Source organism: Pipistrellus kuhlii, unplaced genomic scaffold (genome assembly GCF_014108245.1).
Source record: "Pipistrellus kuhlii isolate mPipKuh1 unplaced genomic scaffold, mPipKuh1.p scaffold_m20_p_16, whole genome shotgun sequence".
Classification (NCBI taxonomy): Eukaryota; Metazoa; Chordata; class Mammalia; order Chiroptera; family Vespertilionidae; genus Pipistrellus; species Pipistrellus kuhlii.
In genome coordinates, this window is record NW_023425471.1 from 24267280 (window position 1) to 24400585 (window position 133306).

Genomic DNA, 133306 nt, shown 5'->3' on the forward strand with positions numbered 1-133306 from the left:
TGAAGCAGCTACTTTCACACAATTTTTTATTTAATTCACAGCACATACTCATGTACTAATTATTGGAAAATCACCCTAGCCATTGGTTCTGTTCCTCTCTGTATTGTTGCCTTATATTCTATGTCATTACTGCACTTTTATCATCCACTCATTCTAATAAGATTGTGAATTATTTAAGGGCAGAGATCATGACTTGAACTTTCAGTTGATCTCTTACTCCTCCCCCCACCCTCACCTATAGTCCCTCTGTGGTTTGACAGCAGTCTGTTTGATCCTTCTATGTCTCTGGATCTATTTTTGTTCATCAATTTATATTGTTCATTATATTCCACAAATGAGTGAGATCACATGATATTTATCCTTTCTCTGACTGGCTTATTTCACTTAGTATAATGCTCTCTAGATCCATCCATGCTGTTGCAGATAGTAAGAGTTCCTTTTATACAGCAGTGTAGTATTCCATTGTGTATATGTACCACAGTTTTTTTTAATACACTCAGCTACTGATGGGCACTTAGGCTGTTTGAAAATCTTAGCTATTGTAAATTGTGCTGCTATGAACATAGGGGTGCATATATCCTTTATGATTGATGTTTCTGATTTCTTGGGATATATTCCTATAAGTGAGATTACTGGGTCAAATGGGAGTTCCATTTTTAATTTCTTGTGGAAACCCCATACTGTTTTCCACAGTGGCTGCACCAGTCTGTATTCTTACCAGTAGAGTATGAGGGTTCCTTTTTGTTTTTTTTCTCCACATCCTCACCAGTGCTTGTCATTTGTTGATTTGTTGATGATAGCCATTGTGACAGGTATAAGACAGTACGTCATTGACATTTTGATTTGCATCTCTCTGATAATTAGTGACTTTGAGCATTTTTTCATATGCCTCTTGGCCTTCTCTGAATGTCCACTTTCAAAAAGTATCTATTTATGTCCTTTGCCCGTTTTTTTCAACTTCCAATATAATTTATTTTTCCTAGAATTTGGAGATAATTAAATGTATCAATACAATGCTGAATACTATTTAAGCCTCACTTTAGGTTATTAAAATATCTCCACGTTTGTAAATGTGAATTCACATTTCAGTGAAATTGGAAAACTAAAATTGGACATTCCAACAAATGTACTCAATATTGATGTAACTACAAAATTTTATGCGTAACATGTGGATTTTCAGAATTTGCCCTTTAGAAACTATTGATAGCTTAAAATAAATTTAAAAAGGTTACTTTGTCCTAACTTATTAAGTGTTACAGCAACAGACCCCCTTCCCATAGCTTTTACAGTGTAGAGATAGATGATTCCTCCCTTTAAGACAAAGTGAAACAAACAAACACCAACATTACCACCCAGAAAAAAATGTTTACAGAATTATCCAATTCTAAAGTATCAACACATATAACACTAGAAATAGGTTATGGGAAACTCCTCTTAAGTCTTTTACCTAAATAGTATAACAGAAAGTTACAGTGTTTACCAAAAGAACACACAGATTTCTCATTAAACTTTGTTATTTTAATGGGTCTAAAATTCTGTGACAGGCCAAAACCGGTTTGGCTCAATGGATAGAGCGTCCGCTTGGGGACTGAAAGGTCCCGGGTTCGATTCTGGTCAAGGGCATGTACCTTGGTTGTGGGCATATCCCCACTAGGGGGTGTGCAAGAGGCAGCTGGTCCATGACTCTCTCTCATCGGTTTCTAATTCTCTATCTCTCTCCCTTTCTCTCTGCAAAATCAATAAAATATATTTTTTTAAAGTAAAATTCTGTGACAGGTTTTTGGTCATGTTGTTTCCATTAAAAAGTACTAATTTTAAAACTAATAACTTAAAAACTGCACAAACACTAAAGAAACAAATGGTTAACAAAACATTCTCCTTTCCTTATGAAGGTTTTATGATGCATTGTAATTATTAACCAGCCTTTTACTATTAAACTTAAATGACCAATTGAGAAAAACAGTTCTGAGACCATTCTATCACTGATCAAGACTGGGATGGCAGGTCTTGGGAATAATATTCATTTAGCTTCTAGATTTCTGAGCAGACTTGGTGACTTTGCCAGCTCCAGCTGCTTTCTTATCCACTGCTTTGATGTCACGAACAGTGAAACAGCCCAGAGGAGGGTAGTCAGCGAAACTCTCAACACACATAGGCTTGCCAGGAATCATATCAATGATGGTGGCATCACCAGATTTCAAAACCTTAAGGCCATTCCAGCTTTTTCCCAGAACGATGATCATTCTTCTTCTTCAGGTCAGCAAATTTGCAAGCAATGTGAGCTGTGTGACAATACAGCACAGGTGCTGGTCAACACAGTCAGCCTGAGATGTGGCTGTAATCATGTTTTTAATGAAGTATCTGTGTCCTGGCGCTTTTGTTTGCTGGATATTTTTTAATTATTGCTTCAATTTCCTCCACAGTTATCAGCCTATTTAGTTTCTGTGATTCTTCCTGATTAAGTTTTGGAAGATTGTATTTTCTTAGGAATATGTCAATTTCATCTAGGTTGTCCAGTTTGTTGGAATAGAGTTGTTTGTAGAATTTTTACAATCCTTTGTATATCTGTAGGGTCAGATATTACTTCACCCTTTCATTTCTTATTTTGTTTATTTGGGTCCTCTCTATTTGTTTCTTGGTGAGCCTGGCTAAAGGTTCATCAATCTTGTCTATCCTTACAAAGAACCAGCTCTTGGTTTTATTAAACTTTGTATTGAGGTGGGTTGTTTTTTGTTTGGTTTTTTGTCTCAATGCCATTTATTTCCTCTCTAATCTTTATTATTTTCTTCTTTCTACTTACTCTGGGCTTCTCCTGTTGCTCTCTCTCTAGTTCTTTAAGATGTATGATTAGATAACTTATTACCAGTTTTTCTTGTTTGTTTGTTTTTTGAGATAAGCCTGTACTGCAATGAACTTTCCTCTCAGGACTTTCATTGTATCCCATAGATATTGGATTGTTGTGTTTTCATTTTCATTTGTTTCCTGAATGTTTTTATTTCTTCTTTGATCTCTTTGGTAACCCATTCATTGTTTAATAGCATGCTATTTAGCCTCCAGGTGTTTGATTATTTTTTATTGCAGTTGATCTAATTTTATGCCATTGTGATCTGAGACCATGCTCTATATGATTTCAATTTTCTTGAATTTGCAGACTTAGCCTGGATACTACAATAATATGTGGTCTATCTTTGAAAATGTCTTATATGGCCCTAAACAGTTTGGCTCAGTGGATAGAGTGCTGGCCTGCAGACTGAAGGGTCTCAGGTTTGATTCTAGTCAAGGGCATGTATCTTGGTTGTGGGCACATCCCCAGTAGGGGGTGTATAGGAGGCAGCAGATTGATGTTATTCTTTATCAATGTTTCTAATTCTCTATCCCTATCCCTTCCTCTATATAAAAAAATCAATAAAATATACTTTAAAAAAAGAAAATGTCTATGTGTACTTGAAAAGAATTTATTTTGTTTAGCTTTTTCCCCATATTTCACTCCTGTTCTTTCCAGGCTACTTTGTAGCAACTTGAGATTTTTGAGCATCACCTTCTGCTTGAACTCAGACTGTGCTTGGACTTTCATGGGTTCACCAACAGAGCTTAACCCCTCCTCCACTGGGTCGTTTTCTCAGATGTCTCAGGAAGAAGATTCAGGTAAGATAGATGCTGACTTTTGGGGGGGCAGTGAAGAGCCTACCTTCCTTCTTTAGGGGGATGCTTTCAGTGTTATAAAAAAGAATACAGCTAAGTAGGCCCCTCCAGTGGGGAGGGGGGAAAGCACAGGGACAAAGAGAAAAAAGGGGGAAGAGTATTAAACTGCCTTGCTTGCTTCCTATGTTTAGGAACATTTCAATATTTTCAGTCCACTTTCTGGGGAAAAGCAACCAAAATTCTGCCAGAATGGCTCATAGGGTCTTGAAATCAGCACTTCCATTGTAATACAGATCAGAAATGAAAATGAACAAAACATAAGGAACTTAACTTCAATTTATTTTTTATTTTATTGTTTTCTTTATTGATTAAGGTATTACATATGTGTCCTTATTCTCCCATTCCTTCCCCTACTTCCCACATTCATGCCCTCACCCCCCTGGTGTTCGTGTCCATTGGTTAGGCTTGTATGCATGCATACAAGACCTTTGGTTAATCTCTCCCCCTTACCCCCACCCTCTCCTACCTCCCCTCTGAGGAAAGAAAATCATACCTTATAGTCAATTAATATTTGACAAAGAAGGCAAGAGCATACAATGGAACAAAGACAGTATTTTCCAAAAATTGGACAGGGAAAATTGGACAGGTAAATTCAATAAACAAACAAACAAACTAGACCACCAACTTACACCATACACAAGAATAAACTAAAAATGAGTACAAAGGTTAAATGTAAAATGTTTTGTGAAACCATAAAAATCCTAGAATAAAACATAAGCAGTAAAATCTCAGACATCCCTCATAGCAATATTTTTGCCAAGATATCTCCTAGGGCAGTGGTCGGCAAGCCGCGGCTCGCAAGCCACATGTGGCTCTTTGGCCCCTTTGAGAGTTCTCATGCCACTTCTTCAAAATAGACTCACCCAGGCCGAAAACCGACTTCTGCGCATGGGCCAAGAAGTTTCAATTGCACTGTATGTGCGCACCTGCACGTGATATTTTTTGGAAGAGCCACACTCAAGGGGCCAAACTGCTGCATGTGGCTCGCAAGCTGAAGTTTGCTGACCACGGTCCTAGGGCAAGGGAATTAAAGGGGGGGAAATGAAACTACATCAAATTTAAAAGCTTCTGAGCAGCAAAAGAAAAATGAAAAAAGGAATCCACTGCAGGTGAGCACATATTTGCCAATAATATAGCTGTAAAGTGGTTTATTTCAAGTATATATGAAGAAATTATAAAATTGAAACCAGGAAGACAAACAATACAATTTTAAAAATGGGAAAAGGCCTTCAATAGACACTTTTCCAAAGAGGACATATACATGGTGAATAGACCCATGAATGAATGCTAAATGTCACTAATCATCAGAGAGATGCAAATGAAAACCATAATGCATCTACTTTGGGCTCTGTTACAGGATTCTAGGGAAGGAGGAATAGGGAAACTGAGACAGGAAAGTTAAAACTAACAACTAATAGGCCTTTATCTTCTCTAGTCAAGGACACAAGAGCAAATAGTTTAAAACCTACCTACTGAGAGAATGCAGAAAGGGAGGGAGAAAGGGAAAAGATAAAAAAGGCAGTTTTATTCCCTAAGCAGATAGGTGTTTCTCATGATTTCTGGGAAGGCCACAATGAAGTAAACAAAAGGTACCTTGAGAATTAATCTGTACCAAAATAGTCAGCAGAGGGATTTTGAGACCTATAGACAGGGGGTTATATAATGCCTCAGGTCCCCACCCAACCTGCTCTTCAGATTTGCTGAGAGCCCATCTGTGCTTCATAAGCCAGATGTATAGGTTTGCTTGCTTTCTTTGTTTTAATAAAGGTCATGCTTTAATTGCTTTAATAAATTGTATTTTCATAATGCAGTGAATGTCTCTTGTATAAATTCATTTATATGAGAAGACAAGGGACAAGGTTGAGGACAGCCCTATTCTACTGACTTGGGGACTGTCTGACAACACCTCTCTGGTGTAGGTGAGAGGTACCTTATAACAGTATCACCACATACCTTCCACCACCAATAAATTGACAAAAGTTACTGGTGAGGATATAGATAAAACAGGACTCTAGTGTACTGTTGGTGGGACTGCAGACTGGTGCAGCTACTGTGGAAAATAATATGGAGTTTTCTCATAAAACTAAAAATGGAACTGTGTTTTGAACCAGCAATTCAAAAACACCAATCAGAAATAATATATTCACCCCTATATTTATAACAGCATTATTTTCAGTAACCAAGATCTGGAGACTGCCCAAATTCTATCATATGAGTGGATATAAAGGTTGTGGTACATTTAAACAATGGAATACTATGCAGCTGTTAAAGAGAAATAACTCTTACCTTTTGAGACAGCATAAGTGGACCTGGAGATTATTGCGCTAAGTGAAATGAACCAATCTGTGGAAATACTATATGATCTCACTTATATGTAGAATCCAATGAGCAAAATAAACTGAAGAACAAAATAGAAACAGGCAAGGATACATGGAACAGACTGGTGACTATTAGAGTAGAGGAGGTCTGGTGGCACTGGAAGGGATTAGTCAAGGAACATATATGCATAGCACACAGACACACTGTTGTAATAGTGTAAACAATAAAAGGTAAAAAAAAAAAAAAAGAAAGGAACAGACTGAAAAGCAATCTGTGAAATGGGACAACATATTTACAAATCACATATATGATAAGAGATTAATATCCAGAGTGTAAAAAAATCAATCTATGAAAAGGAACCCATAACTAACACAGATATTGAAGTTAATGGAAAGGAACATTAATATAGTTATAACTTTTTTATATATTCTCAAAAGCTTAAGTAATGGCATTAAATATATAAATAAGATCCAATAAAGTTTGATTATTGGAAACTACAATGTCAAAAAAGACTTTGGATAAGATTAACAAGAGATTAGGCATTTCAGAAGAATAAATTACTGACCTAAAAGACATAGCAATATAAACTATGCAAAATTCAACCAAATAGGTAAAAACGTATCACTAAAAAATAAAAATATTAGTGTACAAGTTTATTCTAGATCATAGTATCACATGACTTATAAAATAACTTGATAGTTTCCTTAGAACTAAATATGTACTTACCATATAACACAGTGATCATGTACTTGACTATTTATCTCAAATAAATAAAAACTTATATTTACATAAACAACTACAAAATGTGTTTATAGTAGCTTTATTACTACATCCCTCAACTGGAAACTACTCAATTGTTTTTAACTGTACATTTTAATTTTAAAACACATTTTGAATAGTTCATTTGGAAAAATAACAGTCATAAATTAAAACAAACTAAATATTGATATATGAGAAAACTTACATGAATCTCCAGGGTATTATATTCAGTGCAAAAATAACCAATTTCTCAAGATCATATACTGCATATTTTCATTCACATAACATTCTAGAAATGACAAAAATCCTAGCAAAATAACAAATTAGTGGTTTCAAGTAATTAGGGATGGGCTATAGAACATTTGTGAATACAGAGGATTCATATCAGGGAGATGTTTATGATGATGGAACAAGTTTGCATCTTGATTGCAGTGGTAGTTACAAAAATCTTCACTTGTGATAAAATGGCACAAAACTATTTATAAACATTATACAATGTCAATCTCTTTGTTTTAATTTTGTACTATAGTTATGTCAGATGATTCTTGATTCATGGGTTATTAAATAAAGTACTCAGAAAAGGTATGCCTTGGCAATGGAGCATAATAGCCTGAAAATAATGGTGCTCTTATACTTCCTAACAATGTGTTATAAACAAATCCTGGAAGGAAGACTCTGTTAGGCAGCAATATGGAAGATATTTTTAAAAATTCAAATTTACCTTTTAGAAATGAAAACTATAATGTCCAAAAGGTAAAATATGCTAGATAGCATGAATGGCAGATTAAACATTTCATAAGAGATTAATGAACTTGAAGGCATAGCAAAGGAATGCTCCAAACAAATATAAAAATGAAACACAAGGACGAAAAATAATTTTTAAAAAAATTAAAAGAGCATCAATGAGCTGTGGAAAAATTCAAGTGGTCTAAAGGACATGAGAAAAATTGCAGAAGAGAAAACATTTAAAGAAATGTGGACCAAATTTGAAGAAATAAAATAAATTTTCTAAAGTTGAGGAAATGTATAAGTAACTAATCTAAGGACATGAATTAACTTCAAGCACAAGAAACATGAAGCAAACTATACAAAGTTACTCTTCACAATCATTGTCTCAAACCAGAAATAAAGAAAATACCTGAAAACAACCGGGGGGTGGGGGGGATAGTATATAGAGAAAAACAAAGATAAGAATGACAGGCAATTTCTTGACAGAAACAATACAATAATAAAGATAAGCAAAAATTTAAGCAACTAGGGAGATCCAAGATGGCAGCTGACAGGTCATTGAGCAAGATAGTGTGAGTGAGAGTGAAAGGAGAGTGCATGGATGTGTGAGGAGTGTGTATATGTGTGAGGAGTGTGTGTATGTGTGAGTGAGTGACAGTTATATTCCACAGGAGTGTTGGGGATTGTCAGACTAGGCTCCCCTGTCTGGGCAGCCTCTACTACTGCTGAAATCTCTCCCAGGACAGCCAGCTTTGCTGCAGAGACCGCACCATCTTCAAGGGGAGAGCAGCTGTGATTGGAAGCCCACACTCACCTTCACTTGGGGAGACCTCAGATACCACTCAGGACCATACAGCCACAACACCCAGGAACCAGTTGCCTCAGCTATGAACTCACAAACACCGAGACTCCAGCCTCCCCAGCTGTGGGTGCCTGAAAAGTTTGTTCAGGGAGAGACAAGTTGGCAGCCAATAGATGGATGGGTCCTGGACCTTCTCACACAGCAGATAGAAGAAACAGCTGAATCTAATAACATCCACCTGGAATTGGTGAATCAAACACAGCCGGTGAGGCAATCTGTGGATGTAAAAGTCAGAGATAGTCTGGAGAGAGGTGGGATCTGGGATCTGGGCTGGAGGAGAAACACATACAGCCAGGACTAGAGTCTCAGAAGGAGACTGCACTGCACCAAATCCTTAAATGTGGAAGTGGGTCCATAGGGCTGCTGGCAGTGGGGGACTCTAGATTAAGATGACCAGATGTCCTGCTTTTGGCAGGACCTTCCTGATTTTTAACAATTTGTACCACGTCCCACAGCATTTTAATTGGGACTTTTTTAAAATGCCACAGGACGCGGGACATTTTGTTAAAAATCGGGACTGTCCCGCCAAAAGCAGGATGTCTCGTCACCTTACTCTAGATCTAAGCCCACAGCCATGGGAGACTGTGCCCAGAAAGGCAGCCTGAAGTTCTATACCAGCTACGCAGTGCCAAGGGGAGAAAGATCTGAGGCAGCTCAGTTGCTCTGTCTTTATAACTTCCTTGCTTTTACTTACTAAACCCAGTGCATAGGATCTTTTATTTTTTTAAATAAATCTTTATTGTTCATATTACTACAAATGTTCCTCATTTCCCCCCCCCCTCCATTGCTCCCCTCCACCAGGTTCCCACCCCACCCTCTACCCTTTCCCCACCCCCCATTGTCCTCATCCATAGGTACACAGTTTATGTTCAGTCTCTTCCCACACCCCCCTCTCCCCTTTTCCCTGAGAATCGTCAGTTCACTCCCCTTCCATACCTCTGATTCTATTATATTCACCAGTTAAAATTGTTCATCAGATTTTTTTTTAATTCCCTTGGTTTTTAGATTCACTTGTTGATAGTTACGTATTTGTTGTTCATAGTTTTTATCTTTATTTACTTTCTCTTCCGAAAGAACCCCCTTCAGCGATTCATATAATTCTGGTTTGGTGGTGATGAACTCCTTTAGCTTTTTTTTATTTGTGAAGCTCTTTATCTGGCCTTCGATTCTGAGTGATAGCTTTGCTGGGTAAGATTATAAGTACAACCAATGGACACAAAACTCTGGGGAGGGAGGGTATGTATGGGGGGGGGGGTAATGTTAAAATATGTACACAGATAATTTAATATAAATAAATAAATAAATAAATAAATAAATAAATAAATAAAAGCAATAGCAAAGCAGGTAGTTACCTATAAAGGAGCACCCATACAGAAACCATGCAGGCCAGACGGGAATGGCAAGAAATATTCAAGGTGATGAATTACATAGGATCTTTTAATTAAAAACACTCACCAAGACTGCAGGGGAAGGTGATTTTTTGGAAACTGGGGAGCAGAATAGGAAGAGATGAGCAGGAAGCCATCTCTGGGACAATTCATTCCTCCAATCCTGAACAGACATTTTTCTCCTAAAGACCAAGCTCTTCCTAGCACAGCAGCTGCATCCAGACTTGAGCTTGGCAGGAAAGGAAGATTCAAAATACCACCAGTAAGCCATGGGGGACTGGGTTGAAGGGCTATTTGGTCCCAGAAACTAATACAGAAACATTGCCACCTAGTGGCCGTGTCAGGAATGATGCTTGTGTAAATATGACTGAAAGCAGGCAGAAAAACAAAGTGAGCAGATAGATTCTGCCTGGCTGAAATCAAGGCTGTGGAGTCAGAAACAGGGGAGCTGTGAGTCACTGGGAGCTTCAACACTGTGAAGATGACCTGACAGGAAACTAAGACGTGGAAGGCAGAACAGTAGAGAGGAATCTTAAACCAGCCTCCATGGGACATTGAATAACCACTGAAGTGAACAAACTTCAATACTTGTTTTTATTTGTTATCTTTTACTTAAGAAACTAAATTGTTTTCACTTTATTTTTTACTAGAGGCGAAGTGCACAAAATTCATGCATGGAGGGGTGTCCCTCAGCCAGCCTGCACCCTCTCCAATCTGGGACCTCTCAAGGGATGTCCAACTGCCAGTGGGATCTGGCTTAATGGACAGTTGGAGATCCCTCTTACAATACAGGACTGCTGGCTCCCAAACACTCGCCTGTGTGCCTGCCTGATTGCCCCTAACCACTACTGCCTGCCAGCCTGATCACCCCCTAACCACTCCCCAGACAGCCTGATTGGTGCTTAACTGCTCCCCTGCCAGACCAATTGCTCTTAATTGCCCTTCCCTGCTGGCCTAGTCACCCCTAACTGCCCTCCCATGCTGGACTAGTTGCCCATAACTGTCCTCCCCTGCAGGCCTAGTCAACCCCAACTGCCTTCTCCTGCTAGCCTGGTCACCCCAAAATGCCCTCACTTGACAGCCTGGTTGCCCCAAATTGCCCTTCCCCTGCAGGCCTAGTCGCTGCCAACTGCCTTCCTCTGCCAGCCTGGTCACCCCTAACTTCCCTCTTCTGCCAGCCTGGTCGGCCCCAACTGCCATCCCCTGCTGGCTGGGTCTCCCCCAACTGCCCTCCCCTGCAGGCCCTGTCCCTCGTGATTCAGGATTCTGATTCAGGGTTGGAGAAGGCCACACACAAATGAAAAAGAGACTTTAGAAAATATTTAATTTGGGAAATGGGGACCAGGCGGTAGTCCAACTCTAATGGCAGAACTACTATTCACCATGGCTTTTCCATCCCTTTTATTAAGATTAAAATTATAGGATACACCCATATGCCCTAGGCAGGAAACTCCAATAAAAGCCAATCAGTGAATTTAGGACTAACAGGTGGGGTCTTCTTCAACTACCAATATCTAATAATTAGCTCTGACCCTTGCAGTGTTTCCCAAACTTCTCTCATGATGAGAATCACCTGGTGGAGTTGTTAAATTACAGATTCCTGAATCCCAACTAAGAAGTGCTGAACTAGAATTTTTGGGAACATATAGGTAAAATTGTATATTTAACTTTACCTATATGTTCCCAAAAACTCTAGTTTAGCACTTCTTAGTTGGGATTCAGGAATCTGTATTTTAACAACTCCACCAGGTGATTCTCATCATGAGAGAAGTTTGGGAAACACTGCGGACTAGCCCATTGAACTCCCTGTCCTCAGCTCTCTATTATTAAAACATTGATTGGCTTCTGGTATCTCCCCCATTTCTTTCCTTTAAAAGGTCTGCAGATTTAGAAATAAACATAGAAAAAAATATTTGAGTCCCAACTTCAATGGCCAACAATTCTGAGTCCCAGTTTCAGTGTCAAACAGTTCCCCATGTATACATGTCAATAATGATATCTAAATGGTGAACAAATGGTAGCAATGCAGGTTTGACCCTCTCTGACTTGGTCCTGGACAATCTGCAGTGACGCACAGCTGCTGACTGTTAGCATGGCAAGGCATCTCAGTGTCTCCCATCTCTAGACTGCTTTTAATCCACATGGTCTTGGAGTTGTTTTCTGAAAATACACAAGCATATTCTTGACCAAAGGTTAATAAAGGAATTTTTTCTGCAAATTTGACTTGGAATTTTTTCCATCCTTGTCCAAACAATTTTTCTTTGACCTATTTTGACACCATGTGTGTTTTTCATGGGTGTCTTGCTGTTAGCATTACAAATAAAAATTAGTTTTCAAAGTAAAAAATTTCTAGATGTAATTTACTTTCAGGATATTTTTCCTTACATGATATTACTCCACTATCCCCCCGTTTTTGAATTAATTATTAGGAGGCTTTTGGAAATTTTTTATAATGCAGTCTTGATAACTCCATCAAGGCATGAGAGCTAATTCAAAACCTTGGCAACTGCTCATCTGGCTCCTGGTCCCACCCAACCAGAAAGCCTGGCCAGAGCATCTAGGAAGCTTCTTGGTCAAGCAGCATTTAAGTGGAGAATCCAGCAAGCAGCACTGCTGATCAAGAGCAAAGAATGTGGCCCTGTTTGGTCAGGAAACTTGAGGGCAGTGATTTACTAGCTTTGGAGCTATTTTTACTGCTCCAGCCAGACAAGGGAGCTAATTAATAATGCTGCCAATTGTTGAGTGTAGCTCCTGGCCTTACCCAACCAAGAAGACTGGGCAGAGCACTTGGAAAACTGCTTAGCTTTCTCTGTCTTAAGAGCCAAGATGCCATCTCTTTCTGTCCAGAGAGCTTGGTGCATAGTTCTGTCTAATCAACTTCCCAAACTTGAGGAGTGTCAACCCTGGTCTCTATTCTGTAATATCACACAGGCGGGGAAGGTAATGGGTAGCTAGTTTTACTGCTGAATAGTGTCTCCAACCCTGCCAAAGCAAAAAAAAAAAATTGGTAACCCTCCCTGCAGCTTTGATTACGATAGCATTTGAGTGGATGCCAGGCCAAAAACTCTGTATATGAAGATCTAAGACAGAGGAACTCTCTCTCTAACTCTAATTTGATCTACACATAAAAAAGAGCATTTCTGACCCTGCGGTCTGTTCTGTAGCCCCAATTAGGCAGGAAACTAATTTATAGCTCAATCTCAAGCTTAATATAGCCTTCAGCCCATCTAGACAAATATGCCTAACCAAAGTTCATGAAACTCTGTAGCCCAAGCAGCCAAAGGACAAGAAAAGAGAAAAAAAAAAATCCCTGCCCACACCACCCTCAGGAGCACTGCCTGCCACACCTTTTGACCTTTTCAGAGGAAACAAAATCAGAGGCCAAGCCTGTGGGTTTGGACAGTCACAGGAGCCCTCAGTGACTGGATTAGGGCAGGGATGGCCTGCCCCACTATCCCATGAACCTGACTGGGACAGTACCAGCAAAGTAGAGCTAATAGAAACTCCAGGTTTCCAGCTGATCCCACTGGATTCCATACAAGGATCTCTGCCTAGCTGAGGGCAGAGTAATATTTTGGGTCACTTGCAGAGGAGTAGCTTTGTGACAGGGAAACACACTCACCACATTCCCTGAAATCTGAACAGCACCTCCACCTCAAAGAAACAAACATCTGAGTGATTAAGATTGACAGCTAGCTAACAGGCAAAGGCAGGCAGAGGCAGAGGCAGAGCCCTGAGAACCAGGGGAAGTTGGATGGCCCAGCCCTGGGCCCCAGTCTACTAACAAACCTACTTTAGAGGGCAGATTGGTCCCAGCTGCTGGCAGCCAAGACCTGTGGAGACAGACACAAACAGTGGATCACTTGGAGCTTCAAGGAGGGTGCTGAAAACCAAAGAAGCACAGTTTCTGACACTGGTTAGCACCTAAGTACCTCCTTGGAGGCACAGAATTGGCAGACAGAACAGTCAGCCACAGTCATCAGAAGTGTAGGATACATTTGTTTATTTTCTCCTTACTTTCTTTTGCCTTAGGAGATGTATCCGTAAACACATTGCTATGAGAGATGTCTGAGAGTTTGCTGCCCATAGTTTCTTCTAGGATGTTTATGGTTTCATGACTTCATTTAAGTCTTTTATGCATTTTGAGTTTGTTTTTGTGTATGGTGTAAGTTGGTGGTCTAGTTTCATTTTTTTGCATTAATCTGTCCAATTTTTCCATCATTGATTAAAGAGACTATCTTGACTCCATTGTATGCTCTTGCCTCCTTTGTCAAATATTAACTGAGCATAATGGCTTGAGTCAATTTCTTGGGTCTCTGTTCTGTTCCATTGATCTATATACCTATTCTTGTGCTAGTACCAGGCTTATTGATTACAGTGACTTTGTAATATAACTTAAATCTGGTATTATGATTCTTCCAACTTTATTTTTCTTTCTGAAGTTTGCTGCAGCTATTCGGGGTCTTTTTTTATTCCATGTAAATTTTTGGAGTATTTGTCCTAGCTCTGTGAAATATGCCATTGGTATTTTAATAGGGATTGCATTGAATCTGTATGTAGATTGCCTTGGTTAGTATAGACATTTTAATGATGTTGTGTGGCATGCCAGCATGGCCAAGGGTGAACCTGAAGAGGGGCGGTGAAGGATTAAAGAAGACAGACAAAGAAAATACAGCTGGGGCCTAGAGGATCTTCCATGCCTGGATGAGGACACAGAAAGATCCAGCCATTAAAACAAGGATAGAATAACATGTATACAAATGTTCTTGTTTTAGAAACACTTGCTGTACCTCCCACAGCCCATTATTAACTACTTAGGAAGGAATTCTGGAGGTCTACAAGGTCAAGCTTAACAATGCTAAGAGAGCTCTGCCCTCCAGGCTGGGCCTTGTTTGTGGTCCTGCCACAGGTCAGCCCGAGGCTTAGTCCTATAGTCACTCCCTACAATGTTGATTCTACCAATCCATGAACACGGTATACTCTTCCACTTGTTTTTATCTTTTTCTTTCTCTTTTTTAAAAATCCTGTAGTTTTCAGAGGACAAAATAAAAAGCTTCTTCACAGCAAAACAAACCATCAACAAAATGTAAAGTGAGCTCACTGTATGGGAGAACATATTTGGCAATGATACATATGATAAAGGGTTAATATACAAAATATATAAGGAACTCCTACAACTTAATAGAAGATAAACAATCCAATTAAAAAATGGACAACAGACCTAAATAGACACTTCTCCAAAGAGGACATACAGATGGCTAAGAAACATATGAAAAAAATGCTCAAAGTCATTAATCATCAGAGAGATGCAAATTAAAATAACAATTAGATATAACCTCACACCTGTCAGAGTGGCTACCATAAACCAACCAATGAAATGTGCTAGCAAGGATGTGGAGAAAAGGGAACTCTAATACACTGCTGGTGGTAATGCAGACTGGTGCAACCATTATGGAAAATAGTGTGGCTTTTCCTCAAAAAAATTAAATATGGAACTTCCATTTGACCCAATGATTTCACTTCTAGGAATATATCCTAATAAACCCGAAACACCAAATCAGAAAGAATGTATGTGCCCCTACTTTCAAGTAGCACAATTTACAATAGCTAAGATCTGGAAACAATTCATGTGCCCATCAGTAGATAAGTGGGTAAAAAAGCTGTGGTACATTTATACCATGGAATACTATGCAGCAGTGAAAAATAAGGATGTCTTACCCTTTGAGACAACATGGAGGGACCTGGAGAGTATCATGCTAAGTGAAATAAGTCAGTCAGAGAAAGACAAGAATCACATTATTGCACTCATATGTGGAATCTAAGTAACAAAATAAACTGATGAATGGAGTGGATCCAGAGACATGGAAACATAGAACAAACTGTGGAATTTCAGAGGGAAGGTGGGGGAATTGGGTGGGTAGGAGGTAATCAATCAAAGACTCATGGGCATAGACAATAGGGTGCTGGAGGCCTGTGGGGGGGCAGGCAGGAAGGGATCAATGGGGGGAAAGGGGAAACTTATATAATACTTTCAACAATAAAGAATTATTTTAAAAAGGGAAGAATAGGATACAAAGGGAGATCCCTTGGAGCACAAAACTCGGCTAATAGAACTCCACTTTTCCCCTCTTTTTTCATTTTTTCTTCTCCTTTTTCTTTTTTAAAAAATGTTTCTTTTTCCTTTCTTTTTATTTATCTTATTTATCTATCTGCTTTATTGATTTATTATTCTACTCTCTATTGTTTCATTTGTCTATCTATTGGATAATTTTCCTCTTTCCCTGTCCTAGTCAATCTTTTTCCTTTTCTCTTTTTCTCTTTCTCTCTTTTTCTTTCCCCCTGCTATTTTATCCTTTTTCTTTTTTAATTTTCTTATTTTTGGTCTATCTGCTTACTCCTACATTGTACTATTCAATTGTTTTGGCATTTGTTTTTCCTCCTTTTATTTTAAATTGTTTTGATTTCCCCTATTTCCCTAATTCTTTATTCTTACTTTCTTTATTTCACATCTGCACCTATATATACCTTTTACTCCCCCTTATTTAAAATTTTTTACTCTTTTTTTTCTTTTATTTCTCTCATTTCCTTTTCCTGTGCTATCTCAACTTCTTTTCTTTTTTTTCTAGATGTATCTGCTTTCTTCTTTATTTTTCTTTTCAAAAATTTTTTAGCTTTATTCCTTCCACCTTTATTTTAAACTATTTTCCTTTCCTTATCCCCCTAATTCTTTACTCTTAATCTCTTCATTTCAAATCTACACCTACATATCTCCCCCCCCCCAATTTTTTTTTTTGTTTGTTTGTTTGTGTGGGTTTTTGTTTGGTTGATGGTATTCTTATTTTTCTTCTCATATTTTTTTTCTTCTGTCATTCTCTCTTTCCTCTTTTCTAATTCTTTCTTCTCTGGAAGTTGCTTTTGCTTTGCAGTAGGGGTCTTGTGTATATTGTAGTTTTGCTTCTTTTGTTTTATCTATTGTTGTGCTGTATTTTGTTCTCTTCTGTCAGCACCTTTACAACAGCACACATGAGATGGTCAGGGGTGAGATACATAGTATGACAGCTGAAAGGAGATTCCATCCATGAACGGAAATAATATTCAAGACCAGCTATAATAGGAGAACCCAAGATAATTCTAACAAGCTAATGCACTAGCTCGGGAAATTTAAGAAACTGCACCACTGGGTCCCACAAACATCTACTACATAAGATCACCCAACAAATCTGGGGGGCATAGCAGTTTGACCTAATACATAGAAATAAATAAAAAGGGACAGGAAAATGGGGAGACAACGAAACAAACCCTAAATGAAAGAATTGTGGAAGGCCACAACAAAGAAAAAGAGGCTTTTTTTCTGATCCTTGCACTTATAATTGTCCATCACTCCTACACACCATTTCAACAGTCAAAAAGAGAAACCTCAACATTAAAAGGCTAAGAATTCACAGAAAGAAAACCCTGATTGCCTCAGGTTGTTTTGAGGAGGAAATTAGTGAATTTTGCTAGAAATCATTATGACAATGTCTTTTGCCTAATTTCTTGAATGTTTTACTTGCTATCCCATGAAAAGAACACATTAATTAATTAGGTGCCTGGAAATGAGACTGAAAGTCTCTCTTGATTTTCTGCCAAAAAAATTTTCATGAAACAAATTATAAATTTGAATATAATTTCCAGTCTAAATTTCTACCCTCAGAAAGATTGATATTGCTTTCTATTATGTCTTGAAAACCTTATACCATAACCAGAGTAATGTACACACGACAGTGGTTAAGAATATTTTCTTTGGAGCCAGAAAAATTTAGATTCTAGTGTTTGATCCATAACTTCCTATCTTTGAGACCTTGAGAAACTCATTTAAGATGGCTGATTCTCAGTTTCATGTATACAATGGAGATTATAATAGTATTCCTTACAGGATTAAGTGAGATAATCCATTGTAAATATGCAATAAATTGCAGCTATAACTGCATGATTTAAAATACATAACCTTTCTCTATTCATAGACAATGAAAAAAAATTCATTATGAAAGCAGAGATAAAAATCACATGAAATGCAGTTTCAACTTGATGGTTGATTGAAGCCCTAATAGACACAAAACTGGTGAAAATGGGTCATATATTAATCTTTAAAAAAAATAAATCATTTTTTATTTATCTCCATTGAAAAGGCAATATGTATTTATCATGGATAATTTGGAAAGAAGATGGAAAGATTACCTTACTAGCTCCTAACATTTTTTAATATAAACCCACAATTCCCACTTTTCTCCACTAGATGACACTACTGAGTCAAATGGAATGGTGATTTTTCTACTGTATTTTCTACACTGCAGTATGCATCCAGCTTTTCTAATATTTGGTCAATTCTGAGGAGAGAGAGAGAAAGAAAGAAGGAGGATGAGGGGGAAGGAGAAGAAGGAGGAGGAGGAGGAGGAGGAGGAGGAGGAGGAGGAGGAGGAGAGAGGGAGGTGGGAGGAGGAGAAAGAGAAGGAGAGAGGAAGAGGGAAGAGAGGGAGAGCAGGTGAGCATATAACACATGCATAGCTTTAAGGTACAAGCAAATAAGTGAATCTGAAAAATTTGAAGCAGCAAAACAGAAAATGAAATGGCTGGTTAATACAGATTGGAAGAATAAAAATATTTTGGGTAGTATATTTGTGGACTTTCAAATGAGCACACAGCAACAAAAATTAAAATCTCAAAAAATTTCAAATATCTATTGAATTCATATTTCAAATATATGTTTGAAAATAAATTATTGTATAATAAGAATCTAATAATCCAACATATTTTTATCATTTGGCTGCCAGATGCTCAAAACAAAATTTAACAATTACTATTCCCATTCGCTTTTTCTATATTTTTTGTGATATATGTTTTAAGCTTTTTTTATAACATTAATGTTTGTATACTTTAATTTTAAGTCATCTTTAATTATTATTATGCTTGTGGTAGAAATTATAGGTTTAATATTACTATAACAATTATGTATAAAAATAAGAAAAAGGATTGCTAAGTAAAATAAGTCAGACCCTAAATGTCAAAAAGATACTTTTCTGAGATAATGTGCTGCTTGCATTCATCAACGCATTATACTGCTATGGAATAATAAAAAATAAGTTTGAAAATAGTATAAATATAAAAAAATATCAAATATGTTAAGTGGGAAAATATATTGTTAAATCATATTTTCACTATGGCTATTGCAACATTAAAATGAGTGGATATGGTCAAATATTTAGGGAAAATAAACACTGAATGTGTGGTCAAGTGAACATTAGGTGTGGAAATTAGTATAGATTAACCATCTCATCAGAAACTAGAAGCTATTTTCCAAGATAATGAAAAAATGACCCTAAAATGACCCTGAAGACCCAAAACACAAATTAAATGGTTTCTGAATCTCACAATTCTAGATATTAAGGATGCTGGAATAAAAACCATCTAAAATCCAATCCTCCAAGGAAGGAAGGAAGGAAGGAAGGAAGGAAGGAAGGAAGGAAGGAAGGAAGGAAGGAAGGAAGGAAGGAAGGAAAGAAAGAAGGAAGGAAGATGGATGACTGGGAAAATTGTCAAAATGAATTTTGTCAGAATTTTGGCAATTTCCAAAGGCTTACAAAAATCTGAGAAGCAATATATTAAAGAAATTTAGCTGTATCTTGGTAAGAGCAATGAGTTTTGTGGCATTTTTATCTTGCCCTGTTTTCATACCACTTTTCCCAGCTGCACAGTTGCCTTGAAATCTTATAACATTGTAATTATAATATCTGTGAAAATAGATGCCTTGACACTACTAGAGAAATAAAATGGGTTTTAACCCCAAAATGGCTTAGTATAAGAGAATTGCCATTATTTGACCTGAATAGCATCTCCTAGAGAACATCATCTCATAAGACTTTTCTTTGATCTGACACAAAACTCAGTAACATAAAAAAATGTATAAGTGGCAATTGTTGAAAATTGCAGCTTTCTGAGGCAGCAATAAAAACTTGGGCAAAAAAAGTGGCTGCCCAAATTACTTAAAAGAAAAAATGCCTTGGGAATGAGATTTCCATAGGTGTCTTTGAATAGTTCCAAATATGTGCATGCTCATGATTGAGCTGAGAAAGCCCTAGGCTCTCCCTCTTGGATGACTAATAATTTTGAGGCTCTACATAAGCAAATACTGAGGGTTAAGAAAGAATTTTCAACATTTTCAACTGCCTGGCTAATTATTCAAGGCATGTACTGATAAAGACACAGAGTGCCTTGGCAGAGACTGTAATACTTATTTTTCCAATTTAAGGAATTTGCCCAATCTTTGGTTAGCCAATCACTAAGCAAACTATGAAGAAATTTGACTAGCTGCAAAGGACAAAGAATAGAGACTTTACAGAACTAGTGCAAGAAAGCCACTAAACAAAGAGTTGTAGGAGAAAGAAAATACAACTAATCACTTCTCTATAGGTAGTACCTATGGGCTCCCCCAGTTCCCTCCAATCACTGGCTCCCTCTCCCTCTGATTACTGCCTCCCTCTTGCTCTGATGGCTGGCTCCGGCTCACTCCAATGGCTGGCTCCTGCTCCCTCTGATCATGGGGCCTGGGGCCTGGGCTCCTCGGCTCCCTCCAATCGCTGGATCCACCCCTGCCCAGGCCTAAAGCCTTGCCCCCAAGCTCCCTCAAATGGCCAGCTCTGCTCTTGCCCCCTTGGCTGCAATCACAGGCTTGTCCCTGCCCAGGAGCCGCCTGGCTCAGGCCCTTCCCAGGCTGCTCAAGGCCCAAGCAGATACTACCTTGGAGTGATCTGGGTCCCGAGGATGTTCCTGGTTGAAGGCCGCTGGGCACCTATGTATGCAAATTAGCCACCATCTTTGTTTTGTTTATTTGAATACTCACTGTGATTGGCTGTGGGCATAGTGGAGGTATGGTCAATTTTACATGTTTGTCTATTATTAGGTAAGATATATACATACATGCATATACTGAGTGGCCAGATTATTATGCATTCAGAGATCATAATAATCTGGCCACTCAGTGTATGTACATGTATGGAGAAATGATGGAACTGTTTTTTTATAAATACTGTAAATGGGAGATGGCTATATAACCATTAAATGACATAAGTTGAGTCCAAGGTAACCCGAGGACTGCCTGTATAATTTCATGGCCAGCAAATGATGTAAATATCCAAAGGGTCCTTGGCAGAGAAAAAGTTCCCCACCCCTGCCCTAGGGTAACAGCAAAGGTTCTGATGTCAGAAAGACTTCATTTAAATACTCATTCTTATCCTGAGTAACTATATGATCCTGAGTAAAACCTTTTAATATCTCTGAACTTTAATTTTATTTTGTCTAAAATTGGGATAATAATATTACTTATCTAATATTGTATAAATAATTAAATGAGTAAATCGTAGTAGAGTGTTTATTATATAATAGATACTAAAAATGTAGCTATTCATATTACAGAATGGCAATGACTAATAATAGCATTCTACCTATAGGAAGATGGGCATTTAATAGGTAATAAAACCTTCAGTTACATGGATAAATCTCTATAATAGACATTTAAGGAACTTCACATAAATAGCCAATCTTCTCAGGGCATGGACCTATTTTTACTTTAGTTTTATTTTATTAATCCTCACCTGAGGATAGTTTTTCCATTGACTTTAAGAGAAAGTGGAAGGGAGGAAGGGTGGGGGAGAGAGACAATGTGAGACACATTGATTGGAAAAGCAGGTTGCCTCCCCACCAACTACGACCAGAGTTAGGGATCAAACCCAAGACCTTAAGTGCATGGGCCAACTCTCTATCCACTGATCCACACCAAACAGGGCATGGATCTTTTTTGTACTTAAGCTTTACAGTATAATTCCTCAGTGTCTGAAACAGAAATCACTCTTTTGTTATGAAACACAATGCAATATCAGTAGCTTTTAGATCTGAGACAACATATAAAACAGGAATAATAAAGAGTATTCAGGGTAATCAAGGTGCAACACCCAAAATGAGGTCCTCTCTAGTGTTTCAAGTCACTCAATTTGGTCAACAGATAATAGGCCATCCTATATAATAAAAGCGTAGGTGGCGTCATGCCCTCGCATGAAGCCCACGTGCCACACCCTCATGTGACATTACCACAAGATGGCCAACACAAGATGGCTGACAGGGGAGGGCAGTTGGGAACAATTGGGCCAGCAGGGGAGGGCAGTTGGGGGGGTGATCAGGCCAGCAGGGGAGCAGTTAGGCATCAATCAGGCTGGCAGGAGAGCAGTTAGAAGCCAGCAGTCCTGGATTGTGAGAGGGATGTCAGACTGACAGTTTAGGCCCGATTCTGGCAGTTGGACATCAGCCGAGGAGTCCCAGATTGGAGAGGGTGCAGGCTGGGCTGAGGGACACCCCCTGTGCATGAATTTCATGCACCAGGCCTCTAGTAATTCTGTAAGTTAGTATGCATCTAGGTAATCTAACAAGAAGCAAAAGGCCTTAAAGAAGAATGCAGCAATAAAGATTCAAAGGAAAGCAAGAGAGAATCAAAGAAAGATACAGTGAGGAAAGTGCAGTCACATATTTGTTGTTCATGAATACATCTTCATTTACTTAGTAGCTGCAAGAAAAACAGGGCCAAAGTGTAGGAACAGTAGTATTAGTTAACAGGGGTTTGGAATTGGAATCTCAATACTGAAGTAGATAAAAGCAGAAATGATAGTCAAAATATTTAACAGCTCATATGGAAAAGGAGTGCCCTACGTAGAATTGGAGTTGGGTACTAAAGCCCCATTTGTCTGTTCAGTTGCTGGATGATAAGAAGATATAAGGTTCCCAAAGAAAGAGTCAGAATGACCAAGATATTCATGGTGGGAGAACTTGGAAAGTTGAGGAAAGCAGCTTCATACCAATTGTCAAGGAGATATTTCAGCGTGTTTGGTAATCATTAGAGGTATGCTGGAATGGCAACCAAAAAGTGGTCCTGGATACAAGACTCAGACTAGATTATTAATAGGCTAAGCTGGCAGAATTATCAACATAAGTTACCTAGTGCTATATGTTCATAAGGTTCTAAAATTAGATTGTGATCATTTACTTTTGTTCTTTGATTCTAAATCAGCTGGACTATCATCTAAATGAAAAGCAGCAACTGCATCAATTTTGTTCACCATTTATCTCTCTCATTTATCACAGTGTTCAATAAATATTTGTTTCATGAACAAGTAGCCAGTCAGTTTATCTGAGTACCTGGAGTGTCTTGAGGATACATCTATCTAGACTTCTAGAGATAGAAAGCTCTGAAAATTCATTCTGATCTTGAATTAGCCTTGTAGGTATGCTCTAGATTCAAGCTGTTCCTATATTAGTTGAACCCTTAGATATAAATTCCTAAGCCTCACCTAAGGAAAAGAATACAAGGGTGCTCTACAATTAAATAGTGTCACTAAAGTGGTGTTGAACCCTCAAAGGAGAGGGGCAGAACCATAAGTCATCAGAGTCCTGAGCTGTTTCTTAAACCTTTTCATTTACATAAATTCTATTTGGATATAAGTCCAGTTTACAACTGTAGAGATAAATAAATTTCAGGAAATAGCTAATCTATGAACTTCAGTCACTGTCAGATGAAACCAAGGTCTTATGACAATTTAAGTCTCATGATAAAGTGCCTCTATTCATTTTGGGAAGTACAAACCGGAACTACATTGCAATTCTGTAATCTACAAATTTCTCATCTTTAAAAAAAAAAAAATAGCAGAACACTTCAAAGAATTAGCTGCCTATAACAATATTTCAGTATTTGTAATTGATGTCAATATACTGTAATTTGATTTTCATCATTTTATATATATGTTCTTAAATATAATTATTTAAAGGCTATTTCATAAAATTGTGACAAATGATGCTATACAATTACACTATAATAATTATAAAATCAGAGGAAATAATGAGAACATTTTAATAATTTTACTAGACCTTGAGGAAAGGAACACAACAACATGATTGGAGGATCAAAGTCCTAAATTCCCAATAAACATTTCCAAATGACAGTTATCTTGATTTTAACATATGAAAACATTTTTTCCCATCATCAATTTATTTTTGCTTTCAAATATAATTTTGTTTATGATGGATTTTCACATATACATAACTGTGTATGTATAAAAATCCATTTGATCACTAATGCACAAATCTTATTAATATGTAATGCAATCATAATAATTCTATAACAAATACATAAAATCTTATTTTACAAGCAAAAGTGCATGCCAATCATTTTACTATATCTAGGAGAAGTATAAGCTGTTAAGTGTAGAGTTTTGTTTCCAAGTCTGCAATAAAACAACATTATTTGGGGTATATTTTTAAATTAATTTACTTAGTTTAGATTTCAAAATCACCATAACATGCTGATGACTTTTATCCTTAACCGAGATCTTGATTGAGGATAATCTGAGAAGTGTCAAAAATTGCCAAGAGAATCTCTTCATTTTTATATGTATTTTGTCCTATTTACCTGTATATTTTCCTTCCTCTCAACCCTTAAAAACACCATGCATACATAATGATATAAAAAAAAAAAAGTTGATGCCTGCCTCAGGAAAGTTAGAAAACACCAGGTTTCTCCCCACCCCTGTGCTCCCTCCCCCAGCTCAGGGGAGATCACAAACTCAGTCCCCCACTACTACAAATTATGCAGTCAAGTTTCCCACATTTGGGGAAATCGCAGGGGTCAGCACACCTGGAGTGCAATGAATAAACCTCACCCTGGGACAACCATCTTCATGATCATGGTATCTCCCCTGCCAGGTAAGTATAGAAAACACCAGATTTCAATTGGAAATTTCAATATCAAATTCTATATTTTTCTTAAGCCTTTCTTCCATATTTTTCCAATACCATTTTTGCTGACATGTACACATAAGGAACTGTTTGACATTGAAGTTGGAACTCAAAAGAACTGTTGGCCCAGAAAGAAACTCACTACAGACTGATTCATTTGCATCTTAGCATAACCATTAAGGCTTGTCTCATTTTCGGTTCCTATAAGTGTATTTCTTGTATCACAAGATCTCATGCATCTAGGGGAAATTAGAACAACATAAACTGATTACCAAAAACAGACCCAAAGACAGGGAAGCATCGATCAGACTGTCAAACCTCAGAGGGAAGGTAGAGGAGGGTGGGGGGAAGGGGGAAAGATCAACCAAAGGACTTGTGTGCATGCATATAAGCCTAACCAGTGGTCACGGACAACCGGGGGGGTGGGGTCATGGGTGGGGAGGGTTTTGGGATGGGAATGGGGAGATGAAGACAATTATGTGATACCATAATCAATAAAAAAATAAAATAAAATCCAACTTTAGTTTAAAGAATTTCCTTTAGGCTATTCTTACTGTCAGTGTCAAAATATATGTATGTATGTTAAAATAAAATAAAGAATAATTAAGCACAATTGTTTTGTGGCAAATAAATGCTTCTGTATGATATCATTTCTAGTGGTCCTTTCAGTAGCTAAAAGCAATAATCCTTTCCTCATCTCAGTTTTGTACCACTTTTGTGGTAAATAAAGCTGATGAGTGAGAGTGAGATAATCAATTTGGGGTTCCAGTGGCAATTAAATAAACAAGCCATACAGAATTTACAAAAATCAATGTGGCAATCATTAAAGATGTCAAAATAATTTTTTTAAAATGGTCATATAACTTAATCATTAAAATTGTCTCATAAAATAATACAGATGTACCATTGATGAGATCTTTTCTGTTTTCTATTCATTGATTTTAGTGAGAGAGAGAGAGAGAAATAGAGAGAGAGAGAGAGAGAGAGAGAGAGAGAGAGAGAGAGAGAGAGAGAGAGAGAGAGAGAGAGATTTGTGCCCTGACCTTGGAATCCAACCCAAATCCTTGGCGTATAAGGATGGTTCTCTAACCAACTGACCTACCATGCCAAGGCCAAATAATTTCTCAAAAAAGTTTAATAGCCATAGCCCAGGAGGCCTGATGTGACATGATAAAGCAGAGAAAACTATTATTACACCAGTCTCTTGTAAGGAACCTATGATTAGTTTTTATAATACATTTGATACAAATTCCTTACTTCTCTGGTTTGATATTTGTAGGTTAGGAGTGCTAAATTCAGAACTGTTTCCATGAGAAATGTTATAGAGATTACATCTTGAAAAAGAATGTAGGAGAGCTTCCCGGACTTTTGAAGCCTCTATGTTCTGTTCTTGAGAGATTTGAAGGCTAAACTGATTTACATTATTCATTAGCAAATTAGAAGCCATAAGGTTGGTTATAGAGAGGCACTTGGTGAGATTTTCTTCCAAAAATTGTTTGTAGAGTTCATCCAGCTTGTTTTCCATATACTTATTAAGCATAGAATTAGAGAGGGGCTGCTTAAGAAACAACATACTTTTTTCTCGAATTTCATCCCCATTCAAAAGTTTTGAGGCAGGCGGTTTCTCTAGAGGCTTAATAATAGGAGAATGGCCCAATGGTATATCCACTGAAAATAAAAGGGGACCATTAAAAGCATCATCACGTATCTGTTCCACAATGCAGCCTGAATCATACATGTTGCCCACTTGGTCTCCTCCAATCTGTAGGTCAGGATAATTCTGGCAAATACTTGTACATGACCAAGATTGGTATAAATCCAGTTGTCTTTCATCACGTTGTTCTCTTTTTGGAATGGGCAGTGCAACAGACAGATTTCCTGGACAGGATGCACTTTTGTATTTTGGTACAGTTATTTCATCCACAAATTCTATTTTACTATTATCATTCATTTGCTTTGTTGAACTTTCTTTCTCAACCTTTTGTTGATTTTCTATTTTATCAGGAGAAAGTGAATTGTCTTCTATATCTAAAAGCTGCTTTTTCCAAGTTTCCTTTTCATCATTTGAGGTCTTCTTACATGTAAGTGGTTTACAAACTGTTGTATATTTCTGTTCTTTGTATAGGAGTTCAAGTAGAAAGGCTTCTCCGAGCATTTTATTAGTCAAGATTTCTATACAGAAGAGTGCAGTATATTCCTGTAAATTATAAAAGAACCCATTAAGGCAATATATATTAAAATGTCAAATTAAGATGTTTCTTCTACATGAAACACAAGTGATTTAGAGAGGTAGTGTTACTCAAAAGACAGAGAATGGGACCGGGAATAAGAAGATTTGGGTTCAAATTAGGCTATTACTTTTTTAAATTTAAATTATTTATTGTTTAAAGCAGTGTTTCCCAAACTTCTCTCATGATGAGAATCACCTGGTGGAGTTGTTAAAATACAGATTCCTGAATCCCAACTAAGAAGTGCTAAACTAGAATTTTGGGGAACATATAGGTAAAATTGTATACTTAACTTAGTGCTCTCTTAGATATTTGGCTCTGTCTTAGAGCACTAGTTAAGTATACATTTTTACCTATGTGTTCCCAAAAATTCTAGCTTAGCACTTCTTAGTTGGGATTCAGGAATCTGTAGTTTAACAACTCCACCAGGTGATTCTCATTATGAGAGAAGTTTGGGAAACACTAGTTTAAAGTATTACATATGTCTCCTTTTTCCCCAATTGACCTCTCGCTGGCCACTCCCACCCCCCTAGCACATGCCCTCACCCCCCTACTGAATGTGTCCATTGGTTATGCTTATATGCATGAATACAAGTCCTTTGGTTTATCTCTTACCCCCCACCCTCCCCTAACTTTTTAATATCAGATAATTTATTTATCATTCCTGGGTCTCAATTTCCTATCAATTAAATGGTAATAATACTCCCCTGCTTTCTTCACAGAATTGTTTTCAGGATATTATATGATGTACATGCAAGTGTTTTTAAAAGTACAAACTTATGCATCATCTTTATTTTCTCTTTTTTTCTGCAAATGGCTGGATCTGCTGGAGCTAAAGAGTCATACAACCAAACACGTACGGTGGGTACATCGCTTGCAAGCTGGGGTCAGAGTGAAAGCAGAAGGAAGTGTGTAAAAATAATGTAGGTTATGGGTTTTAATCTACAAGTAGCTGGATACAAGGCCAAGAGTTCTCAAAAACACAATTCAAAAGGCATCACTTGGTGTCCCATATTAATAACAACCCATGATAATGACTACGTATTAAGTTATTGAGAAAGAGAGAATGAGTGACTAAATCACACTAAACCATTTGATGCTGTCTTAAGTGACAGGTTAGTAACAACACAATTATGCCTAGGTCCTATGCATAGTGTAGTCATAGGGGGAAGTTACAGAAAACTAGGCCAGCAGAAAATTTCTGTCTTGTCGTATTAAGCAAGTTTAGCCTTCCGTCTTGTCCCTTAGAGAAAAAGAGAGAGCAAAGAGAAGAAAGGAGAAGTTGAACGGATAAACAAGTCATGGAATGATACCAGTCATTTTTATAACTTGAAGAAGCATAAAAAGGCCAGTTTGCATATTTATATTTATTCCAGAACCTGTTCAATGTTTTATAATGTAATTTTCCATAAAAAATACATACATCAGACAATACAAAAGTACAAACTTATACAAATGTTTAATTACACACACACACACACACACACACACACACACACACACACACACATATATACACATTCAGCTGTCACAAATGATTTATTTTAGAGTTATTAATGCACCTAACCCTTTCTTTTTTTTAAATAATTTTTGATGTTGACACTGTTGTAGTTGTCCCCCTTTGGCCCTTCAAATAGTCTACTTAAGATCAAGCTTGCTATCAAGACCTTGATCTTAATTTAACTGTGTTTTAATTACTGTAATTTGAATCACACATTGAAAAAAATTACTATGCCTTAACATGTGTACAAAGAATGAATATTTACTTATACATAATTTAAACTCACGAATACTTTCAGATTTAAAATATAAATACAGCCACTTACTTTTAAATATTCCAACTTGAGATAGAAATTCATAGAGATGGAAAGTGGAAAAGAGATTGTCAGGGTCTGGGGGTAGAAAGGAACAGGGAATTAGTGTTTAATGGGCAGTGTTTTAGTTTTGCAAGATGAAAAATTTCTGGAATTATAACGGTAATGGTTGCACAACAACGTGAAGATACTTAATGCCCCTGAACTGTACACTTAAAAACAGCTAAATCAATCAATCAATCAATCAATAAATAAAAATTATTTTGCCAAATTCACTACCATCCATTTTTTTGTCTTTCCCTTTCTTTCCTTCCTTCTCTTTCTCCCTTCTCCTTCCCTCCTTCTCTCTCTCTCCCTCCCTTCCTCCCTCCCTCCTTTCCTTCCTTCCTTTCTCCCTTCTTTTCATTCCCTTCTTTTTTACTTAAATCTTATTTGTCAAAGCACTTAATTCAGTCTTTTACATGGTTTGGCATTCAACTTTAAGTATCTCAATTTTCTCTATAAATTCTACAAGTGTGAGAAGAGAAAAAAGAGACTTGATTCAAGACACAATCTTCCTTTTATAGGTCTATAAATGTTTCCAGGAAACGTACTTATTTGCCTTTAAATATTTTTGGGGGGAAAATCAAACAATACAACACAAAAGATATAAGAATTTAGATTTACCTTTGCCAAATATCAAGATGCCTAAAGATTCAGTCTTCTGAGATTCCAACACTCCAAACACAGGAAAAGCTCCTTTTGGCTTCTTTGTTTCTTAGCTTTTGGTTTACACCTCGGAATGAGAAGTTCAACCACACAAAATGAAATAGTTCTGCTTTCCATTCATGCCCTGGGACTGAACCAAACTAACAGGAAAATGATGTGGGCTAATCTCATGTATGGTATGATGATGAAGATCAAAACCAAAAGAGGATCTTGAAAGTTTTTTTTCAAGATGCAAATGAAAATGACTGTGGGAAATGTTAACAGCAATAGTTTTTAGTTGTTGTAGTTGTTATTCAAGCAAAGACAGAAACAAAGTTATTTTTAAAAAATTAAGTTAAAACAAAAGCAGTGTGGAAACCAGCATATTTTGTAACAATTATTAATTTAAAATAACTCAAACAGCCATCAAGAATATAATGGTTAGATAAATTATGATACATCTATTCCATTAAATATAAAACTAAGGATTTTTAATAATGGAATGGTAATAAACATCTATTAAGTAATTACTACAAACACACAATCCAATAAAAGAGAAAAGACAGAAGCTATTATCTCCATGTAACAAAAGAAACAAATACAAAGAAAGGTTCTATACTTGTTGAAAGCGAGGAAATGGTGGGACTATTACATGAATCAGGCAATTGAATTGAGAACTCATGCTCTTAATTACTACACTGTATTACTTTAATGTGTACTGATGGAATGTGAGTTGCAGACAACATATTCAGTACGATTGCATCATCTATCGAGCATGTAATATGTGCCAGGCACTTTTCTACAGATTTCACATGTACTAACAGATGTAATCTTCATAACATCTCTATGAAACAGATATTATAATTTCCATTTTACATACAAGGAAACTGAAAAACAGAGAAGTTAGATAGGATGTCCAAAACTTAGAGTTGTAAGTGGTATAGAGTCTGGGTTTAGATACAGGAAGTCTGGCATCAAAGACTATGCTTAACTTTCCTGCTATAACTGGCTTTTTCTCTTTTAATTGAACTAATATATGTAATTATGTTGTGGAAAAGGATATAAATCAAACTGTTAATAATGGTTTCTTCTGCCAAAACCGGTTTGGGTCAGTGAATAGAGCGTCGGCCTGTGGACTGAAAGGTCCTGGGTTCGTTTCCGGTCAAGGGCATATACATTGGTTGCGGGCACATCCCCAGTGGGGAGGTGTGCAAGAGGCAGCTGGTCGATGTTTCTCTCTCATCGACATTTCTAACTCTCTATCACTCTCAATTCCTCACTATGTAAAATCAATAAAATATATTTTTAAAAATAATAAAATAAGTAAAAATAATGGTTTCTTCTGGTAGTAGATGGCACATGGAAGGTGAACAGGTAATTTTACTTTTTACTTCCAATATTTCTATGTGGTTTGAATATTTCTACAAGGACCATGTGTTCATGTATTATTTGCACAATTGAAAAATAAATAATTCACATGCACAAAGGACAAGAAAAATTATACCTTCTTTAGAAATAATTTTCTCAATCTCACAAGTGTCTGCCACAATCTTTAGAATGATTTTAAATCCAGATACAAAATTCTAAAGTAGACTGAGAAGCATAAACAAAATTTCTAACTAATTGATACTTTGGGCTATAGTGATCAATAAAACTTTTTTATAACTAATAATATTTCAAAGTAATTATCAAAAATATTCCATAGAATAGGTTAATTCTATTTTTTTCATTTTTATTTTTTAAATTATAGGTGTGCCACCCTATATAATAAAAGCTTAATATGCAAATTGACTGAACTGCACAACTATCTGTGAAACAACCAGTTGCTATAATGCTCAGTGACCAGATGCTCAACACAGGAGCTGCCCCCAGTCCGCAGGCCCCAGGCCAGCCAAAACAGGTGCCAGTGGGAGCCCAGATCACCCTGCGGGTCACCTCCTGCAGAGGAAGGTGACAGACATGGTGGTGGGGGTTAGGGATGGCGAGCAGGTGGCACCAGGCCGGCCAAAGTGGGTGCCAGCAGTGACACCCTGATCGCCTTGCCAGTCACCCCACAGATTGGCCCTGATTGCCAGTCAGGCATAGGGACCTTATCCATGCATGAATTTCATTAATCAGGCCTCTAGTTGGTTAATAAAATTATCTAAGCCATACCAATAAATTTATGTTAGGTTGTCAAAAATATCCTCATAAGAAACTAGAGGCCCAATGCATGAAGTTTCATGCAAGAATGTGCCTTCCTTCCCCTGGGTGCCAGCACCGCCTTCGCTACAGCCCGAGCCACCTTTTCACCTTACATGCTGCACAGAGGCCCAGAGCAGCTGGGGTGGTACAGAACACCTGCATCATCACCAATGATGCAAGCATCCCACCCCACCCCTGGCCACTCAGTGCTTGCATATGCAAATTAACCCACCATCTTTGTTGGGTTAATTTGCACACTCACCCCTTATTGGCTGGTGGGCGTTGCAAAGGTACAGTTAATTTGCATCTTACTCTATTAGTATAGATAGTATATTAATTTAGCTTGAAACCAAGGGAATGGCTGACAGTAAAATAAGAAAATGTCTCAATCCCACACAGGTTGCCAGAACGATAATAAAAACAATTGTAAAAAAGTAAGTTTTCTGCCATTGCCACCACTGAGGACTATTAAAAAATATGGATATCTCAATTTGTTCCTAACTTAGACTCCTTCATCAGTCGTACCCTATCTCCTTTGCCTTCATCACCCTATATATAGTTGATACAATTTCTACTCACCCCCTGTCTCTGCCTTTCACTTGGATTGCTGCAGCTGCTTTCAAGCTTGTCTCATGTCAAGTTCACTAGATATGTTAGATTGATCCATCTTTCACACAAACTTATTAAATTTTTCAATGACTTCTAATCATACATTGATTAATAAGAAGAATAATTTATTAAGTGGCTTGTAAGTGAAAGATGCTCTTAGGCAACATTTGTGCTTAAGTAATCTTAAAAGCAAATCTGCAAGTTAGATTTTGCACATTTATACAGGACCAGAAAAAAAAAACTAAAAAATACGAAAAATCAAAATCTACAGTGAAATCTGAAGGTCTATGTACTTTATCCTGTTTACTTTTCCAGCTTTTATACCTACACTCTCTTCCAAAGCTCCAATTACCATGTGGCTTCATTGTTCCTATCTAAAATTCCTTTATTGTTATTATTTCCTGACAGACTGTATGTTCTTCAGGTTTTTTGTCTTTCTTTTTTATTATTTTAAGTATTACATATGTCTCCCTTTTCCTGGGTTGACCCCATTCCTCCACTCCCAACCCCCTGGACAAGCCCCCACTGCCCTAGTGTCCATTTCCATTGTTTTTGCTAATATGCATGCATACAAGTCCCATGGTTGATCTCTAACCCCCCACCTCCTCCAACTTCTCTCTGAGGATAGATGGTCTGTTCAGTGTTACCTTGTCTCTGGGCCTATTTTTGTTCATCAGTTTATGTTGTTTATTATATTCCAAATAAGAGTGAGATCATGTGATATTTATCGTTCTCCAACTGGCTTATTTCACTTAGCAAAATGTTCTTCACTTCCATCTATGCTGTTGCAGATGGTTAAAGTTCATGCTTTTTCATAGAAGCAGAGTATTCCATTGTGTAGATGTACCACAGTTTTCTAATCCACTCATCTGCTGATGTGCACTTAGGGGCTGTTTCCAAATCTTAGCTATTGTAAATTGTGCTGCTATGCACTTAGGGGTGCATATATCCTTTCTTATTGGTGTATCTGTTTTCTTGGGATATAATCCGAGAAGTGGGATTACTGAGTCAAATGAGAGTTCCATTTTTAGATTGTTGAGGAACTTCCATACTGTTTTCCACAGTGGCTGCAACAGTCTGAATTCCCACCAGTAGTGCATGAGGGGATTTTTTTTCTTCACAGCCTCACCAGCACTTGTCATTTGTTTGTTGATGATAGCCATTCTGACAGGTGTGAGATGGTACCTCATCGTTGTTTTGATTTGCATCTTTTGGATAATTAGTGACTTTGAGCATGTTTTCATATGTCCTTAAGCCTTCAATATGTTCTCTTTTGAAAAGTGTCTTCTATATGTTCTCTTTTGAAAAGTGTCTATTTAGGTTGCATGCCCATTTTTTATTGGATTGTTTATCTTCCTTTTGTTAAGTTGTATGAGTTCCCTGTAAATGTTGGAGATTCAAATCTTATATGAGGTAATGTTGGCAAATATGTTCTCCCATGCAGTGGACTTACTTGTTATTTTATTGATGGTTTCTTTGGCTGTGTAGAGGCTTTATTTTTATGTAGTCCTATTGGTTTATTTTCTCTTTAGTTTCCATTGTTCTAGGAGATGTATCAGTAATGGTATTGCTACGACATATGTCTGATAATTTTCTGTTTATGGAGTCTTCTAAAATTTCTATGGTTTCCCAACTTACATTTGAGTCCTTTAACCATTTGAGTTCATTTTTGTGTATGTTGTAATTTGGTGATCTGATTTCATTTTTTTTCCATGTCTAACCAATTTCCCCAGCACTATTTATTGAAGAGACTGTCTTGACTCCATTTTATGCTCTTGCCTCCTTTGTCAAATATTAATTGAGCATAATGGCTTGAGTCTATTTCTGGGTTTTCAGTCCTGTTCCATTGGTCTATATGTCTGTTCTTGTGCCAATGCCAAGCAGTTTTGAGAACCATGGCTTTGTTATATAACTTGATATTTGGTATTGTGATCCCTCCAACTTTGTTCTTCTTTCTTAGGATTGCTATGGCTATTCGGTTTTTGGGGGGGGTTTTTTGTTTTGTTTTTTGTTTTTGTTTTTATTCCAGATGAAGTTTTGGAGAGTTTGTTATAGGTCTATGAAATGTGCTGTTGGTATTTTAATTGGGATTGCATTAAATCTATAAATTGCTTTCACTGTGTCCCATATATTTTGGATTGTTGTATTTTCTTTGTAATTTGTTACCAAGATGCTTTTTATTTCTTTTTGATGCCATTGGTAACCCAAGCATTGTTTAATATCATGTAGCCTCCAAGTGCTTGATGTTTTTTATTGTTTTTATTGTAGTTGATTTCTAATTTCATGCCACTGTGATCTGAGAAGATACTTGGTATGATTTCTATATTCTTGAATTAGAAGAGACTTTGCCTGTGGTCTATCTTTGAAAATGTCCAGTGTGCACTTAAGAAGAATGTATATTCTGTAGATTTTGGGTGAAATGTTCGGAAGATGTCAACTAATTCCATCTGATCTAGTGAGTCATTTAAGATTGCTGTTTCTTTTCTGATTTTTTTTATTTAGAGGATTTATCCAGTGGTGTCAACAAAGTATTACAGTCCCCTACTATGACTGTATTGCTGTCAATATCTCCCTGGATATCTTCCAGAAGTTTATGTATTTGGGTGTGTATATGTTTACCAGAATTATATCCTCTTGTTGATTGCTCCCTTTAGTATTACGAAGTGGCCTTCCTTATCTCTTATTATGGTCTTCATTTTGAGGTCTAATTTATCAGATATAAGTATTACTATTCCAGCTTTTATTTTCAGTTCCATTTGCCTGAAAATATTTTTTCCATCTCTTCACTATCAGTTTGAGTCCTTTATCCTGTGGTAGGTGTCTTATAGTCTGCAGATAATATGGGTCTTGTTTTCTTATCGATTCACTTACCTATGTCTTTTGAGTGGAGCATTTAATCCATTTACATTTAAGGTTATCACTGATAGGTACTTGTTTGTTGCCATTTTTATTCTTTATGCAGTGTTCCTTCTTCCCTTCCTATTTCTTCTTTTTACAGCAGCCCCTTTAGCATTTATTGAATTGCTGGCTTGGTGGTAATAAGCTTCCTTAGCCCTTTTTTGTCTGTGAATCTCCTGATTTCACTTTCAATTTTGAATGATAGCCTTGCTGGGTATAATATTCTTGGATTCAGACACTTCCTTTGCATCACTTTGTATATTTCATTCTATTCCTTTCTGATCTGATATGTTTCTGTTGAGAAAGCAGTTGATAGTCTAATGGAGGATCCATTATATGTAGTTTTCTGTCTCTCTCTGACTACCTTTAAGATTCTTACTTTGTTGTTCGTGTTTGCCAACTTAATTATGATGTGTCTTGGTGTTAGTCTTTTTGGGTTCATCTTGTTTGGGTCTCTGTGAGCTTCTTGGACTTGTGTGTTTTTTCTTCGCAATATCAGTGAAGTTTTCTGTCATTATTTCTTCAAACAGGTTTTCTATTCCTTGCTCAATTTCCTCTTCTCCTGGCACCCTTATTATGCAGATGTTGTTTCATTTTGAGTTGGTCCAAAGCTCCATTAGGCCGAAACTGGTTTGGCTCAGTGGATAGAGCTTCGGCCTGCAGACTAAAAAGTCCCGGCTTCGATTCCGGTCAAGGGCATATACCTTGGTTGCGGGCACATCCTCAGTAGGGGTGGTGCAGGAGGCAATTGATCAATGATTCTCTCTCATCAATGTTTCTAACTCTCTATCCCTCTCTCTTCCTCTCTGTAAAAAATCAATAAAATATATTGATTTAAAAAAATAAAAATAAAGCTCCATTAGGCTTTCCTCCTGCTTTTTAAGGGTTTTTTTTGTTTTGTTTTGTTTTTTGTTTTTCTTGTTTGTTTGTTTTTAGTTGCAGCTCTGCTTGGGTGCTTTTCTACCTTGTCTTCTAGCTTGCTGATGTGGTCCTCGGCTTATTCTTGTCTACTGTAGATTCTTTCTATTGTGTTCTTTATTTCAGCTGACATTTTTTATTTCCTCCCTATTTCTTCATTTTCTCTTAATTACTACACATGTTTAATTTGTCTTCCATCCTTTTTAACATCCTTTTAGCTCTGAATTCTTTCTCTGACAAATTGCTTGCCTCTATTTCATTTACTTCCTTATCTGGTGATTCCTCCTTTTCTTTTGTATGGGGATTGTTCTTTGTCTTCCCATTTTTGCTCCTCTCAGGCTGTCGGTTATGTGGCTCACTCTTTACCACAGTGACCAAAATTCACAAAATACAACTTGACAATACATACACATAGGGAACAAAATATGTATATATTCACATCACCGATGATTCCCAAATAAAAGTGACCACCAGAGTAAAAATAATTAGTTTAGAGAAATGATTGCAAAAATAATATTTAGAAAAGAAAAAGGATAAGAGAAAATAAAAAGAATGGGGAAAAATAAAAGAATATGGAGATAAAACAATTAACCAAAAAATGCAAGCAAGAATCACCCAGAAAAAATGGGGGGGGCGGGGGGTGCCTACTGAATCTGAGGAGGCAGAGCTTATTTCCAGAAAGTAAGGTACAGAAATTGAATGAATGGGGGAATTGCCATTATTCAATATGGAGGAAGTAGTAAGATAATGAGTTTATAAGAAGAAAAGTAAAAAACAAAATATTCAATAAAAATAATTAATTTTTAAAAATAACATATATATGTTTATATATATATAGTATATATGTATATATATCGATATATGAAAAAATGTTTCCCCTTTCTTTAATTTATCTATCTACATATTCATGTATTTTTGGAAAAGGAGAATAGAGTAGAGCAGATAGTCCTGAGTTTGTTGAGTGAAACTCATTATTAGTAGAAGAAGAGAGCAAGTGAGGAGAGGTAAAACAAAAGCCTAAAATAAAAACAAATTCAAAACAAACAGCAACAGGAAAAGAAAGAAAGAAATTGGCTATTATAAAAGAGAAAAGAGAAGGATGCAAGGGCTTGGAGCAGGGGAGAGGATATTAGACATATGAGTTAGCTAACAGACTACTATAATAGTAATGTGTCAATAAATCAGATAAAGAAGATTTAATTTTTAACAAGGAATAAAAAGAAAGGAGAGAGAAAAACTAAACAGGATCATGAGATGAGAAATAGGCTGACAAAGGGAGAAGTGAGGAAGGAAAGGTTGGCAAAAAGGGGGGGAAATGAGATAAAGTAAAATAATGATAAAAAAGAAAAATAGATGTAGAACAGTAATCCAAAAAAAAAAATAATAGGTTAAATAATAATAATAAAATAAAATAAAAATAAACAAAAATTTAATTTATTTAGTAAAGGATAAAAAATAAAAATAAAAAAGTGAGTAGTGGCCGAAACCGGTTTGGCTCAGTGGATGGAGCATTGGCCTGCAGACTGAAAGGTCCCAGGTTCGATTCCGGTCAAGGGCATGTACCTTGGTTGTGGGCACATCCCCAGTAGGGGGTGTGTAGGAGGCAGCTGATCGATGTTTCTCTCTCATCGATGTTTCTAACTCTCTATCCCTCTCTCTTACTCTCTGTAAGAATCAATAAAATATTTTTTTTAAGTGAGTAGTGAAGTGCCATTTGCTTCATCTGAATTTTAATGTCCCATTGGGGCTGGTTTAAGACCCTTCTCTACTGTTGTGTCTGTCACATATCAGTTTCCTGTTAGGTAGTCAGCCCCATGTTAAAGTTCCCAGCAATCCACAGCTCCTCTGTATCAGACTCTACAGCCTTGGTTTCACCCAGGCAGGTCAAAGAGATTGCCTGCTTTGTTTTTCTGCCTGCTTTCAATGGTATTTACACAAGCGTCTATTTCTCACATGGGCTCTAGGTGGCAGTGTTGCTGTATTAGTTTCTAGGACCAAATGGCCCTTCAACCAAATCCCCAAGAGCTCCCTGGGTGTATTCAGAATCCGTTTCCCTGCTGAGCTCAAGGCTGGGTGCAGCTGCACTGCTAGGAGGAGCCCGGTCTTTTTAAGAAAAATGGCTGTTTAGGGTTGGAGGGATTATACTGTTCCAGAACTGGCTTCCTGCTCATCTCTCCCTATTATGCTCCCCAGTTTCCACAAAAACCACCTTCCCTTGCACTGCAGCCATGGTGTTTGTAATTGAAATATCTTATGTATTGTGTTTATCAAGTAAAAGCAATGAAAATATAAAGACAGAGCAAACACGCCACTGCGCATTTCCCTCCCCCCAGGACTGCATAGCCGGTGAAGAACTTCAGCCTGCCTTTCTGGTGCAGCTTCCATGGCTGTGGACTTAGATCTAGGGTCCCCCTCTGCCAGCAGCCCTATGCAACTCCTTCCACAGTCAGTGTTACAGGTGTCCTCACAGTGCATGGACTTGGTGCAGCAGAGCTTCCTTCTGATCCTCTAGTCCTGGTTGCACATTTCTCTCTCCAGCCTAGAACCCCATCCTACTGTTCTCAAGGCATCCCTCATCCTTTCCAACCCTGGATTGTCCCACCAGCTGTTTTGATTTCGCCAATTCTAGGTGGATATTATTAGATTTAGCTGTTTCTTCTATCTGCTCCGTGAGAAGGTGCAGGACCCATCTGCCTATTTGGATGCCACCTTTTCTCCGCCTGGACAAGCATTTTAGGCACCCGCAGCTGGGGTGGCTGGAGTCTGGATGTTCATAGTTTTACAGCAGAGGTAGCAGGTCCCTGGTCAGTGTAGCTGTAGAGCCCCGGGGAGTGTTTGAGGTTGCCTAGGTTAGAGGTGAGGCTGGGCTCCCAGTCACAGCTGCTCTCCCCTTCAAGATGGTGCAGTCACTGCAGCAGAGCCGGCCACCCGAGGAGAGATTGCAGTGGTAGCAGAAGCCACTCAGCTAGTGGGGACTGGTCTGCTAGCCCCTAAAAGTCCTGCAGAATATAACTGTCCCCCACTCACACACACAGACAAGCCCCACACACCCACACACTCCCCTTTCCTTCACTCACTCTCTTCCTCTCTGCTGTCCTCTCGGCCACCATCTTGGATCCTTCAGGTTTCTTTTTAACTCTCAGTTCTTCAGGAATGGGTGGGTGCCTTTGACCTACCTAGCCCAGTTAAGCTTTCTCTACATTTCATTTATATTTTCTTAATAGTTATCACTCTGTGAATCCCTTGAAGGTAAATGTTGGGGTTTTTTTACTCATATTGATGTGTGTTTTCCCAATCAGCATGCAGAATGTGACACTTATTATCAACAGTTATAATTATTATCATTTTATAAAACTACCTGCAGATGTCAGACCTGATAGATCCTCCCTTCCTCCAGTTGATAGACAGACGTAAACCCCACCTGCGGCCAGACATTCCTGAGTTCTGAACCACCAATCAGCACCTGCCAAATACCCTAAGCCCCCTGATTCCTAAGTCCCTAGGTCCCTAATCACCAATCAGCGTATGCTGAGTGCCCTAAGCCCCGCCTCCTATCCTTAAAGGTGCTTGTACCTCTCATGCTTGCTCTCTTCCCCCCCTCTCTGTGGAAGCAACCAGCAGGGGTACTCTTCCTTCCAATAAAGCCTGTGTGTGTCCTGCCATCCCAGTCCCTGGCTACCTTCTCTATTTAATCTATCAAGACCATATGCCTAACACTTTTACATACTCAAATCATTTAATCCTACTCATGTCGATGCTGACAGGTAGGCATCAATAGAGAAACTGATAATATAACAATAGAGAAACTGACATTCAGAAAAAAAGTAATTCACCCTAAACCCATAACTATTAAGTTGTAGAGCAATGAAATCCAAATTTACCTAACACAAAAGTTAGTGCTATGTTGCTTTGACCCCTTCACTCTTAATTTCCATTGCCAATTTTTGACAACCCCCCTAAATCTTGTAAATACTACTTATCTCTATCTTAAACTTCTGGAAAATGTTAAAACTTAAAAAATATAAACTGGATAATGAGTTACGAATGTATTGAAGAGGAAGCTGACATTACAGTGCGAGGTCATCTTTTTACATAGGGAAGAGAGGAAGTGCTAAGAGAGTCAGGGACTATTGCGCCCACAATTATGCAAGCCAAAAGGTTAACTCCCAGAATGAAAGGGGACCCTACAAACCACATCCTCTAAAGGGGAGGGATACTACAGAGAAAAAGGGGACACCTCCCTGGGTTAAGAGAAAAAGTAACAAAAGTTGCTGTGGTGGTCCAGTCCTATCCAGGACAACATTGGAACCATTTGTTCTGTCCCCACAAAACTAGGTAACACAAGTTTTATCTATTTTCTTCACTCATTATATTGTATCTTGGCCATTTTCTCCCTCAGGTGTCCTTCATTTACAGCTGCAACTGTCAAGCACTAAAACCAGTGTTCACCACCATTCCCTAGCAGGGAGAAGGGAAAATGGGCAGCAGTAATGCAGAGACCATTTGCTCTATCTGCCCCTCCTCCCCTGAGCCTTGCAGATGAGAAGAGAAAAGTGGGTTTAACTGGAGTTTATGACCCGTGGGAATTCAGCCTCTCTCCTCAGGTGGGTGGAGGCTCCTGCCTCCTTGTCACCAGGCCCCTGCATTCCCAAAATGGGGTTTACCTTCACCACAAGGGCACTAGTTTCCCAGCCAATCCTGAGTGTGGTTGCCTCCTCCCTTAGCAATGACCCTGAAGAAGAGCTTTGCCAGGCTCCGGACTTCACATAACATACTTGAACCTTAAGCAGAGGTGAAGTGGCTAATTCTGACTTACTTCTGCAAAGTAGCCTCAGAGTGGAAACAATGAGCTCCATTATAGTCTACTAGAGGCCTGGTGCACAAAATTTATGTATGGGTAGAATCCCTAGGCCTGGCCAGCGATCAGGGCTGGTCTGTGGGGCAACTGGAGGGATGATCAGGGGGCCCCTGCTGGCACCCATGTTGGCTGGCCTGGAGTTGCCCTCTTGCCAAACCCACCTCCCTGCCATTACCAGTCACCTCCCTCTGCCGGGTGACAGGCAGGGCGATTACAGGGCCTCTGCTGGCACCCACCTTGGGTGGCCTGGGGCCATGCAACCTAGGGTCAGCTCCTGCATTAAGCATTTGCCCCCTGGTGGTCAATATGCATCATAGTGACCAGTTATTCTGCCATTTGGTCAATTTGCATATTAGGCTTTGTTACATAGGATTGTTCCAACATGTCAGGGTCTAGGGAGGTGAGTGGAAAGAAAAGCGCCTCAGTGGGTAAAAATGCTATAGTGAAGATATTCTATTTGGGGACTTCAGGACTGTGCTAAAACATTGATTTTCTTCTTGCCATTCATTCTTCAGCTCCCTCCTCTCTAGGTTTTCAGGGGTGGGAGGTGCAGGGGAGAAGAGAGAATATGATTAATGCCCTCACATAGATTGTGCTCTGGGGACTGATTGATTTGGGGAGGTTAACCATCTTAATGGCTTATAATAATTTTCTGATTGTTTCAAATGGAAGTGATAAAGAACTCTATTTATAATGGGAGATGAAAGAGATAAACAACCTGGTTAGTATGGGGGAGAAAAAAATGGCCAAAACCTTCAGAATACTGGGTAACTCCCAAAATAAATTCATTCTTAATTTTTATGAAGAAAGTATATTTGCATACATCAGCTGTTTCTTAATTAGAGCTTAGAGTAATTATTTTGGCAAAGATATTGGAAATATTATAGAACAGTGCTTTTCAACAGCAATATATTGCCAGCTTATGTGTGTCATTTTAAATTTTCTAATAGCCACTTTTAAAAGAGATTAAATTAATCTATTTTATTTAACATAAAACATACAAAATGTTATCATTGGAGCATATGATCATTATAAAAATGTAGATGTCACATCAAGTGCTCAAATTCCAGCAGGTATTTTATCTTTATAGCACATCTTATTTTGGACTAGCCACACTTCAAATGCTCAATAGTTACATGTGGCTAGTGTTTAACATATTAGATAGCTCAGATATAGAAGGACCATTATATAGTTAAAGACCTCATTTGGAAAAGTTTTGATAAAACATGATATCTTCCTCTATCTCTTTTTTCAATGCCCTATAATTTCCCATGTATAGGTCTTTTCCCTCCTTAGTGAAGTTTATTCCTAGGTATCTTAATTTTTTGGTGCGATGGTGAATGGGATTGCTTTTTTAGTCTCTTTCTGTAAGTTCATTATTGGTGTATAGAAATACCACAGATTTCTTGGCATTAATTTTGTATCCTGCTACATTGCCAAATTCATTTATTAAGTCTAATAATTTTTTGATGGAGTCATAAGGTTTTCTATGTACAATATCATGTCATCTGCGAATAAGGACAGTTTTATTTCTTCTTTTCCAATTTGGATGCCTTCTTCTTCTTCTTCTTCTTCTCCTCCTCCTCCTCCTCCTCCTCCTCCTCCTTCTTCTTCTTCTTCTTCTTCTTCTTCTTCTTCTTCTTCTTCTGCTGCTGCTGCTGCTGCTTCTTCTTCTTCTTCTTCTTCTTCTTCTTCTTCTTCTTCTTCTTCTTCTTCTTGCCTGATCACAATGGCTAGTTCTTCCAGTACTATGTTGAACAGGAGTGGTGAGAGTGGGCATCCCTATCTTATTCCTGTTCTTAGGGAAAATGGTTTTAGTTTTTGCCCATTTCATATGAAGTTGGATGTGGGTTTTTCATATATGGCTTTTATTATGTTGAGGTATGATCCTTCTATTCCCACCTTGCTGAGAGATTTTATCAAGAAAGGGTGTTGGATTTTGTCAAATGCTTTTTCTGCATCAATTGATATGACTATGTAGTTTTTATATCTCAATTTGTTTATGTGCTATATCACATGTATTGACTTGTGAATATTGTACCATCCTTGCATCCCTGGGATGAATCCTACTTCGTCATAGTGTATGATCTTTCTGATGTACTCCTGGATTCGATTTGCTAGAATTTTGTTGAGGATTTTGCCATCTATATTTATAAGTGATATTGGCCTGTAATTCTCTTTCATTGTGTTATTTTTATCTGGTTTTGGTATTAGGGTTATGCTGGCTTCATAAAAGGAGCTGGAAGTGTTCCTTCCTTTTGAATTTTCTGGAATAGTCTGAGAAGGATAGGTTTTATTTCTTCCTTGAATGTTTGGTAAAACTTCCCTGTGAAGCTGTCTGTCTCTGAGCTTTTGTTTGCTGGAAGTTTTTTATGACTGCTTCATTTTCTTTCATAGTTATTGGTCTTCCTGAGTGAGTTTTGGAAGGTTGTATTTTTCTAGAAATGTGTCTATTTTCTCCAGGTTGTATAATTTTCTAGAATAGAGCTGTTCATAGTATTTTTAAATAATCCTTTGTATTTCTGTGGGGTCTATTATTATTTCACCTCTTTCATTTCTAATTTTGTTTATTTAGGTCCTCTTCCGTTGCTTCTTGGTGAGCCTGGCTAGAGGTTCATTAACTCTTATTTCCAAATTCTAGTCAGAGAAATCTCATGGCCTCTCATTGCACCACAACTGGAGATAGAATTCTTAAAGATGGATCTAGGATGATGGGACTGAGGAAAGCCTTGTAGAGCCCTACATCTCCATTACAATGAGCGAGAGAGCATTCAAAATTTCCCCATGCCTCCAATGGAAATACAGAAATACTAACCAAATTAGAACAATTAAATCCAGAATTTGTTATAATAAGAAGCCAGCCACCATTCCTTGCATTTTTTTTTCTCCAGAGATTCAAAGGCAAAGGAGTGGTAAAGTTTTATAGTGGGGGGGAAAAAGTGAAATCTTGAGTTATATCCTTATTTGGAAGCTGTTGGCATGGGGAAGCTGGAGATAGGAAGAAGAAGCAGAACAGCCTATGTTGATCTCATATGAGATCATATTTTATTTACGTCAATTAGTGCTAAGTTGGAAGTGTATCCAAAGTATACAGAAGCTGGAAGTTATTGATCAATTCCTGGCTGATTTGGACTGATTACACAGAGGTGTTTTTTTCTCTGTTACTTCCTAGACAGTTTACTACAGAAGTTGTTTGACTTTGTGGGCTAGTTGTTACAAGTTATGGGTTAGAGTTCGATTTTTAATCTAAAGACTGACCTTTGTTTATTCAGTTTTATACTCCACTTCAAGATAGGATCAAAGGGACCTGAATGAGGAAACAGATATGGAAGCCTTCAAGTTCATAAAATTGATGAGAGACTTTTGTGGACCTGGTGACTATAGAGTAAAATACATTTATATCACAGTTTAAAATAAGTTTGCCCTTTTAAGAAAAAAAAATGACTACTATATGCAAATGTTTCCTTTTTCTTTAACATCTTATTCCTCTAACATTTATATAGAAACAAAGAAAACTGAGGAGTATTATCACTTCATAATAACATTAACTGGACCTGCTAACTAGGCTGTTAATCTGGGTAGTATAAAAAGTTTACTGATTTTACAACACTCTAACAGCTATCCACTAAGAAGGTCATTTTCTCATCTCTCTTCCTAAATCATCTTTATTATATTGTATTGTGGCCCTTGAAATGGTATGTCCACATCCTAGTTCATGGAACCTATGAATGTTAACCTTATTTGGAAAAATGTGTGTTTTTTAAGTGTAATTGGGGACCTGGAGAACATTATGCTAAGTGAAGTAATCCAGTCAGAGAAAGACAAGTACTCGCAGTGGTGGTAGTCTCTCCTTGTCAAAGAGAGCCTGTCTGCCAGCCCCTACTGCTCCTGCAAGATTTAACTTTCCCTCACTCACTCACTCACTCACACACCACACACATTCACACACTCTCCTTTCATACCCTCACTCACTCACTTACTCTCCCTCACCTCCTTCCCGCCAGCCGCCATCTTCTGTCCGGAAAATTATCTTGTTCCTTCATTTGGAACTTGTTTCTTTGTCTCCCTATTTTGGTTGCCTGTTTGTGTTTGTTTCTATGTATTAAATAGATTTGATATGACTCACAGTATTTGTGGGGTGGAGTTATGTAGTAGGTGATCAGTGGGCCCTATTGGCACAGTGTACCTGATCACCAGAACTGGGTATTCTAAGGATGTCCCTGTGCACGTTGTGTGGTCCCTTCCTTCATTGTTATTGTGTCTTGATTACTATTGGCCTTTTTGTTTGTGGGATCAACCCTCAGGCAGTCTGAGAGTGAAACCCAACTCCCAACATAGTGTGAAGGCTGCTGTGTAGATGCTATCACATAAAATGGAATTTACCTCAGCAGGGTTTGTTTCCTGCCACTATGTGCCTGTGGATATGATGCTTGTGAAACTTATTGAATCCTGCTCTATTGTCTGAAGTTGGCCACTGGGTGTACTGGTCTTGGCCTCTTCAGAGGGTCTCTGGTGCAGACTAATGTCAGACACTATCTGTGGTTGGCCCTGGGCAACCTGTTTAGAGCTATCAGCAATTCACAGCTTGTGGCTCCCTCTGCTGGGCCTATGTACATATGGAAAGGACTAAGCTGAGCACTATGTTTTGCATTTACTAGTCCCAGGCCCAGAAGCAGATCAGGCAAAGACTCAAAGCATATAGGGATCCGCCTCTGCCTGCAGGCTGTTAGTCTTAGTCACTTAATAATCATCTGGCTGTGGTCAGTGCTTAATCTCCACAGGGTGGGATGAGCAGAATCTCAAAGTATATGGCTATCACTCTCCCCTCCCCCAAGCTAATGCTACCTGGATGGTAACTGTCTGCCTAATAATGATGGCTTCTGCAGTATGGGGGAATGGCTCAGCACAGGGATCCAGGAGGCTATACTCTCAGGTCTCTCCTCAAGGCTACCAGCTCCAGATTCCCTCACACAGTGGTAGTCCACTCTGCTGAAGGCCAAGGTAAGTGGCTACAAACAAACTTTTTATTCATTGGCCCTTTAAGCAGGTGCCTGCATTATTTAGCCATTTTTTCCTGGTGGACAGAAAGCCCACTTCTTTTCAAAGCCAGATGTTATGTTACCACCTTTCCCAGTTTCAGTGCTCTGGGGGTTAGACTCCAGACTTCTCAGTGGGAACCCCCACAGCTGAGAATCTCTTCAGAACTTCAGCTACTGCCTATGAAAGTCTGGCCAGCCATTTCAGATCTCAACACTTCCTACCAGTCTTGATGTGGCCACCTCTTTAAGTCCTTGGTCAAGGCTTCTCTCCAGCTAGTCTTCAGCTGGTTATTTAGAATTATTTTTCTATATTTTAGTTGTAATTTCAGTTTGGTTCCAGTATAAGGTCAATGTAACTTCCTCCTAGTCTACCACCATGCCAGGCTCCCTCACAATAATATATTATTGACTATATTACCAATGCTGTACTTTATATCCCCATGACTATTTTGTAACTACCAATTTGTACTTCTTAATCCCTTCACTTCTTTCATTCAGTTATCCCACCTCCCTAGCTCATATTTTGCTAGATGAACTGTCAGTCAGAGAAAGACAAAAACCATATTATTTCACTTATATGTGAAATATAAACAACAATATAAATATAAAAAAGGAACGGACTCGTGGATACAGAAAACAGATTGATAGTTGCCAGAGGGGAGGTGGATTGAGGTAATAGCTGAAAAAGGTGAAGAGATTGAGAAATACAGATTTGTTATTATAAAATAATCATGAGGATGTAAAGTATAGTATAGGCAATATAGTCAATTATATTGTAATAAATATGTATTGTGCCAGGCAGATACTGGAAATATCAGAGAGAACAGTTTGTTATTTGTCTAACCACTATGCTCTACACCTGAAACTAATACAAAATAATATTAAATGTAAATTATAATTTAAAAAATAAATTTAAAATATAGAATATTAAAAAAAGAAAAAGACAATCCATGGAATGGGAGAACATTTTTGCAAATTACGTATCTGATAAGACATGTTTTCTGAATATACTGTGTAAAGGACACTTGCAAGTTAAGAATCATATCTAACAATAGAGATACATGCAAATTGACCATACCTTCACTACACCCACAGCCAATCAGAATGAATATGCAAATTAAAGCAACAAAGATGATGGTTAATTTGCATATGCAGGGGCTGAATGGCCTGAGTCCCGGAAACATCCTCTGGACCCAGGCCGCTCCTAGCCTGTAGACCTGCATTTAGGTCCTGAGGGGCAGGGGTCCCAGAACACCCCCTGGTCACTCGGAGCCTATGGGTACAGGTGCCAAGCCTTTGCAAATACTCCCACACCAAGTGGTGGTTTGTGTCTATGCCTCCAGCCCAGCACTCACGACAGGGGGGCTGGCTGCTGGTCTCAGAGGCGTTAGGTGATGGAGATGTTCCCACCCCGCCCCTAGCGGCTTTTGTGAGCTCCAGCACCAAGTGACAGTTTGCGTCCACACCCCAGCCCAGTGCCCTGGAAGGGAGGATGGCTGCTAACCTCTGGGGTGTGCAAAGACCCCTGCGGCCACCACCAGGTGGTAGGGACACAACCTAGCCCAGTGGACACAACACAGGGGCTGCATGAGCTGTAGAGGAAACATCTTTTAAAAATATATTTTTTTATTGATTTTTTTTTTTTTTACAGAGAAGAGGGGAGATGGATAGACAGTTGCAAATATCAATGAGAGAGAAAAACATCAATCAGCTGCCTCCTGCACACTCCCCACTGGAGATGTGCCTCCAAGCAAGGTACATGCCCTTAACAGGAATCAAACCTGAGACCCTTTAGTTGCAGGCCGAGGCTCTATCCACTGAGCCAAACCAGTTTGACAGTAAATACCTTTTCTGACAGCTCATTGGCTAAGCTCCCTGTAGGCTGCCACTTGCAATATTCTTGGTAACTTGGGTTATAAGAACCCAACATGATCTAGGGTTTTTTCACCACACTCCTGGAGGGGAAAAATGAAGGTCCGCTACTGGAGGGGCTAAGAAATATAATATCCTGCCCTAGTTGGTTTGGCTCAGTGGATAGAGCCTTGGCCTGCTGACTACAGGGTCTGGGTTCAATTCTGATCAAGGGCATTTACCTAGGATACAGAGTCCGTGTTGATGAAAACACCTTGGTGGCTGCAGTGTCTAGCAGTGGCTGCAGCAGTGGGGTAATGGGACTGGTGCCTCCCCTTGATCCTCCCAGTGGCCTGACATCCCTTGAGGGGTCCCAGATTGGAGAGGCTGCAGGCTGTGGGACAACCTCCCCCACCCCCACCCCCCCACACACACACAAATTTTGTGCACCGGGCCTCTAGTGAAAATATAATCCAGTTGAAAATAGATGAGTATTTGAAAGGATATTTTAAATATATATATTTTATTAATTTTTTACAGCGAGTAAGAGAGAGGGATAGAGAGTTAGAAACACCAATGAGAGAGAAACATTGATCAGCTGCCTCCTCCACACTCCTTACTGGGTATGTGCCCACAACCAAGCTACATGTCCTTGACTAGAATTGAACCTGGGACCCTTGAGTCCACAGGCCAACACTCTAGTCTCCACTGAGCCAAATCAGTTAGGGCTGAAAGGATATTTTTATAAAATTGTTATATAAATAATCATGATCACATGAAAAGATGCTCAATATAATCATCAGAGAAATGTAAATCACAATTATAATGAGGTATAAATTTACAGCCACTAAAATGACTATATTAAAAAGGACAAATAATGTTGCAGAAGTGAAGGGAACCAGGTTTGCTAAAGTAATTGTGGTGATAGAATGTATTAGCCTCAGAAGCTATTGAGGTGGTTCATTCTATCCTAGTACAGTGTAACTACCAATTACTGCTAATAATGATTCTAAACATTGTACTAATGTGTTTATTTGATTTTTGGCACTATGTGATAATAGGACAGTATCACAAAAGTTGGGGGTTGGAAAAATTAGCCTAAAATAATTGCATATATTGGAAATCTTATTACAAATAAAACACAGCTCTGCCCTCTTTAACTGTATTTTTTAAGAATGAAAAAAAAGACAAATAATAACTGTCAGGCAGAAAATGAAGAAATTAGGATCCTCATATACTGCTGGTAACAATGTAAAATAGTGCAGCAACTTTGGAAAACTTTGGCAGATCCTCAAATTTTTAAACATGGAACTACCACATGACTTATATATACACTCCAAAAAACTAAAAATTTTGGGGGGGAAATTATACAGGAATATTCATAGTAAATTATGTATAATAGCCAAAATTGGAAACAACTTGATGTCTCTCAACTGATTAATGCACATGTGTCAAACACAAGGCCCGCGGGCCAAATCCATCCCGCCAGGCCTTGCAATGTGGCCCGCACCGCACTGTCATCACTGCACTCCGCTGCGTTTCCATCACAATGACAGTTTATGACTGTTCAGTAAACCATTCGGCCCGCGATTTAGGCTGAATTTTAGATTTTGGCCCCTTCTCTGATTGAGTTCGACACCCCTAATGGATAAAGTTGGTTGTATCAACCTAATTGTTGGCAAATTTTGTGAAAGTTATTTATAAAACTAACCTTAATAATCAGAATTTACCTTCCTGTTCTTGTATCTATCAGACATATAGTGCTCAGCTGACAAAATGAAAGATTTCATTTTAGGAAGCCTCAATCCAACCTTTTACTTTAAATATACATATCTGTTCTTTGTAAGGTACAGTCTAGTAGGTACAAACATCACAAAAAGGTCATCTATTTTTAATGACTGTTTTTATAGTGTTAACTTATTTGATACTAAAATAAAGGAAAATTTCCACACAGATTATTGCAAGTAGCATCATTAGCATTTAATAAAGCTCAGGAAAAAATTATTGACAAATTTTTAAAAACATTTTACAGAATCCATTACAAAACACCCTGTTTTCTCTAATGTTCTCCAGAGCATATTTTTATACACAAAACAATGGAATATTTTTTGGTTTGACTCTAGTGTGTATTGCAAAATTTAGGAGCCTAAAAATGAAATTTAGAAATTGCATCCAAAATGTTTTATTTGTTATCATATCTCTAAAAATTTGCTCTACTCACTTAAATTCATTATTAAACTATTTGGAAACTCCAGGAACTCATCAGTTGTACTGAGTTTATTTTAAGGCATCACATCAAGTTTGAAGCTCAGTAAACAAAGCCATGTTTTCATTACATGTTGATTTTAGCAAAGAGCACAGACTTAAATACTTCAAATGACAATGAAAAAGTAATTTTAAAAAGTGTTTTATTAATAAAGTAGTATGGAACTAAAATGCAATGTATATTTCTTGTGGGTAGGTGACTCAGGCCATGATGTTTCTTGTCATCTTAGAAGTCTTTCGAATTAACATTTTAAAATTGACCTTTTTTATCTGATACTTATACTATTAACTGGAATAGAGGTATAGAAAATATTCCTTGTACTTAGATTAATGTGTTCATACAATATGTGGCCATAATGAAATACAAAGATCAAATAACTGAAAGATAGTGGCATTTGTGATCACGATTTATTTTAAAAGAAGAAAACTGCAAAGACCTCCAAAACAGGCTTAAGCAATTAATGCTAACCTATTTTATAATAGTTCATTAAAAGTCTGAGCTCTTTACAAAAGAATGCCACTTTAAACGTATTTATCATCTCACTTTCATAACATATGTATGCATATTTTACTGGAGCAAGCAACTATAAACATGATTACATCATTATGCTGTATAGTTAAGCAAAATATCTGTCAAACAAAGGCATTATTTTGTGGGAGGTCATCTCTTCTAATCACTGAAATATGCAATGAAAGGCTAAATTTAAAAGCCTGGAAAACCTGTACTCCAGTACGTATAGGTTTCAACTACAAAATAATAGGAATGTTATAATTACCATTGGAAATTACAATGTCTTCCATATCATAAAAATTACCTGCAACTACTTTTTAGTCACAATAACATCACATCAAAAAGATACAGGTTTTTATTCACAAAAAAGTAATGAGGCAATTTGGGAATAAAAGACAGATTCTTTCTCTCCTTTTTAAATTTCTCAGTGTAGAGCTACAGATATACTAAAGCTGCAATAATAATACCAACAAAGTACAGAAATGTTTGCTTTATAAAATCATTGAAGTACATAAAATGTCTTGGCAAATAACAAAACTATTCCATAACATCTATTTAATATTTTATGTTCATTCACATTCTCCTTATCATAACATTCACATTTCATTATGTATTCAGCTTGATTGTTTGCATGCAAAAACACCAATGAAGCTATTATTTCAAGACAGCCTATTTCTTTTGAAGCCAAGATAATTTATAAAAATAATGGAGATTCCTTTTCCAGGAAGCATAAGGCAGAATGTTTAAGGTTCACGCTTGCTGCTTTGCCTGCGCTTCTGCTTCCTGAAATGAAAAACAAAACAAAACAAAAACAGTTATATTTAAATATCACAAAGCAGACAACTATATCCATGTGTATTTTGGTTGGACTATATTAGTTTAAATTATTAAAAACAGTCAAAAGCAAAAAGTGGCCCTTAGAAAAGACTCTTCTATCCAGGACATGAATCACACTTGGTGCAATGTATCTACACTATATATTGTACCCACTCAATAGTCACTTAAGTAGCTGTCCAAACAACTGCTATAGTGTATTCAAATAACCTTTATTGAACTTAATAATGGCCCCAAAGTGCAAAAGTACTATTGCTGGCTGTTCAACTATGCTAAAGAGAAGCCATAAAGTATTTCCGTTAAGTGAAAAGGTAAGTATAATATCATACAATAAGAGAATTTTAGAGATATAGAGAACACACATAACTTTATTATAACATATTGTTTAAGTTGTTCCATTTTATTATTTTTGTTGTGACTCTTTTACTGTGCCTAATTTATAACGTAAAATTTATCATAGGTATGTATAGGAAAAATATTTTATATATATATATATCTCCATTATTCATTGCTGGGACTGACCAGCAGACCCTGAGTGATGGATGAATGATTACTCTGACACATGTTTCTGTGATAAAGAGGGCTAAGGGACTGCCTGGCTAAAGAATCAGACAATCCCATTCACCTGCCTCCTCAGGCTTTTATTATAGCAACACCTTGAACTAAAATTAACCTCTAGACTATCAGCAGGGTAAGTATTCTTGAGAAAACACCTGTATCTATTATATAGTGTCTTTAAAACAAGGACATTTTGAAGTCTAAACATAAAAATTCCAGTAAAATATCCAGGGCTCACACTTGTTTGGAAAAGTCAAGGCAGGGTCTGCCACCTTCGGCAAGAATCCCTAGAGGCCTCTGACCTTTCAGAGAATCCTCCTTACAGACTTTCCAACCAAGTCCTGTGCTTCCCCATAATCCATGGTTTCAGGCATCCACTGGGGGTGTTTGAAGGTATCACCTATAAATAAGGAGGGATAATCTATCATCATGTACAGGTGTATCTCAATGCTATGGTTCCTGTTGATGCCTCTGTAAAAATGTCTTAATGTCACTTCAGTATTTTGAAATTCCTAACAGCACTAAATGTCACATTTTCTGTGAACCTGTCTCCAAACTCCTTACTAGTAATGTATAATATGATTATTCCTTCTGGACAGCTATAGCCCTTATTTAAAACAATCATATAGAATTTTCTGTAGTATGTCTTTTAAAATGTATTCATAATATGTCCTAAATTATAATAATTTGTAGACCTATATATTGTATATTTAATTGTATACATGGCCCTCACTAAAAACCTCGAAAGTAGGGACTATTATGTAGTATTCCCTATATTTGGTCCATCATCAAGGCTAAGTCAGTGCTTGATATTAAATACTGTTGAATGAACAAATGAATTAATGATTGCTACGTTTAATTGAAGGAGTTACTGTCACATAAAACAGACTATCCTCACTTTCATATTTCCTAAAATATGTACTGAAATCAATTACTTAAATTGCATTTTACTAATTTTTAAACAAAAATCCCTTACCTAACATTTCTTGTGACTTAAATTATATAAAGCCTAAAAGAAGCAATTTTAAGAAAGTTTGACAAAGAAACAAAATTTCTCAGTAATCCAGATAATAATGCAAGAAAATGCTTTCTAGTGAAAACACAAACAATAACACAGACTCTCAAAATTGGAGGAGATGGATTTAAAAGAATCTGTTCTATATAAAATCAGTTCCAGTTCCTAATAACAAAATGCAAACTGATGGAATAGCGGACATACAGTATGATCAAGTTAGCCAGTGTGGAGAAGACCTACAGTAAAAGGCAAAGGTATATATTTTTTATTTATTGTTACATCTCGTTTTATTTATTTACTTATATCTTTATTGTTTTTTATAGTTTTAAATTATTTTTATTTTTTCCATTTTTTATTAAGATATTATATGTGTATATGTTTTACCATTGCCCCCCCACCTCACTCCCATACATGCCCTCACCACCCAGTGTTTTGCGTCCACTGGTAATGCTTATATACATGCATAAAAGTCCTTCAGTTGATCTCTTATCTCCCCCACCTCTCCCTAATCTTCCCACTGTAATCTGACAGTCCGTTTGATGCTTTAGTGTCTCTGTATTTATCTTTTTGTTCATCAGTTTATAATGTTCTTTATTATCACAAATGAGTGAGATCATGTGGTATTTTTCTTTCATTGACTGGCTTATTTTGCTTAGCATAATGTTCTCCAGTTCCATCCAGGTTGCTGCAAATGATAAGACTTCCTTCTTTTTTATGGCAGCATAGTATTCCATTGTGTAGATATACCATAGTTTTCTGATCCAGTCATATGCTGACGGGCACCTAGGGTATTTCCAAATCTTAGTTATTGTAAATTGTGCTGTTATGCACAAAGAGGTGCATATATCCTTTCTGATTGGTGTTTCTAGTTTCTTAGGATATATTCCTAGGAGTGGGATTACTAGGTCAAATGGGATTTTCATTTTTAGTTTTTTGAGGAAATTCAATACTGTTCTCCACAGTGGCTGCGCCAGTCTGCATTCCCACCAGCAGTGCACAAGGGTTCCTTTTTCTCCACACCCTCACCAACATTTGTTGTTTGTTGATGATAGCCATTCTAACAGGTATGAGATGGTACTGCATTGTTGTTTTGATTAGCATCTCTCGGGTAATTAGTGATTTTGAGCATGTTTTCATGTATCTCTTGGCTCCCTTATGTCTTCTTTCAAAAAGATTCTATTTAGGACCGTTGCCCATTTTTTTATTGGATCATTTATCTTCCTTTTATTAAGTTGTATAAGCTGCCTGTAGATGTTGGAGATTAAACCTTTATCAATGATAACATTTGCAAATATGTTCTCCCATACAGTGGGCTTTCTTGCTTTATTGATGGATTCTTTTGCTGTGAAAAAACTTTTTTATTTTGATGTAGTCCCATTTGTTTATTTTCTCTTTAGCTTCCATTGCCCTAGGAGCAGTATCAGTGAAGAAGTTCTTTCGGCATATGTCTGAGATTTTGCTGTCTGTGGATTCCTCTAGTATTTTATGACTTTTTCCTTCATCAGATTAGGGAAGTAAGGTGTATGTCATTTTTTCTTCAAACAGGTTCTCTATTCCTCACTCAGATTCTTTCCTTTCTGGTACCCCCTTGAAGCTGATGTTGTACATTTCATGTTGTCCCAAAGCTCCCTTAAACTTTCTTCTTTTTTTTCCCCCAATTGCTACTCCAAATGGGTGGTTTTCTACCTTGTTTTATAATTTGTTGATCCAGTCCTCAGCTTCTAATCTACTGTTGATTTCTTCCAGGACATATTTTATTGTAGTTATATCATTTTTCATTTCTATTTGATTCTTACTCATGGTTTCACCCTTCTTTTCATGCAGGTATAGTTCTCATTAAGTATCTAATAGTTACCATTAAGTTCCTTGTAGTTCTCACTAAGTTATTTGAACACCCTTATAGCCATTACTTTTCTTTATCTGAAAAATTATTTTCCTCCATTTAATTTAGTTCCTGTAGATTCTCCTTTTCTGTAGATTCTCCTTTTATTTCATTTGGAGATTGTTTCTTTATCTCCTCATTTTAGCAGCCCAGTGGTCCACGGTGCTAGGTGAGGCCGGCCAGATCAAGGAGGCAGGTCCGTATGTCTGAGAGTTTCAGGTCTCAGCTATGAGGCCAGTTCCAAGGTAGCCAGGCTGGTTGTCCAGGGTTTCCTTGATCTTGATGGTAGGTTTGTGTTTCTGGGGATGTTTTGTCATTATTGCAGGTCCAGGAGCACCACTTTAAGTCACTGGGGCCTGTTGTCCAAGGGTTCCAGGTCTGGCAGGCCAGAATGGGGCAACAAGTCTGTGCATCCAGGCTGGCTGCATGTCAAGTTGGTGAAGCAGACCACATGTACTGCATATCAGGAGTTGGTGTAGGCCATACATAGCACTCATCAAGATGTGGGGGTGGGTAGGGCACTCCATCATCAAGGGGGTTGGGCAACCCAGTTCATCTCTAGGTCAAGATCCAGGCAGTCAACTCCTTTAGGGGGCAGGGTGGGCAGGGCCGTTTGCTAATGAAGGGGTGGGCCTGGATGGACTTGCTGCTCTTCAAGGCCTCCTGGTAGGGAGGACACTCCTATTTTCAAGGGGGTAGAATGGCCAGATGTGCCCTATTTACTTATTTTTATTTTACTTTTTAATCCTTACCCTGAATTGACTTCTCCTTCCCACTGGACCTGACAAAGGTATATTTAAAGTCCATAGTTCTGAGACATTTCATTATATAGGCAATTTAGTTTTTGATTCTTTTCTTTATATGGTCTTCATGGAAACACTGCAACTTGAAATCTTATTATTTTTTTGTTATTGTTGGCAGAGGAAAAACTCCAAATTTAGCCAGCTATTTTGTGACCAGTTTGGAAACTCAAATGTCCTCAATTAATTTGAATGGATGACTCTAACAGTTGCCTCACACAAAGATAACAGATGCTGCCAAGAAGATTACTATAAACTAAGATGCTTTATGTCAATGTAGAACCATGAATGGCAGCTGGAATAATGGAGTCTTTAAAATGCTTACCACTTATTTGCAAATGGGTTAATGAGAAATTTGCTGCCTTGAGAAGACTGATGAAGAAGTCACTTTACCTACTTCTTACTCACATACTTATGTATTTGACTGCCCTACTAGGGATTAAGTGCATGAAGAGCAGAAACATTTCCTATCAGTTATGTTGTCTGGCCTTGGGCTTAATCTGAGTATTTAATAAAGGTAGAAATCTTACAATTAAAATAGCTTAGCAGCAATAAAGTGGCCTATAAAGCAGGAAAATCATACCTTTGAACCTGGTGGGGCTGTCAAGCCTAAAAAGGCATACACCGCATTATTTTCTCTGGCTTCAAAGAAGGCATCATAGTCCTCAGTGGGGGAGAAAAAGGGTAAGAAGAATTAGCAATATGCAACCAAAAAATAGAATAAAAGGAAAGAAAAATAGGACATTTATTTAAAATGGCTTCACTAGTCAACCTCCTTGGTGGCAGCAGGATAACTAACTTCCATAATGCTAGAATTATGGAAAGGATAATAAGCAAGGCTTATTGGATCTCATTTAATGTAGATAGAAGATATGCTGTTCTGTTGGGAAGAAACGGCAAAATGGCTTATTCCACATCACACAGAATTAAAATCTGTCTTTGGGCAAGCAACTTTCTCTACAGCCAGAGCCCTGGTATCACCACAAAGATTGACTCAAATTATCTTTTTGTGTACCCTCGATGTTGACAAAGGAATAAACCCTAAATAACAGGCATTTATGAGCCTTCTATACAATTTGAGCTTGCTATTCAAGAGTGAAACTAACTGGATCTTGATACCAGTTCCATACTGAGACCTATAAGCTACTCAAGGTAAACAAACAATATAGATCATATCTATACTTACTTTGAAGTAACCTCAAAATGCTAGTTGAAGGAATCTAACAAGAGATATTTCTTACTAACATCAAAGCAACCAAAACAATGCATATTATTCTTTAAAATTATAGGAAATAAAGCAGGTCTTCAGATTTATTGAAACCTGATAAAAAATGCTATGTAGGGGAATCTTGTCTTTGTTTCAAGTGTTTTAGTATCAAAGTATATTATGATTTGTTGGCCTTGGTTTTAGCAAACACAAACAGGTTTGTAACTGAAAGAAAAGGACACTAGTTTCTCAATTAAGTCAGATTAAATAATTTAATCAGCAAATATATATTGAACAGCTACTACATTCCAATCACTATTCTTTGTGCTAAGAATATAAGAGTAAACAAAATAGACTATGATATATAGTCTGCTTCTTATATAGGAATTCTCTTGAGAAAAAAAAATAATTTATTTACATCTCTGAGATTCCAATAACATTAATACAGAATGTATTTACCATATGTTGGTATAATATTATTTATTATTTCATGGAAATGTGTTTTGGTTCTTCATATAGAAGCATAGATCTTTCAGAGTAAAGCTTACTTTATAAATTTTGTATCTTTTATATCAGAGTGTCATGTATATAGATAGGGTAGTTGTTTCAGTCACATTGCAGTCTGGAAAAAATAACCTAAGCTACCATAGTTCAGTGTTTCTCAACTGGGGTAATTTTTCCCACAGAGACATCTGGCAAAGTCTGGAGAGATGTTTTCACAACTGTGAGGGTGCTATTGGAATTCAAGGACAGAAGCCTAGGTTGCTGTTAAACATCCTACAATATGCAGAGCAGTCACCCACAACAAAGAATTGCCCAACCCAAATGTCAGTAGTGCCAAGATTGAGAAATCTTGAGATAGTTAAAATAGGCAATTTAATATGAAGAACTACTTAAAAAAGATTAAAAATCTGAAAGGCAAACAGGTGATGGTGAGACAACTCAGAGATTAGCAAACAAAAGGAAGCTGCTACCAAATCTAGGACAAAATGAAAGAGTAAAGAAGGTGATATTACAGGACCCAGGAAATGGGGTACTTGGTACAGCTGGTACCATAAAGGAGATTTGTCACTGTCATGGATCATTCAGATAGAGAGGAGGGGGATACTTTGGTTTTTCCTCTCCTCCTGCCCTCCATTCTTCAAACTAGTATACCCTATTATCAGACAAACTTAATAGGCAGCCAGTTGGCAATGTAGATTAGAACATGTAATTTGCTGTGGTCAGACCCACCACATAATGGAACAAGACAAGAATGAAGATGGAAACTTTGAATAAACAAGGAAATGAACAATGTAGTGACTTAATAGAAAGTGTAAGAGCTTCAGAGTAAGGCATGTCTAGATTTAAATCCTAGCTTCACCACTTATTGTGTAATTTAGGAAGTCAGTTCAACTCTTCTAGACCTCAATTTTTTCATCTATAGAATAAGAACAATTACCTATGTCAGGGGATTAGTATGAGGACTGACAGATATAATAAGCACTAAACACATAGCACAATAGATAAGATGCAAAAAGTTTTGTATGAAAGGTTGCTATATACTCTTCTAAGTGTCTGTATAGGGACAAATCTTCACTTTTATTGTTTTTAAACTCCCAACTCAGTGCCTGGCACATAGCAAGCATTCACTAAAAGTTGGATTCCTTTTCCACTAAGAAATGTTTAAGCATTTGGTTGAGTCTCACCCTCTTGTCCCTTCCTTTCCATCTTCCCATTGCTCAGTGATTCTTGCCTTATTTCCATAATATACTCCATTCCCTTGTAGTGTGGCTTCACAAGGAGAAATAAACCAGGTAAATGTAATTTCTCAAATGTTACCCTTATAACCCAAAATGTGTTTGTTTTTAAAGTCAAACAAATTGAAATGTCTGCTTTAGAAATGAGAAGTTAAGAAAATATATGCTGGCTTAGATTGGACTGTATTACCCCTCAGGCCTCTTCTAACCACTCTAATTCACCAATTTTCAGAAATTTCAAATATAGAGGAAGTGAGATTTCAATATCTAAATGGATAGCATACTTGCCTTTTCCTTATCTGTAGTTTGTCTTTACATATTGGCTATGTTTGCAGCAACAGATGACATTTTTAGGACCCCTCCTCAGAAGTGACTAATTAAATTAACAAACCTGTCTGTGCCAATGAACTTCTCAAGTTTGTCACACCCATCCCTTATATGGTTTGAATTGGTCCATGAAAAGATCCCCACCAAAAAGTGTCTGCATCACTCTTATATAAACTTATGAGCTAGAAGATATGGATTGCTGGCTCTAAAAATATCTTTTCTCCAGTAAGGTTAATTCTGAGGATATAGCAATGCAAACAGTTCTCTACTGGCAATTCTTATAGCCCTTACTTATGTTTTCCCTACCATGACTTCATAACTATTCTCTGATTGTTTCAGGTATGTATGATTCTTTTCACACCCCACTCTTAATCAGCTCCTTAAGAGAAGAGGCTGTGTCTTATTTAGATTTCTACTTGCCATTGTGCTGCCTAAATAGCCATAAACTATAACTGGTACTTGAATATACAATTAATAAAGTATTAAAGAAAATGCTCCATGGTTTAAATGAAGACTAAACAAAATAGCATACTTGAAAACACCAGTCACAAAGCAAAGAAAAACAAAAAAGAAAAACGTTTTCTCTCATTTCTTACATATGTTCAATAAGCTGAATTAAAATTTTAACAAAATTGATTAATGATACCAAAATAAAAGTATTACTAGTTTCAAGCAGAAAGTAAGACATTCCTCTTTTTTAAAAAACTAATGTTAATCTAAATAAGTCAAACTGCTGACCTCTTTTCAGAGCCTTCTTCATGGATATACCAGAAACATTAATATAATTGCTCTGGTTGGAATTGAGATGAAGATATGTAAAATTACATGTCAAAAATCTGTATTTCTACATTTACAGGTAATTTTGATGGGTGGCTCATTTACCTCCTAGTCATAGGCAAAATACCTCAGCTGCGAAGGATGGATGCAAAGAATGAACAAGAGAAATGATTGTATGCATATCTAGACAAGAGAGTGAAATGGATTTGAGCAAATCCATTTGAAAAAAAACACACACCAAGTACTTAAATTGATTTCTTACCCCACGGTACTGGCTTTCATTGAAAATCTGAGGTGGTAGGGGGTACCCTGAGGCTGGTCGACTATTTTCAGGCACGTTTTCTCTCATCCACTTCCGATTTTCTTCATTGGCAGCAATATCTTTTTCTTCAAATCTTATTTTGTTAGCTTCTAAAAATCCAAGCACATCTTGCTGCTTCTTCTTAATCTAGGACCCAAAGGACAACAAACTATATTACTGAACAAAAAGCTTCATTGTTTTCAAATTTAACAAAAGTCAGTGTTTATGAACAATAAATATTGATCCATGTCTGAATTTATTTGTGGTTTCACAGAAGATACATGGTTTTCCTGCTTTATTATTTTGTTGTTAACAGTTTCACAAGTGGATTGAAGAGCTTTCAGGTGACAGATCCTTTCATCAACGTGATTTTTACTTTTTCTAGAAAATTTCCCACATCTAATGAGCAAAAGGAAGGCTAGCTGATGCATATTAATAACCTCAAATGCAGTTAATGCAAAAGTGTGAGTAGTAGGAAGCTTTGGTTTTCTGATTATCTAAAAGTCTTTCTTAGTTTCAGCCCTTGTTGAAAGTCTTCACAAACAATCCAAGTCTACTACCTATCTTAATAAGCATCATGTAATGAATGGAAATAAATAGTTACTTGAGAAAGTTACAAGCCTCAGAGTCTTTCTATGCTTCAATGTTTATTGTTTACAACAGAAACTGAATAAGAAGATATGATCTAAGTCTCCTTATATACTAAGTCTGAAATATACTTGTACCACTCATTAGTCATTAACATGTGTTGCTAAGGGATCTTTCATGTGTATCTGCACTACTTCTCCAGTTAGGTTAACAGGTAGAGATAATACAATTATTTTGTTTCCTATTCATACCTAAAAGAGAGTTTTAAAATAGTAAAATTAATACTATTTAGTTAGGCTTCTCCTGTACTATGCATTTATTTTAGAATGTTAGCTCACACTTCTATGGTAATTTGTTCAAATTTAAAACTCTTACTTAACATTTCTGAGGTGCAGAGCATAATCAAAAAAATTATTCATGGAGTCACATTAAAAAGAAACATGGAGTAGAATAATCAGAAAAATAAAATCAAAAGAAGCAGTCCTCCCGATGGAAATAAAAATACAAAATAATAAAGCTTCCATACAGTCAAGTCCTCTATGGATTCACATACCCCTCCACACACACAGAGATTTGTATATCTGTCCTTCTAACTTGCTTGTGTGTAAGTAATTTTCTCTCTCTTATCTTGTAACTCCAGAGAAAAAATTCTCAATTTCTCCCAATAAGAACTGAAATTTCAACAGGCTACTTAGATCAGAGTATAGAATGCCCTTCTTTAAAGAACACTAATTTTTCCAACAGGAAACATATTTCTTTATCCTATATAATAAAGAGATAATATGCAAATTGGCCATCACTCCAACACACAAGATGGCCACCCCCATTTGGTCAAAGATGGCCACCACAAGACGGCCAGCAGGGGAGGGCAGTTGGGAGGAACAAGGCCTGCAGGGTAGGGAAGTTGGGGGGGACCAGGCCAGCAGTGGAGGGCAGTTGGGGGGGGGGGAGGGCAAGGCCTGCAGCGGAGGACAGTTAGGGGTGACCAGGCCAGCAGGGGAGGGCCATTAGGAGGTGCAGGGAAGGGGAGGGCAGTTGGTGGTAACCAGGCCTGCAGGGGAGGATAGTTAGGGGTGACCAGGCCAGCAGGGGAGGGCAATTAGTGGCAATCAGATCAGCAGGGTAGCAGTTAGGTGTCAATAAGGCTGGCAGGGGAGTGGTTAGGGGATCATTAGGCTGGCAGGAAGCAGTTAGCTGCAATCAGGCAGGCAGGCAGGCGAGCACTTGGGAGCCAGCAGTCCTGGATTGTGAGAGGGATGTCCACCGGGATCGGGCCTAAATGGGCAGTTGGACACCCCTCAAGGGGTCCTAGGTTGGAGAGGATGCAGGCTAGGCTGAGGGAGCCCCCCCTCTCTCCTGTGCATGAATTTCATGCACCGGGCCTTTAGTTAGCTTATAAAATCAAACTTCCAGTCCTAAATATGACATATACTCCTTTTTTAAATTTTGATAAAAATCAATGTAAAAGTCAAATATTCAGGAGTGAATGTCTAATGGTTTAGAACAGTGATTTTCACCTGGTGTGCCACAAGAATTTTTAAAACATGGAATATCTAACTATTTAGTCAGAGGCCCTGACCTCTTTGCCCTTAGATTGTCAAATAAAAATAAAAAATGACAACAGCCAACACAATTGCCACCTGGTGTTAATGAATCAAAATTATGCCCATTTTTGTCAGATTGACAAAGAATATATATTTTGATACACCAGGTAATTTTAGTAATAAGTATATGTGTGTCCTGAGATGAAAGGTTGAAAATTATTTGTCGAATATTAATTGAGCATAGTGGTTTGAGTCGATTTCTGGGTTCTCTATTCTATTCCATTGGTCTATATGTCGGTTCTTGTGCCAGTACCAGGCTGTTTTGAGAACAGTGGATTTGTAATACAGCTTTATATCTGGAATTGAGATCCCACCTACTTTGTTCTTTCTCAGGATTGCTGCACTATTTGGGGTCCTTTTTTAGTCTAGATGAATTTTTTTGAAAGTTCGTTCTAGGTCTGTGAAATATCCTGTTGGTATTTTAATGAGGAGTGCATTGAATCTATAGATTGCTTTGGGTAGTATGGACATTTTGATGTTGATTCTACCAATCCATGAACACGGTATGTTTTTCCATCTGTTTATGTCTTCCTCTATTTCTTTTTCCAGTGTCCTCTAGATTTCCACATATAGGTCTTTTACCTCCTTAGTTAAGTTTATTCCTAGGTATCTTAATTTTTTTGGTTCAATGGTAAGTGGGATTGTTTTTTTAGTCTCTCTTTCTGTCCATTCATTTTTGGTGTATAGAAATTACATAGATTTCTTGCATTAATTTTGTATCTTGTTACATTGCAGAATTCATTAATTAAATATAATAATTTTTGATGGAATCTTTAGGGTTTTCTATGTATGGTATCATGTCATTTGTGAATAAAGATAGTTTTACTTCTTCTTTTCCAATTTGGATGTCCTTCATTTCTTCTTCTTGTCTGATCACAATGGCTAGTACTTCCCGTACTATGTTGAACAGAAGTGGTGAGAGTGGGTATCCCTCTCTTGTTCCTGTTCATATGGGAAATGTTTTTAATTCTTGCGCATTGAGTATGATGTTGGCTGTGGGTTTGTCATATACGGCTTTTATTATGTTGAGGTATGATCCTTATATTCACACCTTGCTGAGTTTTTTTTAAGAAAGGGTGTTGGATTTTGTCAAATGCTTTTTCTGCATCAAATAATATGACTATGTGGTTTTATCTCTTAATTTGTTTATGTGATATATCATGTTTATTGATTTGCGGATACTGTACCATCCTTGCATCCCCTGGATAAATCCTAATTGGTCATGGTTTATGATCTTTCTGATGTACTTCTAGATACTATTTGCTAGAATTTTGTTGAGTATTTTGGCCTCTCTATTCCTGAGGGATATTGGCCTATTTCATTGTGGTGTCTTTATCTGGTTTTGGTATTCAGCTGATTATAATCTAAAGGGAAGGATCAGACTTAGATACATTTTAAAGTTCAATTACAACATGATATTTAAATATGAAGCTAAGACAACCAGCGATACTAGGTGGTTAGGTGAGAGAGGCCTAGTGAATGACAAAGCCAGTGATTGTTAAAAAAACAAAACAAAAAAACAAACAAACAAACAAAAAAACAACTACAACAACAAAAAACACACACAAATGCTTATCACTATTATTGATGTCACTTATACTAAGCTTAATAATAATAGCACAAATTCTTTATACTACACCCATGGTGCAATTTTTAGTTTTAGTGAAAGGATGATGTGAAGCTTAATATAACTATCCATTTGCAAAACTGAGCCAACAAATGTTATAGAATATTGCTCCAGAGCAATGAAGATATGGTAGTTCAAAATAAACATGGAAACTTTCTAAATGTATGCTCAAAATTTCTATGACTAAATTCTTACACATAATTAAGGCCTATTAATGAATAAACAAATGTATAGTTGTATATTTTGTCATTTTCAACATGTTATAATTTGTTACCTAGTCAACTTCTATAAAAGGAAATTCAGATATATAAATTCCTTCCAATTCATTCTATTTGTTCCAACACTGTCCTAAGAATATCATTCTACTTATTAAAAATAATAAGCCCATCTTTGCCTATCTTGTTGCCTAAGAATTTAACAGTGGGGTGAAAGTAAAGTGAAAAAATAGCATTTAAAACTGCCTTTTCAGTTTTTTTCTAAACTACTTTCAAAATTGACCTAAAAGGAAAATCAAATGTGAATCCCCAATTAGTCTGTTTTTCACTGTGTAGCCCTTTTGGTAACCAGAGAGATGTCTGTGCATTTTTAAATGAATAATGTCATGATTCCGTAAGCCACTGAATTCCTATTGCTTAATCTAATGGCATAACCACATCATGAGACAGTTGTTTTCCGCTTGTCTGTTTTGCAATATTTTCAAAAATGCTTTGATCACAATCAGCAACATACAACTTGTAATTTAGAGCTCTTATCCAGCAAGTCTGCAACAAATCTGAGTTAACATGATTATCAACAATTTTCTTGATCTCCCACCTCTATTTAAAGCTCCCTGGTGTTATCTCTAGACAGATCCCAAGATGTGGCCGCAAAAGAGCACAATCTAAGGTTTGCTATTTTACTGCTGCCAAAAGTAAAGGAAAAAAATGTACTGTTATTTCCTTTTTAGTTGCAATTCTAAAAATAAGTTAAGTTCCAAATAATTTCAAAAGTAGATCCTGATATGAAAAGAGGAGAAATTCTATATTAATGGCAGATTTTCAAAAATAGAAATGTCTTAACATGGCCACAATAAAGAAAATACGGCCATCCCATTTTCTGAGTTAAAATGTTTTTTCTTAAACAAATGAAATAGTCCTAAATAATCCCATCTAGTATATAGCCTTTTGTTATCCGACACTTATATCTGCCTATACCCTTTTTTCTAGAATCAGAAGGAACTTTAGTCCCTCTCTCATTCCTTCAGAGATGGCTTTCTGTATACTAGACACAGGGAGTTGTGAAATATATAGTTCTTAGAGTACCAACCTACCTCAAAATTCTATCCTCTGCTAACTGAAACCAAACCATTACTGATTTACTAGTTCGGCTTTCATAGAAGGGGCAGGCAGTGTGTGTGTTTGGAATGTAGGTAAGGACTTCCTGGAGAGACACAGGTAAAGAGGACAGTCAAGTTCATTTGCTTGCCCTAGAATTGTGCCCATAATTTTTCTTATATAAACTCTACCAGTGAATCACATGAAAAAGCAGCAGAAATGGCCTCCCTGGATAATCCTAAGAGAAAATTTCCAAGCCTTACTATATGTTAGTACTGGGTTAAGCTTTGCATAAGATAAAGACCTTTAAGGAGAAAGGGAGACTAACACTTAATTGAAAAAGGCTTTCTTGATTGACTTATATGTCAGTTCTGAATAACCTCATCTATTATATAAGCTTATTGAGTGCTTGCTGAGTAGAGTATCAAACTCTTCGTGAAGCTATTTACATATATCCTTTCAAATTCTCACAATTCTGAAAGGTTATAGTATGATTACTCCTGCTTTACAACAAAGGAAATTGAAGCTCACATAGGTTAGGGGACCTTTTGAGGAAGACAGATATTTTAATTGCCTACACTAAGTTATAAATCTAAATCTATCTGCCTGCAAAGCTTTATTGTTTTTCACTATATGCAGTACATACTGTAATTCCCAATCTAGCTGAGGAGATAATACTGGCATATATGAAAGAGTTCCTTATAAACTATATGATATTGATTAGAAAGACAAAAGTTGAGATATGTTCTCTTCTAAATAGTCCACTTTTTAGTTTGAATTTATAGTTATTATGGTCTCCTTCCCCTAGACCAGTTTAAATTGACCCAAATGAATTAATCCTCAGCCTATCAATTTGTGATCTGGCTTGCACATAGAGCATGCACACAGAAGAAAAGAATTGATGAGGCCTCTGGCTTCTCATTAACTGCATGAAGAACAATCCAGCCTATGCCTTCCCTTTGTTAAGTGATCAGCCACTTTAAAAGTATCAGGCACTTAATAGTTCTCAGTGGTCAAAGTTGGTGTAGAGGGTATTAATTTATATACTTCAAACTTACAAAAAAAAAAAAAACAGACAAGAAAGTTCAAAGGCATCAGAGCCTTCCCATTCTTTATTTTATTTTTAAATGAGCAGTATACTTGTCACTTAAACAAAATTCAACAGCCATTCTAAGGAACAAAATGATCAGAACTGAGTCAGTAACAGACAAAAGGACTAAAGTTCCTTCTGCTTCTGGAAAAGGGTATGGTCAGACAAAGGGTCCAGATAAGAAAGAGCTTATAGACGTGGTTATTCAGAAATGACATATGATTCAATCAAGAAAGCCTTTTAAAATCCAGAACACGAGCATGCCTATACTTTTAACTCTTGCAGGTAAACTTCATCCCTACACAGTCTTAACAAATGTACAATATATGCTGAGAGAGGTGTTAGCAGGTTAATAAATGTTAGACATAGATTTCACCAAGAACTAAAAGCCACAAAATGAAACATAAACTGGAATAATACTGCTGTTAATTGGATCTCTGTGACCAACTTCAACCCCACCCCAAAGCTTAACTTTCAAGATTCCGCAAAAAGGCTCAGAATTAGCTCCCTTTCTATTGATATGCATTCCCCTCTCTCTCCCAGATCAGATCAGGTTGCCTTTACTTTTATCTGAGTCTATTCTATTCAAGACCTCTGATCTTTTTTCTGTTCTCTTCAACTGCAAATCTCCTCTCTCTCCAGGGATGCAATTCTAACCACTCATCCAGGTTCACTCCTGCTGTGAGGCCCTTCATTGGCCACTCCTCACTTTTTGACTTCCTACTGTCTGTATTACCAAGTTTAGAGCTTAATCAAATACATGTAATACCAATGTTTGCTAATCTCTCCACATGTCAAATCTTCTTCTCTTCAATTAGTTATTTGGCAAGCCATCTGAAAGTATGAGCCACACCTTTTGCTTGTTTCTTGACAGTGATCACCTTCAAGCTGGACACAAAGTAGATAATACTGATTAATAAAAATATTGTTTTTAATTCGGCACTAGCAAAATGTTTTATTTTTAATTTTTTATCTTAATAAACTTCAACTTTAGAATAATTTTATATTTACAGAAAATTTGCAGCTATATTACAGAGAATATGTGTCACTCTGTTTCCCCTGACGTTAACATCTTACCTCACAGTGGAAAATAACATTGGAGCAGCACTATTCATTAAACTACAGCCTATTTGAATTTCTCAAGCTTTTCCACTAAAGTTCTATTTTGGTTTCAAGATATCTCTTTCAAGATACCACATTACATTTGGTCATGTCTCCTTAGTCTTCTCTGGTCTGTGACAGTTTCTCAAACTTTTCTTGTTTTCCATGATTTTGACAGTTTGGAGGAGCACTGGCCAGGTATTATATAGAATGACCCTCAATTCAGGCTTGTCTTATGTGTGTGTTTTTTTTCCCTAATGATTAGATTGGGAGTATGGATTTGTGGGAAGAATATCACAAAGAAGTGCCTTTCACATAACATAACAGAGGGCACATTATATCAACATATGATAGATCCTCCCTTCCTCCAACTGATGGACGGAGAATGACATAAACTCCACCTGCAGCCAGACATTCCTGAGCACTGAACCACAAATCAGCACCTGCCAAATACCCTAAGCCCCCAATTCTTAAGTCCCTAGATCCCTAATCATATGCCTTACATGAAACCACCAATCAGCGTGTGCTGAGTGCCCTAAGCCCCGTCCCCTCTCTTTCTTCCCCTTAAAAGGTGCCTGCACCCTGGCCTTTCTCTCTCTTTCTCCTCTGGAAAGCAGATGGCAGTGGTACTCTTCTCTTCAATAAAGCCTGTGTCCTGGCATCCTGGTCTCTGGCCCTCTCTGTTTCATCTTTCATGACTTATTGATATTGTTATTAACCTTGATTACTTAATTAATAAAATATCTTCCAGCTTTCTCCACTGAAAAGTGACTATTTTTCCCTTTTCCATTCTTTGTGTTTAGGAAGCAAGTAAATAAGTCAATTATTCTATATCAGTGGTTCTCAACCTTTCTAATGCCATGACCCTTTAATACATACAGTTCCTCATATTGTGGTGACCTCCAACCATAAAGTTATTTTCATTGTTACTTCATAACTGTAACTTTGCTACTGTTATGAATCATAATGTAATGTCTGTGTTTCCCGATGGTGTTAGGCAACCCTGCTAATGGTTCTAAAACTGTGGGTCGCAACCCATGGTTGAGAACCACTGCTGTAGAGCCTAAGACCATCAGAAAACACAGATATTCACATTATAATTCATAACAGTAGCAAAATTACAGTTATGAAGTAGCAATGAAAATAATTTTATGGTTCTCCACAATGGATCGGAGATAATTCAATCTATTAGTGAATTTTAGTTATGCTTTAGATACCTTTAAAATATCAGATATTTTTGTCACTCTGAAAGTATTGATAACTGTGGAATTTTTAATATACCTATATGTATTCCATTTACCCAAGATTTAAATGCAGAGAGATATTGTTAAGGATTACTGTTTGCATACAGACTCTTTTCCATCCCCAACTAGCAAAGTAAGTCTTTATTCTCTAAAATAATATGCAGGGGAGAGGGAATATGCAGGGGAGAGCATTTGGGGGTGACCGGGCTGTCAGGGGAGGGCAGTTGGGAACAAACAGGCTGGCAGAGGAGTGGTTAGAGGGTGATCATGCTGGCAGGCAGAAGCGATTAGGGGCAATCAGGCAGGCAGGCGAGTAGTTGGGAGCCAGAAGTCCAGGATTGTGACAGGGATGTGACTGCCTGTTTAGGCCCAGCAGTCGGACATCCCCTAAGGGGTACCAGATTAAAGAGGGTGCACGTTGGGCTAAGGGATACACACCCCCTGCACGAATTTTGTGCACCGAGCCTCTAGTTTAAAATAACCCTCTAAGAGAGATATTATTATTGCTGGAGGATTGAGTTGGTGGGATTCCTCCATTACTAGTGGGAGTGGGGTGGCTTTTGTGGTATCTTCAGAAAAGGTATTTTCTAGGACTTGCATGGGAGAATGAATGGTTTTTATTTGTATGGAATTATATCCCTCGCTTTGTGAAGTCCCATAGTCTCGAAAGCATTCCTGGAAAAGGTACAGCTGGGAGTTTAGCAGTGCCAGAAGCAAAGCCAGTGTCCAGAGTTTCCATTCCATGGAGCTAAGTGTGATGTAGCGTCAGGATAGATTTAGTCCATTATGTTGGTACCACATGACCATAAGCCATGTGAGAGAATGTAGGGGAGCATGCCCTCCTGCAATATGAGTCCTGAGAGAGCATGAGGACCAATAATGCAAGGGCACAAGAGAGAGAACTCCCTTTGTTCACAAGTTTAAATATTAAATCTCCCTGCACTTATAATGGCCATGTCTATTCTGGTCACCAACTTGTTCCCAGGTGTGACTGACAGGTAAGCATCTTCCCATGTCACCCAGATTTTATAGGGAATGTGTCTATTGTCCAGTCACTTCCCCCAGCGATTTGTAGGGAATAGATTTGGAGAGTCTTAAATGGAAGGTTTCTGGAAAAGCTGTATAAATGGCATGTCTATATTATATAGCTTACTTTTTATTTCTTTCCTGTTATTTAATAACCATGTTACTATAATGGTATCATTATTACCACCATTTTACAGATTAGAATACTGAGGCTCAAACAGGTTAAGTTATTTATACAAAGTCATAAAGCTAGTGGGGAACAGGGCCAGCATTCAAACCTAGATGCTCCTAACTCCAAAGCTTAAGTTTGTTCCATTTATTTCCCTGCCCAGCTTCATGATATTTTTGTACGAATTTTTTCTTAAGAAATTTTTACATAAGGTTAACAAACTCTTATTAAGACTAATACCACTTTTTAAATTGTTCTTAATATATCATTTCATTCTGAATCCTACTCAAAGACTATGCTTTTCCTGCCTTTATCACTGAGATGAATATGTAGGTATACAATTTGATCATTCTCCACATCAATATGAACAAAAGGTAACTGTAATACCCAGTTCTACTTCTAAGATTCTCTGCTGCCAGGAAAAGATTAGTCTTGAAACCCCGCTTAGATGTTAGGGGCTACCATTCAATCAAGGATACAATTGTTACATACACAATGGGCCTCAAGGCCACTCTTCTTGCTTTGATATAAATAAAAATAAAATAGAGGTATTATTTATGGTCTCAGGAATTTATAAGTCAGAATTATATAATCATAAATTCCACACTAGCAGATAATTTAAGGGATGGAATCTAGTCAGTTCTTCTTCTTTTTTTTTAATCTTCACGTTTTTATTGATTTGAGAAAGAGAGGAAGGGAGAGAGTGAGAGATGATAGATTAAATAGAGAAGGTAGCCAGAGACCGGGATGGCAGGACACAGGCTTTTATTGGAGAGAAGGGTACTCCTGCCAGCTGCTTCCAGAGAGAGGGGTGGAAGAGAGCGAGGGCCGGGGTACAAGCACCTTTAAGGATAGGGGACGGGGCTTAGGGAACTCAGCACACGCTGATTGGTGATTAGGGACCTAGGGACTTAGTGTATTTGGCAGGTGCTGATTGGTGGTTCACAGCTCAGAAACATCTGGCCGCAGATGGGGCTTACATCTGTCCATCAACTGGAGGAAGGGAGGATCTATCAAGAGAATCATCGATGTAAGAGAGAAATATACATCAGTTGCTGCCTATACACTCCTCAAAAGGTGATCAAGCCCTGACTGGGAATCAACAACACTGGAACTGAGCCACCTGGCTGGCACTAGCCAGTTCTAAAGTCTGGCCTCTTTCTGTTGCAGGTAAGTAGGTGGATTAGGGATGGGCTAATAAAGGGAAACAAAGACACACAGATCCCACTTTAGGGCGTGCTAACAATGGGCTGCAGAATTTTATAGGTACCAGATCCCTCTTTGCATTGTATCAAATGTAATCTCACTCTAAAGTATAATAATAATTGTTTATTAAGTGCTTCATATGGACTAGACACTATACTAAGCCCTTTATTTGCTTATCTTATTTAATTCTCATAATAATTTTATGAGGTAGCTGTTATTATTTTCATTCCATATTCACAGATAAAGAAACAAATGTTCAAGTGAATTAGTAACTTTCTCCAAAGCACACATTTGCCCTCGATCTGTCAGAGTAAAAAGCACTTCTTAAACACTACCATGCTTATCTCATGCTAATTAGACTGACAACTTAATGATGGCTTCTTGACTCAATATGATTCATAATTTTTTATGTCATTCTTCATTCCAAAGCTTGGCCTAAAGTAAAACCAAGAAATCCTGTTGATTATTTTATATACAGGGTATATTTTCCTAGATTACCCCTTCTATCCTTCCCACTCTGAGGTTCTGTGTTAATTAAACAAAGAAACATGCCAGAAACCAATAGAAGACTCCTGGGAATTTAAGTCTTGGTAAGAAAAAGTTATAGTGAAGAAGTAATGATTGATAAGAATTCCATTTCCTGTACTAGAAAAAAAAAGTTTCATCACCATTTAAAACTGTCATATATTTGGACAAATAAAGTGTGAACGTAAGGTCATTTTAAAATGCTTCCACAAAAGTGTCAGTGACTTGTCACCTAGGTGGCTACAGGAATGAGTGCTAATGTAGCAGGTACTTTAGACTGTTCTGGTAGTTTGAGGAGAATCCTTAAAGCCAATGATTTCCTTGAAACAAAGCACAGAAACTTTTATAATCAAATATCAAAACTAAATATTTGTGACAAGTGATAGTCTAACATATGTGAGTTCATGTTTCAAAAAAACTTCATACTAAGGTATTTAAAATTACTAAGAATTTAAAATTAACTTCATTTCAGCCTTCACCTCCCTGCAATAATCACTATTATTAACAACTATATACAATGCATTTCTATACAAATTTTAATTCTCTTTAGAACTCTGTCATAGTAGAAGGAAGGGAATTTGCTTGATATATGAAGAGATATAAAATGTTTGTGATTTTATAGTCAGCAAAGATGTTCTCCAACTCACTGCCTCTCAATGAAACAAATTCTGGCTGTACTAGTAAGCAAGCCTAATTTCACAAACCACTGCTTTCGCCTAAAGCCACACTTCCTGAAAGTACTGCAGGGCTTCTAATTCCAGTCAGACATATTTCCAGGCTGCTTTCCCTTGTAAGGATAAGCAAAAACACACAAATCCTCCAGGAGGCTGATGTAAGGTCACAGGGCAGGCATATGGGAACCAAATATGGTAGCTAAATTCTCCAGCTCACAACAGATACTTTTTTTAAAGCTGTAACCACCAATTCCAAACTAGCAGTTCTTGGATCACAAGAAAATAATACACAATTCATCTGTTCTTATTAGTTACCTGGGTGGCAAATATGAGTCAGTCTGCTACATAAAACATTAACTCTGCCTTTTTCTTCTTTTCCTTTTCCACTGCAGAAAAGGCTACTGTGAAATAGCCTAAAGGCTGCTAAAGTGGACATATTGAAAAACGGGGTATTGCATCTGAGTAAATAAATTAGTCCAATCTGCAACTATACATAAGGAAATATAAAATTCCCAAATGTCTCATTTTAATAGCTTCTGCCTCATTATAGGGAGGGCATGGTCCTACACTATAAACAAGAAAAATATCCATATAAGTGACATCATTTTGTACTAAGAAAAAGTCATGAGGGGATCCTTGTCATCACATGAACTCCAGGATAGAATTACACCCTGAGATCTGGTCCATGGCAATAAAGAAAAGATAATTTCCTTTACTTCATACTATGAAACCCCCATGGTTAAAAGCAAGTAAGGCCCAGCCAGCATGGCTCAGAGGTTCAGTGCTGACCTATGAACCAGGAGGTCAGTGTTCTATTCCCAGTGGGGGGGGGGCGGGGATAGGAGATAGTCCATCAATTATTCTCTCTCATCATTGATGCTTCTATCTCTCTCTCCCTCTCCCCTCCTCTCTGAAATCAATAAAAATATATTTTTTAAAATCTGATCATGAAAACATTTATGTAAAAAAATCAAGTAATTGTATTTCTGGATTCCTAGTCTAAGTAAATTATGCTAGAGGATAAAAACTACATGCTTGAAGAGGTTATGCAATGTTTTGGAATAGTTTTGTTGTTGTTGTTGTTGTTGTTGTTGTTGCTATTGATTTGTTTCTTAGTGGTAGAGGATTGAAAATTACCTGCATATCCAACCATTCAACTTGCTCAAGTAAATAGTGGTGTGGTCATTTGAAAGATGCAAGGAGCACATTGAAATTGACCACTATATTATTATGATGTGTTACCTGGCATCTATTAAACTTCTCCAAATGCAAAAGAAATATAATTCCCAACTGTCAGATAAATATGCAGCAGTAGAAAAAATTCCAAAGGCAAGTCAATCTGAACCATAAATTCACAACACTCAGCTAATGTTCACTATAAAAATCCACCAATATTTGTTTCCGTGAAAAGGGAAAGACCAAAAATATTGTGAAACGATGAGTAAGGATGTCATTGACTAAAAACCTGAAAGTCCCCAAAATCATTCTATGAAAAAGACCAATAGATACTTACATATATACACATGCACATTCTCAGAAATGCAAATTCTAATAACTCTAGTTGAAAGAAAATGATTTTTCCACTTCCATTTACTTTTTAAAGGGGAAGAAATCTATTTTGCATACATCTTAATAAACATATCTTTGCTAGAACCTAATTCTCTCTCAGTACAATAAAATATTTTAATGCAGTGGCTTTTTCAAATTCAAGAGTGGTATTATGGTGGCAACAGAATTAAAGGGGGACAAAACATAAAGAATGATTCAGGGAGGCTCACCCTACTGCTAAGGGCATCACTCAAGTAAGGAAAGAGTCTCAACCTAACACCCACCAGGTAGCAAAACATCAAACACAGGGAAGAACCAAAATCCTTTCACATGTTGATCGAAATCATGGAAATGTCATGAACTACTTCAATTCAATGTAAATTTAATTTATTTACCCTTGAAAATTACAATTCTGTCAGATGGATAATAATAGGAGATATCAAGTCTTTGTACACATTGTTTAACTGGATAATTTTCATGAGTGATTGGCAGATTTTTAGATCACAAGGTGAGATTTCCATACAATGAAAACTTCCTCTGACTAAATGCTTTATTAATGTCAGATGATGAGACAAATACCGTGTTTTCCCGAAAATAAGACTTCCTCCGAAAATAAGACCTACTTACAGGTTTCCTTCTGAGTGAAATATAAGGCATCCCCCCAAAATAAGGCCCGCCCCTAGGCTAAACATGAGAGATTTGGTCCACTGATTCTGAAAAAAATGGAGTCACAAGAAATTCACCAGGAAATTCAGGAATTGGATTGTTATGATGATGTTCCAGAAGATGATGACATGATTGTCATTGAATAAATGAGTAAATTCTTGATACTGTAGGATTCACAGTTTGTCTGGTTTGTGTTGACAACTACCGTACTACTGTACCGTATACAGGTAATAAATTTCCTTTATTTCCATTTAACAATAAATGTGTACAGTATTCTTCTTCATGGAAAAATAAGACATCCCCTGAAAATAAGACCTAGCGCATTTTTGGGAGCAAACATTAATATAAGACACTGTCTTATTTTCGGGGAAACAGGGTAGGCATGGTTTTATCCTTTTTTACACATTGAAAACAAACCCGGCCACCCAATTTTTAGCCAACCCTCAATTACAATCTATTCAAAATATAGGACTTAAAGTGACTTTACACAAACATATGATGACTGCATTTTTTTTCTTTTTAAAGAATTTAGAAGACTCTCCAAAAAGTAATGTATATTACCAAATATTGTTTGACAATCTAAAAGTTGTTTATATGCATGTTTATTCAAGGTTGTATAAGCTCAGTTGGTAAATAATTCTTGATACAAGTTACATTCACAATAAAAAAATATATATATGCATACCCTGGTCACCTTCTCTAGACCCTTTTGGGAAAATAACTGCAACTAGAATCAGGTCCATAGTATAATCTTTACACCTAAAGGGCTGCCCACATCTTCAGAAAATACACAAAAACAAACAAAACTACTATATTTTCAGCTACTCAAGCTATAGTGTGATTTTATTCCTCTACAGTTGGTAAGGTGATAACATTTCATTACAAAGGAAATTAAGTACTTTCATTTAAAGGAAGCATGGCAACTCAGCAAATTGTGTATTCTAGCCAAACCAAATTCATTTGCCGTAGGAAAAATATTCTGAATCGTTAGCTGAGCAGTGTGCTCCAGATGAACAATCCAAAGAACACTATGAATGAACTCCCAGATATTTAAACTGTCAAACTGCCTAATTAGTTAAATAAGACAAGGATCAAATAGTCAAATAATTTAACCAACTAATAAACTAAAGTTGCTAAAACAAAAGTGTAGTTCTGTGAGCTCTAGTTCTGTGAGCTGTCTGTGAAATCAGTGAGTTTCTGGGCAATGTAATTGTTGTCGCACCAGTGGGATCCCTCGGTCTGGCCTGTGCCCTCTCACAAACTGGGACGTTGTTTAAGGGATGTTGGAGAGCTGGCTTTGGCCTGATCCCTGCAGGCCAGGCCAAGGGACCCCACTGGTGCACATGCACCAGGCCTCTAGTGTGCACATAAGATCTTTCGTTAATCTCTTCCCAACCTCCACCCTCTCCACTTCCCTCTGAGATTCATCGTTCTATTCTACATTTCCATTCCTGTGGTTTCCGCTCCTGCATTGATCTTCTGTCCCCTGATGATTAGTGAGCATCATAGTTACCAGCCTGTAGGACAGTCAGCTGATTGGCCAGTTGCTTAAACTTTTATATATAGAGATTGCTTTTTTAAAAATATATATACGTTTTATTGATTTTTTTTTTTTTTTTTACAAAGAGGAAGGGAGATGAGAGAGAAACATCAATCAGTGCCTCCTATACACTCCCTACTGGGTATGTGCCCTCAACCAAGGTACATGCCCTTGATCAGAATTGAACCTGGGACCCTTGAGTCTGCAGGCCAACACTCTATCCACTGAGCCAAACCAGTTAGGGCATAGCTTTTTTAAAAGCATATTTTATTTCTCCTCAAAGGGGACTTTCCAATTCAGATTAGCATTTTTTAAAATATTTATGTTGAAAATATTACATATGTACCTTTCCCTACCCTGCCATTGACCTCTTCTAGCCCATCCCTGGCAATGCTATCCCTTACAAATTAATGAGAAATAAAGGCTTTCCCAGACAAACAAAAACTAAGGAAAGTGAACACCATAATAACTGCATTACAAGGAATATTGAAAGGACTTCTTCCATCTGAAACAAGAAGATCAAAGTACACAAAAGTTTGAGTAAGGTAATAAGCAGACAGAAATAGCAAATTCATTTCATGATAGGTGTTAAACAACATAAACATTAAAGGGGGGAAATAATTAAAAATAATTATTGATGTTACAATTTGGAAATAAATGCACAGCATAAAAATGGATAATTTGAGGAATAAGAGATCTCCAAGATGGTGACTGGCAGGAAGGTAAGGAGGGAGAGAGTGTGAGAGATAGAAGAGTGTGTGGACGTGTGTGGGGTGTGTGTGTGTGTGTGTGTGTGTGTGTGTGTGTGAGCTGGGGACAGCTAGATACTGCAGGTATTCCAAGGGGCAGCCAAACTGGGCAATCTTAGACGAAGAGCCACACTGCCACTGCAAACACTCCAGGGACCACATCTTGAAAAACAAAGCTACTTGAGACTAGGATACTAGCCTCAGAACCACCCAGTCTGGTCTTAAATGCAAACTGGGACCCTATAGCCACTGGAGACAGAGACCTGCACCCACAGCTAAACACCCACAGACACCAACAATCAAGATATCCCAGCCGCAGATTTCTGTGAGTCACAGAGACCATCCCCCTCCCTGCAGGCTCATGGCAGTGCCATAGGAACTGCTAGACCCTCTGCTCACAGAGGGCCGCAGAGCCGCTACAGAAATTTGAGCCTGGGCTCACACGGACACTGGGACTCTGTTCCCAGCAACGCAATCGGGCGACCAAACCCCAGTGCCACCTGACTTCAATTCTGGGAAACCACACCTGGAAGTCTGTTTTCCACAGCACAGGAGTGGTCCTCCTGCCCACACAGTGCTACTGTGCAACCCGTTCCTCAAGCAGACAGTGACCCTGATTCTCAATGTGAGAGGCAGCACTGAGTACCAATGACTTGACTCTGTTTTTCATCGCGTGTGCCTGGGATCCCTGATTCCCACTGAATTCCCACTAAGAGCCAGTGACTCCAATTTTTGGTGCATGCACACATAGAGACCCTGATTCTTGGTGCAAGGCCACACCAACCAACAGAGACTCTGATATTGGCTGGATTCTGGGGGGGGGGGGGGGGGGGCGGCACAGGGAAACTCTGACTCTTGGCTAGGGGACTCTGATTTTTGGCACTTGCCAGTGGTGACTCTGTTTAAGCACGGTACAGGTGTAGTCCCTGATTCTAGGTGCATGCACTAGGCCACACTGAGCACCGGTGACTCTGACTCAGGGTGAGCAGGTTTCCCACCAACCCACAGAAGCCACACATCTTGGTGTCGGAGCTCTTCAGTGACACTCTGGTGATGCAAAGCTCCCACTGCACACAGCCCAGGCCCATGCAGTTCGAACTTTGAACATTCAGAATGGGAAGATAACACAGTCCCCAGAGGAAAGAAAATGAGGAGTCACCAAGAAAAAAAAGAGTGAAATTGAAACATACAACATGACAGAAAAAGAACTCAGTGTAATGGTCGTACAGTTCATACACCAGATAGATGAGAAAATCAACAACTTATGCAAAAATCAGGAAGAAATAAAAAGTGATACAGCTACAATCAGAAATGCCATGGAAGGTTTCAACAGTAGATTAGAAGAAACAAAGGACCAAAGTAGTGAGTTAGAAGATAAGGTAGAGAAACAAGCTCAAACTGAACAGCAACTGGGAAAAAAATATTAAAAAGCAGGAGGAGATCCTAAAGGAGCTTTGGGACAACACAAAACAAAATAACATACATGTAATAAGGCTGCCAGAAGGACAAGAAGAGCAGCAAAGATTAGAAAATCTATTTGAAAAAATAATGACAGGAAATGTCCCTGATATGGGGAGAAAAAAGTTACACAAGTACAGAGAGTCCCAAGCAATATGAATCCCAAAAGACCCACATCAAGACAAGTCATAAATTACAATGGCAAATGTTAAAGACAAAGAGAGACTCTTAAAAGCTGCAAGAAAAACAGAGTTACCTACACAGGATCCCCCATCATATTATCAAATGATTTCTCAACAGAAACACATCAAGCTAGAAGGGAATGGAAGGAGGTATACAAAGTGATTCAGAGCAAAGGGCTGAATACAAGAATACTCTATCCAGCAAAACTATCAATCAAAATTGAAGGTGAAATCAAGAATTTCACAGACAAAAACAAAAAGGCTAAGAGAGTTTATTACTACCAAGCCAGCAATGCAAGAAATACTAAGGGGAATGCTGTAAAAGAAGAAATAGAAAGGGAGGAAGGAACACATTCATAAATTACAGAAATGGCTACAAATAAGTCCCTATCAATAATAACATTAAACATAGATGGATTAAATGCTCCAATCAAAAGACATCAAGTGAGTGAATGGATAAGAAAACATCACCCATAAATTCTGTCTATAAGAGACCCACCTCAGAACAAGGGATTCACGCAGACTGAAAGTGAAGAGATGTAAAAATATCTATCAGGCAAATGGAAATGAAAGAAAAAAAAAAGCGGGAGTAGCAAAACTAATATATGACAAAATAGACTCAAAAGGAAGACCATAACAAGAGACAACAAAGGCCACTTTGTAATTCTAAAGAGATCAATACAACAATAGGATATAACTCTGGTAACCATTTATGTATCCAATGCAAGAGCACCCAAATACATTTAAAAAAATCAACTTCTGGAAGATATCAGGGGAGATATTGACAGCAACACAATTGTAGTAGGAGACTTTAATACCCCATTAACATTACTGGATAAGTCCTCTAGACAAATAAAATACCAAAGAATCATCAATCTTTAATGACACACTAGATTAGATGGACTTAATTGACATCTTTAGAACATTTCACCCCAAAGCTACAGAATATACATTCTTCTTAAGCACAGATGGGACATTTTCATTGATATACCACATATTGGGACACAGGCAAAGTCTCTCCAAATTCAGGAGGATTGAAATCATATCAAGCATCTTCTCAGATCACAATGGCATAAAATAAGAATTCAATTACAGTAAAAAAACAATCACAAAATTCAAACACTTGGAGGCTAAATAGCACACTGTTAAACAATGAGTGGGTTACCAAAGAGATCAAAGAAGAAATAAAACACATCCTGGAAACAAATGACAATGAAAACACAACAATCCAAAAATCTTTGGGACACAGTGAAAGAAGTTCTGAGAGGGAAGTTACAGGTCTACCTCAGAAAACAAGAAAAACTGATAATAAACCATCTAACTCTGCAATTTGAAGAATTACAAAGAGAGTAACAAGAAAAGCTCAATATAATCAGAAAGAAGGAAATGATAAAGATCAGAGCAGAAATTAATGACATTGAGACAACAACAATATAAAAACAATACAAAAGATCAGTGAAACCTAGAGCTGGTTCTTTGAAAGGATAAACAAGATTGGTGAACCTCTAGCCAGGCTCACTAAGAAGCAGATAGAGGACCCAAATAAACAAAATCATAAATGAAAGATATAAAATAACAACAGACCCCACAGAAATATGAAGTATCATAAAAAAAATGCTATGAGCAACTATACTCCAACAAACTGGTCAACGTATGAATAGAAGAAACGAACATATTCCTTAAAAAAAAAAAAAAATACGACCTTCCAAAACTCAACCAGGAGGACTAAAAAAATCTGAATAGGCGAATAACTATGGAGGAAATTGAAATAGTAATCTAAAACTTCCAACAAATATAATCCCTGGACAAGACGGCTTTACAGGGAAGTTTTATCAGACATTCAAAGAAGAAATAAAACCTATATTCCTAAAACTATTCCAAAAAGTTCAAAAAGAAAGAGCATTTCCAAGTGCTATCTACAAAGCCAGCATTACCCTAATCCCAAAACCAGATAAGACACCACACAAAAAAAGAGAGAGAGAGAAAATTACAAGACAATATCCCTCATGAACATAAATGCCAAATTCCTCAACAAAATTCAAGCAAATCAGATCCAGCATTACATTAGGAAGATCATATACCATGACCAAGTGGGATTTATCCCAGGGATGTAAGGATGGTACAACATCCGCAAATCAATAAATGTGATACACCACATAAACAAACTGAGAGATAAAAACCATATAATCATAACCATTGATAAAGAAAAAGCATTTGACAAAATCCAACACCCCACTAGTTATGTGTTAGCAAGTCACAAATATTCTGGGCCCCAGTTTATTAATTTCCAAAAGAGGAGCATGAATACTTGTGCTTTTAGGATGAGTCTTAAAATTGATAAATGAGAATATAAATGAAATAACTTTGTAATATAATCAAATAAGTATTTTTCATTCATTTTTTAATGTTGAGATGGATTTAATTCAATAAAATCACTTGAATTTTCTCTCACTTAATTGTACCTAACTCCCATAGTCCCAAATCTCCAGCTTGTGTCTGCTTTCTTATTGGGTTTTCCTTAGTACTTCAAAGCCATATCAAGGCTTCTTGGCATTATTATCCTATTTTCTTTCTCTTTTCCTCTCCCTCTTCCTTCCCCTTCCCTGCACTCCCTCCCCTCCTTCCATGTCTCTCACACACATACAACAAAAAATTACTGACTTCAAATAATTTTCTTTCCTTGTTTCCTAGAATCCTATGTATTTTTTGAGGCCCGGTGCATGAACCCATGCATGGGTGGGGTCCCTCCACCTGGCCGGCGATCAGGGCCAATAAGGATGGCCAGAGAGGAACCAGGGGAGAGCTCCAGGGTGTGTCCATTCCCATCTCACCCAGTCCCAACTGGCCAGACTCCAGCAGCAAGCTAACCTACAGGTCGGACCATCTACTCCCTGGTGGTCAGTGCATGTCACAGCGACCAGTCGGTCACTTAATAATATATCTATCTATAGATATAGATATATTATATCTATAGATAGATATAGATATAGATAGATTATATATATATATGATATAGATATAGATATAGATATAGATATAGATATAGATATAGATATAGATATAGATATAGATATAGATATATCCTGTTTCCCCGAAAATAAGACAGTGTCTTATATTAATTTTTGCTCTCAAAGATGCACTAGGCCTTATTTTCAGGGGATGTCTTATTTTTCCATGAAGAAGAATACGGTACACATTTATTGTTAAATGAAAATAAAAGAAATTTACTACCTGTATACGGTACGGTAGTACAGTAGTTGTCAACACAAACCAGACAAACTGAATCCTACAGTATCAAGAATTTACTCATTTATTCAATGACAATTATGTCATCATTTTCTGGAACATCATCATAACAATCCAATTCCTGAATTTCCTGGTGAATTTCTTGTGACTCCATTTTTTTCAGAATCAGTGGACCAAATCTTTCATGTTTAGCCTACGGGGGGGGGGGGGGGGGCCCTTATTTTCAGGGGGATGCCTTATATTTCACTCAGAAGGAAACCTGTAAGTAGGTCTTATTTTCGGGGGATGTCTTATTTTTGGGGAAACACGGTAGCTATAGATATCTCAATTGGTTCCCTGGACTAATTACAAACACTGCCACTTTTAGAAAGTCAGTATTCATTCTCAAAACTATACAGTTTCTAATCCTTTTAAGAAAGTCCTGGTTTGATCTTCCCAGGTTCTCAGCTCCATAACCTTAGTTATATATAGCTACTTGATGTTTTTGGATGCTGCACTTGCTGTTCAAAATGCAATGTCTTGAGTCATATTCCCATAGATCCCTATTGAATAGGTTTACTGCATCTATTCATAAAATCTTGAACAATAATTCTAGGAGACTTTTTAAGCAGATGGTCCTCATACCATAATATGAAAAACAATGAAATGTTTATATCAATAGAACACCTAACATTGAGTTATTCACCAGTCCCCCAGTCATATCTTTGCTCTTACTATTGCTTCTCTCAAGAATTCTCTTTCCTTTTAACTCTTATAATGCAAATATTACTAATTTTGAGATTTACCATCTTAAATGAAGCCTTCCAGTCTACACTTGTGCCCTTTTTCATTGAACAAGATATAGGACATTATCGGCCCGGTGCTATAAATCCTAGTATTGAGTGATTATAGAGTCTCTATGCTTCACAAACTGAATATTTACATTCAAGTCTGTGGCCTTGAGTTAAGTTTGCTATATGACCTATAAACTGGGTAAACTAATAGAAAAGTAAACAATACTCAGCATCTGATTGGTCAGGGTAATAACTTAAAACTTCATAGAAACTGGAAAAAAGGACAGTCAATAGTGTCAAAACCAATGATTAAAAATGATAAGTAAATAAATAGAAATAGTTGTAAGCTAGAAAACTGCACAAGTTCAGTAAGGTCTAGTTAAGTGATAATACCCCAATGGTTTCAGCAAAAAGGTGGCTGGTTACATAATTACCTAAGTGAGTTTGTCTAGTTGGTGTAGGTTATATAATAACAAGAAGAAAAGAAGAGAGACATGAGCTAAGAGTGAAGTTGGCAGTGACACATGAGAAGAATAGAAGTCATGGATATAGTTATTAAGTGCCAAAATAGGGATTTAAACACATATCAACCTGATTTCACTATACTAGTGGATTTTCAAACCTTAGTGTGAGTTGGAATATAATTAAGAGGTATAGACCTGGGCCCAGGAATGTGCATCTAAAAAACACTCCTCTAGGTATAGATGAACAATCTGTAAATCATATGTGAGAAACAGCTGTGCACTGTTTGCTTGAGGCACTATTTCTCTCCCTCTCCCTATTTCCATGTTAGTCTTTTAGAGATATCCAACTACCTAGCAAGCTCAAGCATTACAAAAATAAATTTTATGACCTCTTTCCTCTTTCATTCATTTTTTAAGCTCTGGGTTCTTAAAGTTAGACTCCTTTAAACTTCATAAAGGAGATAACTTGGTAGTTTGTGGTTTCTCTGAGACATACCAGATCCAAAATCCTTAAGCTCATAGTATTATAAATACATTGCATGTTTTTTTCTTAAAGTTAGACATCATCATCATCATCATTAACACCACCATCATCATCCTCAATTTACATTTTATTGAGTGCCCTCTATATGCTAGGCACAGTGTAAAATGTATCACATTTTCCCTTAAACTTTATGACATCTGTAAAGTTGATATTATTATTTTTATATGACAAATAGATTATCTAAGAGGGATAAGTTAAGTAATTTACTAAAAAACAAAGCAAAACAAAAAAACAAAAAACAGTAAATGGTAGTTTAAACCACTACATAGAATTTGAACCCATGAGGCCTGAATTGAAGTCTGTGCTCTTGATTGTGCAACACTACAGTCTGTGAAAACACAGATGTTTCATGATTATTTGGCAACTCATAAATATCTGAAATAACAACTGGCATGGATCAAAAACTGCCACAAAAATATTCAAGGAAAAGGACTAGTCCAAAGCCCGTAATTATAATCTGTCATGATAGTAGAACATGCCTGACAAATCTTCATGACCAAGCTTATACAGACATAATCATGTATATTTGTGCCTCAAAAATTCAGAGATGTTTAATGATTTAATGGAAGAATTAGAAAAAAGATGAACAATTCCAGTTAAGTCTCTTCTAAGAATTTTTACATTTCCATAACTTCTATTTGTATGTTAAATATCATATGTCCTGTCACAAAACAAGAAAGTATTTCCATTTTAGTGGAATAAAACTCAATGGAAAACATTTTGCAGTGACAAATTATAAAACAAGATACTAAAAAAATCACACGTACTGGCTGCATATGGATACAAAATAATCCGAACAACATTGAAAGAATAATTAAAATCTTAAAAAAGAAAAGTTTCACAGAAATTTCATAAATACACTTTTCAAAATATATTACAGACAACTAAAGACAAAGCAAAAAGAAAAAGAAAATTTTTCTATGCACAATGAAGAATTGATTTTATAATGTTTGCTTTATTATTTTTAGAAAGTGAGCAAGTTAAGGTACTTCTACTTTGCTGCAAACTATTTGTAATGGGAACCTTCTTCTTCACATGCAGTTTGAGAAATTTAGAAAGGGACTACATATGTTTCTGTGATCTGCTTCAGATAGCCTGTTAAAAAAAAAATAGATAATTCTGGGCCATGGAAAGAGCTTAGGCAGTGGAGTTAAACATTAATATTAAAGCCAATGATATATTAAATAATGGTGGTCTCGAACCATAAAATTTCTCAACAAGATATTAAAAAGCACAGAGATATTTAATATTGGCTTGCCAAATTAATAAGTACAAAAGCAAACAACTGCTAAAATTTCTGTGGACTCCACAATTACCTGTTCAAGTGCATACTCTCTTTATCATCATTAATAGTAATTTCCTTCTATCTTTCTCATTCAAATAATGATAATTCAAAAGTCCTGGGTATGAATCCTGACTCTGCAAATTTACTGGTTTTAAGAAATTGGTCAAAAGATAGGTAGAATATTTATTGGGATGATCATTTTGTAAAGTATATAAATGTCTAATCACTATGTTGTGCACCTGAAAGTAGTATAATTGAAGGTAATTCTAAAAACACCTTAGCCAAGTTATTCAAATATTTGAAGATTTGGTTTTGCTATATGTAAAATGGCATAATATGTCTACTTCATAAAGGTAGGACTAAATGAGAATAGAAATGGAAAGTACATGGATTTGAGCCTGGCACTCTAAAGGCACTCAATAAATAAAAAGTCTTTCCACACCTATTTCCTCCTTTTCTCTTACCCATTCTTCAAAAGTCCTAAATTTCCTAGAATATATTTTAGGCACACTGATTTGCCTTGTATCTGAATTTTTATAGTACTTTCTGATCTGTGTTTCAGAGATCACTATAGGGAAGAAAAATTATTGTAAAGGGCCTACAAAGCTCTAAGTACACAAAGAAGTTTCTACAAACTGAAAGAATAAGTTGTGCATTGAAATACAACTATGTTTTTCAAAATGTAAATACTGTTTTCTAAATTAAAATGTAATTTTATTTCAAGGTGTTACCAAATTAATGGTAGCTTTTTGTTACTATTTATTTTCTTAATCAATGGAGAGTAAAAATTCAATTACTATTATTTGGATTCTGAAAAGCTAGATTCACTATCACAAGTGGCTCTATAGTTGTATAGTGTGCTTCCATTGTTTCAACTGGACTAGGTTAAAAAAAAATGAGGCACTCAACTGAAGTGGAAACTTAAGGGGTACCAAAAAACTTAGTCATCAATATAAATAATATTTTAAAGAAAATTCTCAAATAAACATTAATGCAAATATATATGATGACCAAAAATGCCAAATTTCAAATAAAGACGTGATGTGACAGGGCCAAGATTATGGTGAAGTGAATTAAGTGAGTCAGATAAATGAAGGGTCAAACCTTGTTTCATATTAAGAATTTGACCCTTCATGTCTAAAGAAGAAAAAAAAAATTTCTATTTCATAATATGAAAAGTGCTCATTAAAATGTTCATCTGGACCTCTGGTAAAAAGTAAGCAAATCCATGTCATTAGTGTTTTCAGGAAGAAACATCTGCTTTAGACATGGGGGGGGGGGGGGGAAACAGAGCAAGCATGGGGGAGAGAAAGAGAAGGTATGAGAAGAGAGAGAGATGGGTATGCATGTTGAAAGTCTAAATTTACAAATAGAAAAAAAAAACAGCTCTGTGAGAGTATTAATTAAGCAGAACAGTCTTATTCAGAAAGGCTGACAGCTGCCCTACATTTGTTTCCCAAAAGGCAAGTGTCATTATCTTCTTTTATCATCATCATTATATCATCCTATCTAATAAAAGAGAAATATGCAAATTGACCATACCTCTGCTACACCCACAAGCCACACCCACCAGCCAATCAGGAGTGAATATACAAATCAACCCAACCAAAATGGCTGTGGCCACAGAAAGAGCAGGAGGGAGGCTTGGGTTTCCCAGGCAATGGAGGAAGCCAAGCTTTCCGCCGGCCCTTACCAGCCCAGGCCTCCGCTTAAGGCTACAAAGTTTCTATTATAGAAGATAAATAACACCCAGATCCTAGGGCCTCTGCTTGGGTTGCAGGGGAGCATGGCCAACCTGAAAACCACCACAGGCCCCTCACCCAGGCCACTCATGCCCCAAGGGAACCCCCACCCTGATCCGGCACACCCTTCAGGGCAAACCAGCTGGCCCCCACCCATGCACCAGGCTCTATCCTATCTAATCCTATCTAATAAAAGACTAATATACAACTTGGCCATCACTCCAACACAAGATGGCTGCCCCCAAGTGGTCAAAGATGACTGCCCCAGGTGGACACAAGATGGCCACCACAAGATGGCCAGCAAGAGAGGGAAGTAGAGAGGGTCCAGGCCTGCAAGGGAGGGCAGTTGGGGGCAACAAGACTGCAGGGGAGGGCAGTGAGAGGTGACCAGGCTGGCAGAGGAGGGAAGTTGAGGGCAACCAGGCCTGCAAGGAACGGCAGTTGGGAGGGACCCAGGCCTGTAGGGGAGGACAGTTAGGGGAAAACAGGCTGGCAAGAGAGCAGTTAGGCATCAATCAGACTGGAAGAGAAGTGGTTAGGGGGTGATCAAAGCACAGGCACAAATCCTCTCATTGCCATTACATTAATTGTTGATTGTTAACTATCCTATAATCACCTATGTAAAAGAAATATGTGTTTATCATTTTACATTTTATCTAATCTCAGAGGTTTTCCCAGTTTGCTTTCTTCCTAATGTATCACCAATGGATTACATGTAGCCCACTTACATCTCCTCTTTTGATTTTAATGTACCAAATAAGGTGCAAAACTGCCATTCTCTGGACCATTATCTCAATCCGTTGAGGTTTTGCTTCCTGGCAATTGTCAAGAGTTTGGCTCAAATAAACTCAGAAAAATTCTCTATTAGGTTTGAATGTTTCTTACATTGACAATAGTAACAAGTCAACTGCTTGCTAACAGAGGACAAAATCCCATAATAAAGTTTACTATTTAGTTTAGAACCTTAGGTTCAGATATAAATGGTTAAAAAAAGAAAGTGTCCAAAACTATAACCTAACTTCTCTATTCTAAAAATGACAACAGATATCAATGCCTTCAGAGGCATTGTAATTGCAAATTTATTTATGATTACATCTTTAATATCTGCATTTTCTATTAAATGTATGCTTAATGAAATTCTAGGTCTAGGTCAATATTATTCACTGCCAAATCTCCAGGGCCTAGCACAGAGCCAAATACATAGGAAATGCTTGAAATACACTTAATGAATGAATAAATGAATTACTACATGTTCACTCATTTTAGTATACTCATTTTCTAGTTGAGGTCAGTGAGGTTCACAGAAAGTAGGGGACCTATAACACAGCTCTATGAATTGAGGAACTAAAACTGAATTTCTTACTCCAAATCCAGTTTACTTTCCATTACAAATCCAGAAATTCCCTAATTACTAGTATCCCCATATTATTTAATCATTTGTACCTCCTTCATAGCCTGTGGAAATTAATTCTCAGCAGCACAGATAAATATGCATCACAGACTTCCTTGTAAGAGTTAACTAGCAATCTCTGTTCCTTTCAAAAGAAGACTACTATTCCATACAGACTACTAAGGATTCCCAAACTTCAGTAATAGTTCATCTTAAAACCTCTAAGTCCTATATGTAACTCACAAGCTTTATGTCATGTGTCACAATGTAATTTTGTTGAAAAAATTATAATTACACACCTAAAACATATGAACAAAGTAAAATGAATTAACATATATTACTGGATAAAATTGACTTTTTCTTGTAAACACTAGAAAAGGTTTATCTATATTCATGTAACATCACTGTAATTGTATTTTTTAAAGCCTTGGCATATAAAATTGCTTGCTTGGTGAAATATATAAGAGAAACTGAAGCTACATGATCACAGTTTATTTTATAATAACTTCTGTAAATTGCTAGAGAGTGCAGAAACCCAAGAAATAAGATAAGCATGCTATCATGTGAGTTAATGCTCTATGCATTAGTACTCAGACCACTCTTGGCTTAGGCTAGTTAAAGCAAGTCTGTGATGCATTATTTATTAAAAAAAAACAACAACAGAATTTTAATTCCATTATTACGAGTATTTGCAAGTAAATGTTATTTCTTAAAGCTTAAAAGTAAGTGAAATCATTGTGCCTTTTATTATTTTTAAATATATTTTTATTGATTTCAGAGAGGAAGTGAAAGGGAGACAGAGTTAGAAAATTTAATGATGAGAGAGGATTTTTGACTGGATGCCTCCTGCACTGCCCCCATTGGGGACCAATCCCAAAACATTGGCCTGTGCCCTGACTGGGTATCGAGCCCTGACCTCATGTTCATAGATCGATACTCAACCGCTGAGTCTTTAGATACATATCAAGACAGCAAACAAAAATAAGTCATTTCTAAATTAAATTTAAAGAACGTGAAAGAATTAGCTAAAGAACATATGTACATAACCCATGGACATGGACAATAGTGTGGTGAAGGTCAAGGGAAGGGGAGGCAGAGGTGGGTGGTGGTGAGCAATGAAGAGGGAAATGGGTGACATCTGCAATAGTGTTAACATTAAAAACTTTTAATACAAAAATTTTAAAAATGCAAAACTGGTTTCCTTTAGGCTAGGAAGTTGTCACCAGTCCCATCTGATAGTTTATTCAAGAATTTTTGTGCATTCTTCACATAGATTACATTCCCAAGAGTTTTGCAAGCCACGAGACAGGCTCTCTGCTCTGAAATAGACCCAACAGAGTGAGGATATATGTTGGTAGGAAATGTACAAAAGGAAATATTTTATTTGTTTTTAAGTAGAAAGTTAAATAAAACTCTTAAATAAGAAACGGATTGCTTTAGCAATGGTTCTGACCATCTCCAGATCAAAATAAAATGAGAGAGGTCCATTCTGTGGGACTCTGCACTTGTTATTCAATAAATCTCCACCTTTGATATACCACTTTCTGTCCGTGAATTTGTTCTTCGATTCTGGTGAACAAAGAATCCAAGTTCCAATCCAAAAAAATGTATCAGATGGATCAACACAAAATCAAGAAGGTAAAAAAAAAAGTGAAACAATAAAAGGTAAGATTCTGATTGTCTCCCCTGAAGTCACAGCTTAGTTTTCAGTCTACATCGTGCTTTTCATATTGAAAGCCTTCCATGAAGCCCAAGCAATTAATCTTCACCTCATGCCTGCGAGTTATCTAGCATTTAAAAAGGAAAGATATGTCACCGGGAAATGAGAGATGAACATTAGGTGGTGAAACTTCACAAAATCTACAAATACAGCACCCATGGAACAGCTGCAAACTTAAGAACATCAGTCCCCAAGTGGTGCAAGCATGCAGATTCAGGGGAGCTCTACACTCCGTCATGGAAAGGAAAGAGAGAACTACATAAACAGACAGACATCCTGAGAAGAGAGATCATGGGCAGACCAAGAGACAGTCTGCATATGAAAGAAAAGCAGGCATCACAAGAAAAGAAAGTAAACTAAATGGTGGCAAGCAACCTGTCAGAGAAAGAATTCAGAGAAATTGTCATAAGGTGGATGAAAAGAATGGAAGACAAATTCAATAATATGTGTAAGAACCAAGAGGAAATGAAGAAGCAAGAAAAAATGAAAAATGGCATTGTAGCAGTAAAGAACTCAATAGAAAGCATCAAGAGTAGACTAGAAGAAGCAGAGGACCACATCAGTGAGCTAGAAGACAGGGAGGAAAAAAATACCCAATTAGAGCAGCTTCTAGAAAAAAAAAATTAAAAAGCAGGAGGACAGCCTAAGGGAACTTCGGGAGAACACGAAACAAAACAACATTCACAAAATATGGGTGCCAGAAGGAGAGGAAAGTGAGCAAGAAATAGAAAACCTGTTTGAAGAAATAATGACAAAAAACTTCACTGATATTGGGAAGAAAACATTTCACCCCAAAGCCACAGGATATACATTCTTCTCAAGTGCACATGGGTCACTTTCAAAGATAGACCATATATTGGGTCACAGGCAAAGTTTCTTCAAATTCTAGAAGATAGAAATCATATCAAGCATCTTCACAGATCACAGTGGCATAAAACTGGAAATCAACTACAATAAAAACCCGAAAAAATCAAACACAAGGAGACTAAATAGCATGGTATTAAACAGTGACTGGGTTACCAGAGATCAAGGAAGAAATGAAAATCATCATGGCAACAAATGACAATGAAAACACAACAACCCCAAATCTATGGGACATAGCAAAAGCATTCTTGAGAGGCAAGTTCATAGCTCTACAAGCCTACTGAGGAAAGAAAGAAAGAAAAGAAGAAAGAAAAGAGTCCTAAAAACAGAATGGAAGATCGCAAGAATCAAGTCAAAGATTTGGAACATAAAGAGCCAGAAGACACTCCTCCACAGAAGAAAGAAGGCAAGAGAATCCAGAAAATTGAAGATAATGTAAGAAACCTCTGGGACAACTTCAAGCGAACCAACATCAGAATTATGGGGGTCCCAGAAGATGAGAGAGAGAAAGATATCAAAAACATACTGAAAGAAATAGTGACAGAAAACTTCCCCCACCTGGTGAAAGAATTAGATTTACAAGTCCAGGAAGTGCACAGAACTCCAAACAAAAGGAATCCAAAGGACCACACCAAGACAAATCATAATTAAAATTCCAAGAGCAAAAGAGAAAGAGAGAATCTTAAAAGTAGCAAGAGCAAAGAAGGTAGTTACCTATAAAGGAGCACCTATACGATTGTCAGCTGATTTCTCAAAAGATACCATGCAGGCCAGACGGGAATGGCAAGAAATATTCAAGGTGATGAATAGTAAGAACCTACAGCCAAAGATAATCTATCCAGCAAAGCTATCACTCAGAATCAAAGGTCAGATAAAGAGCTTCACTAATAAAAAAAGGCTAAAGGAGTTCATCACCACCAAACCAGAATTATATGAACTGCTGAAGGGGGTTCTTTCAGAAGAGAAAGTAAATAAAGATAAAAATTATGAACAACAAATACGTAACTACCAACAAGTGAATCTAAAAACCAAGGAAATTAAAAAAAATCTGATGAATAATATTAACTGTTGAATATAATAGAATCAGAGGTATGGAAGGGGAGTGAACTGACAATTCTTGGGGGATGTGGGAAGAGACTGAACATAAACTGTGCACCTATGGATGAGGACAAATGGGGGGTGGGGAAAGGGCAGAAGGTGGGGTGGGAACCTGGTGGAGGAAAGCAATGGGGGGGGGAGGAACATTTGTAATAATATGAACAATAAAAATTTATTAAAAATATATATATATATTTGAAGAAATAATGACAGAAAATTTCCCTGATGTGGGGAGAAAAAAGTTACACAAGTACAGAGAGTCCCAAGCGGGATCAACCTCAAAAGACCCACACCAAGACACGTCATAATTTCAATGGCAAATATAAATGACAAAGAGAATCCTAAAGGTGGCAAGAGAGAGACGAGAGTTACCTACAAAGGATACACCCATCAGATTATCAAATGATTACTCAACAGAAAGATATAAAGCTATAAGGGAATGGAAGGAGCTATACAAAGTGTTGCAAAGCAAAGGATTGAATCCAAGAATACTCTATCCAGCAAGACTATCAATCAAAATTGAAGGATAAATCAAGAGCTTCACAGAGAAAAAAAAAAAAAGGCTAAGGGAGTTTATCACCACCAAACCAGCAATGCAAGAAATGCTAAAGGGAATACTGAAAAAAAAAATACATAAACAGGTAAGAAGGAACACAGACACAAAAATAGATATGACTTCAAGCAAATGCCTTCCAGTAATAACTTTAAATGTAAATGGACTAAATGCTCCAATCAAAAGACATTGAGTGGCTGAATGGATAAAAAACATGACCTATATATATGCTATCTACAAGAGACCCACCTCAGAACAGGAGACTCACATGGGATTAAAAGTGAAGGGATGGAAAAGTATCTTTCAGTCAAATAGAAATTTTTTAAAAACTGGGGTAACAATACTTATATATGACAAAATAGACCTCAAAGTAAATGCCATAACAAGAGATAAGGATGGCCACATCATAATACTAAAGGGAACAATACAACAAGATGATATAACCCTGATAAACATATATGCACCCAACACAGGAGCACCCAAATATTATACATAACAAAACTCCTGGAAGATATCAAGGGAGAGATAGACAACAATACAATCATAGTAGGGGACTTTAATACACCACTGGCATCACTGGATAAATCCTCTAGACAAAAAATCAGCAAAGACACAGCCATGCTAAATGACTCACTAGATCAGATGGACTTAACTGATATCTTCAGAACATTTCACCCCAAAGCCATGGAATATACATTCTTTTCAAGTGCACAGAGGTCATTTTCAAAGATAGACCATATGTTGGGTCATAGGCAAAGTTTCTTCAAATTCAAGAAGATAGAAATCATATCAAATATCTTCACAGATCACAATGGCATAAAACTGGAAATCAACTACAATAAAAACAATCCAAAAAACAATCCAAAAAAATCAAACACATGGAGACTAAACAGCATGCTATTAAACAATGACTAGATTACCAGAGAGATAAAGGAAGAAATAAAAATCATCATGGCAACAAATGACAATGAAAACAAAACAACCCCAAATCTATGGGACACAGCAAAAGCAATCTTGAGAGGGTAGTTCATAGCTCTACAAGCCTACTGCATAAAAAAACAAGAAACAATGGTAATAAACTACCTAACCTTACAACTCAAAGAATTAGAAAGACAGCAACAAGAAAAGCTCACTATAAGCAGAAGGAAGGAAATAATAAAAATCAGAGGAGAGATAAACGACTTGGAAACGAAAGAAAAATTACAAAAGATCAACAAAACTAAGAGCTGGTTCTTTGAAAGGATAAACAAGATTTATGAACCTATAGCAAAGAGAGGCGACTCAAATAAACAAAACCAGAAATGGAAGAGGCAAAATAACAAAAGACCCCAAAGAAATACAAAGGAGCCAGCCAATTGATGTTCTCTCTCATTGATGTTTCTGTCTCTCTATCCCTCTCCCTTCCTCTATCTTTAAAATAATAAAAATAGTTGTGTTATATTTACACAATGGATACTATACAGCTGTAAAAAGAGAAGGATCTCTTGCCCTTTGAGACAGCATGGAGGGACCTGGAGAGTATTATGCTAAGCAAAATAAGCCAGTCAGAGAAAAACAAGTATCACATGATCTCAATCATATGTAGAATCTAATGAACAAAGCAAACTGATAAAATAGACCCAGAGACATGGAAGCATACAACAGACTGAAGAATCTCAGAGGGAAGGAGAGAGGGGAGGCAGGAAGAGTTTAATCAAAGAACTTATATGCATATATGCATAACCCATGGACACAGACAATAGTGCATAGTACGGTGAAAGACTGGAAGGACAGGAGGGGGTTAATGGTCAAAAATAGGAAATTTGTAATCCTATCTAATAAAAGGGCAATATGCAAATTAACCATCAACTCATCACAAAGATGGTAGCATCCATAGCCACAAGATGGCAGCGCCCAGTCCTTTCAGCCCTGATGGAGTCCCCCAGTCCCAGGGGAGCGGCTGCTGTAAGAAGGCAGCATGAGTGGTCTGGCAGAATGCTTGCATTCATTGGCATGGCGATGAGGCAAGCCTTCTTCACCCAGCTGCAGATGGGCCTCTGGGCCACAGAGAGCCTCTGGGCAGAGAACTACTGGTACACAGATTTGTGTGCAGGGCTACTAGTACTTTCAATAAAAGGATAATCTTTATTTTTAAGCAAAGAAAGATTTCATTAGTAAGAAGGTGTGAAAAAATATATAATATCAAAGCCTGTGGAATGGGAGGAGAACTCAGGTGAAGCAAACACTGGAAGCAAAGGCACAGAAGTTGAGCTATACCTGGCACATGCTGGAAGTAGTCTGGACCAAAGAGTGCATATGTCTGGCAGATGTCTGGACCAAAGAGTGCCTCCAGTACAGCACTTTTCATTGATAGACCAGAAGATGTTTTTAGCACATGAATAAAATGTTTATCTAATTGTATGTGTTTGTGCTAATGTGTAATAGAAAAAAATTATTTAGCACATCGGATTCATGAGTTCACAGATGCTGTTGTTTGGGATAAATCAAGTGCTTTATTCATGCATGCATTCATTCAAGTACTCACTAATTCCAAAAGAATGTACTCACTACATACTTTTTAAGTATTGAACACTGTGTTCCATACAGTCTGAGAATACAACAGATACACCAGTAAACAAAACAAATTCCCTGCACCCAAGGAGCTCACAGCATAGTAGGGACAGTAGATATAATCAGAAAATTACAATCCTACCTAATAAAAGAGTAATATGCAAATTACCCATCACTCTGCTATACCATAAGCCACGCCCACCAGCCACACCCACCAGCCAATCAGAGCAAGTATGCAAATAGACCCAACCAAGATGGCTACAAGGAGGAGGGCTTGGGTTTCCCCAGCAAGAAAGGAAGCCAAGCTTTCCACACATCCTGGTGAGGACAAGCCTCCACTCAAGGCTACAGTGTTTCAATTATAAAAGGTAAACAAATCCAAATAGAAATGGCGGCAGCCACAGAGCAAGCAGGAGACTTGGCTCTGCTCCAGGCTACAAAGTTTCCATTGCAGAGGGTAAATAAATTCCAAATACCAGGCCCTCCACTTGGGTCACCAGGTGGCGTGGCTGGTCTGCAAATCACCACAGGCCCCTCGCTCAGGCTGCCCCATGCCCCAAGGAAACCCTACCCTGATCCGGGAAACCCTTCAGGGCAAACCAGTTGGCCCCCACCAGTGCACTAGGCCTCTATCCTATCTAATAAAAGAGTAATATGCAGATTGACCATCACTCCAACACACAAGATGGCTTCCCCCATGTGGACAAAGATCCTGTCCCCATGTGGACACAAGATGGCCAGCAGGGGAGAGCAGTTGGGAGGTGCCAGGCCTGAAGGGAAGGCAGTTAGGGGTGACCAGGCTGGTAGAGGAGGGAAGTTGGGGGCAAACGGGTTGGCAGGGGAGCAGTTAGACATCAATCAGGCTGGCATGGGAGTGGTTAGGGTGATCAGGCTGGCAGGCAAAAGCAGTTAGGGGCAATCAGGAAGGCAGGCAGGTGGGCAGTTGGGAGCCAGCAGTCCTAGATTGTGAGAGGGATGTCCAACTGCCTGTTTAGGCCGATACCATCGGGATTGGGTCTAAACGGGCAGTTGGACATCCCTCAAGGGGTCCTAGATTAAGACAGTGCAAGCTGGGCACCCCCCCCCCCCACTCCTGTGCATGAATTTTGTGCACCAGGCCTCTAGTATAATATACAATAAAAATATGCACAAGGATTTACTTAATTATTAAAAGACACTTAGATTGAAGGTGTTTTATGGAGAAGATTGAAGTATATTTATGAAAGTTAATATTAAATTCTGGGTGGAATGAATTTCTAAGAAAGACAATTGAGAGAATGGTTTATTTTTCTCCCAATGAAAGAAAAAGTATTCATTTAATTCAGCTGGGTCTAACCTGTAGTTCTCAGAAATATATACATTATCAAAAGATTCTGAGATTCCTAAGCCATCCCCTCTATTTATGAAGTTTATTTATCAACATAACCCATTCATTATATAAAAAAACTTTCATAGGAGCAAAAGTTCAGCTAATGTTTACAAATTCATATGCTTCACCAAATGTAGGTGTCTAAATATCTGACAAAGGCCTAATTTTAATAACAAATTTCACTTTTTAAAAAGAAAAATTAATTTACTGCCTACATTTAAGTTAAGGCACAGCATTTTCTTTCTGAGGCTTTGGCTTTATTTACATATAATTGGTAGTAAGTCAACTAGGATCACAATGTTTCCTAGCTCTTAATTATATAAAATTAATAGAATTGGTATTGAGGGTGGCAGAACTTCCATCAGGTTTGAAATCTTTGAAAAAATGCCCAGGTGTTGAATGAAATATAGTCTCTACTTGTACAGGGCTTTCATGAGGAAGCCAGATTTACTTAGCTCTGCATATCATTCATCAGGTCAGTATCTGAGCAATCATCTTCTAAAAAAGACTGAAGTTGGGTCAGCTTTATACCAGCAATCTCTAAGCAGAAACTACATTAGCATTCCTCTTATGGCTTCTCTAATTATTTTTTTAGATCCATGTTCCCAACCCAGAGTTGAGGGGAAAAAAAGGGTAAAAAGACTGTTGACAAAACTGACTACACAAAGAATGTTAGTGGTTCTATCAAAAAATAAAGTTTAAGGAAATGCAATGGCATCATAAGGGACACTAAAAATAAGCTTTGTGTATAAAGGAAGTTAGTAAATATAAACCATCTTAATCTCACAGATTATGACCTGAAATAATAATGCTTTCTAATACCTATTCTTGATTCATTCTCAGTCTTGCCTCCAACTATGAGGTTTTGTGTTAAATACACCAACTGTGCATCAGCTTGTCTTTCTAATTCATAAATTTAACTTATAAGTAGTTAAATTCGGGGTATATGCAGTAGGGTTTCATTAAATTTATTTATCATTTAGGATGGTCTTGAGACTGGAACTTACTGCAAATTTGCCTGAAAGAGTTGAAAAATATCCAAAGACAGGAAATTTTTGAAATATTTTTCAAATAATTATAAGAGCTACCAAGTAATAGATTAAAAAGAAATTGTGCTGGGGAGGAAATCATTTAAAGAGAAAGATTATAAATGAAAAGAATGTGATCATTTTCAATAGCATAGGATTCTCTTTCCAGAACACAATAATAAATATACAAAATTCTTTATATGTGACTATTTTTTAAAATATGAATGTCCCAAGCAGCATTTTTAGCCAGAGTTCACAATCCTGTATAATTTTTTTAATATCTTTTTTCTTGCTTAAAATATATCTCCTTTGGGACACACTCTATTATTAAATGTCACACTCAACTAACTGCAAATCACTGTGCATTCCTTCAAAGGCATAGAAAAGAAAAAGAGAAAATGAGAGGGAGAAAGATGGAAAGGGAGAAAGGGAGAAAGAGAGGAAGGAAGAGAGAGAGGGAGATGGAGATGGGGAGAGAGAGAGAGAAAGAGAATACAAACACAAGAGCCGACAGTGTTTTAGAAAAGAATTTATTTTCAATGGAAAATTAATATTTGGTAGGACACTATTCTGGGACAATATTAAGATTTCAAAACAAAACAAGAAGCTGGGATTCTCCTGAAACCTAATCTTGGACTTCTAAAAACAAACAAAAATCCCAATTTAAACAAAAATAGAAAGCCCATTTTACCTTCACAGTTTTAACAATTTATTTTAGGCTTGTAATGAAAAAGTTTTTTATCAAAGGAACTTCAAGTACTTGCTATTAATCACATTTTTTGCTATTGTATTTTTAAAAATCTAAGTAATATTCTTTGGAAGTAGTGATAAGGTCATTTTTTTCTGTTTTACAGAAGTGGGGGAAAAAAGAAAAACAGAGAGACTAACCTATTATCCTAAGGCCTGTGCTCCCTAATTCAGGTTGATTAATACACTAATGATGAGAGAGTCCAAACAAATTACCGTATTTTTCGGACCATAAGACGCACTTTTTCCCCCCCAGAAGTGGGGGGAAAAAGTCCCTGCGTCTTATGGTCCAAATATAGCCTACACATATACTTTAAAAAAAAAGTTTCTTTACTTGCCCGGCTCTGTGTGGTCTCTGTGTGCTTGCCCGGCTCTAAAATGGTTCTAAATGCTGCTGTTTACTTTACAGGGTTGATTACATGTGTTTATGACTGTGATGTTGGGTTTTAATGCACATAAAATATTTTAGGACACTATTTGTTTCAGAATCTTTTTTTCTTCATTTCCCTTCTCTAAAAACTGGTGCGTCTTATGGTCCGGTGCGTCTTATGGTCTGAAAAATACGGTATATTAAATAACATTAACATGCCACAGCCTTAAATTCAGAGTTCTAAAACAGCTATGTTTTTTTCTATAGCAGCAAGCAGTACTCTTCATAATTTTACAAAAAAATTTTTTCTGAAAATTGAAACTTTTAAAGGCATTACATTAACCATAGTGTATGATTTCTATCATTAATCACACCATTATGTATCATAAATGAACAATCCCCAATACGTGGACTTCAGGGAATTATTAATTTAAAAATGTTTAAAATGCTGATTTCAAGATTAGTTTAAATTTAATAAATCACAAGTCTCATAAAATAACCAATATATTAGAATATTCCCTTATGGCATGATCTTAGAGTGTACTGATATACAAGCATAACAATATCTACCATGCTTCCTAAGAAAAGAAAAGGAGTAGAAGAGAAGAGGAAAAAAACCAGAAGATCTATTTCAAGCTTTCCAAACCAAGGTAGGTTGTAAACTCTTTCAGTACAAAGACTTTGTCCTGAATTGAACATTTTTTATCAGCAGATATTTAGAAAACATACTTTAAGTTGATAACTAGTAGATCTCTACGTATCATATAGTGTTTTTCCTCTTTTGCTTTAATGTGGGGTTTTTTTTAATCTGATGTTCCTCTTCACACAAAAAGAGGTAAAAAAAAAAAAATATCCTTCATTGGTCACACTGGTTTCTACAATCTTAGTCTCAGAGTCTAGGACAACAAGTAGTAGAAAGTAGTACTGCAGCATATTACCAAGGGAGGTTGTATATTTCCTTCTTTGGAGAGTTTACTAAAAGAAAATTGATTACAATCTTTCTGGGACAGTTCACAGGTAGGCTTTATGTGAATGGACTGGATGAACTCCTATGTTCTGTTCTATCCAGATGCTTTTGATATTTTATTTTCAGTATGTTTGATGCTGATAAAAATAAAATAGACCAAAAGCCTTTTTTTTTTTTTTTTACAATGGAGTGGGAATTTGTGTTATACTCTAGGTTCTTAATAATAAGTGGCATTAATCACAATAAAGATTAATGTTTCCCATACCTTCTATATTGATATAGTTGTTTTAGTCTACTAAAGCATCATTATAGAAATTTGAAAGCAACAATTCTATTTTAAGAACCATCTGGTACTAGGAAAAGTTATACACCAGAACAATAACACCCAACTAGATTATGATGCTTATTAACTCTTGGAAATGAGGCAACCAGTGGTGACAGAGTTTCAATGTTTGTGGTTGGAAAGGAAATTGAGGGGAAGGGAAACATATGTAATATTTTCAAAAATAAAGAATTTAAAATAAATAAATAGGAGAATTCAAGATGGCGGCATAGGTAACACCTAACTGCAGCATCACACAACAATTTCAATAAAATACAACTAAAATACAAAATGGACATTACCCAGAAATACAGGAAAGTCGACTGACTGGAAATTCTACAACAAGAAGGAAAGAGAAAACCAGAAGGAAAATCAGAGGAGCTGTAAAAGCCTAAGGTACGGAGACACGTTGCGCGCGGAGAGGACGGAGCCGGAGAGGAGGGGGAGGCTGAGTGCCTGGCTGGCGTTCCCTACTGGGAAGGAGATAAAAGCTCCGGACTGTGCTGAACCCCAGATCCGACAGTGCTGGACCCCAGTTCTAGGCCAGACCCTGGGGACCAAGGCTCATACAGAGGAAGCCTGGGCTGTTAGGCAGAATCTCAGGGGAGCGGCGAAAGGCAGAGACCCTGGATGGGCGCACATTGTGTGCAGAGGACGGACTGTTGACTGTGCCACTGGATTACCATAGTGGGAAGGAGACAAAAGCTCTGGACTGTGCTGAACCCCAGTTCCGACTGCACTGAACCCCAGTTCTAGGCCAGACCCTGGGGACCCAGGCTCATACAGAGGGAGCTGAGCTATAAGGTGGAAATCCAGGGGAGCAGCGAAAGAAAGTCCCAGAGGCGACACGTTGCGCGCAGAGAACGGGCGGTTGACTGCCGCTGGATTGCCCTAGTGGGAAGGAGACAAAAGCTCCAGACTGCTCTGAACCCCACTTCCAACTGAACTGAACCCCAGTTCCGGGCTCATTGGGAGAGAGCCTAGACTGTTTGGTAGCAGGTGAAAACCGAGGGCACCTTTCTCTCAGAGGTGCTTGCAACGAGTACTGAAGGACCCTGAGGAATACTGAGACTCAGGAGCCTCATAGGGCATGGCTGACGAAAGCCAAGGCTGTAGGCTCCACCCTGAAACTCCGCCACATCCAGGCTCTACACAGAGACTTTTAAGGCTAACAACTCAGGGAAGCTGTGAAAATGCCTAGACAAGGAAACAGATCACAAACAAAAGAAATGGAGGATAAAAAGTGACTGGATATAGAATTCAAAACCACGCTTATAAGGTTTTTCAAGAATTTCCTAGAAAAGGTCGATAAGACCTATGAGGATATGAAAAGGGATCACCTAGAAATAATAAGGGATCAAAAAGAAATAATAAGGGATCAACAAGAAATAAAGAATACATTGTCTGAAATAAAAAATATTATACAGAGTCCTAAAAACAGAATGGAAGATCGCAAGAATCAAGTCAAAGATTTGGAACATAAAGAAACAGAAGATACTTCTCCGCAGAAGCAAGAAGACAAGAGAATCCAGAAAGTTGAAGATAATGTAAGAAACCTCTGGGACAACTTCAAGCGAACCAACATCAGAATTATGGGGGTCCCAGAAGATGAGAGAGAGCAAGATATTGAAAACATACTGAAAGAAATAGTGACAGAAAACTTCCCCCACCTGGTGAAAGAATTAGACTTACAAGTCCAGGAAGTGCACAGAACTCCAAACAAAAGGAATCAAAAGAGGACCACACCAAGACAAATCATAATTAAAATTCCAAAAGCAAAAGACAAAGAGAGAATATTAAAAGCAGCAAGAACAAAGCTGGTAGTTACCTATAAAGGAACACCCATACAATTGTCAGCTGATTTCTCAACAGAAACCATGCAGGCCAGACGGTAATGGCAAGAAATATTCAAGGTGATGAATAGCAAGAACCTACAGCCAAAAATAATCTACCCAACAGAGCTATCACTCAGAATCGAAGGCCAGATAAAGAGCTTCACTAATAAAAAAAAGCTAAAGGAGTTCATCACCACCAAACCAGAATTTATATGAATTGCTGAAGGGGTTCTTTTGGAAAAGGAAGAAAATAAAGATTAAAATTATGAACAACAAATACATAACTATCAACAAGTGAATCTAAAAACCAAGGGAATTAAAAAACCCGATGAACAATATTTACTGTTGAATATAAGTGGACTGATGATTCTCAGGGAACAGAGGAGTGGGGGGTGCGGGAAGAGAATGAACATAAACTGTGTACCTATGGATGAGGACAATGGGGCGTGGGGAAAGGGCAGAGGGTGGGGTAGGAACCTGGTGGAGGGGGGGGGAAATGAGGAACTTTTGTAATAATATGAACAATAAAGGTTTATTAAAAATAATAATAATTAAATAAATAAATAAATAAATACACCTAAGACTTTTGTAAAGCATAATTGTTTACACAAACGATCAAGGCCAGATTGATCCCAAGGTGAAGGATTACAAAGAAGTCTAAAGGCATTTTTCAAACAAAGAAAAAGGGCCTTTGTGTGCTTCATTTCAGAATCCAAAGATAGCTGGTAGAAATAGACAATGAAACCACAATATTTTACTTGGTATCATCACTGCTACATTAGGCTTTAATCAGAACTGTATAATAGTCATCACTTGCAACATGTTCAAATATAAGAGGAAATGGCAAATTGTGCTTATGATCTACTTTCCATACCTTGCTCTAGTAAAATGGCAGAAAAACTGAGTAAAAGTTGAATTGAACTGATAAACTATTGCTATTTTCAGAATAGTTATTCAAGGAGGAAATCATTGTCAGGATGACTAGAAGGGGTAGAGAAAGTACTTTGGAAAATTTGTTGTGAGGCAGTAGATTGATTCCTGTGAGACAATATACCAGGGTGCATGCAAGTAGTCCCTAAAGTATTTCTGCTTCTTAGTCCATGACATACCTCCTTTTTGCAAACATTATAGTTTAGTACCCCAAACTGACATATCCATACTTCCTTCCTTATTCTGCTGGATCAGGGAGAAGGCTGAGAAATCTTTAATCCTGATCCTTTTTTGTACTGGAGGACCTTAGTCCAGAGTCTAGCTCAATGGATGGCAAAGAAAAATGTTTTCTGAGTTAATGAATTTATGGTAAAAGAAAGAGAATCCTCAGCACAGCCTATAGATCCAGACTTGGCAGGATTCTTAGGGAACAGAGGAGTGGGGGGTGCATAATTTATTCAAATTGTCCACCCAACGTAAATCTGTCCTTTACATCTCTGCCAAGTTTATAGGGTATGTATGTGTACATATACTATTATGTGTTCTCAATTAGAAATATAGAAATATCATCTACAAATCAACAAACAACAAGTGCTGTCAAGGATGGAGAGAAAAAGGAACCCTCATGCACGCTGGTAGGAATGCAGAATGGTGCAGCCACTGTAGAGAACAGTATGGAATTTCCTCAAAAAACTAAAAATGGAACTCCTATTTGACCCAGTGATCCCACTTCTAGGAATATATCCCAAGAAACACCAATCAGAAAGGATATATGCACCCCTATGTTCATAGCGGCACAATTTACCATAGCTAAGATTTGGAAACAGCCTAAGTGTCCATCAGCAGATGAGTGGATTTAGAAAACTGTGTTCCATCTACACAATGGAATACTATGCTGCAGTAAAAAAGAAGGAATTCTTACCATTTCAAGAGCATGGATGGAACTGGAGAGCATTATGCTAAGTGAAATAAGCCAGTCAGAGAAAGTAAACGTCACATGATCTCACTCATTTATGGATTATAATGAACAACATAAACTGATAAACAGATCTAGAGGCAGAGAAGCATTGATCAGACCATTAATATCACAAATATTATTTAGAAGCTTACCATGTATAAGCATACAATGGGCAATAGGAAGCTCATGTTCTGGTGGAGAAGGTAGATAAGTTGTTGTTGATATCTCTGTTGAATTTTAAAGTAGTACTATTCCAAAGTATATCTCTACAAAGTATCTTCAATTTTGACAGACCCATTAATATAAGAGGAGAAAGGCTAGGAAATTAACTGTAAAAACATTGACTTGGCCTCAAAATCTGTTTTCTTTATGTATGTGACTTAAAATAATTACTGTGACAGAGACAATATCTATAGGTTAAGAAAATGTTTAGAATAAAAATTTAATGCTATTTGTTATACACAACATGTCTTTTATCATTTTATCATATTCTTTTGCATAGAATAAGCACTCATCTCTAATCATATGAAATGAAAATTGCTAGACATTTTACTAAAACAAAGTATTTATATCTACCATTCCAACCTCAAATATTTTCAAGACAGTTTATGAGGATATAAAATGGTGGTCCTTTTTTGCAAGTGTACCGGGGGGTACAGAATTAGGTCATAATTATCTCAATCATTGAGAGATAATCTATCTACTTTTACTTATATTTATTGGAGCAATCCAAGTTTTGATAACTCAAGGGTTCAGATTTTGGGTTTTTTCTTCCCCAGAATCTCTTAACATGAGTATCTAGTTGTACCATTATCACACTTCTGTTTTTAATAGTTTTATGCACTGTTTCCCTAGTTTTATATATTAACACTAGTAGCCCATGGTGTGATATCTCATACAGTAGGCTGCCCACCACTCAGGAGCTGCGCTGCTTCCATGGGAGCCATGTAGCTTCCACAGGAGATGAAAAATAGTCACCAGCACCCATGGGAGCCAGGAGGGAGCTGCACTGCTTCCATGGGAGGTGGGCCCACCATCTCCTCTCAGGGCCTACACTCAGCTATGGAGACTGTGGGCCAGTCCCCCGTCTTCCAAAGGCCCTCCACAGCCCGCTGCCAAAAGGCCCTCGGTTGTCATGGTGATATAGCAAGCATTACACCAGGCTGCTCACACTGCCTACACTCAGCAGCAGCCCCCCAGGACTGGGAGACTCTGGTGAGGTTGAGGGGACGAGGGGACTGGGTGTCACCATCTTGTGGCTATGGGCACCGCCATCTTTGTGATGGAGTGATGGTTAATTTGCATATTACCCTTTTATTAGGTAGGATAAAAGTACAAGTCTAATATGTCTCTGTCCAACCACATTTTGCAGTGAAAAAATCAAATCCATTTTTGTAAATTAGTGACTTCCAAAAAGTAATTAGATGTTGATTTACAGTAAATCAAGTTGGGCATCTAAACATACTTTATTTATATAAGATTGTGTTAGATGCTTTGTGTTTTAAAATATCACTGGTACGTCACTTTTCATAAAATTTAAATGTAGTCACTGACTTTTGAAGGTACATACAATGCCCTGTGGCTGGTGGGACATCTCCCAAACTGTCTCTGACATTTTGGAAGTGAAAGGATCCCCTGTGATGTGCAGTTTTAGTTCTCAAAGTCAACTTTTTAGTGGAGCCAGACTCAATTCCAATTGATACACTAGTATACTCCTTTCTTAAGCCTATTATGCAGAGCCTGATCATAATACAATTTCTAAGGTAATACACTCACCAGTCAAAATCATTCTTTGATTTCAACTTCAAAATGTAATCTAAGTCTTAATATAACTTGGGAATAAGTAAATGTTTAGTCACATTTTCCTCACAATGTTTTTATTTGCCTTTTAACAACCTCTTTTTAAAAATCTGATAAATTCCAAGTCTAGTATAGAATTGGCTTTATTCTGGATTTTGTCATATTTCCTACTTATTCCCATTAAAACTCACCAGGTGTTTGTCTGGTCAAACTACCACTTCCCCTGATTGTCCTGTCAACATTTAACAGAAGATTTCAATTTTAACACGTCTTGTTTTTAAGTAGAAACTCACTGAAAAAGTTTTACCCAAACCACTGCCTCTTTTTAGTTCAAAATATTTAGTTGATACATAAGGCACATTATGTTTTAGTTTCTGATGTAACAGACCAATTAAGAAGTACTTTTATAATTTTCCAAGTTCATCAGAAAAGCAATTTTGCAATGACTGTTAAATCAGTTCCAGAATCATATTCAAGTTAGTAATTACTATTTATCAATTAGTAGTCAGGATGATGGACTCCAGAATCAGATAGACCAGGGATGCTTTGCTAACTCTCTGACCTTGTTAGCTCTTTGAGCCTATTTCCTCTTCAAGAAGGGGATAATAAGAGTCATGAATTCATTGAGTTTGTGGACGAAAGGAGCCACATGCTAACCTGACAAGCTCAGGGGAGGCCTATGTGGCAGTCTTGCAAACTCAGAGACGTAAAATAACCACAAAAAATGGTCTGAAAATTAAATATTTAACTACAAACAGGTTATAGTGGGCAGTCATTCCTAGGCTGATATTTTCCCTGACAAAGACCAACTTAGATCTTTCCTGAGCCCATTTGCCTTTTGGCCTCTGAGATAACATATCTGTGAGATGTCTGGGTAACTTTTAACTTCCCTTTTTTTTCTGGGGCCCCTGAGGCACAACCAAATATGGTGGGCGGTTAGGACAGATGCCTCAAATTCCTTCATTATCATGTTAATTGTTCCTGCACCCACCTAAGTATGTGTCCATCATTTTACTTTTTATCCAATCCCAGGGGTTTCACACTGCTTTGCTTTATCCCACCTCCTTAATCCGTCACTAATGGATTTCATGTAACCCACCTATGTCCCTCCTTTGATTGCAATGTATAAATAGAAATGTAGCCGAAACTGGTTTGGCTCAGTGGATAGAGCATCGGCCTGCAGACTGAAGGGTCAAGGGTTCGATTCCAGTCAAGGGCACATCCCCAGTGGGAGGTGTGCAGGAGGCAGCTGATCGATGATTCTCTTTCATTAATGTTTCTAACTCTCTATCCCTCTCTGTTCCTCTCTGTAAAAAATCAATAAAATATATTTTTTTAAAAAAAGAAATGTAACCTGCCATTCTTCAGAGGAGGAGCGTTATCTCAATCCATTGAGGTTCTGCTTCCCTGCGTATATGGACAGTTTGGCTCAAATAAACTCACTAAAATTCTTTATAGGTTTCAATGGTTTTGTGTTTTGTTTTTCATTAACAAGTTGCCACAAGAATTAACAGATATAATACATGTAAAGTTCTTAGCACTATGCCTGGTACATTTTAATTGTACAATAATAGTTCTTATTACAACTAAAGCTGAAAAGTTACTTATTAAGAAATTAAAGGGAGATGATGTACCATATTTTAACCTATTAAATAATTATACTCACTTTCCTTCTAAATTAATTTTCAAATATTGAGGAGGCTTAAAGGGGTAATTCCAAAGTAACCCTTATATTTGGATGCTAGTGGCCTGAATCCAAGCCAGTAAGCTCAATGTACATTCCTGATAACCTACAATAAAGTCCCTCTCTCCTTCCCAGATACTAGTCTTGCAGAACCGGTTACAGAGGCCATTGGACTGTGAACAGTGCACTGCCCAGAGGGAAGGCTATTAACTCTGAGGCCAGACCAGACCAGGCCATCAGATATGGCCTGGAGACCCCCAACACCCGGGGGCCTTCTTGCAAGGCGCATGAAAAGGACCGGAAGCATAATCCATGTTTGTAGGACAAAGATCACAGGGAGGGGGATAGAATGGAGGGCCCCATGCGTGTTCTGGCACTCAGATTTGGAAGGTTGTGTTCCCTGAGTCCGCTGGCGTTATTACACAGTGTCCCTCCTACTTCCTCAGAAGCGTCCTTGGTCTTCTTGGTCTGCTGCAACAATATCACACTGTATAGAATAGTTTCTGTTTCCACATTGCTACTATTAAATATGTATTTACTGTTACAATTTTAACATCGAAAAAATGCTGCATTCTGATGAAACCACTTACTGAGTAGTAGCTGTGAAACAGACAAAATTTTCTTATGTTAGAATTGTTAACCGAGATGAATATTCTCTGATGTTTAAAAGGTGAAATTAGCCTCATCTTGACACTGTTGAAAATATAATAACTTAAGCAAAAATGTTTGCCTTCACTCCAACTCTTTGATGGGGTCTCATTTCAAGAAAGAACTAAGCCAAAGGGACAGAACTCAAAGACTAAAGTAGCAGTGCCTTCCTGATAAATTTAGAATATTTACAGAATCATAAAAAGCCACCTTTACTGCCTACATTTTCTTCTAGGATTTTATGGTTTCTAGCACTGTTGGTGGGAATGCAGATTGGTACAGCCACTGTGGAGAGCAGAGTGGAGTTACCTCAATATATTGTGTTATGAAGCGAGTCCCCAAGAGATGGACCACCGGAGCCAATTTGATTAAGCATGCTAGAATTTATTACAGATTCGAATCTGGACTCAAACCATGGCTGACGCAGCAGCCAGTAAACACCCAGGTAAGAGCCCCGATGGAGGGGCAGTCCCTCCAGAGCGCTCACACAAAACACAGACAAACACACACCTACCGCGGCCAGTCAGGCTCTCTGGAATGGGGGTCCCTCATGGTCCTGGCTGGGGATTCCAGTCATGATCCCCAAGGACCACCAGGGAGCCGAGTCCGATGCAATAAACAAAAGAGCCATCTCCATGCTAGCATGGGCTATTCCACTCATGCCGGCAGCATGGCAGAAGAGAGCGAATTTCGCCCAAACCAGGGGTTTTACTCAGGTCGGTGATGTCACTGCCTCGGCTAACCCTGATTGGCCCCTCAGGACTAAATTCTAAAGACTGGGGACAGCCCTCAGGGTTGGTTCCCAGTCACACCCTGCTTGACATTGGAATGTGGCCCTATCTTGCCCATAATACAAAAGCAGAACTAAAGGTTATCTACAGTTTCTACCCCTGAAGCTACTGAGTCAGTGGGAGTCAATCTCCTGCAACTACCCTATTGTTCAAGCAAGTAATCGAAGGTCGAAGTCAGATAGCAAGGTTAAAATTCAAACAGCAGTTTTTACCCAAGTATGAGTGCTACCATATTTCATATTGAAAACAAGAAGTCTTGCATTTGTTCATACTGCCCTTCCTCTGGCAAACTGAAATGGCCAGGGCCATTTTTCCCAAAAGGAGCTAACCACTCTCAGCAGCCACAGGGCAGAAAAAAAAGAAAGAAAAAAAATAGCCTGAGGTGATACAGCCCGCCCCACCCTCAGAAGTCTTGTATGCCACAGCCTGTATTTGGACCCTTTCAGAGGAAACAAAAGCAGGTGTCAAGCTTACAGGTTTTAATAGTCTCACAAAGCTTCAGTGACTGAACTGGGGGAGGGGCCATATGCCCCACTATCCTGGGAACCAGACTGCTACTATCCCCATATGGGAAAGCAGATAAAAACTTCATATTTCCAGCCAGTCTCACTGGACTGCCATACTAGGATCTCTGCCCAGCCAAGGGCAGAGTGATATTTTGGGCCACTTGCAGAGTAGTAGGTCTAGGAGAGGGAAGCACACCCATCACATTCTCTGAAAGCTGAGCAGCACTTCCCCTCCCTAAAGCCCTTTCACAAACAGACTTTTGAGAGATTAAGCTTGACAGTTGCCTAGCAGACCAAGGTGGGCAGAGGTCCAGCCCAGGGAATCAGGGGAAGTTAGCCCCATACAACTAACAAACATACTCTAGAGGGCAGATTGGCCCCTCCTACTTGTAGACAAGTCTTAGGGAGACAGACACAAACACTGCATCACTTGGAGCTTCAAGCCAGTTGCTGAAAGCAAAGGGACAATTTCTGACAGTGGTGAGCATCTAAGTACCTCACAGGAAGCCCAGAATTGGCAGACATAATAGTCAGCCTCAGTCATCAGAAGAACAGGATCTAAATGGAACTCCCATGAGGCACTAAACTCATTTTACTTTTTTTTCTTTCTTTTCTTCTCTTTTTTACTTGTTCCTCTTTCCTTTATTTTGTTTCCTTTTTTAATTTATCTTTGTCTATCTGGGTCATTTTAATTTGCATCTTTCAGATAACTAGTGATTTTGAGCATTTTTTCATATGTCTCTTGGTCCACTTTGGAGAAGTGTCTATTTAGGTCCTTTGCTGGTGGGAATGCAAACTGCTGCAGCCACTATGGAAAACAGTATGATGTTTCCTCAAAAGATTAAAAATGAAATTCCCATTTGACCCAATGATCCCATTTCTAAGAATATATCTTAAGAATTCCAAAATACCCATCAGAAAGAATATATGCACTCCTATGTTCATAGTAGTTAAATTTACCATAATAGCTAAGATTTGGAAGCAGCCTACATGCCCATCAGCAGATGAGTGGATAAAAAAATCTGTTTGTACATCTTTTCAAAATGGAATACTATATGGCTGTTAAAAGGAAGGAACTTTTCCCATTTTTAATAGTATTGATGAACCTGGATAGTTTATGCTAAGCAAAATAAGCCAGTCAGAGACAGATAAGTATTACATGATCTCACTCATATGTGTAATCTAATGAACAAAATAAACTGATGAACAAAATAGATCCAGAGACATAGAAGCAAAGAATAGACTCGTGAATTTCAAATGGAAGGTGGAAGTTGGGGGTTGGTGGGGAGTGATTAACAGGGAAGTTATATGCATAAATGCATAGCCCATGGGCACAGATAATACTGTGGTGAAGGCTTGGGAGGTGGGGTGCAAGCTTGCATTGGTCAATGGGAAAAATAAACAAATGGGACATCTGTAATACTTTCAACAGTAAAGATAAAATTTTTTAAATATATTTCTTTATTGATTTCAGAGAGGAGGGGAGAAGGAGAGATAGAAACATCAATGATGAGAGAGAATCATTGATTGGCTGCCTCCTGCATGATCCCCACTGGGGATTGAGCCCTCAACCCAGGCATGGGCCCTTGGCCGGAATCGAACCTGGGACCCTTGAGTCGGCAAGCTGACACTCTATCCACTGAGCCATGTTGGCTAGGGCAGTAAAGATAAATTTTTTAAAATTTTAAATAGAACTGCCTTGCCCTGGCCAGTGTCATTCAGTGGTTAGAGTGCCAGTCCATGAATCAAAGGACTTCAGGTTCAATTGCTGCTCAAGAACATGTACCTGGGTTGCAAATTTGATCCCTAGCCCCAGTCAGGGAGCATGCGGAAGCAACCAATTCATATGTCTCTCTCACATCGATGTTTCTCTCTCTCTCCCCCTCTCTCTCCTTCTCTTTCATTCTCTCTCAAAATCAACAGGAAAAATATCCTCAGGTGAGGATTATCAACAAAAATTCAGTATGTGAACCTGCAATCCCACTTCTTATAATTTATCAAAAGAAACCTGAAACATTAATTTGAAAGAACATATAGCCTCTATGTTCATTGCAGCATTATTTAAAACTAGATGCCCTTTGCAGGAAGATTCCTTCAATAGGGCTTCCTGCTGTGTTCACTGCCCTGCCTGCTTTCCTCCCTTGTCTCCCCTCCCCCCCCTCCCGCTTCCTGCTTTCCTCCCTTCTCCCCCACCCTGCCCCCCCTTCTGCTCAGCCTGCTTTCCTCCCTCCCCCCACCCTGCGAGCTTTCCTCCCTTGTCTTCCCCCCTCCCCCCTTTCCTCCCTTCTCCCCCACCCAGCTTGCTTGCTTCTCTGTAGCACTTGGCTTTTTTCTATGGTCTTCAGTCTTCACTCTGGCCTAGATATGCAAATTAACCACCATCTTGGGTGAGTTAATTTGCATAATTGTCCTGATTGGCTGGTGGGTGGGGCTTGTGGGCAAAGTGAAGGTGTGGCCAATTTGCATGTTTCTCTTTTATTAGGTAGAATAACCAAGATTTAGAAGCAGGCCCAGTATCTATCAATTGGTGAGTGGATAAAAAAGTGGAGGTACATTTACACAGTGGGATACTACTTGGCTGTAAAAAGAAGGAAATCTTACCCTTTGCAATAGCAGGGATGAACCTGGAGATCATTTTGCTAAATGAAATAAGCCAGTCAGAGAAAGACAAGTACCATATGATTTCACTCATGTGGAATCTACTAAACAAAATGAACTGACAAGTAAAGTAGAAGACAGACTCATAGACAGAGAGCAGGCTGACAGCTGGTGTGGAGCTGGGGCTGGAGGGGTGGAGGGATTGAGCAAAAAAAGAAGAAAAAGAAAAGTAATGGAGGAAGACAACAGTGTGGTGATTGCTGGGATAGGGGTGCAAGGGAGGAGGAAGAAAGTAGAGGGGAATAAATGTTGATTGACTTGGGGTGTTGGACACACAATACAATGAGCAGATGTATTAATATTAAGTTCACTATGTATCACAAATGTTACTTTAAAATGTGCCTTTGGTTAGGTGAATCAGTTGCTTGGAGCATTGTCCCATACACCAAAAGGTTCAGTTCCCAGTCAGGGCACATACCTAGGTTGCAGGTTTGATCCCTTCAGGGCTCGTACAAAAAGCAACTGATCAATGTTTCCCTCTCACATGCATGTTTTTTTTTCTCTCTCTTCCCCCCCTTCCTCTCTCCCTAAAATCAATAAAAACATATCCTCCCGTGAGGAAAATAAACAAATAAACAAACTACATGAGAATGGCATTACCAACCTCCCTACCTCCCCCACTCCCACCTAACACTCATGCAAATTATGGATATAGATACATTTGTTTGGTTGTTAGGTAGGCATCCTCCAGCTTTTTCTTTCTTTTCAGAAATCATCCCATCTTAAATGGCAATTACAGATTCCTACTCATATTGCAAGATTTTAATGTACTATTGATATATCTCTGTTCAATACCTATATACTAAGTGGATGTGTAAACAACACAGTATTTAGGAGTGGGTTCTTATGCCAGTTCTGCCATTTGCAGCTCTTCAATCTTAAGCAATTTACCTTATGTTTCTTGGTCTTAGAGATACTCCCTCTGATCACAGGACATAGATCTAATAACAGCACTTAACTCACAATGTTATTTCAAGGATAAAATTAATTGAGATAATTATGTAAAGCATAAGGCACAATGTCTGACACATATGATGCATAAATAAATATCAGTCTTTACTATCACCAGAGTCAAGTATTGATTAATCATGTTAATAAAAGGGTAATGAAACATTAAAAATCTAGCGGCACTGACACTAAATAGTTTTAAATATACAACCTTTAAAATTGTCATTATATTTTAAAACTATTTTTAAGTTTTGCCTCAATTCTGGCAATCTACAGCACTTTGAACCAACTAATAAAACCTAAATGTGAGAGACTGGGCTAGAAAATAATTCCTTTGCTTGGAATTCTTAACTACTGGACAAATGTAAAAAGTTAACTTTGTCTCTCATATTACTAAAAACCATCAGCATAAACGAGTTTTCCCTTCTCTCTTCATGTACAGTTGTTTAATCTTGTTCTGGATTGAGAAGTAATTAAGTATCATATTTAAAAGGCCTCCTGGTGGACTGCAAAATAGATTTGAAAGAAAACAGATGGTCAGATAGTCACCAACAGATTCTCAATCTGTTTATCAGGAAGTAATGAAATATAACATTCACCACTTACAATTCACTTAAGTCAGAAAATATTCCTGTAAAAGATATATGTTTAATTGCACAGAATATATTTTAGAAAATAATTTAGAGATTAACTGCAGAGAATTTGAACATTTGACCTGATTGTGTGTGGGGCTTCAATTTATTTTATTATGTTTTTGAAACTAACCCAGGGGAAGGACTGGCTTTAAGGTTTATTGATCAAAATACTTCCTCAATAGTATAACTAGCCTTTGAGCTAGAGATAAATGCATTTTATTCTTATTCTTCTCCTCTCCTGCCAGATTATGAATCTTTTACTAAATTCTATAATGTATTCTTCCCTATAACTATTTGACTTTCAAGTATATTTTAAATATATATATATATATATATATATATATATATATATATATATATATATATGTTTTTAATTGATTCTAGAAAGAGAGAAAGTGAGAAGGAGAGACAGATAGAAACATCAATAATGAGAGAAACATCAATAATGAGAGAAACATCAATAATGTGCTGCCTCCTACATGCCCCCTACTGGGGATGGAGACTGCAACCAGGGTATGTGCCCTGACCAGGAACTGAACCAGAAACCTCTTGGTTCATGGGTTGATTCTCAACCACTGTGCAACACTGGCTGGGCGTAAGTACCTTTTTAAATACTCATGAATCATCATCCTTGATAACTGTGTTTTCTAAGCCGTTTTAAGTTGAATCAAATTATTCCAAATATTCCATCACTGCTGTGAAATTTAGGAAGTCAGTCATCAAATAGAGAGCACCCAGCTGAAGGCACTGATCTTGCGTTCCAACATTTGTCATGTAAAAACTGCCCAGTTTCCACTGTTAATGACATCCAAAATCCATGTCCAGTCATTTGATGAACAGTTTCTGAATTTGCTCCTTTAAGTAGTTTACAAATAGCTTTTAAAGAGAATTCAATCAAACCTTGGAAGCCATACAAAGACCACTACATACATCAAATCAATGTTTGATTTATAAATACAGAGACAGAGAGGCAACGAAGTTGTCACCTAAGATGCAATTAATTGAGAATTATATAGATGAAGAACTGGCTTGTTGTTCTATATCCTTATTATCTGAATGAAGAAAATACTGTGACTAGTGATTCATGCACTGGCTATCCTGAGTGTTCATTTTACTGACTTGTTTTTATAACATGTACACTGAATACTGCCAAAGAGAAAATGTATGCATATTTCATTTGCTATATGGACAACCAAGTAGTTTATGCTTTAGCAGTCATAAAAAGTTAGTCCATAAATAAAACTCACAGAAATCATCTATCTACCACAACTTTAAAATTTCTACATTATAGATTTAAGGGAAAGAGGTATAGAAAGAAAATTTCGGTGGGGATTGGTAAGGTATGTACACATATAATACCTTAATAAAAAATGAGAAAAAAATATTTGCAGTTCTCTGCATATTAGTTATACCTCAATAAAGTTGTATGTAGTATAAAAAAGAAAAAAGAAAATTTCTAAACCAGTTTAAACCAACCTATTATCACCCTAGTAATTCTGATCACAGGCCAATGTTGATTTTTGTTAAAATCCATTGAAATTTAGTAAGCTATATAAACTCTGTGCTTACTATTCCTTTTCCATTAAAAGTAAATTTACAGGGTATTATAATCTCAAGAAAATCATACTATATATCACTGTTATAGTGGATCAAGAGATGCATGAATAGTTCTGAACATGCAGAAATCACTTCCTATAGACTGACAGTTTGGGAGCTACATTCCTTCTAAGTGGTTTCCATAAAATGGGATAGTATTAAGACCTGAATTTCATACCTTGACCTATAAAAAATCAGTTCCAAATGTGCATGTCTTCACAATCTCCCTGATCTTGAATGAATCGTCATTTATTCCACTTACTGCCATTCACCTACAGATATACTACCCCTCCTTCACACTAGTCCCCCTTTCTTTCCCTATTCCCCTATATGTATATGCCTAGGCAATTGTTATACTTACAAGACTTACTGCTTTCCATACCTCTCACCTCATGTTGACATTTATCTCCTCATTCCTCCTAGCTGTCAAGCATCACTTGGAAGGTATATATCTTATTGTTGAAACACAATATTGGATTCAAATAACTTGTATGTGATTCAAGCTCTGTGACTTACTAGTGTGTGACCTTGGGAAAGCTGTTTAACCTCTCTGAACCTGTATTTCCTTATCTTAGAAATATGATAATCATAGTATCTAATTCATAGGACTACAGTTGTCAAGAAAAAAATTAGATGGTATCTGACACTCTTAAGTGTTTCTGCTATCATCATTATAGTTACTATTGAGAAATCCATTGCAAGAACCAACATATTTGCTTTCATTTCTAAACTCTTATAAAGCAAGTCTTACTCTTCCATATTGGGACAGAATTAAGGACTAGTTTGAAAACTTTTTTTTTTAAATCAGTCTATGAGGTAGGCTTTGAGGTAAAGGGCAACTTGAGAAAAAGAATGTTAATATGTCATGCAATTTTAATAAATCCAACGCTGGGCAATGGTAAGATATGTACACATATAATACCTTAATAAAAAATGAAAAAAAAATCGAATATTGGTTATTTTTATGACAACAATTAGGAGTCAGAAAACCATCAGAGATTACCAATACAAAACCAATAGCTATATTTTAAATGTTCTTCAGAGAACTACACTTAGTCACTTAATAGAAATAATTTTTGCCAAAACCGGTTTGGCTCAGTGGATAGAGTGTCTGCCTGCGGACTGAAAGGTCCCAGGTTCGATTCCAGTCAAGGGCGTGTACCTTGGTTGCGGGCACATCTCCAGTAGGGGGTGTGCAAGAGGCAGCTGATGGATGGTTCTCTCTCTTCGATGTTTCTAACTCTCTATCCCCCTCTCTTCCTCTCTGTAAAAAATCAATAAAATATATTTTAAAAAAATAATTTTGTGCAATTGTTGTGTCCCCATTATGATGTTTGCTGCAAAATTTCTAAATTGTATCTTAAAACAGCAATGCATCAGTCTTTAAGGAAAACCCTTAGTATTTTAACTGAAGCGTCCCCATTTATTGTATAAAGGATCTCTTCCTGAAGTACACTCAATTTTTAGTATTATTTGAAAGTACTATAAGATTATAATAAAACAAGGATTTATTTTGGCAATATGCAGTAGAACGTTGATAACAGATGCATCAGAAGTATTGCTGCAACAACAGACAAATCTCTAATTATCCATAAGAAAATAAAATACAAGTAGCATAAATATTTACTTGCATAGACTTCAACAATGGAGGCTAAAAATGGACATAAGAGGAGAGAGCAGTCATTGCTCAGGCTCTTAGAAACTTATCTAAACAAAGAGAGAACAATTGCTCTTACATGAACAAAAATTCTGAAAGGAGTTTCTTCTTAACTCTGCTTCCAGGAAAGAATAAATAGCAATATTTAAACTGCCTATCACCCAAAGTGAAACTAATTTCTTGATCTGTTCAATCTAAATAAAGGTTTAACTAAAGGTATTAAGCTGATCTTTAAAATTTTACAATCATTGTATTGTACTTGAGATTCTGAACAACTCAAATATTGCTTTGAAATATAAAAATTACTATACATGGAAAATAATAAGGCAAGAAGCTCATAAGGTTCAAAGACAATATAAAACATTTTCTTTTGTTCTCCCTAACTTTGCTGAAAATATATAAGGTTAAGTATTCTATTTCAAAACTGTCTAAGCAACCCACAAATGGTGGCCAAAAAGACAAAGTTAAAGGTTCAATCAAGGTTCTTGTTCACACAACCTTCAGTTCTATTCCAAAATCTCTTAGGGGGTAAATAAACAAAACAAAAACTAAAACATGGAAAAGCTGCTGCTCTGAAGCTCAGAAGAGGGAGGGAAGGAGTTCTTACATCCTGCATTTGAACTAACACATCTGCTCTGTTGGCTTTTCTCTTGAGTTGTAAACAGAGACACTTTCACGTATCATAGATATACACTAAGCTTTCACATTTTACTACCCATTGCTACTGAAAATTGTTTATCCTTCTGCTACCCACAGCTGCTGAAAATTATTATAAATTAAGAGCATGTGAATTGGGGGGGGGTCCTATCATTTGAAGAAGCAGCAACTTTAATCTTCCACTGCCTAAGAAGCTATTCCTTAGTTCCCTTTCCATTTCTCAATGCATTTAAAGTAGTTAGGAACCATTAGAAGTAAAATCTTTTGAAAGAAAACAGAAGTCAAAATAAGGGACAATATGGGAGGGAGAAAAACAGATCCCTCATCTTTAATTTTTTTAAACCCACAACTTTGTTTCCTTGTTCCCAGCTTCCCTTCTCACTCTGCCTAGTTCTAACACTCCTTAGACTTAAGTTAAACACCCTCTCCTATATACTAGCAAAATAACTCTTTACTCTCTGAACATACACACAATACCTCAGTGAGCCTCCACTCAGTCATTATCAGTTAGAGCATGTTTTACATCCTTTACAGATGTGCACTTCTGCCCTGTACCTCAGTAACTAGAGAACGTATGTCAAATGTCCCACTTTTGAAACTCCCCAGTATATGATTTTTACCTGATTTCTTCACCTAACCTTAAAGATTCTAGCATCAACTCTCATCTACTAAAACTCGGTAGCTTTCTTTTTCCTTCAAAGAAGAAGTGTGGCCCTAACGTCGTGTCACAAGGCAAACAAAGCTAAATTCCATGAAAAATGAAATCCGTGCAACAAAGGGAAGAAAGGAAAGAAGGGGGGTGGGATGTCTTTCGAAAGAGAAGCTGCCAGAATTTCTGCAATTTAATGATTCTCCACAGCAGAAGACCAGTGTGAAGAAAAACAAAAAAAGGTGGGCTCCCCACCCTTCTTACCGCCGTTGAGCCTGAGGAAGATGCAATATACACGCGGATCACCATCCTGGGAACAGTGGTTGAGGTGGTTTGGGTCCTGCAAATGGCTGGAGAGCAGCTGCAGCAAAGACTGGAGCTGAGCTAGTGGCCCAGCAGAGGTTGGAAGGAAAGGGGGAATGAGGAAAGGTTGGTCTCTCCCGAACCCCGCCTCCTCCCCTGGCTGCTTTCACTGGGAGCTCTGCAGTCCCGGCCCCAAAACCCGGAAGGCACAGGCTTGTTTGCATCATTTCTTTTTTTTTTTTAAATAGGGAATCTCGAATAGCACCGCGAGATCTGTTGAAACATTACTTTTTGACGATTGTCTCCCCGAGAAAAGGAATAGAAGAAAAAAAAAAAGAAAAAAAAGGAGAGAGGAGAGCTTTTAATTAAATTAGACTAGAATGAAGAACCTTTTCCCGTGAAGACTGAAAGTTCTGCATATAACTTTCTGCTCATAAATGTATGCAAATAATACAGATATTCCTTGAAAGAGGAAGCTGTATGTTGAATCCAGACACTAGTAAGTAAGCCCATGCTCTCAGACCTTGTACATTTTAAGACTCCTATTAATTATGTACTGATTGTTCTGATGCTGGACGGCAGCAGGAATTTGGGCATTGAAGAAGTGAGCGATGCCACATAAAGTTTTTTAAAGTTTCAGGTTTCCCTAAGCCCAGAAAAGGCAGGATTGGGTTTCTTTGTAAGCTTTGCTTTTTGTTAAGATAGGAGATCCTGCTCCTGTGAGAATACTCAGCAAGATTGATTGACTGGCAAACTCAAGAATGGAGGAAGAAATTGAAGGGGAAAAAATGAAAGTATGGTGTTAGAAAGTAAATGAATTCTTGTTTTGTTTTGTATTGCTTGCTTAATAACTGACTGAGGAAAGGGTGTTTGGATCCTATGTTGTAGGAGATGTTGAATTGGTAAGCAGAAAGAGAGAGCAAAAAGCTATTTATAGCTCTAAGGAAATGAGCTAACAAAAATGTTTAGAGAGGGACAATATACCTCAGACCATAATTTCAATTTCCAAATTATGTCAAATGAACAGAATTAAAGAACTTGAAAATTGAATGGATAGAGGGAGTCAGTCACCTGTGTCCTACTTCTTTACTTTTCCTTTTCAGTTTGTTTCCCTCTATATTCAAGTGGTTTTATCACCGTTCAATAATTGTAGTAGCTTCCTAACTTTTCCCTGTTCACAGGTTTTCCCTTCTCCAATTTATGTGATCCATAGAACAACCCTGAGAGGTGAATATTATTACATCAGTTTTACTGAAGAAACTGAGACTCAAGAAAATAAGTAATTTCCCCAAAGTCATATAGCTAGTAAATTCCAAAGTCAGGACTAGAACTCAAAGTCTAACCAACTCCAAAGGCCACCCTCTTAACTATAATTGCAATATACATCCTGGAACAGGGAAAGTACTCAATAATTGTTAACTTTTTACCCCTAAAATATCACTTTTATATGGCACTAAAGACAATGTAATCAGAAATACTTAACAGTTCTCCATTGACTATCAATCTAAGCCTACTAAGGAGCTCCCACCATAATCTGGCCCTACACTATTCATACACTCTTCATTGCTTCCATAAATTAACTTCCCTGTATAATCGTTGTTGACTCCCCACTGCAATCATAGTACTTATTCATTTTCATGCCTTTCCTCTTCCTATCCCTTTATTCATCTTTCCCACATCCTCATACTCTTTTTTGCCCTCCCTATCTGTCCAACTCTTGCCCTTTTTACACCCAATTTAAAATTATTAAACAAATTACCTGGCAAGGTAATCCAGCCATCCCCATCATTGTCAACATCGAGCTGAATGCTATTGTGCCTCCCAGGCCACAGGACAGGAAAATCTGCCATCAGATTTTGATTCATCAAAATAGACATAATTTGTCATATACTAGCATAGCCCACCCTCTAACCCTTAGTGGACAACATGTATTTTATTTGGACCTGTAGTCTCTTTTGAATTGGCGAAAAAAATAAAGAGATAAAAGGAAAAACTTTTATTTGTTCTACATATCCATAAGGCAAAATGAGTATCTCCAGAGAACTGAATGCTACAATTAGCAACGAGTCCAGTGGGCTTTATCTGGAACTTTGAGGAATGGGAAGATGATTCCTGATACTTCATTAATTTTAAATGCAGAATGTGTTAATCTAAGTGAAAACTTCCCCAATAAATGAATATATAAACAAAATCTTAGGATGTATTGGTAGTAGCAGGGGGACTTTATCAGTATTTTTGCCCTAGAAATGGACATCATATGTTATATTAGACTTGCTCCTTACTATATTCAACCATGCCTGGAATGTATATTCTAGAATGGCCATTTTTGCTTCATTTTATTTTTTCATATTACTGTCCCCAAAACCATTTGTTCATATAATTTGAAAAGATTAAAGCTTAATTAAGTAAGATGGACCAAAAAGTTTTCAAATGGAATTTGTGACCTATTGACACAAGAAATTTATTTATTAACCAAATGTTAAAATTTTTCAAATATTATTTTAAAAATGCATATTCTGTAAAGGAAACTTGGCAAACATTGAGAGAAAAAAAAAAATCACCCCTATCGGCACTTTTTAATGTGTTGTTGTAAGTCCTTTCAGGCCTAGTCAGAGATAAATAAATGAGGGTGGCTGTGAGGGAAGTGGCAGGAAAGGAAGAGAGAGAGTAAATATATTTGTAAAATGTATTTATAATGCAATACATACTATTATATAAATGGCTCTTTTTCATTTAAAAATATTTTTTAAAAATTATACAGAGAGCCCAACCAGTGTGGCTCAATGGTGAACCAGGTGGTCATGGGCATGCAAGAGTCAGCTGATCAGTGATTTTTCTCTTATAATTTATTTGTCTATTTTTCTTTTCCACTCTCTTTTACTCTGAAATCAATAAAAACATATATATTTTCTGAAATCAATAAAAACATATATATATATTTTTTTTAATTATACAGAGTGGAAAGCTGTATGGAGTTACCTCAAAAATTAAAAATGGAATTGCCGCCCTAGCATATTTGGCTCAGTGGATAGAGTATTAGCCTGTGGACTGACTGAAGGGTCCTGGGTTCAATTCCAGTCAAGAGCACATGCCCAGTTGCAGGCTCGATCCCCAGTAGGGGGTGTGCAGGAGGCAGCCAGTCAATGATTCTCTCTCGTCATTGATGTTTCTATCTCTCTCACCTTATCTCTTCCTCTTTGAAATCAATATATATATATATATATATATATATATATATATATTAATATATATACCTTATATATAATCACCTTATGACCCAATAATTTCATTTCTGATACTTTACCCAAAGAAACCCTAATTTGATCAAATATATGCACTCCTATGTTCATTACAGCTTTATCTACAACAGACAAGATTTAGAAGCAGTCCAAGCCTCCTTCAGTAATTGAGTGGATAAAAATCTGAGGTACATTTACAAATGGAATACTACTCAGCCATAAAAAAGGTAGGAAATATTACCCTTTGTGATGGTATAAATGGAAAGAAATATTCAGTCATAGAAAGATAAATACCATATGATCTCATATGTGTAATACAATAAATGAACAGAGACAGACTTATTGATGGAGAGCAGGCTGACAGCTGTGGGGTGAGTTTGGGGACCTAAGGGGTAGAGATATTGAGCAAAAAAGAAAAAAATAAGGAAAAAAATACTAATGTACATGTACAACATTGTGGTGATTGATGTGGGAAGGGTGATGGGGGAGATAAAAGAGGGTATAGGGGGACAAATGCTGATGGAAGGAGACTTGATTTGAGCTGGAAAACACACAATGCAGTGTATAGATGATGTGTTGTGGGATTTTGCACTTGAAACCTGTATAATTTAAGTAACCAGTATCATTCCAATAAATTCAATACAAAGGTGAAAATTGTAAAGGGCAAATAAGAAGAAGAAGAATGATATAGAAAACAGACCAGTGGTTGCCAGAACAGAGTGGTGTTGGGGGGACTGGATGAAAAAGATGAATGGATTAAAAAATACTAATTGGCACTTGCAAAATAATCATGGGGATGTAAAGTAGAGCAGAGGGAAAATAGTCAATAATATTGTAATAAATATATGATGCCTAGTGCATACTGAAAATATTGGGGGGGAACAATTTGTAAAGTATATAATTGTCTAACCACTAAGATGAAACTCATCCTATCTAATAAAAGAGTAATATGCAGATTGACCATCACTCCAACACACAAGATGGCTGCCCCCATGTGGACACAAGATAACCACTACAAGATGGCCAGCAGGGGAGGGCAGTTGGGAGGGACCAGGCCTGCAAGGGAGGGCAGTTGGGGGTGATCAAGCCTAAAGGGGAGGGCAGGTAGGGGTGACCAGGCTTGCAGGGGAGGGCAGTTAGGGGTGACCAGGCTGGCAGAGGAGGAAAGTTGGGGGCAAACAGGCTGGCAGGGGAGCAGTTAGGCATCGATCAGGTTGGCAGGGGCGTGGTTAGGGGGTGATCAGGCTGGCAAGCAGAAGCTGTTAGGGGCAATCAGGAAAGCAGGCAGGCAAGCAGTTGGGAGCCAGCAGTCCTGGATTGTGAGAGGGATGTCCGACTGCCTGTTTAAGCCTAATCCCGGTGGGGGCAGTCAGACATCCCTCAAGGGGTCCCAGATTGGAGAGGGTACAGGCTAGGCTGAGGGACATCTGCCCCCTGCCCCCGTGCACGAATTTTGTGCATCGGGCCTCTATTATATATATATTGACTGTATTCCTAATGCTGTACTTTTTTTTTTTTTTCAAATTTAAAGAAAAAATTTATTGAAGATCTGAAAAACAATTTCTAAAAGATTGGCTTTTCCAGAAAACCACAGCTACACAATGTGTTGTGTTTATCGTGTGAAAACATGCATGAGGCACAAATATAAAAACCATAAACAAGCCACTATCCTCAGCAATCTGAGCAAAGATACAGGCCCAAGGAACCATGTGGACTTACAAAGAAGCTCTTTACTGTCAGCACCAGTTAAGAAAAAAAAGAGTACAAACGAATGGATGGGGTCGGTTATGTACACGGAGTGAACCTTTGGCACTAGGAGTCAGCATTATGTCATAGAGCATCAACACATATTATAAAAGTGCTTAGTGTCAAAGGAGGAGAACCACCAGCATTAAAAGCAGCTCTGTCAACTAGGCATAGAAGACTCTAGACTAGAGTATGTCACTCTGTTGTCCATCGATACACTGGTAGCAACTTCAAAATGAAAAAGAGAAAAGGAAAAGAAAAAAAGGAGCTGGAACCCCTTTTATTTTCTCTGTTTAAAATCCAACAGAAAACAAACATCGATTCTGTTATACACTAGCATTTCCAAAGTATAGCATTTGTACAAGAGGACTAAGAACAGAAAGCGTTGCCGAGATCCCAACGCGGGGGAAGCACAAGCCTCACAGGGCTTTCTGGTGGTACTTGGGAGGGGTCGCTCCGTAGTAGCTGGCGCTGAACAAAGTCACAGAGTTCTTTGCCAGGTACTTGAGGAAATCTTGCAGATAATTCAGTAACAAGGCCAGGCTCTTCTAGTCCAGAGGCGTATATGCCAGCATGGCGCAGATGCATGCAAATAGTCTCAGTAGATGTGGTGCTCCATTCACCTGGGACATGAGCATTGTCAGGGTGGTCTGCAAAGATTTCAGGGTACTGAGGCCTCTCAAACTTGTAGAGCAGCTGAATGCCCAACATGACCTTGAAGTACTCCTTGATCCTGGCCACCACTTCATGCACAGCATACTCTTTATTATCCATGTTCCCAGGAGATTTCTTGTAATTTGCATAATCCTCCAGACCAGGATGGAATCCACATTCTTCTTGGCAGGAAGATAAAAGAGCTGGGTTTTTTTGTTTGTTTGTTTTGTTTTGTTTTTGTTTTGGTTGGTTTTGTTGTTGTTGTTGTTGTTGTTGGGGGTTTTTTTGTTTGTTTGTTTGTTTGTTTGTTTGGCAGGTAATTAAGTCCCAGTCATAACAAGTCATTGTTTTAGCTTTTCAGGAATCTTTACTTTGACTTCAACTCTGTTCATGAATGTTTCCTCATTTTCCAGTCGGATCCACTTGCGCTCTCTTCTTGCGAGAAAGCTGAGGGGTCTAGCTGGTGCTGCCATCATCTGCATTCCCAAGTGTTTTCTGTTTGTTCTTTTTTGTTTTCACTTCCACGCTCTTCTGCTGCAGTCCCCACATCTTCCCTGGAGCTGCCCCTCTCATCTCTCCCTCTGCATACTGCTCCCGGTTGGCTTTTTGAAGTTTGCCTTGTTTCTGTAGATTGGTGTCCATGTATTTGAGCACTCTGCTCTCCGAGACCCACTCATCCCAATTTTTATTCCTACCGCTGTAATGTATAAAGTTATTTCACTTGCTTGTCCTTTATGGCAACCTTTACACACTTTGCTTCATAGAGTCCTGTGAAAGCACAGCACTCGCTCACCCTCCTGGAATTTAGGCTTCGGGTCTTGCTTTGGCACCATTTACAGGGATTCACCACCTCCGCCGCCTCCTCCTCCTTCTCCCACCACCCCATCTACAGCCCCCCACTCACCACCCCACCCAGCTGTGCGTCAGACACCGAGGGCTTTCCACTTGGGTGAGTCCAGTTTCTCATCCTATTTCTTCATCTGTAACCTGGGGAAATAATGTCACACTCTGTCGGTCAATGTATGAAAATAATCAAGAAACACACCCACCCACACAAGAAAACAACCTCTGTAATAGCTCTACAAACATATATCGATCATCAACAATTTATTATTCATTTACTCATGTGTTTATTCAATAATGCTTGACAAGCAAGGCTCTATGCTTTGTGCTAAGCACTGCATTGAGTATAAAACTGTATTGAGATCAAGGTGCCAAATTCAAGTTCATGTCCTCAGTAAGTGGTAGAAGATTCAGAAACCAAAGCCTGGAAGTGAAGAGTGATGCTCCCATGTCCAGGGCACTGTGGTGATCCTCTGCCCTGTTGTCAGGCATGGCTTCTAAGTGAAACAGCGAGTTTTGGTGGTTTTTTATTATTATTATTATTATTGGCAAAAATCCTTGCCTCTTAGGAGCTTATATATTATTTTAAATATATCTTATTGATTTTTTTACAGAGAGGAATGGAGAGAGATAGAGAGCTAGAAACATCGATGAGAGAGAAACACCGACCAGCTGCCTCTTGCACACCCCCTACCAGGAATGTGCCCACAACCAATGTACATGCCCTTGACTGGAATCGAACCTGGGACCTTTCAGTCCGCAGACCAACGCTCTACCACTGAGCCAAACCAGTTTCGGCTAGCAGCTTATATTTTGATAGGAAACAAAGACAGAGCTGCTTGGGCCTTGTACAAATCAAATACATAGTGACGGATGGCATAGAGTGAGCACAGTGATAGGACACGAACAGGTGGACTCTGGTGGTGTCGGCAGTTTTTCGTGATCCCAGATGACTTTCTGGAGGAGGTGGCATTTTTTCAGGTTAGCTGGAGGTAGAACTGAGTTTTCATTGATTTTCAGACATACCTGCAGATAAATAGCTAATAACAGTTATGAGGTTAACAACTTTGATATTGTTACATTTAAAAAGCTATTTGGCCTCATTATTTTACAGGTGTCATGAATCTGACAACATGGATGAAAAGATTATTTGCACCTGTCACATCAGGTAGGCCTAGTAAAAACGTGTTAGGAACTTGTTTCATTTTACTTAACACTTACTACAGAATACAGTAATTGGAAGAAGTGTATTTCTTCTTAACCTTTACAACAGCATGAATGGACCTAGAGGGTATTATGCTTAGTGAAATAAGCAAGTCAAAGAAAGACAAGTATCATATAATTTCAATTATACATGGAATCTAATGAACCAAATTAACAAAATAAAAACAAAGTCATATATACAGAGAGCAGACTGACAGCTGTTAAAGGGGAAGGGGGCTGCGTGAAAAAGGTGAAAGGATTAAGCAAAGTAAAACAAACAAAAATCCCAAAACCTCACAGTCAACAATATAGTGATTACCAGAGAAAAAGGGGGTGGGAGAAATAGGAGGGGGTAAAAGGGGAGTAAATGGTGATGGAAGATTTGACTTAGGGTGGTGAACACACAATACAATATACTGATGATGTAAATAGAATTGTACACATGAAACCTGTATAATTTTATTTACCAGTGTCACACCCATAAATTCAATTTAAAAAGAAAGAAGTGCATTTCTTTTTCTTACATTAAAATTAGGAGTTACTATATTTTTGAGCAACAATGCATATTAGAAAACCAAATTGAGATTGAGGGTGGAGAGAGCACATTGCAGAAGTGAGAGACACCGGAGCGTGAGTCTGTGGGTATGTGTGTGTGGGGGGGGGGGGGGGGGGGGGGGGGGGGGGGGGTGATGAGGGTTTGACTGTGTCAGTTACCACATATATCTATTTAGCTTCCCTGTTTCAAGGACTTTGACTTTTTAAAGTCAATTTAGGAGACACTGTCTATGTCCTCGAGCATTTGTGATCTTCAGGAATGGGAGGTGAAGCTGGCATAAGGACCCATCCAGCCCTTCAGATGGACAATTAGAGGAAACCTTCTATCCTGGCGGGGGGGATGGGGGGGGGGGGGGGGGAGGCCAGGGGGAGTGGAGAGTGGAGCTGATCTGGTTAATATTGTCAGTGGAGACCCTTTGAAATTGTTTCATCTAGCAATGAAACCCTGGAGCAGCAAGTGGCTCCAGCTGATCAACATCCCAATGCACAGCAATTCCCAAAAGCCTGGTCCTAGGGGAAGGACTTCTGATTAGAACTCTCTTCAGAACCTACCCAGTTCCTCTTTTCATTCCCTTCCCCCACCCCTCCCTTATTGTTTCCATCTCTGTTATCTTTTGTTCTTCCAGCTCTCTTTATTATTCTTTCCCCCTAATTCTTTTTATTTCTTTTTTTTTTAGTTTAATAAATCTTTATTGTTCAGATTATTACAATTTTTCTGCTTTTATCCCCCATAGCTCCTATCCACCCGGTTCCCACCCTACCCTCTGCCCTTACCTCAACCCCCACTGTCCCCACCCATAGGTGTACAATTTTTGTCCAGTCTCTTCCCGCACCCCTCCTCTCCCTCCCCCCCCCCCAAGAATTGTCAGTCCATTAATTTTCTATGCCCCTGATTATATTATATTCACCAGTTTATTCTGTTCATCAGATTTTTTTATTCACTTGATTTTTAGATTCACTTGTTGATATATATGTATTTGTTCTTCATAATTTTTATCTTTACGTTTTTCTTCTTCATCCTCTTCTTAAAGAATACCTTTCAGCATTTCATATAATACTGGTTTGGTAGTGATGAACTCCTTTAGCTTTTTCTTATCTGTGAAGCTCTTTATCTGACCTTCAATTCTGAATGATAGCTTTGCTGGGTAGAGTAATCTTGGTTATAGGTTCTTGCTATTCATCACTTTGAATATTTCTTGCTACTCCCTTCTGGTCTGCATAGTTTCTGTTGAGAAATCAGCTGACAGTCATGTGGGCGCTCCCTTGTAGGTAACTGTTTTTCTCTTGCTGCTTTTAATATTCTCTCTTGTCTTTTACTCTTGGGATTTTAATTATGATGTATCTTGGTGTGGTCCTCTTTAGATTCCTTTCCTTTGGGGTTTTCTGTGCTTCCTCGACTTGTAAGTCTATTTCTTTCACCAGGTTGGGGAAGTTTTCGGTCATTATTTCTTCACATAGGTTTTCAGTATCTTGCTCTCTCTCTTCTTCTGGCACCCCCATAATTCTGATGTTGGTATGCTTGAAGTTGCCCCAGAAGCTCCTTACACTATCTTCAAATTTTTGGATTCTTTTTTCTTTTTGCTTTTCCAGTTGAGTGTTTTTTGCTTCTTTATAATTCAGATCCTCTAGTCTACTGTAAGTTCTCTGTATAATATTTTTTTTTATTTCAGTCAGTGTATGCTTAATTTCTAGTTAGTCCTTTTTCATATCCTCAAGGGTCTCACTAAATTTATTGGCCTTTTCTAGAAAATTCTTGAAAACTCTTATAACTGTGGTTTTGAACTCTATATCCAGTCATTTGCTTTCCTCCATTTATTTCATTTGTGATTTGTTTCTCTGTCTCCGCATTTTGGCTGCTTCCCTGAGTTGATAGAGTGGCTTTGTGTGCTAGGTGACCTACAAGGCCCAGTGGGTCAGCCTCCCAGTTACCTGAAGTGGATACTCTTGGTGCACCCCTTTGTGGACTGTGTGCACAACCTTGTTGTAGTTAAGTCTTGATTGTTGTTGGTATCACTGGAAGGAATTGACCTCCAGGCTAATTGGCTGTGAAGATCAGCTGTGTCTATGCTGGGAGAACTTTTGTGCTGAAGACACCCTTTGAGAAAAGGCTTGCAAAAGCCTCTGTGCTCAGTTTGGATGGGGCAGAGTCTCAGGGCAGAGCAGACAGCATTGGTTTCCCATCATCCCTGCCCTAATAGGCCCCTGTGTCTCAGTTTCCTGTGGTAATGGCTGCAAACACCTCTGACAGAAAGCCGCCCTCGAGTTCCACCCACTGCCAGACAGTCCAATTTCTCCACAAATGAGTCTGGGTTCCAGAGTCTCACCTGGAACTGGAGTTCAGTGCAGTTGGGAGCTTTTGTCTCCCTCCTGCTTGAGAAAGCCAGCCACATACTCAGTTGCCTGCCCTCTCTGCATGCACCACGTTACCTCTGCCTCCTGCAGCTCTTCTGAGTCTCAATGTGCTTTTCTATTTCCTGACAGTCCAGTTTCACCCCGTATGAGTCTGGGTCCCCATAGTCTCGCCAGAACTGGAGTTCAGCACAGTCAGGAGTTTTTGTCTTCCTCCCAGTTGAGAAAGCCAGGCAGGCATTCAGTTGCCAGTCTTCTCTGTGCCTATGTCTCAGTACCTCTGCCTCCAGCACCTCCTCTGAGTCTCAGTGTGCTATCCTCTTTCCTTCTAGTTGTAGAATTTCCACTCAGCCAGCCTTCCTGTGGTTCTGGATGATGTCCGTTTTGTCTTTTAATTGTAGTTTTGAAATTGTTGTATGAGGCAGCAATGTAGGTGTTTACCTATGCCACCATCTTGGTTTCTCCTCCCAATTTGTATTTCTTAATACCTTCACCTTTTTCAGCCATCACCCCAACTCCCTCCCCCTCAACTGGCAACTGTCAAAATGTTCTCTGTGTCTATGCGTCTGTTTCTGTTCTGCTTGTTTGTTTATCTTGTTTTACAAACTCAACTAGAGGTCTAGTGCTCAAAATTCATGCTTAGGTAGGATCCCAAGGCCTGACCAGCAATCAGGGCCAATTGGGACCTTCCTTCCCCCGGCTTCTGGCTGCTATCTAAGGCCTTCCTTCCCCCAACTGCTCGCTGCTGGCTGGGGCCTTCCTTCGTTCTGCACCATCTCCTAGTAGTCAGGGTATGTCATAGCGAGCAGTCAAACTCCTGAGGAGACAATTTGCATATTAGCCTTTTATTATATAGGATTGTTAATAGAAATGAGATCACTGTAAATTTTGGAGATTAAGCCCTTATTTGTTGCCATTTTATTGTTTATATTTTTATCCTTTTATTTTTCTTCTTAAAGAATATCCTTTAACATTTCATATAACACTGTTTTGGTCATGATGAAATGCTTTAGCTTTTTTTTAAATCTGGAAATCTATCTGTCCTTTGATTCAAAATTATAGAATTACTGGTTAAAGTAATCTTAGTTGTACATCTTTGCTTTTCATCACTTTGATTATTTCAAGCTGCCCTGCAATGTTTCTGTTGAGAAATCCCACCTGCCCTGCAATGTTTCTGTTGAGAAATCAGCTGACAGTGTAATGGGAGTTCCCTGGTAGGTAACTGCTTTTCTCTTGTTGCTTTTAAGATTCTCTCTCTGTCTTTAAAGTTTGGCATTTTAAATATGATGTGTTTTGGTATGGGTCTCTTTGGGTTCTTCTTGTTTGGGAGTCTCTGTACTTCCTGGACTTGTATGTTTATTCTTTTGCCAGGTTAGGATAGCTCTCTGTAATTATTTTTCAAATTGGTTTTTAATTTCTTTCTCTGTCTCTTCTCCTTCCAGAACCCCCTGATGCAAATGTTGATACACTTAAAGGTGTTCCAGAGACTCCTTACACTATACTCATTTTTCCTTTGCTGTTCTAATTTGGTGTTTTTCCTTCCTATATTCCAAATCATTTATTTGATTCTCAGCTTCATCTACTCTACTGTTGATTCTCTGTAAATTATTCTTCATTTCAGTTAGTATATCCTTCATTTTTATGCTGAAGTTCTCACTAAGTTCATTAAGCATTCTTATAACCAATGTTTTGAACTTTGCATCTAGTAGATTGCTGTTTCCATTTTGTTTAGTTCTTTCTCTGAAGTTTTGCTCTGTTCTTTCATTTGTGACATGTTTCTTTGTCTCCTCATTTTGGCACCCTCCCTCTATTTGTTTCTATGTATTAGGTAGAGCTGCTATGTCTCCTAGACTTGGTAGAGAGGCCTTGTATAGTAAGTGTTCTGTAGGTCCCAGTAGTATAACCTCACCAATTATTTAAGGTGTGTCCCCTACATATCTTCCTTTTTAAGTTTAACTTTGATTGCTATTGGCACATCAATGGAGGGATTTACCCCCAGACTGACTACCTATAAGGAATGACTGTGACCACCAACCTCCAACCACCATGGAGGATCAGCTGAATAGGGACTCACCCCATAGAGCATGACTTATTTCAGAGGGTCTTTGGTACCTGCTGAGTCTGGCCCTTGAGTGTGTTACTTGTGGAGGTGGTTGAATGGTGATGCTTCAGTGTGGTATTAAGCTGTTCACTGGCTCTGGGGTCTTCCAGGAGATGCAGGTAACGGTCAGCTGCCACCTCTGTTTTGCCTGGGACCACCTGGCATGATCTAGAAAGCCATCTGCATATGGCTGGACTTGGAAGTGCCCAGGTGAGTCCAAGCTTCGAACCAAGGCCAGCTGCTGTCAGTGCCAGGGCTGGATTCACTTAGAGAGAGAGAGATGGGGCACATTGAGGCCAGATTTGAGCTATTTTAGGAAAATCTCTGTGGTGCTTTTATTTTTAAAGCTACAATACACCAGGAATTTAATTGTATGTAAGGTTTTAGATATGTATCACATTTAAATTTTTAAGTAGACATTCAAGTATTCTGGGGGTTGGGGGGCACAATTTTTTCCCACTGCTTTATAACACACTATTGTCAAAGATCAAGTGATCATACATGCATGGGTATTTGTTTCTGCTATCTTTTTTCATTTAAACATGTACATCCATACATTCTTTTTTTTATTGGGGTGACATTGGTTAATGAAACCATACAGGTCTCCAGTGTACAACCATATAATACATCCTCTGCATACTGCATCGTGTGTGCACTACCCAAAGTAGAGCCTCTTTATGCCACCGTTTATCTCCTTTTGCTCTCTTCCATATTCCCCCACCCTTCTTGTTGGAGACTGGGTGTAAGCTGATAGGGTCCTTGCATTCGAGGGGGCTAGCAGGGCTGGCCCCCTACTCACACAGTTTTCCCAGATTTGTTTGGATGGCTACTATCAGTAGAATGAGAGCAACTTTTCATGGCTTGCTCTCATTCTATAACTATTTACTGAGATATGCTGTACCAAGAATTTGTCCTTCTGCTCTGTCTCTCCCTTAGAGATTAAGAGGAGCAAAGAATACATTCCTCTTGACAGACCTCCTATTCAGTGTTTTGTGTATAAAAAGCATTGTGCAGTTAATAATTTGCTACAGTCGGTCAATGGCTACCTGTAGTCCCCCCAACCCCGCTTTCCTGTCTTTCTTTCTTTTCTCAATTCCCACCTCCCTACCTCAGCTCTGTTCAACCTTTCAGGCTGGCCCTAACATCTTTTTCCCCTCTGGTAATTGCCATAATGTTGTTTGTTTCTATAGGGTTTTTGTTTGTTTGTTTTGTGGGTTTTGTTGGGTTTTTTTGTTGTTGTTGTTTTTTTTTTTTTTTGCTTAATCCTTTCCCCACTTTCTCCTTTCCCTCCAAACTCCTCCCCTCTGATAGCAGTCAGTCGGTTCTCTATCTATGGGTCTGTTTCTATTTTGTTTGTTGGTTTCTTTTGTTCATTAGATTCCAAATGAGTGAAATCACATATTTGTCTTCTTCCAACTGGATTATTTTACTTAGCATAATTCTTTCCAAGCCCATCCATGCTGTTGCAAAAGATAATATTTCCTTATTTTTTCTGACTGAGTAGTATTTCATTTAGTAAATGTACCACCATTTTTTTTATCCACTTATCTACTAATGGGCTGCTTCCAAATCTATGATTTACTATAGTTAATTATGCTGCAATGAACATATGGGTGCATATATTTTTCAAAACGGAGTTTCAGGTTTCTTGGGATATATTACCAGAAATGAAATAGTTAGGTCATAAGGCAGTTCCATTTTTAATTTTTTGAGATTAATTCCAAATTGCTTTCCACAGTGGCTGCACCAATCTGCATTCCCACCAACAGTGCATGAGGGTTCCTTTTTCTCCACATCCTTACCAACACTTATGATTTATGGATTTATTGATGATAACCATTATGGCATGTGTGAGGTGACATCTCATAATTGTTTTTATTTGCATTTATCTGATGATTATTGATGTCAAACATCTTTTCATATATGTTTGAATGAATTTAAATTGAATAAAGCTAAATAAAATAGAAATCCAGGAAACAATGAACACAGGATTGAGTGTAGCAGAATCTGGGTAATGGAATGGTGGGAGAAAAGTATATGGTTAAATATCAAGTTAATTTTAAGATCCACCTTTTATTTTTTAGTATATGTGCTGCCAAAGCGAGCACAGATCTACCTTTTATTTTTGTGTGTTGGGTTTGTGCATGCTTATTATATTATATAAAACTAGAGGCCCATTGCACGAAATTCATGCACTCAAGGGAGGTCCCTTAGCCTGACCTGTGCCCTCTCACAGTGTGGTAGCCCTCGGGGGATGTCTGACTGATGGCTTAGGCCTGCTCTCCCCCTCCTAAGCCATCAATCAGACATCCTTAGCACTGCTGTGGAGGTGGGAGAGGTTCCCACCACCACTGCTGCACTCACCAGCCATGAGCCCAGCTTCTGGCTGAGCTATGTTTCCCCTGTGGGAGCACACTGACTACCAGGGGGAAACTCCTATATCGAGCATCTGCCCCTGCTGGTCAGCGCGCATCATAGCAACTGGTTGTTTGCCACCAGGCTGAAACTAGCTTTCCAACATCTCCCAAGGGGTCCCGGATTGCAAGAAGGCACAGGCCAAGCTGAGGGATCCCATTGGTGCCCAATCAGGGCCAGGGAGGAAAGCAGGAGGTTGGCCTGCCAGGGAGGGACTATGGGAGGGTTCCAGGGCATGTCCAACCTGTCTCACTCAGTCCCAGTCGGCCAGACCCAAGCAGCAAGTAGGTTTACTGGTCAGAGTGTCTGCTCCCTAGTGGTCAGTGCACATCATAGTGAACAGTTGAGCAACCTTAACACATCATTAACATATGATTTGATTGGTTGAACAGCCGACCAGATGACTGAACACTTAGCATATTAAGCTTTTATTATATAGGATGATTTACTAAATAAATGGCTCCACTGAGCTGGCTGTCCTCCTGCCTGCCCTGTGCTATAAGATGGGGTTTCCTTATTGCATTATCAAGGGGAAGACCAGCTTGGTACATCTCCTCCACATCTGCACCACTGTCACCACTGTCACCTTCACACAGGCTAACTTGGAAGACAAAAGAGCTCTGGCTAAGCTGGTAGAAGCTATATGGACCAATTACAACAACAGATATGATGAGATCAGCTGCCACTGGAGAGGCAATGTCCTGAATCCAAAGTCAGTGGCTCACATTACCA

General features: G+C 37.9%; 2 protein-coding genes, 1 non-coding gene and 2 pseudogenes across 4 annotated transcripts; 1 reads left to right on the top strand and 4 right to left on the bottom strand.

Moving 5' to 3' along the window:
- Positions 1-24381: 24381 nt before the first annotated feature.
- LOC118720284 lies at positions 24382-24545 on the bottom strand. The gene has a single exon (XR_004988384.1). It is a non-coding gene; the product is annotated as a U1 spliceosomal RNA (small nuclear RNA).
- Positions 24546-25602: 1057 nt separating this feature from the next.
- On the bottom strand, positions 25603-29436 carry LOC118719883 (TLR adapter interacting with SLC15A4 on the lysosome). Its single transcript, XM_036439749.2, has 2 exons — positions 29279-29436; positions 25603-26767 (listed from the first exon to the last, which is right to left on the bottom strand). The coding sequence occupies exon 2, from the start codon at positions 26723-26725 to the stop codon at positions 25799-25801; it is 927 nt and encodes a 308-aa protein (XP_036295642.1). The 5' UTR covers positions 26726-26767; positions 29279-29436; the 3' UTR covers positions 25603-25798.
- A 19079-nt stretch (positions 29437-48515) lies between these two features.
- LOC118720321 lies at positions 48516-48637 on the top strand (annotated as a pseudogene).
- A 981-nt stretch (positions 48638-49618) lies between these two features.
- On the bottom strand, positions 49619-117652 carry SH3BGRL (SH3 domain binding glutamate rich protein like). 2 transcript variants are annotated; one of them, XM_036439854.2, is made up of 4 exons: positions 117431-117652; positions 59834-60019; positions 56105-56185; positions 49619-51215 (listed from the first exon to the last, which is right to left on the bottom strand). In XM_036439854.2, the coding sequence occupies exons 1-4, from the start codon at positions 117473-117475 to the stop codon at positions 51183-51185; spliced, it is 345 nt and encodes a 114-aa protein (XP_036295747.1). In that variant the 5' UTR covers positions 117476-117652; the 3' UTR covers positions 49619-51182. The 2 variants fall into 2 exon arrangements, with proteins under 2 accessions (XP_036295747.1, XP_036295749.1); XM_036439856.1 differs by lacking the exon at positions 117431-117652 and adding an exon at positions 68248-68282.
- A 5047-nt stretch (positions 117653-122699) lies between these two features.
- On the bottom strand, positions 122700-124023 carry LOC118719968 (annotated as a pseudogene).
- Between the last annotated feature and the right edge of the window lie 9283 nt (positions 124024-133306).

Excerpts from the sequence above, each read along its gene's own strand:
- LOC118719883 (XM_036439749.2), bottom strand. The coding sequence starts at position 26,725 with ATGCTCGGAGAAGCCTTTCTACTTGAACTCCTATACAAAGAACAGAAA.
- SH3BGRL (XM_036439854.2), bottom strand. The coding sequence starts at position 117,475 with ATGGTGATCCGCGTGTATATTGCATCTTCCTCAGGCTCAACGGCG. Across the intron at positions 60,020-117,430 it reads CTTCCTCAGGCTCAACGGCG|ATTAAGAAGAAGCAGCAAGA; the intron begins GTAAGAAGGGTG and ends TTTGGGTCCTAG. Across the intron at positions 56,186-59,833 it reads ATGAAAGCCAGTACCGTGGG|GACTATGATGCCTTCTTTGA; the intron begins GTAAGAAATCAA and ends TCCCCCACTGAG.